A 144,179-nucleotide genomic window follows, 5' to 3' on the forward strand; every position below is an offset into this window, starting at 1 on the left:
GGTCCTTTCCCTTTGTTGATATTCAGGCCAGATAATTTCTCCTATGCCATGGTTCCTCTTACAGGGGTCCCATGGAAGAGCCAGCCTACTATGTCTTACTCTTGGCTTGGGTTCATTTCTCAGATGAAAATTTGGATGTTTAACGTTTCTGTCCCAGACAACTATATGCCAGTCTGTCATTTGTCAATAAAAGTGCTAGGGCCTACATCCCAAAAAGACATTTTTGACTTCACCACCCTTAAAGGTGAGTATCATCTCACTGCCAGTTGGTGCTGTATGAATAACTCTTAAGAGCCCCACTTTTATGAGTCCCGATATGCTTAGGGCTAGTACTTGTAATGGGAGCCTTGTCTCCACGCTAAACGAGTCCTCAAACCTCACTGGTAAAAACTCTTATTGCATACTTAGGACTGGCCATCACAGTCCTATATACATCACAGATGTATCTTGATGAAATATACGACAGGATTAGGAAAGCTGTATAGCTCTACCTTTCCACCCTCTACGTCTCCATCTTTTACCAGCAGCCTTAATGTCTCTGACAACTTGTTTCCAGGAGACACCTCCCAGGCCCAGGCTAACAACACCCAAGGTATCTTATGCCTTGAGGAAGGATATCTCCTTGTAGGGAGGTCATGGAAAAAGGACTGCCATGTCTATACCCAAACCATACTAGAGAAAATTGGGCAATTGCCCAACTAATATCTAATCCTGAACATATCTCTTTTTGGAATAATACTATAATACAACAAACTGAATTTTCCCAACGAACAGTAACAGCTTCCCATAGGAATAAAAGGGAGGTTACTTTAATAGTTTTAGGGATAACAGCATTAGATGGAGCCCTTGCTGGAATCAGCTATGGGGTGATTGCCAATCATGTAACTGCAAAAAACCTAACCAAAGTGGTAGAGGACACCTCAGACCAGGTAGGCCTTGCTATTAAGGACATGCAAAGGTCTTTGTTGTCCCTTGCCTGTATGGTAATGGACCACTGCCTGGCCCCAGATTTTCTTTTGGCCAAGCAAGGGGGATTGGGGTATGTGCCATCGCCAATACCTCCCGTTGCACATATATAAACACTTCAGGCATTGTAGAGGAACGTGCAGATTACATTCTCCAACAGGCTAAGTGGCTCCGGGAGCAATCTCTTGAAACTCAGGTTTCTACTCAGATATGGGAACAAATAAAATCCTGGCTCCCCTCCAGGACTTGGTTCCTACCCTTTCTGGGGCCTATAGTTGCCATTATTCTCTTGCTTGTGTTTGGGCTTTGCATTTTAAACTTACTTGTCAAGTTTGTTTCTTCTCGCCTAGAATCCATTAAACTACAAATGCCTCTGGTGGAGATGAAAACGACCTACTACTGCGGTCCCCTTGACAACCCCTCTCGTGGTCAGCCCTGATGCTGCGGGCCTCTTCATCGCCCCCTGTCAGCAGGAAGCAGTTACTGAACAGACTTCGTTGTCCTTATCCCTAATAGCAGTTAGGGTGATCACTGAGAGGGGGGACTTGAAGGACAGACCGCAGGAGGTCAAGGAGACACTTCTCCTCCCTAGGAAATGCCTGTTTGCATCTGAAAGGCATCTCCACCCTCAGGCAATGCAAAAATAGGCTATAAAACCCACTCCCCACCCTGGCCCATGGGATCACTGGTTTCTGGGTCCCCCTGCATTCTCCAATATACAGTCTTTCTCTTCTCTTTTCTCCAACTAAATTCTCTACAAATAAAATCTTTCCGACCTCTGTGGTTAGAGTCTGTCTGTGCTTTCATCTCAGAGCAGGCTCAAGAACCCTGAGCACTTAAAATTCCTGCGCATGTCATTCATGCATCACTACTACTCAGTGAGTGGCACCAGAAGGCCTGCCTCCTGAGCCTGACAGCTGGAGAGCCCCAGCTCCCCATTAAAGAGCCAGGTTCCTCACTGAGGGGAGGAAAGCTGTAACCTGCTACTTTGTGCACAACACCAGAAGTCCTGTTTCCCCAAGGTGCACAGAGGCCCAACACTTCCAGTCTCCCCTGTCTAAGAGCTGGAATCCCCATTTCCCCCACTGAGTGGCAATCTGCTATTATTCTGCAGCTGACAGGAGGCTGGCCTCCCAAGATGCACAGAGGCCCAGCTCTCACCACTGTGCCTGATAGCAAGAGGCCTTACTCCCTCACTAAAGAGTGAGAACACCAGATTCCCCCACTGAGGGGAGAAAAGCTATAACCTGCTACTCTGCAGGTGGCATCAGAAGTCCTGCTTCCCCAAGGTACACTGTCTCTCTTGTCCAAGAGCTGGACTCCCAGCTCCTTCACTAAGTGGAAATCCATATTCTGCTGCTGCTAGGAGGCCTTCCATAGTGCACAGACACCCAGTGTTCCTCACTGTGACTACTGGAGAGCCCCTGTGTCCCCATCAAAGAGCAGTAACTCCAGCTGCCTTGCTGAGGGGAGAAAAGAGGTAATCTGCACCACGACAACAACAATGCAAGAGGTAACATTTCTAGCATACCCCTCTCTGAGGAAAACTGCTGGAGCCCTATGAGAAACACCTCAAATCCCCAGCTATAGGAGCAGGAGAGATTAGAACCATAACCAAAAACAACTGCAGATGTGCAAATCAGACACAGAATGAAACAGCAAGACAAACGCTCTGTGTCAAAAGCAAATTTCACCACTAAGGATCTAAGTACCTGCATAGAGGAAGAGATATCAAGTAATGAACTCTAAAAAACAATGGTAAAAATGACTAATGACCTCAAAGAAGAAACACAAAAGCTAGTATTAGACCTCAAAGAAGTCATAAATAAACAACTAAATGAGATCAAAGAGAATACAAACAAACAGATTAATGAAATTGAGAAGACTATCCAGGGTATGAAAGAGGAAATCAGTAAAGATATGGAACCCCTGAAAATAATGAATCCAAAATAAACAACTCAATATCCTAAATAAATATTCCAATTGAAAGCTTGGAGAACAGAGTGGAGCAAGTTGAAAAGAGAACATCAGGAACAGAAGACAAAGTAGAGGAATTAGACCAAACAATAAAAGATGATGAAAGAATGCTAAGAAAATATGAATGGAGCATGCAAGATATCTGGGTCACCAAGAAAAGACCAAACCTATGAATCATGGAAGTAGAAGGAGAGGAGATGCATTGACATTGACAACCTATTCAATAGAATAATAGCTGAAAACTTCCCTAGCCTCAAGAAAAAAAGTCTTGCCCAGGTGCAGGAAGCTTAAGGAACACCAAACCAACAGGACCAAAAAACAAACACTCCCAGACACATCATAATCAAAACACTCAGCACACAGAACAAAGAAAGAATTCTGAAAGTTGCAAAAGAGAAAAGACAAATCACAAATAAAGGCATATCCATTAGAATAATGAGCTTTCTCAATTCAAACTCTAAATGTAAGAAGGTCATGGAAAGACATAATTCAGGCCCTGAAAAAAGCAACTGTCAGCCTAGACGAGTCTACCCAGCAAAACTATCCTTCCTAATCAAAGGAGAAATTAAAACCTTCCACAAGAAAAAACCAAAGGAATTCATGACTACTAAGCCAGCACTACAGGAGAGAGTTAAAGGACTTTTACATATAGAAGAAGAAACTAGAGTGAGTCAGGAAGACTCAAGAAAGAATAAACAGTTTTGAGCAAGCAGACCAGTAAACAAGGAATAGGTAAAACTAAGCAACAGGGGAATAAAAACCACTGGAAACAGCATATTCTGCAGAATGGTACTGGGAGTATTAAAGTATTGAAGGATTTTAAGCAAGGCAATAGGATCAAATTTTTACTTTAGAAGACTCATGGATTTGAAGGAATGAGACTGGAGTCAGGGGCCTCCTGTACAAAAGTATTGCAGTTTTCCAGGCCAGAGTGAAAAAAAGGTTAACTAAAAATAGGAAGTGCCACTAGAGAAAAGGAGATAAAACTGAGAAATATTTCCCAGATGCTATCTACAGGACATCATGGCTGATGAGATGGGAGTGGGGAGGTATGGACTCAGAGCATGGACTCTTGCTGGGCAGAGTTCAACCCTGAGGAAGGTGGTAGTGAGTAGATGCTGGGAAAAGCTGGGTGGGAGAGGAAGAGGACACTATTCTGTTAATGGTTGTCATAACCTTTTCTGTATTTTCATGTGACTGAGGCATATAGGAAGAGTCACAGAATTAAGCAAAAGAAGGTTTTTTTGATTGGGAAGAGACATTTTACTTTAGGCCTTTCGATTTTGCCCAAGGCTTCTCCTTTGTTGGGAAAGAAAAATTTGATCAAAAACTTTAGCCAAAGTCTCTATCTATGGTTTTCTCTGACCATACATTTTCTAAGGAGAATGAATAAATTATGACAAATAACTGATATGTGAGATTACATGCTAAATTGCAAAAAGGCTGAGATGCTATGGTAGGTAGGAATGGTGCACTGTGTTATATTTTATATTATATTCATATTTAGAATATTGTATAAAACCTAAAATAGTGCTATCTGACTCTATTGTTGCCCATATAAGACCTAAATTCCATGACCTCAATTTGAAATGAAAGGTACAACAAATTGACTTAATTTGTCAATTCCAAAGTCCTAGAAAATGTAAAAGTTAAGCAAATTTTAGATCTGACAGGGTAACTGAAATCTTTTTTATGCTGCAGACACAGCATGTACTTTCTAATAGCCTTCCTTCATTTCTGATTCAAATCCTTTGAATTGATAGAAAAGCATTTAATGGGCTTTTAAAGGACTATCCCTTTAAAACAAGCTCTTTAATAAGTGGCAAAGCTGTCTACCAGAAAGCAAATTTTCCTGAGACTCAAAAGACCTGAGTTATTTCTTTAGCTCTCCAGGGACTAGGAATATAACCTTGCTGTCTCTCTCTGGTGGCTTTGTTTGTCATTACCAATATATAAAATCTGGATAATTGTCTTCCCACTGGCATCCCTTGTGGGAAGGTTGTGCAGACAGATGTTATCATATCTGCAAAATGCTGGAAAAGAAAATCTCTTCATGAATATAAAGGAGTATTACCACTGCCTTGGCCCTGAATGTGCTGCTTTACTGTTTGATGCAATGTGATTTCAGTACATTCTTCCTTCAATGCTTACAATCGTCTAGCTGAAGCTCTGAACCAAAAAGGCCTTGTTCCTGGAATCGCTTTCTGAGTGTAGGTGTCATGGCAGACTCTAAAATGAGATGAAGGCACCCTGACATTAAAAGCAGACATAGAACTTTAGAATCATAATGCTGTGCTGGTGTCTGCCAAAGTATCTGACACAGAAAAGCAAGAATTTACCTGTCCACTAACAGCAGTTCTAAGTGATTATGCATATTGATACACCCATATACCAGCTGTGCTCAGATTACAGCTAAGCCATCTGATTGTGTTAAGCATTCCTGTCTTGAATTTATATCCAAGGAATATCAAACCTTTAGGACAATGACAAATTGAAGTGGACCTTCTTAGGATTAACTGATGCTGGCCTGTCAGGTGGCTGTAAGTACTGTTGCAAAGGCTGGCAATAATCTGTCCATCTAATAGTAAGTGAAAGCAGTTAATTGGATACTGAGATGTGATTGGGATGAAATGTCAAGGGGAAAGTGAGAAATTCAAGGTTGTTGATTTGCCCAGCCTTATTTTAAAAGAGTTATATGCTGGCAAGATCTGTGGTTTAGCATTCTGGATTTGGCATTAAAAAGGAGTTTCAGGGCTTAATAGTTTTAGCCATGGACCCAAAACTATATCAAAGGTAATTACTTTAGTTTCTTGGCTGGACTAAGAGAAAACCTTTAACAAATAAAATCTTAGTTGGGGGACATTAAAGTTATAGCTATGTGTATATTATATTTATTGCACTATGAATTATTCAATAGCATTGAGATAGAGAAATTGTTGAATGATGTATTTTATATTAAAAGGAAAATACACGTAATTATTATCATTTAAATATTTAACCAAATGTATAAAAATTTTAAATGGCACTTGTATTCTTTAAGATGGATGATTATAGTGTTTTAACATTTTGGATGGTTTGTTAATTGAACTGGTATTGGTATCTAGTCTTCTAACACTTCAAATAACATATATGTCCATTAAGATCAACTTTAAACTACTGTAATTATTTCTCACTAATGCACACCCACGGGCCTCCCATTACAGGGAGATTTTTATCTTTAAAAAATTTTAATAACAAAGCTTGAAGTTTCACCCATTCTTATGCTAACAAATTGCTTAAGTTGGTTGTAACACCAGAGAAAACCTTTCAGTGTGTACTTGATTTTATAGTACCATTAGTACTAAATAACATTTGGGTATAAACCACTGATCCTTAAAGGAAAAACATCTCCATTTAAAAGTGTTCTGCAATAGCATAAGTGATTATTAAGTAACCAAGAGACAAATTATTATTTTGTTCTTTCTAGAAATTCAAGACTCAGACTCAGAGGAATAAGCAAATAAATAAAGAACTCATGGTAACCATTGGAGTACACTTAAGACACTAAATTGTATCCTCCCTGTGCAGGGAAAATTCCTCCAGCATAGGTTGGTGAAAAGATAGAGGTCTATGGTATTAGTAGAGCTGAAATTTTACTTCAGTTCTGTCTTTTATAACTGCTCCCTTGGGTAAGTGCTTGTGTCTCCTCATTACCACTAAGGCTAGTCTTACCTTTCCTACAAGGTCATTGCAAACATTGATTAAGCAGATTTTTTAAGGGATTATGACAGTCTTAGTATAGACCTGACAAATAGTATTTGCTAAATAAATAAAACCTCCCTTCCCCTTCGTTTCCCTTTCTAGCTTTAGTATGTCAGGGCTGTCAACTCCTTCCTGCCACCCTCAGGATGATTATCAGTTGCTTGAATATGAACTCTCCTGAGTTATTTTTGAGCCCAGGCATAAGTGACACTGAGTAGAGTTCTGAGGTTGGTCATTGTTTCCCCAGTTTTTTTGTGTTTTGTTCTTATTCTAAGTCCAAAATGTACTATTTATGTGATTATTACAGTGTTTATAATAGTTGGGTTTCTTTTCAAATTCTGTACCAAAAGTTTTAGATGGACTTTATTAGGCTTGATCTTAATAGCCAACTGAAAAGATAGACAAACAGCATGTAACATGATGACACAGATTTTTCTCTAAACTATCTTATTCTTAGGAGAACACTTAAAATGGTTTATTCACATTAATAGAATGCGTTCATTGGTCTAAAGTAGTACTGACCATAATATTTAATCAACACTTGAGTTAGGGCTCATTTCTACAAAGGAGCAAAATTAGAGTGACTTTTCCTTAGGAATTTCTAAATTGGTTGCTTATAGTATAAACTGGTCTCAGCTGTTTGGTAAGATTAAAATTTACGGTGAAATAATTTCAGAATGACTTTTTTGTTGTTACTAGTTTTATAGTATTATTTCAATAGATGGCTACATGAGTGGTTGCAGATCAAAGCTAGTCTAAGCAGTTCTGGCAGGGATATTTTTGTAAAGAATTAGAGGATGACATGTAACAGCAGCCAATGGAGATACATCTCCCTATAAAGAGCAAACACCATAACCTGAATTCTGATACCATTTCTAATCAGATATTGTGTCTATCAACACATAACTGGGAAAATTTTTAGAGGATTGGAGTTATTTTCTGAGTTACCATTCAGAGGTTAATATTCTTAAAATTCCACAGAAACAACTTGATATCAATGGTAAAGTGTTTTCATTTCATGCATAGCATATTTTAGCATTGTTAACTTTTCTTTGGAAACAAATACCTTTGTAAGCCTCTTTCTAATTCACTGAACACTCCATAAATGGTATTGTAGAAAGGAGACTTTCAGGACGCTATTGGGGATCATCCTGTGAGATTTCCTATTATCATTTGGTGCCATGTAAAGACATTCTTTGGCAAGGAAGAAGCAATAATGACTTCATTAGTTACATAAGGGAGTCATAGGTCTTAAGCATAAGTTGATTGTGATTCATCAAGGATATTATTAAGCTGTCAAAATCTGTCAATATGGACTGTGACAACAATATGTAAAATTCCATTAAAAGGTCATTAACAAGGTCTTTGAGCTCATGCTTAGCATTTTATCTGAGTTTCTGATGGAACTTTGCTCAAAACAGAATTTAAATCAGATATCTCATAAACTTTAGTGCTGTTAGAAGTTTGCTATTGGAAGGAAGTATTAGTCTTTTCTGAGCTTTTTAGGTCCCATGTCAGCTGAAATGAATAGCAGTTAAGCACAACCATAGCAATTTTCAAATCTTGACATTTATACACGTTATTTTTTAAAAATCTAGTAAGAGCTGAAGACGGGCTGCAATTGATGACATGTTAGTTTGTATATAGAGTCTTAAACACTCCTCTGGCACCAACAGTCATTAAAATTTGCTTTTACTTTGATAGGTTTATTTTTTTGTAGAAGAAAAAGAGGTATGATTTGTGACAAAAACTTATTTTTTCTTTTATTGCACTGTCAATTGCTAAGATTGGTGGTATTTGCAAATGATAGTGTCTAACAAGAAAGTTAGTGGAATGAATACACACACACTCACACACATACACACACACACATTTTATTTCTATAGCAATATCTGACAGCCACAGAAAAAAGAAGTGAGTCATTAGCATTTTTCTGACTGCCAGAGACATACAACTCAATGTGCCAAATTGATCGAGTCTCAGCATTGTAGGTGATGGCAGTTATGATCCACATAACTTAGTTCTTCATTTAAATGGCAGACAGGCAGAGATTAGAGCTATTCTATCATTTTAATGAACACTAAGGAATAGTTATCTATGATGCAAAGAATAACAAGTTGTTTTCATCAAAGACAGTAATAAAAGTTGAAAGTGTCAAAAAACTTTGTGAAACTTTGAATGATTACACACAATTTCCTGTTCTCATTCCTAGTATTTTAAAAAAGATAACTAAGGTATTGATTAGAAAAAGATGAACACCAGATGAGAATACACTCTGGAAATTTCAGATGATATGATCCAGAGGGAATAGAACCAGATATGATTTATTTGATAAGACCCTGAGAGTTGAGACCATATTCACCTGATGGAAGGAGAAACTGGGAGGATATGTACAGTTGCCAAGTAAGGATTAATTATAACTATGAGTGCTGAGCCAAATAAAAAGTGAAAGTTGCAGGATAACCTTGAAAATCACTGTGAGCTGGGCTCAGAAGGTGACAGAGAACTATACAGGAACTATTGAGATTTTAGGAAACTAATAAGATATTTTATGTGACATAGAAAATTTGGATGTTACTTAAAATTTATTTCAAAGGCCCCTTTTGGACTTAAAAACAGAGCATTCTTCTTATCCAGAATAATATCCAATAAAATTAATTTATTTAACAGGACTGTGCTGGTACCTGGGCCACTGATGATTAATTAGAAGCTGATTGCTGATTATGCCAATTTTTTACCTTGGAAGTTTCCAATGGGGTGCTTACACCTTTTGAAACTTATTTTCACTTTGAGATTTATAATAATTACCCACTAGGAGACTGAAAAGAAACTGGAGTAATAAAATATTCCTCCACTCTGAGAAGAAATATCTTCAACACTAAGTGTGTAGTATTATCCCATATAAAATATGATAGGAGGCCTTCTCAGACCTTTCATATGATACTGATTAAGAGAAGGACTTGCCTTGGCTGGTTACATGGCTATAGGGATGATATTAAAAATATTGAACAACTGGTATAATATGCTTACTAACCAACCAGGCTGAAAATCAGTCCCTTTTGGCTGGTCCAGTATGTATTAGAGAGTATGATCTGGATCAAACAGGAATGAGCATAATTTAAATTTTGGTTTTCCACCAGCTTAAAGGTGAACACCACTGAACATCATACCTATGTTGAGGGAGCAGTGTGTTGATTTGCTTACTAGGAACTGAAACTGTTTCAATATGTAATGATTTCTGCAATGATTCTTATAACAGTCCTAGCACAGAGTCTGTTTAACATCATTACTGTTATTAAGTAAAGCTACAATAAACAGGGGTGAAAGCAAAATGATTGTCCTATTTTTGTCAATTAAATACAAATATCGAATTATTTTTGCCAAAATTTTCATGTCAAGTAAAAATGAAAATCTCCAATAAATTTGTACCTTCCTGTTCTTAAGCTAGTAACCATGAGAGGATGCCATTCTTATTTTTATCAACCAGGGGAGGGATAGTAACAAATACAATGGATTTGGATTAATAACATTTGAAATACATAAAGGTGTACTACCATTATTATTTGAAACAATATCCTGAAGATTGGGTATGGAAAACAATTTCTCCTGAAAGAAGAAAACAATGAAAGTAACAACTGACAATACCTACAAGACTGATGGACTGAAACAAAATATTCTGGAAAGGGCTGGAGAAAAAGATGGGCTTCCAGAAGTCAGAGTCTTAGGAAAATGACTTCTGCAAACCTACTGGGATTTATTCTTTTGAACCAATGAATCACTTGACAAACCTGCTATGTTTAAGGTTCTTTAGGTTTTGAGGAATTTTCTTACAGGTTATCACAACTCTTTACAGAGTGCTTATCTTTTTTTTTAGTTTTTTTTTTCACTTGATTTCTGAGCTGTTTAGCAGTTTTTAAACTCCTTACATATTTGTGTTTACAACTTATTACACAGATGTGTTTGAGCTTTGCTGCCTCAGACCCTGTTTACTTTGGAGGTCCTGAGGGATCAAGGGACCTGAGAAAGGCATCTTGCAGCAGGTGTAAAATGGGGTGGGCCAATGCAGGGAAAAAGTGCTGCTTATCTCATTGGACTAAGAATGCACATTTCTTATCATAAATATAGGGAAGAGGAATTTTCTTTTTGTAGCATACTAAATTCTTCCATGGGAGCTAGTTCAATTGTTACCTTTTTTAAGTCTTTATTTTTTCTTTCTTTTGGGCTACTTCAAAAATTTACATGTACCATTATTATCCTATTACTGTGTTAGTAAGAATCTTCTCCCCACTGGGCTGTGATATTAGGGCACTGGATCCGTTCATTTATCTTTGTGTCTCCGTATCTGGCTTGGTGCTTGGTACAATTTTTTTTGAACAAAAACCATAAACTTTGCAATATGCACCATTTCTCACGGTCCACTTATACATTAATGAAACTTTACTCTTCTCAGTTAAATTGTTTGTGATGACTACTTGTTAGGTATCAAAATTTAACTTACTTTCTAGGGACAGTTCTTACATATTTAATAGTTTCCTAAATTCGTGCTTGTGTTTCTAATGCTTGTGTTGAGCACACGCCTTCAGTTTTAAGTAGAGGAGCAGTAAAGGGGTGTGTCTCAGTAAAGGGAAGATGTTGGGCTTTAAAATCCTGCTGGACTCATGACAGGGAGGAGTTGGTTCCACAGAGTAAGTGCTGAGTCGATGTAATGACTATATCTCTGGCTACTGATACACAGATGGCAAAAAAAATTGTGAGCTCTAGGTACTCTTAAATGAAGAGTGTGGGAAGTCATTGTTTTGGACTAGTCTCTCTCACTAAGGCCCCAGCAGATCAGATCAAAGGACAGTGGAGTCACTCATGCTAAAGAAGTAGGTAGATCCCCAAACAGACCAATTTTCCTGAAAAGGGGTTCTCAGCAATCATTCAGAAAGAGCCCAGTCTACCTGAGTCAGTATATTAAGGATGTCCCCTCTACTTTAACCCATATGAGAAAGTGACTTATAGTAGCCTTATGTTAACCAACCCACTTTAAAAAATTGTTCTGTTTCCCTGATCCTATATTAAAAACCAACCATCTGTCATACCCAACAGAACATTCATTCTATTATATTAAATGAAATGTGATCAGATTCTAGAAAAATCAATAAAGTCAATATGATATTCAATCTAAATGTATTTTAATATTATCTTAAGATAATGTGGACTAGACCCTTTATCCATTTTCCAGACAAATATGATGTTTGTTCTTTTGGGGGAGATGTGTCTCCACTAATTGCTGACATGTCATTCATTACTTTAGGTCAGCTGAGTATATCTGAAAAATCTTAATAACTAAGTCTGTCATTGTTATGCCAGGCTTAACAATGTGTGCCTGGGACTACATTTTGTGAACTGGATACAGTAATCAAGAAGAATAAAACATTGCTCAGTTAAGATTTTTCCTCAGAAGACTTTTTAAATTAGGTCATAAGTTATAATGAGAAAGGACATCACACTCACTCTGTGATGATCTAGTTCAAAAAGCAAAGTTTTTCTTCAAAGCTAGCAAACAACTAATTGAAAGATCAAAATACTTGTTATAATATGAAACTCAAACCTACATTTATGTATGTATTATTTTTCCAAATGTTTTGTCATATATTATTCTCTGTCTCTTCAGTGCTCCAAAACTAAAATGAACCATGGGATCAACAGATAAGGCTTCCATTACATCCCATTCTGGGTAACCAGATGACTTATTTATAAAAGGGCCTCCAAACTTTTCCTTCATCCTCCTTTTCTCTTCTTTGAAGTCACTCTTTTGGTTTTTCTTTTGCTATAGGCCATGGAGTATCTGGCAATGACAAGATAAGGAGTTAACTATAGCAGAGATTAACAAGTTAAGTGCTAAGGACCAAATCTAGCCCTTGGCCTGTTTTTGTACTAACTGCAAGTTAAAAAAGATCTTCACACTTTGATAGGACTGCACAAAATAAAAAACAAAGAAGAATATGTAACAGAGACCATGGGTGGCCAGAAATGCCTAAAATATATATTATCTGGCCTTCTATGGAAAAGTTTGTCAACCTCTCTATTACAAAATAAAATTCAAATGACTTGACTTGCCATCCTTCTTTCACAGCTTCCCCTCCCCACTTCCCATGCACATTTTGTCTCCTATAGCCTCATCAAATATACTTCAACTCCAGCAAGCCTGCATTCTACCTTCACCACCCCATGCCTCTCTGTTGTTGGAACTCAGAAAATGATACCCCAAAGTATGGTGCTTTGGATCTCAAAAAAACAAAGCCTATCTCAGAACTTTTTCTGTTCTGTCTTCTGTTCTCCCATCCCCACCCAAACCACCAGCACAAGCTATAAAACTAGAATTTGTTTCAAGGCAGGTCATAGAAATTAAAAACACTTTTCTCCAGAGCAAGTTATAAAACTTAAAAAATACTATTCTAATCTTCCCCCATTTTCTGTCTCAGAGCTGACCATAAAAAAAATTCTCTGTTTTACTTTTTCTGGTAGTAGATTATAAGTCTTCTATGCCAGAAGGGGTCCTGTGCCAATCATGGTAAGAAAGAATGCTTTACAGGGAAGCCAAGAAGTTTGAACAGACAGGTCTTGCTAGCTTTCCTCATTCAAGTCTAGTAGTATTAGATCATAGCCTTTTTGTCCAATCAAATTTCTACATGTATATCCCTAAGTCAGAAAACCTTAAGATAAAAAATGATAGTTCACCCTAAGTCTTCATCTGAGGGCCCCAGTACATATAACACTTTTATTGACTAACATTTTTATTTTAATCTGTCTTTTTTTTTTATAAAGGTGTCATTCATGACACTTACGATGGGTGAGGACAAGGACTATCCCTTTCCTCCCCTACTGTGTCATTGTACATGCTCTTTCCTCTTCCTGGGATGTTCTACTACTCTGTATCTTTTATGATCTGTATCTTGTCTATAATTTATCTATTTTATCTTCACTTCTCTGAAAACGGAAATGTGCACAACACTGGTATCAAATGAACATTTCCTAACGAATAAGTAAATCTTATTAAGTAAATAATATCAAGCCAGAGAGAAAGTTGTTGATACTAAAAGGAAAGCCACTGAAAGTCTTTGGTTTTTGTTATTCATTATGCTGCCATTAGTGACATCTCTCTTCTCATCCTGACTAGGTTATTTACTATCAGCATAAATAATGCAGTATTAATTTTTTTGATCTTTCTTTTCTCATTTGTGTTTTATTGACATATGTATATTTTCAAGGCACAGAAAAAAAAATACAGCCCAGGATTTTGAAGGTTAGTGGTCCAGTGCTGTAAGCAGTGTTAGGGAAGGAAGATAAAGATAACACTTCAGGAGACAAAAAGCAACTTGCAACAGCAAGTGATTTTGCATGGAAGATATATAGATCAATAATGTGTTTGTTGTGGAGAAGAACTAAGATTGTTAAGCCATAATCAGTCAGTTTAAAGTACTTGGTAATACAAGAACTGCATTAAGGAACCTATGGTGGTTATCCCTTGTACTATGCAAAAGGATAAAGGGAATTTAGAGCATTTAGGTACAAATATGAATACTAAAAATTTAGTTTTCAAGTCAATGGATGAAAGTGAAAATGTGCTTGTCAGCCTACCAAGTATGGGAGTTAGAGGTTGGAATGAAACAAAGATAATTATTATATATGTTAGGTTATGATGAAGATGCAATAATTTAGCACTAATATTAGAAAAATGATATAATATTCTGTTGTAAAATCTGGAAAGAGATACTAAATATTGGTGGGAGGGGGAAAAAGAGAACAGGGAATAAAATAAATATAATAGCATAGATTAAAACTACAAATATTCTTTTCTTTCTTTCTTTTTTTGTTTCTTTCTTTGGTGGTAGGGGTTGAACCCAGGGTCTTATGCATGCACTCTTACCACTAAGCTACACCTCCAGCACAATACAAAAATTCTTAAATGATAATTTAGAAATCGTAAAATAAAAAAGGTAAACTATTCTTTTTCATCCTGAAATCTTTTCCTGGGAGCACCATTATAATATTAAGCTATTTGAAAGCATTTCTTATTCATTGCCTGTTTTCCCCTGACCTTTAAGGAGTCTGATTAAAGCTCTGCTTCTGTATTTCCCATTTTAGAGCTACCCAGCAGAGCTATTCTTCAGTCAATGTGATGCCTCCATTTCTTATTTTAACTTGATCTCAATTTCTTTTGTGATACCTTTTTTCCCCCTAGAAAAGCCTGTTTCAAACTTTGACATCAAATTCACTCCTTCTGTGGGCAAGTAAAAGTAGCAAAGTATCAGATTCCATTCACCATACTCTCCTTGAAAATCTAGTCATTTACCTACTTACTATTCTTGAAGTTGGTAGTAATAGATATTATTATTTTCATTAAGAGTCACTTTTTAAAAATCATTTAAAGAACATCAAAGTAGATGTGTCACTGTCTTTCTGAGATGTGAGATCAACAGGTTGCCTGGTGGCTGGCACTGTGCTAGCATTGTTCATTTTATTTAATTTACCTGACTTGTGAAACCTCTGATCTTATTTAGGGAATGAGAAAAAACCTTTAACAAGGGTTGTGAAATCGATGTTATGTAATATTTTGGTTCATACATTGGCCAAAGTAATATTTTCTACATCAAAAGGAAACTATGTTCAGTTTCTCAGGTTAAGTCCAAAAGGTGTTAATCTTTCACAATTTTCCTCCAGTAATTTTGTGTGTTTTCTTCTAAACTTTGGACATTACATTTAAATGTAGGTCCAAAGTTTCCAGTGGGAGTTAGGAAGGGAGGTTCCAAACATTACTGGTCAAATCTGTGTATCTTTTGACAACTGTTTTTCACAGTATCAGCTGGACTTGGTGAGTCAGACTGCCCTTTTACATTTTACTTTTCAGGGTCAGCAAAATTGCCAACAGTCATTCCTTATGGTCTGGTGCCTATTGCTGATTGTTTTCTCCCTAGACACTCTCTTTCAAGCAATGGACCAAAAGTGGGCACTCTGACCCAAGGTAGATAGTCTGGGTAGTAGCCCTCGCAGGACATTGACACAAGTAGATGAGTTTGGAGCAGCAGATTCTTTCCCTGTACTTTGCCCAGTAAAATGTGGCTCATCCTAACAGTTGGAAATGGAGGATAAGCCAAAAGGGATGTCAAAATGAGGATTTATGGAAAACAAAAATTATAATATAGCACATTTTCCCAGAGATGGAATGAGAGACCATGTGACCTTTGGGCATAGCATAGCTGAGAGGTCAGATCCCTGAGCTGGCTCCATGTTTGACTATGGTCCAATTTCAATTTCTGTTTACATAGCTTTTCTCTCCCCTCCCCATCCCCTGATGTTTTTTTCCCTGAGTTAACTCAGTGTCCATGCAGTCAAAAGAACTGACCAGAAACAAATGAAATTCTTGTTTAGACCTTTCTCCCTGAGCAGGATTTCAATGTGCTCTATCTTATGATGCAGCTCCTTGCACGCAGTCAGTGTGTGCTGTGAACAAGAATCTGACAGCCAGCCATTATCCATTCAGGGAATGTCATGCTCTTTCTGCTTTCTCTTGGACAGCTGGTCCCCAAAGAATTGTAGCACTGTCAAAATTTAAACATTGCCCAGGTCTCCTTAAATGTGCTCATGTGAGAAACGTGCAGTTTCTTTGCACCTAATAGGCACTCAAATATGGGAATTGAATTGAATTGAATTACGTGTGTATTGCATGCTTGGTTTTCCTTGTGTGAGCTTTCTTTTGGGTAGTTGAGAGGCAAAGGCCCTACTTCATCCTTATCCTGGCCTCTAACCTCCATCAAGCTTGCTTGAAAGGTACAAACCATATGGTTCATGACACTTGGAATTGTGTTGGGAAGGGTGTTGTCTCTACTAAGGTCTTTAGGAGATGAAATTGAGGACTCATCCTTCCTGTCTCCTGACATTCCCTGGCCTTTTATCGGGCTGGTGTGATTAAGGTCTGGGGTGGATGGTGAATGGTTAAAATACACTAGTGCTGTTGGACACGTGGCGGATGGTAAGTACAAAGAATGAATCGGGTAGAATTGTATAGTGAAAATTTTTATTAAATTTACAAACTCATTCAACCTTGTGAGCTTCATATTTTTATTTTTTAAACTGAGGAGGATCACATTTTCTAGTTGTACTAATTTAATGGAGAGAGACATCTGGTAAATATGTAAAGACAAATATAAATAATGCTTTTAAATAGACATTGTGCTTTACCTCATTTGATCTTTATAAGGATACTTGCTGGTAGATATTTTGACCTGTATTTTGTGGATGAAGAAATTGAGTATAGTCATTAATGGACGTTGCCCATGGACTGCTAAGAGACAGATTGGAATCCATTTCTGATTTATTCCAAAGCCTATAATGGTTTTATCTTGTCATTAAAATATTGGGATGCAAATGAATCATACCAGCATTAGTTTGATGTGCCTTTAAAGCTTCCATTTAGTTTCTTTTTTTGTAAAATTGATAAAAAAATACTTAAAAGCTCATCTTTACCAATGACATTTTATTTCTTAAAAAAAGTGTCTAAACCTGAAGGCATTGGCCAAATAATAGCAGGCTTCTGAGGATATAATTCATTGTTCCTAATCTTGTGGTAGAAAGGATTTTTCTGTTGCCTTGGCTCAAAGTAATTGCATATCTATCTATTTATGTGAGCAATTAATCAGAGCCCTAAGTAATCAAAGCAGCAGCCAGAATTCCCATGTTGGGTTTCCATGTTACATTCACCAATTCTCAGCACTTTAAATGATTTCTTACTCAACGAGTCTAAGACCACATGAATCACATGACCAAGTGCCAGATATACTAGCGATGATTTACCCATCTTGGAGAATGCATTTCAGATGACTTTGCAGGAAATAGAAAGAAAAATGATTACAGTAAAGATTTTTTAACTGGAAAGCTTTCAATACTTTATATCCCTAGAATGACACTGTTGGGTCCTATTTCTTTGTTTAAAAATTATGTTTTACAGAGCAGTGGGTATAATATTTATTTTAATGAAAAGAAAGCCTCAGTGAAAAAAAAAATCTTTGCTTAAAATATTCCTACTTGTATACAGCATAACTCTCATTTTCCTTAGCAGATATCTACGGGTTGGTAGAAAAAAAGTTAGATCCATGGCTTCAAGGAACCCAGATTCAAAGAAACAGAACTGATTTTACCAGTTGAGTGTTGAATGTTGAATGGCAGTTTATTTTGAATGGGAAACTTTGGGGGAAGTTCGAAATGAATTACCACAATAATTAGTAATTTAAAATTCAATTATAATTTACCTGTCTACAGCATTTATTAGGACGAGATTGAGGCTCAAGAAACTTGACTTTTGGAAGCTGGTGTAAGACTTGCATGGGTAGAGAAAGGCAGTCCCTCATAGGTACATTGTGTTAGGCCTGTAAAGTGTTTTTAAAATTAAAACTCAATAAAAATCAGAAAGAAATCAAGATTTGGCAGCTCAGGACCTGCTGTCCCTTTTAGAGGAGGTGTATGCAAATTCTCCATAGCTGGCGTAATTCATTGAATTACCTGACTAATTTGGTAGATATTCCAGTTTCAACCCATATTTAGGGACTGTTTTCTGCTACTTCTCAAAACACTTAACTATACATGACTTCTGTCTTCTCAGATATTTACTCAATTTCAGAAGATTATAATTATTCTTATAATTTTGTTCTATTATAAATTCCTTAGTGACCTTCTGAAATAATACAGACCTTAAAAGAACAGAGTTACTCACATGAAAAAATATACAACAGTAATGTTAAAATCATGAAGTTTGGTAGAAAATCATGACATTTACATGTTGAGAAAGGGTTGGCACAATCCAAAACAACCTTAGTTATATAAAGCAGTGAACTGTTATGAGGTTGGGGAGATAACAGGTAATGCTGTCCTATTGATTTTCCCTCCTCATTCTCGCACTCTACTGCACACTCCCACTCCCAAATTGAGTAAGGTTCCCCACCAAAAAAAAGCGTGGTAACGAATTATTGAAATACAAGTGCATTCCACTATACTTAGTTTGTTAGAACTTGATATAGACTATGGTAGACTAGCACATAAATATACAGGTTGCCTACTCAAATTCAACTTTCAAACAATAAGTACTTTTATAGTATAGGTATGTTTCATGAAATATTTAAGATATATTTATACTAAAATCTAAAATTTAAATGTAACTGGGCTGCCTGTTTTTTATCTGGCAACTCTAGAATGGGGGAGGGGAGTTGCAAAGATGTGTTGGTTGTTACCTTAATCAAAGCTCGGTCAGCAGACTCATAGTCCAGAGGGATCCTGGTCTCAACCTGAGAATTCAAATATCAGGCAATCCTGGGAGAGAAAGCATTTTTGGATACTACAGCAGGAGGTAATCAAATAAGGTCCAGGCAATAAGTTGGGAAGTTTTCAGGCTTTAAAGACATGTGTTTTAAAGTCCTACCTGGAGTGATAATAATAATAATAATAATAATAATAATAATAATAATAATAATAGTGGATGTAACACATGAGCTTCAGTATATTCCAGCAAGTGTTCTGGTTGCTTCACATACATTAACTTGTTTAGTCTTCATAACAACCCTATGAGGTATATGCTATTTTTACGTTATCTGATAGGCAAGGGGATTGGAGTACCAAAAAGTAAATTAATTTGCCCAAGTGACAGTTGAGATGACAGAATCTGAGTTTATATTTCATTACTTACTCAGTAAGTGATGAGGTATTAGGCAAGTCATGCTAATTATTTGTCAAATGCTAAATACTTTATAAATATGTCATGTAATTTTTATTACAACCCTATGAGATAGACATTAAAGACTAAAAAAAAACCCTCTATGTGTTGTTTCTGGGTAGAAATTGTTATAAGCACTTTTAATAACAATGAGCTTCTTACAAACAACTGTTGTGGAGAGAAACACAGTGTGTAACACTTTTCAAATACCAGAAATGGCACCAGGCTTCATACTTTTAGAAGAAAGACAGGGAGAGGTGGTGAAAGTATAAAGTAAAGAAAACAAACCAGAGTACATTCATTTGTATCTTAAATGATTTGCAGCATGAGCAATTTTTAATCTATTAATATTTCCAACACCAATCATCTCTTATAATTCCATGTTTTAAAAACTGAACGTCCCCACAATAAAGCTAGTATGTATACAAGTATACACAGATATGATGGGACTGATTGTGTTTGTATATATATGTGTCAATGTGTTGGTGTGTCTATTTGTGTGTGTACACAATCAATTCCATCATATGTATACTTGTGTACATATTTAAGCTTTTTTTTTTGTGGGACTGGAGTTTGAACTCAGGTTTTTCTACTTGCAAAGCACCACTCTGCTGCTTGAGCCACACTTTCAGTCCATTTTGCTCTGGTTATTTTGGAGATGGGATCTTGCAATCTATTTGCCTGGGCTGGCCTTGAACCATGATCCTCCTGATCTCAGACTCCTGGGTAGCTAGGGTTACAGGTGTGAGCCATCAGTGCCTAGCAATAAACTTCTATATCTTTTATATGTATTGTGTACATATATATATGCGTGTGTATGTGTGTGTTAATATGAAGATAGCTCTGAGAGTGCTCTTACCATAGTACTTGGATGCCAGGAAAAACTAGGGATGGTGAACACTCATGAGGAAGAAAAGCAGAAACTCTGGGAGCAGCTCATAGGCAAGAGTTCAGCCCACCAATGAACCTGGTCTTCCAAGACAGTATTATTTATTTCTGGGTTGGAGACCATATGCTTCAGGGCCTCTGGATAAATGAAAACTTCATGTGGATACCTTTGAGTCTACTTTTATTAAAGCTGTCTACCTCCCTCCCTCCTTCCCTTGCTTCCTTCCTTCCTTTTTGACAGAGTCTGGCTATGTAGTTCAGGCTGGCCTGGAATTCACAATCCTCCTGTCTTAGCTTCCCAAGTGCTGGGATTACAGGCATATATGACCATGGCCAGCTCAAACTGACTTATTGCTTAAAAACTGAATCATAGTTTTGATTCTATATTTTCTATCTTAAAGAGCATTTGCATTATGCTTTAGATTTTCTAAAATTTTGTGGCCAGATGCTGATTCTTCTAATTACAAAGAGAAGTAACAGGTACTAAGAGACTAAAAACTGATCAAAAACTTCCACATGACCATTTATTTCTTATTTTAAATGCAACACTCAAAGTTCACTTTCAGATTTCTGTCGGAAAGTGGAAGATTTCAAGTGTCTGCAGAGCTTATGTGCAGTTAATGATTAATGCTAATGTTCACAGTGGAAATTAGAGAACAATACAAAAGTTTTCTGCTAGGATATTATAGATAACCTTTGGGCATCCTCCAGCAACTTGAGATAACCCTTTCAGGGTCCAGAGAGGGTAGAGAATGTAGGTGAAGAAAAAAATCTTCTGGAAATCCTCCAGGTCTGAATCATCCTGGCTCTTTTCCTCAAATAAGTGAAAAGTATACTGTGACAAAAATGTGTCATAGAGTGAAGTATGCCTAACTCAGGTTGTGGGGTTTAGAGAATGCCATTCACCCTTCTGAGGGAAACATGTAGGCATTTTTATGAAAGAATACAGGGATCTTTGGTAATCCATTCTGGGAATAATAAGCAGAAGTTTACTAGTGTTTTCTATTCCCCTAAGCATGAAAGAAAAATCAGTACAGACATGGCACGAAGAGGTTCAGCTCTACAGTGGTGCATTTGCTCCCCAAACTCCCCATCATACTTTATTATTCTTGTTTTATTCATGAGAAAGTTGAGGCTTGAGAGGTCAAGTGAATGTGACCAGGATTATATTTCCAGTTTATGGAGGACTATTCAGACTTGTTCAACTCCAACATTATGTGCTTTTCCTAGACCTCATCTCCAAAGACAAATTGCTAGCCCCTTCAATCTGTGTCTTTACAAGCAAAACAATGGCAGCTGCCTTTTTGGGAGCTAGTGAGGATAAGAAGTCATGTATGTGAGTTTCTAGTTCTGTGACTGGCCCATGGTTATGATCAATAAGTGAGGAAATTTTACTATTATTAAGCAGGTCATAAGTAAGTTTCCTATTAGGTAGGTGAGCAGAACTCAGTGTTAAGAAAGTCTAGTAGGAAAAAAGGTTAGTTTGAGAAGAATTAATTTATAAGGTAACACACATGTACAGGAAAGCAATGCGAGTCAACTCCCTGTATAGCTATCCTTATCTCAACTAGCAAAAACCCTTGGTCCTTCCTATTATTGCTTATACTCTCTCTTCAACAAAATTACAGATAAGGGCAAAATAGTTTCTGCTGGGTAGTGAGGGGGTAGGGGAGGAGAGGGAGGGGGTGGAAGAAAAGAGAGGGGGCAGGGGGGGAAAGGGGGAGAAATGACCCAAACTTTGTATGCACATATGAATAAAAGAAAAAAAAAAGAAAGTCTAGTAGGAATTATGACACAGAGGTCCTGGTAGATGTATGACATTTCAGGAAAGTCTGAGGAGTATATTAGAATTATTAGGCTCATGGATGGGCTGGATTGAGAACAAACAAGAGAATAACCTGGGTTTTATAGAAAATGAAGTGACGAACCTAAAAAGGAGATGACTAAATTCACTCAATCCAGAATGAATTTGATCACTACCACTTCCTGGAAACAATGGACACCCTGTCATTGGTGTTGCAAAAGTATTTAATTATTAAATAATTGAAATGATTAAATTCAAAGTAAAGTATGTGTTAATAAAACAATCCAATGATTCTGATAGAGAACAACAGAGGTCACTATTTTTTAAAATCATGATCTAGATTTGGGATTGAAATCATTTTAAATTTGTTATGTCATATGTAGCTACAACTAGAATTTTTTTTTTAAAATGCAGTCTAATACAGGTTTGACATATTTAAAAAGTGATGATGTGTGACAGCAGCAAGAATGCTTTTGTGTGCGACTATATAACCTGTCAAAGAATTTGCATCAGGCTTTTCTGAAGTGCTGTCATTTTCATTCACTTTAGAGGCACTCATGCCCCTCACTGTCCCACAGTAAGGCTGTCACCCAGTCAGCACCAATTTCATCCGTGTGTGATACTGCTGATGCGTGTCAAGCTCTTGTTAAATTCACTGTGGGTCAACTACATAAGTGTTTCTTCCCAATGATTCAATCATAAAACATAAGGCCCAGATACCAGAGAAGTGTGACAACTGGCATTTTTATGATAGGTGCATTAGGAACCTGATGAATGGAGGCAGAATCTGAATTGAATACAAATGTCAAAAATGGACTCATGAGTATTTCTATAAATTAATTTTGTACATTTGTATATTATCTCAAGGGCATTCAGTTTGACTAGTTAGTTACTGGACTTTTTCTGATTAAAATGGATGGTTTTACAGTCCAAATGAAGTTGATTCAAATTGTCATTCATTCATTGAACCAGATGCTGTGATAAGCATTAAGATATAATAAGAAGTAAGGTTTGGCATTTATTCTCCTGGGCCTCAAAGGCTATTAGGAAACAAAATTTCATTGGATTAACAAAAAATAGTACTATTCTGCTTTTGAAATTACCTTTTTGTTGATTTTATAAAACAACTTTCTTTACCTTGCCCAAAAGATATCGTATATTAAATGTGGATGACTTTGGAAAACATGGAAAAGCAGGAAAGCAATATTTTCTCTATGTGATTCCTTCATGTTGGTGTCATTTTGGTTTCCTCCATTAGCATTTGAGTTCCCCCATCTTTCTTAGTGATCCACAGAGACGGAGGCTGTATTTGTATTTAGGGTGAAGGTTGTTGGTTTTGGAATTTTTTTTTTTTCAGCAGAAATTGTTGCTGGTTAATCTCTGATTCTCCACTTTGGCTTTGTGTTTCACTTTATCAGTTTCTAATTGTAAGATCTGAAGCACTCTGTCTAAAATTAACTCTGGAACCATAGAATAATTTAGAATAACATAAAAATACAATCAAATCTTTATGGCAGTTGTGTGTATTTTTACCCTATTGCCCTTTCAATGGTTATGTAAGTGTATTTTATTTTGTGTATTGTTGAATTAGTATCTTTTTGCTAGAGAAAATTCCAAAGGAAAAAGAGAAGAGAAAAACAAAAAAAAATTTTTACCATGCTATCTCAACATAAATTGAACCACTTTTTCTGAGATTTTGGAAGAAAAAATTTCTAGAAAAAATTTTTGGTCAAATAATCTGAGTATTTTAGAATATTTAATACATGTTACCAAATTTCTGCCTTGAAAAAGCATAGAAATTTGTACTGCTATCATCAGAAGTAAGTGTATTTCTGAATTTTCCAAGGTGAGCTATATTTTTTTAAAATTTCAGTTTGATAGATGAGTTTTTTCCATTTACAGATTCTTGGTACAATTGTAGGGTTTCTGATTGTCTGTGAATTCTCTTTTAGCTATAAGACTAGGGACCCTCAAATGTCTTTTGTTGGCTCAAGGTACTTTTAAAAAATCTATGTTTATCCTCTTCCTTGTATTCCCTTTCCATATGCAAACTTGTTCTGGCTCCTTGAGATCTTTTCATTTTTGCTGTTGGTGGTAGATTTTTGTCTCTTGATTTTGTCTTATGAAGACATTAGATTTTTCTGTCATTCCTTTTCCTACTCAGAAAGTAGGCTGCTTTCAAGAAGGCCACCAAAACAAGAATGATCTCTACTTAGTCCTTTCATTAATCATCAATAAGCCAGTTTTTTTTTTTTTTTTGTGATACTGGGATAATAAGCCAGTATTGATACTCACTATCTTGTGAACCGCTTTCTAGAAGTATAGTCTCTGCTCTGATATTCATTTGGTCAGTTGTCTAAAGCTCTCTGAGTAGGAACAAATGCAGTATGATTGTTTTGATCAGCAAGACAGAAACCACTTTAAGGATTTCAGGGAGGACGGGACTTGGATCAGAGATTTACAAGCTTGCCCAACTGTGAGAAGGATTAGAGGAACAGTGGTCCTCTGCTGTATATAGAATATATAGGAAGGGTGCTTTTTATATGGAGTATTTGACGATACTGTTGGCTAGACTTAGGTCATTTCCATAGTGAGTATTCATCTATTATCTATCTGTTTGCATCTCAGGAAGTGTTTAGTTCTTTTATGAGTCACTGCTTTCTGTTAGAAGCCGTACACATTTTCACAAAGAGTGATAGCCACTTCACCTCTGAATGGCACACTTAGGTTAGCCTGTCTGCTGCTACTGCTATTTTCTGACAGGCAACAGCAATATTATATTTATTGAAGTTGTCTCTGTGTGCTTTTCCATGGCTCCTTCATGCCTTCTTGTTTGCTGTCATCCGGATTCAAGTTGCTGAGCCACGGCTTCTTGATATCTGGCTTGAGTCCATGACTCCTCTGATGTACACCCTCTGATGGTGAGTTGCAGTGAGCAAAGCTTCAGTGCTGTGAACTGGCTGTGCTCCAGGCTTCAGCTGCTGATAAATCTGCCTTGGCATTTGATGTTAAGTATAGCTCTCCGATGATGACTAGGATTTTTTGAAGCTGTGTGCAACATTTTGATAGGCTGTTATTATAAACCAGCACCTAAGACTAGAAACAGGAATGGGAAGGAATTTTCCATGTATAGAAGCTGTTAGTAGTGCTTGTCCTTTTCTGTGTTCATTAATGTAGAGTCTAAAGATTTGTTTTTAGTAGAATGTGATCCAAAAATCAAAAAAGACAGGCTATAGCATAGTCACCCTTAGGGCAACTTAAATTTGTGGCCTTGGCAAGCAGCATTAATTGGAACCTCAGGTAGCCTTTGAGCTAGGATGACCTTGAAAATATGAATAGTTGTCTATTATATACACCCTCAAGAGAAAGTAGTGCCTGATAAAGGCACACAGGGACTGAAGGTGTCAGTTGATTTCAGAAGTGACCAATATTCCTCAATTCTATTAATTTAAGGTCAGTGTTTCCCAGAGTAGTCTTCAAACCTTGAACCATCGGTACCCTGCAAATAGGGTTTCATAGTCAAAGTAGATTGGGAAGTACTTTGATTTTTTGCACATCTGAAGATTCACAATTAGCATTTTAAAAGTAATTACAAGTCTTGCAGTAACAAAACCTGTTTAATTTAATTTTACCTTGTATCTTCTGCATTTAAAAGATGTATTTTTTTCCTTTGCAGCATTTTGATAAAGATGTGTTGAAAATTGAGACTAAGCTCCACTTCCATTATCACCTGTGGCCAATTATTTAACTGTATATGAGTATGCCAGAAGTTGTTGAATTCTCGAGGTTCTAAGCATTGACCTCATGGCAACTGGTGCCAGAATCCTCTTGCTGATACTAAGATTTTCTTCTTTGACTTTCAGCATTCTTCCAATGATGTGTGTGTGAAGCTGTTTGAACTTCTTTGAGTTTCTCCAGCTCCATATATGTATAGGTTCCTATTTTTCAATAAATTTAGGAGGGTTCAGCCATTCATTCTTGAATATTTTTTTCTTTTACTGTCTCTCTCTCTTTCTCTCCTGTCCTTCTGGTACTCCCAGAAATATATTTTCTTTATTCATATGTTGATATATTTAATGGTACCCATATTTCCCTGAAGTCATGCTCTTTTTTATTTATTCTTTTTTCTCTCTTCTTTTTGTCTTGCATAATTTCAGCTGATCTGTCTTCAAGTTTACTAATTTACTTCTCTCTCAGTTCAAATTTCCTGTGGAGTTCCTCAGTGAATGTTAAGATTTCAGTTATTGTACTTTCGTTTAGTTTTTATTTTCATAAACCTCTGTGTCTTTATTGATACTCTGTGCAATATTATTACTACTGGGGTCGATTGTACATACTAAAGTATAGTTACCCTCAGGACTGGGTTTGGAAACAATGATCAGCCCCTCTCCGAGTGATAGCCTAACTCTAGGAGCTTAGTTCCCAATGAGGGGAGTTGGTAGGTCTGGGTCTTCTTGGCTTTTCCTGTTATAGAACCACTACCTTTAAGGTTGGGAGAAGGACCAGTCGCGTCCTTGTATTTTCATTGCACCATGTCCAAGAAAGAGCCTCCTTTTTGCTAGTGTGGTTTGGACAGTGGGAGAGAGCCTTCATTTCTCAACAGCACTCACTAAAATTTAGCCTTAACAACACAAAACTGGGAGTAGGATGAGCAATGCTGAAGTTCTGTAGCTCCTGGAAAGAAAGCTGTCTGGCTAGAAGGGGTGGGAAGAGGGATACCTGTAATCTTGGTCACAGAAGTCTGGAATGGAGTCAGACTAGACTAGAGTAGGGAAAAGAAGAAGTCCTAATTCAAATTCCAGATTCCTGTCTTTCCCACAAGAAATGTTTTTATAGATTTTTCTTGAATTGATGTTAATTTTCTGTTTGCTAGAGTTTTTGAACTGTTGTTTTTGAAAATAATTTTTGTTAATTTTGAGGTGTACAGGTCAAAGAAGCCAGAGGGCCCTGGTGACAGATTAGCAATTCTAGCTCAAAGACAAGTCCACACCTCCAAAAGCCTTAAACCAAGTGCAGGGATTTAGTGAGATAGTGACTGCTCCAGTGTGGAAAGCTAGCCTTGGTGAAGAAAGACATTCTGTCTCTCCCCTTATCTTAGAGGGCAATAGAAATGTACCATCTTGAGAGTAACACTGTCATTTGAGACTGAGATACTCTGGGGGCCAGAAAACAAGGAACACTATGGCTCTGAGAGTCTTGGGACATCTTGCCACAGTGTCTGGTTGGGAGACATTCATAAGAGGTAGTTGAGGAGAGGGAGAGGGTTTGATGTGGTTGTGTAGAGAAGCTCAATGTGGAAGGGTGTAGTGGTTGGAGGCCCCACCCACTGTGGCAAGTTCCATTATCTGAGACTCTGGCTGGCTTAGCATTTGACCTCTAGGACCTGAATTCTGCTCTGTGTGTTGACTGCTAATTGAGTAAGAGTCCTGAGCCCAGATCCTTTGAATCACATGATACCCACAACTGCCTCCCCTGCATAGAAAGGTGAATTGTTGGGCTGGGCCTAAAAGCACTAAGACCTGTCCTTGGGAACTACATCATAGCATATGTTTGCTGACAGTCTGGACTGAAGGGCCAGAGTCCATACGCTCTGAATCACAAAACTTCCACAGCCTTCTCTGCACAGGGAGGTGAACTGCTGGACAGGGCCTGTAAGCATTCAGACCAGCAGGCAGAGTGACTAGGTCTCTCAGTTTACACAAACCAGTGTGGAACTCAGTGCTCTGTATACTCCAAACACTCTCTGACACATTTGGGAATTCCCCTGAGGCTTAGATGCTTGATGCACCTAGGGTCACAAATCAGGGGGTATGCACAGCAAATGGGAACCTCCCTAATCCATACACTGCAAAACTCCCTACCACTATCAGCAGCTTACAGTAAACAAAGAAGTGAAGCTTGTTTGGTGAAATCACCTCGAAGTGAACTATTGAAACTTCTACAAGACACTAGATAGTTTACCTTGATCTGAGTAGTGCTGGGGATCAGGCCTGTTGCCATGAGGATGTGGGTAAATGCTACTGAACCATACTTCCCAGACCAGTGGTAAGATCTCAACCTGGCCACTGTACTGTCTACCTGACCATTGAGACTCTGTCAGCTAAAAGATTACAGGTATTTTAAACTTTCAATCTATGACTGGTCTTCAGATGCATACATCCCAATGTAGAAACACAAGTAATATGAAAAACAAGGCAAACTGTCTCCTCCAAAAGTCAGTTCCATAATAAAGGACTTGAACAATAATGAAGTGGATGAAATTTCAAAAATGAACAGAAAGTAAAACAGTGATAAGAATGAAAGAAGACATGTATAAGTACCGGAATGGATCCAAAGAGGATACAAATGAACTGCTGAATGAAAGCAAAGAGAAGTCAAATAAACAGTAGAATGAAATAAGGAAGATAATGCAGATTATGAAACATGAATTCAATAAAGATATAGAAATCCTGAAAAAAATCAAATTGAAATTTTGGAAATGAAAAGTTTAATAACACAAAAAAATTCAGCTGATCATGTTGCTAATAGAATAGAACAAGTTGAAAATAGAGAATCAGGGATTTGTTAGATCAATCAAAGATAAAGAAAAAGAAATACTAAGAAAATACAACTGGAACATGCAAGACCTAAGGGACACCATCGAAAGATCAAATCTATGAATCATGGGTATTGAAGAAAGAGAGGAGGTACAAGCTAAAGGTATAGATAACATAGTTAACAAAATAATAGCAAGAAACTCCCTCAGTCTTGACAAAGAGAGGATTATTCAGGTACAGAAGACTGTCAGAATACCAAGCAGGTAAGACCAGAAAATAAATAGCTAGCAATTTATGATTAAAGCACTAAATATGCATAATAAAGAAAGAATATTGGAAGCTGCAAGAAAGTAATGTCAAATTGCATATAAAGGCAAACCTATCAGAATAACAGCACATTTTTTTCAGTAGAAACTCCAAAAGCAAGGAGGGTATGTAATGATATATTCCAAATCCTGAAAGAAAGTAACTGTCAACATATATTAATGTATCCAGCAAACTGTCCTTCATAACAAGGAGAAATAAAAATTTTCCATGATAAAAACTAAAGGAATTAATGACCACTAAACTTGCACTACAGAAAATACTTAAAGGAATCCTACACACAGAAGAGGAAGATAAATGCAACCAAGAAATTACAGGATAGAATAAATCCCACTAGATGAGTAGAGTAGCAAATAAGGATTAGGAAAGAAGTAAACATCATAAAAACAACAAAATGACAGGAAATACTACATACCTTTCAAATTTTTTCTTTTTCTTTTTTTTTTTTTTTTTGGTAGGACTAGAGTTTGAACTCAGGGCTTCATGATTGCAAAGCAGGCACTCCATCACTTGAGTCACAACTCCAGTCTCTTCAATATTAACAATGAATGTCAATTGTCTCAGTTTCTCCAATCAAAAGACATAGAATGGCAAATGGCAAATTGTATTAAAAGCATGCATCATCCTTTTGTTGCCTGAAAGAAATGCATCCCACTTATAGAAACAAACATTGACTTAGGGCAAAAGAATGGAAAAAAAATTCTAAGTAAATGGACTGCAAAATGGCAGGAGTAGCTACACTCAGATGTGATAAAAACAGACTTCAAACCAAAATTAGTCAGAAGAGACAAAGAAGGTCATTTCATATTAATAAAGGGAATAATCCATCAAGAAGAAATAACAACTATTAACTTATATGCACCAAACTTTAGCACACCCAATTTCATTAAACAAGCATCACTGAACTTATAAGTACAGATAGACACCAACATATTAATAGTGTGTGATTTTAATACCCTACTTTCACCAATAGATAGGCCATCAAGACAGAAAAAGAAACAACAAAGAAACTTTAGAATTAAATGACTACATACCAAATGGATTTAGCAGTCTTCTACAGAATATTTCAGCCAACACCTGCACAAAACAAACCTTCTCAGTAGCCCATGGCACTTTCTCCAACATAGGTCATATTTTAGGATGTAAAGAAAGTCTTGGGCCAGCCATGGTGGGGACTGGGGTGGTGGGGAATGGTGATTCCAAAAAAGGGCTTCAAGGTAGGTGGGACAGTACATGGGAGTGAGGGCCAAGGGTGATAGTGTGAAGGCAGAGGGTGACTGTAAGGGGACTGAGAGGTCTGAAGGTCCAGCTTGTGTGAGGGACAGAGGGCCCATGTAAGGGATGAGGTGCTGGTGACCAGGGTGAAGGTGTCCATGATACCAGAAATTTGGTTCCCAGAACTCAATGCCAAATCACAAATAATGAGAACAGAGCTTTTGGAGAAAAAGAAGTAAAAGTTTAGTAATTTTTGCAGGTGAAGTGGGTACTGTAGTGACCTGCTGTCTCAAACTGTTAGGATTATAATTAACCTATGGCTAAAAGGGAGGGAAGGAAGGGAAGTTCAGTGAATATCATAGGGTGAACTTGTTCAAGGTATACTGTAGCCATCTATGGAATTATCACAATGAAATTCCCTCATACTATTGATGTATGATGATAAAAATTAAACATCCTGATATATGCACACACTGTTTTATTAGCATATATCAATTGTACAAAGTAAGGGGTTTTATTGTTTGGTTTCAGTACATGCACATAAGTATATGTACCTCATGTATTAAGTAACAGTATCTAGCTGTGTTTCTAATAACTGTCATTCTTAAAGCAGAGATGAGCATGAATGGAGCTTAAATTTTGGATATTTATAACCACAATAATGTGATATGAAAATGTCTGTGATTTGTTATTGGTGAAAAAGTTCTAAGAATATTAATACCATTTTGGTTTTAGGAATTGCTAAATTTTAGGAAATTTTAGGAAATGCTAAATTTCAGTTAGAGATCAGTAAAAATAAAAATGCAAAATTTTCGATCTAAACTCATTGATCCCTTGAATTTTATTTACAGTCTCATTGGTGTCTGTGTACCCAGGCAAAGATTGCATATAAGACTCTAGACATTAATAGAATCCAGAGAAGACTCCTGAATAACCTATGTGTTCTGTGACCCAAGGAATTACTTTGATCCCTCTTCCCAGTGCTACGAGAACAACTTGTAGGAATTCTGAGGTCTGCTGAAGTCTTGCATGAACTTTGCTGCGGAGCCCCAATCTCTGTTATTAGCTTTGTTATTTCTTTGCATCCTTTGATGGGATAACCTTGACAATGATAGCATAGGCATTGGCAAGGAATTTTGGTAAAATATACATCATTTCCATTGTTGTAACAAGGAAACTATCAGTGATTTTAGAAAAATAGTACTGACTTAGGAGTGTGCAAGTCTGGGGTCTTTAAATAGTAAATAACAGCACAAATTCAAAGAGATTTAACATTAAGAAAAAGTATTTAAATAATTGCCTACTAAAATTTTAGGTAGAACACATCTCCACGAAAATACAGTATTCTTAGAATATTCCCTTTAAGAGGGAAATTTATCCAAGTCTTATAGATGGAGAAAAAAATTAATCTTTAGTCCTTGCTCAGTTCCGTATTTCATTTAAATGATTTCAGATTGTGCTTATGTTGCTAAATGTAAATATTTCTGTGATCCAAAATTGCTTTTAAAATGACTTCCTCCAGGTTTTATGCAACAACAGTATGTTGTGTGTGGGAAGCTTACTTCATGCTGTTTGTTTATATCACCTTAACCAATGATCTGTTATTTTTAAGAGGCAGTATTAAATATTTGGAAATATAAGGCAATATAAATTGTGAATCACATAAATTATACATATGTAATTTTATTCTTACCACTATGGTGATCTAATACATCACTGAAAAAAATTAATGATACAATTGAAAATAAAACAAAATGTGCTATTGTACCCTTGTGCCTGAGGAGATTTTTGGCTAAATATAAAGACATTTTTATTATTTATTTATTTAAATCTCAGTATTGTTAAATAGTAGAAAGATACTATCTCTTTCTCTGAAAGTTATTTAAAAACTCCTCTATCCTGGATAGTTTGAGAGACTCTTGTTGCTTGAAGACAGTGGGTTGGATGGGATTAGTTTTCAGTGTCATTGTGTTTGTGTGTGATACTGGGGATAGAACTCAGGGCCTTGTGTGCCAGGCAAGCACAGGCAAGCGCTCTATCACTTGAGCTATGTCCAGGTCCTTTATTTTTCATTTTTTTGAGACAAGGTCTCAAGATCCAACTACCTCCATCACCTAGGTAGCTGGGGTTACAAGTGTTCACCACTATGCTTGGCTTACTTCTGTGTGTTTTGTCCATCATTTTATTTAGGCTCTGTGTTCTGGTCTGTGACAAGTTTGGTATGCTGAGGTACAAATATGTGGCTTGAAGAAATCACATTAAAGCCTTCTCTCTGTTTCATTATTTTTCTTACTTTTAAAAAAGATTTCTATTTTCAGAGAGTGGATGGGGCCAATTATTAGTGTTTGCAGAATATTCCACAAAATGAAGATACAAGAAGCAAATTCCACATTTTCCATTGAAACTTTTTCTGTGGTTGTGTTGGTATATTATTTCATTGTTCCTTCTACTATGGAACTTTATTTTCTTAGTGACACTAAAGGTTGCCAAAGAGTAATTTTTGTGGTAGCACTGGAAAACACATTTATTCTTCTGAAACCAGAGCACTAAGGTGATTAGTGCTCCAGGGATGTATGAAACCAATGTAATGGTTTGTGTTTCCAAGAGAAATCACTTCTTCTTCAAAATCTGAAAAGCCCTGCAGAGTTGTGACTCACTTGGCCTGCTGAGAGGGCTCTGGAGAGGGGGGAGTCACACTGTGAAGCAGGGATAATTGAGGACCAAGTGAGATTTTGGAAGACAGACTGCTTGGGTGGAAAAAGTAATATTAGAGAGAAATATAAGTACAATCAAAGCATCTCTAACTAAATTGGAGAGTAAAATAATATAGCCTAATGGCTTGAGGCTCAGAAACAGACTAAATATTCAGAGGCTGTAAATTCTCATCCTGGCACTATGATTAGCTCACCATGTGTGCACCTGCACAGGCAGATCACTTCCTGAGGTCCTGGGCAGTCTGAGATTCAGTTGAATAAATCCAGAAGGTGATAACATACCTAGTGGGCATATTTTGCTCTTCTCTTATGGAAACACCCTCTTAATTGGGAAACGAGGAGAAACACCATTACTTCCTAACAGCTTTCTTTGTTCATTGTCATCCCTCCACCTCCTGTCCCTTCATGTTTGAAATTATGGGAGCTGAAAGTAGAGACACCCTATTTATTTATTTTATTTATTTTTTTTATTTAAGAGTTCCTTGCTGAAGTCTACTTACCTTGCTAAGTGGGACTAGAAATTATTGTCAGAGTCATTCATTTCTACCTAACACAATCCTACTGGATGGCAAGATGGACTACTTCCAGACCCTTCCAGGACAGGTTCCTACCATATGGGTACATGGGGCCTATCATTCGGGCTTCTGCTCTCATCGTCCTACAGTTACCAGTATTTATCATTGAAGAACATCTTCTAAAGGAAAAGTTTCTTTTTTTTTTTTTTTTGTAAGACTGGGGATTTTTAACTCAGTGCTTCACACTTGTTAATTGTAAAGCAGGCATTCTCCCACTTGAGCCACTCCTCCAGTCCATTTTGCTCTTGTTATTTTGTAGATGGAGGTCTCATGAATTATTTGCCCAGGCTGGCTTCAAATTGCAATCCTCCTGATCTCAGCCTCCCAAGTCACTAGAATTGCAGGTGTGAGCTACTAGTGTCTGGCTTCTTATTTTCTCTTGACTCAATGAAGCACTCACCATTGCTGAGCACCCAAAGCTCATTGGCTGGATCATTGAGCAGTTGTCCAATGTCTTTTAAATTTGTCTTTGTTTCCATTAATTTCAAAGATGTTAATTGTCAGCTCCAGTCTGGACCATGTCTCTGAGTTTCATCTTTCATTTTCAATTGAGCATTGCCCCAATATACTCTGCCAACCTTAAATTATAGGTATATGAAATACAATTCAAACCGATTGTATTTTGGCTATTAGAACTGAGCTTGGGGACTCATGCTTGCTAGACAGGTACTCTAACACTTGAATTGTGCCCCAGCCCTTTTTGATTTTAGTTATTTTTCATGTTTTATCCTGGGACCAGCCTCAAACCTCAATCCTTCTGCCTATGACCGCCTTCAGAGCTTGAAGCACAGGTGTGACACCACATCTGGCTTATTGATTGAGACTGGACCTCACTAACTCCTTGCCCAACCTGGCCTTGAACTGCAGTTCTCAATCTCTGCCTCCCAGGTAGCTGGGATTAAATGTGTAAATTACCATGCCAGGCAAAATAGTATATCTTTATGATATAGTTTGTTAAAAAAAATCTTTATTGGTTCCTCATTGTTGCCTAAATTACATACAAGATTTCCAGTATGACTTTCAGGCTCTAGATGATATATCCTTATGCCATATCCCAAGATTTCTGTTTTTCATTACTTTTCAACACACACACTATACTGAAGTTAAGAGATTACTACATTTTAAATTATCCATATTTTTTTCTGCTTCTGTTCTTTTGCTTATTCTTGGTCTTTTATCTGGAATTCTTTCTACCTCAGCATTCTTCTGTCAAAATGCTATCCCTCCTTGAAAGCTCTCTCAGTATTCATCTACTCTAGGAAAAGTCTCCACCTTTCTCTTACCCCTCACCAAGATATATAGTCTGAGAATGCTGTAGCATATTATTGTTTCCCATCATCTTTTTCTGTTATATGTATATTTCATGCATATATATGTATCATATGCTTTTCTAATATGCTACATGATATTTTTGAGGGCTGTCCTAGGCACAGTGCTGTGCATATATGCCTTCAAAAATATTTGTGGAATGGCTCTTACCTCCTCAAACCATTATCTTTTCTTGACTTCCCTATTTTTGACTCTGTTTCCCCATTCCTTGGACAAATATTTGTCTCAGTATCTTGTATTTAGATATAAAGTGTGCACAACAAATTTGACGATTATGTAAAGACTGTGTGATTTTGTCAATCAGTAGCTAAAAAATCAGGTCGAGGTTTTTAAAAAAGTAAGGCTAAATAGAATATTGGTCTAAAAGGAAACTTTCACCATGAACTGGGTAAGGGCAAAATGGGTGAGCAGTAAGTTATGTAAGGGTACATAATGATTTGACTCTGTGGTAAAATCTAGGTGAATCAACACTATCAGTTGTTTAGTTTTACCATTTTTTTGTTAACATTTAAACTTGGGGAAGTCACTTAACTTCTTAGCATATATATTCTTTCATGACTGAACATTATTGGTCTCTAGAGATGTGTACCAGACACTTCTCGGTGCTACATTTGCAACTCTGAATGGGTATCTGGTCTCTGTCCTTATGAGGTTGCATACATTAGTAAAATAATATTTATCCAAGCTATAGTAAAATAAAAATCACCTGAAAAAGTCATTGTCTAGATCAAATTAGAGAAGGGCAAGACAATAAAGAAGAATATAATAGGCAAATATTATGTGAGAGATTGAAAAATATAAGTAACGTGTAAAAGTATCTAATATATTACCTGGGTATGTTTTTACTCCCAATGTTATTTCAGTTTCACTATGTTGTATCATGGCATAAGTTCGTTTATTGTGCTTAGTAGTAGGAATCCATTTTTGATCAGAGGACACATTGTATTCCACATACTTCATTGTATTTGGAAATTTCTTAGGTATTGCTTTTTCAAAGATTTCTGTTCCTATAATCTGCCCTCTTTTCTCTTGGAATTCCTATTTTGTGTGTGTTGGGGATGCAATCTAGCTTCTATATTTTTTGACTATTGTTTCTTTTCAAAAATGCTTTTGTGTCTTTGTCCAGTTTAGATTATCCAGTCCATTGAATTAAAAATTCAACAACTCTCTTTCTCATTTATAAGGTTTCTAATTTGTATTTTTACACATGTCTGCTGTAGTTCCTTTTGCCTTTTTTGTTTCATAATTTCTTTTTATTTTTCATGTAAGTTATCCTTTAAAGCATCACTTTAGACAGTCTAAGCATATTTACTTAAAAGTCTTTGCCACCTTATCTCATGAAATTAAGCTTACTTGTGAATTTATGGCCTGATTTTATTTTTTGGATTTGTTTGGTAAAGTCATTTTTTCCATTTTGAATATTTAATTTTTTTAAATGCAAGTGTTTTACTGTTTATTAATTCTTTTTAAATTTTTATTTTACTTTTTTGTTGTGCTAGGTAATAGTACATTGTGGCATGTGCAAAAGTTCTTATAATATCTCAAATATATCATAGTTAAATTCACCCCTCCATCATTCTTTATCCCCCTGGATTCCTGTAATAGTTCTAATAGACCTCAGTTTTCCATTTGCATGTGTATGTACACAGGATTTGCACTGCATTCACCCCCACCATGCCTTTTACCCATTTCCTCCCCACTCCCCCAGTACAAACTCTCCTAGGCAGGATCTGTTCTGCCCTCCTCCAATTTTGTAAGTGAAAAGTAAAAAGGACATTTTTGTTTGTTTAAGATAACTACACAGGGAGTTTTCTTGTGAGATTTCCATGTATATATGTAATATAACCCGAATTTGTTCTTCTTTCTTCCTTAGTCCCCTTTTAATTATGGCTTCAACAGTTTTAAAAATTCTGTGTTCATTCTTATATAGGGTACATCAAGCCATATTCAGCTTCTTAACTTCCTTCTTTTACCCTTTGCCTCTCGTATGTGACCTCCCTTTAGCATGACCTGTTTTTCATAATATTGCTGTATTTGTTTTAGATCTGTATTCCACATATGTGAGAAAACGTAGCTTTTGGCCTTCTGAGACTAACTTCACTTAAGATAATGTTTTTGAGTTCCATCCATTTACCTGCAAATGACAAAAATCCATTCTTTTTTATGGCTGAATAAAATTCCATTATTTATAAATACCACACTTTCTTAATCCATTTATTAGTAGTAGGGCATCTTGGCTATTTCCATAACTTAACTATTGTGAATAAAGCTTCAATAAACGTGGGTGTACAGGTGCTTTTATTATAACCTGATAGTATTTTTTTGTGGGAACTTTTTGTGGGTTTTCCTCCTTGTACTTCTACTTCTGGATTGTCCATTGTCTTTTATTGTCCTTGGGGTTGTTTCCACATGGCCCTCTGGCATCCCAGCCCATATTCAAATCTTATAGTGATATTGGGGTCACTGTCTAGGAGCACGAGGGAGGATTCAGCCACTGATTCTAGAGTAAGTTTGGCTTAACTTTGATGAGGCTGTTCTGTTCTCCTGATGCCTCTTTAGATCTAGAGGTTCTTATATAGCTAGATTCTTTTCAAGAACAAGTTGTGGGAGTTTTAATGCTCCAGTCCCAACTTTAACAATGAGTCTTGTTTTGTTGAATCATCCTATTAAGGGCACATTTAGTTTCTATTATCCTGCAGAGCAAAACACCTAGCTACTTGTACCTGCTTCTGGACTAAGTGGACTAAGAGTAGAGCAGGATTGCACATGTCATGGTTATTCATTTTTATAAACTTCCCTCTGTCCTTGGGTTTTAATAAATTCTCATTCATTCAGTATGCATGGTCTCTCTCAGAATGCTTAAATTAGTTAATTTAAAACCAGAACTAAAGCAAGGCAGCAGCTGACCAACTATGTGTATTGGCAATCACCTAGGTAAAACATGGTGAAAAAAATGCTCATCTGTTCATAAGGACTCTACAGCTTGATCTTATGTGTACCTATCACATAAGCCTCCAACCAGCAGTCAAGGCAAATGGTCCTTAATTTTATCCTAGCACCTTTCTCTGGCTTCTTCTTTGGAGCCTTCTCTTAAATTTTCATGGATTATTCTATACAAATTAATGTAATTCTATAAAAAATATTGGCAGAGATGTGAAGAATGAGAGTAAGAAATCAATACGACTTATCCGAATTTCATAATTCATAGGTACCTTAGTTTTAGCAGAGGTCACAGTATATAATTAAATCTCCACCCCATTATGATTTATTAAATATACTTTAAAAATCTCTGGCTTTTTTCTTCTCATCACAGTAAAATTTCTCTGGTTTTCTAGAAAAAAGGTAGAAAATCTCTACCCTCTTCTGTGTTTCTTATATCCAGATCTTCACATGTATCAAAATCTAATAATCGTTTGTTGAATAAACCTTGAAAAAAGGTTGAATACTATAATAGTAAGATTGTAAAAGTACAACATGTGTTTTGAGTTTCTAAGTACTAAAGATGTCATGAAAGAAGTCAGGTAGTGGGAATAGTCACTTCTTTACTATATCTTGATGGAATGAATCATAGACAATGACAAAAGCAATTATTATATGTTCAACATAATATTAGTCCTAAGAACTACTGGTCATTTGGATGTCACATTCTGTGGTCTCATTTATGGACTGCCATTTGCTTCTGTACTATTCTTTCTAAATCTATTGCCATACCACTAGTTTAATCCTTTATAACTTTTTTTTTTGCACAAATTCAATTACTTTTAACTAGTTTCCCTATCTTGAATCTGCCTAATGGCTCTTAATATTTATAGGATCCGGGACATTTCTGAAAATCTGATGAGAACTACGGAATCTCTTCTCTGAAAATGTACTTAAGTACACACATTCCACATTTTATTAAACTTCAGCGTGGTTCGTAAATCCTTGAAGATGGCATGTGGACTCCTAAAAGTACTTCCATTCAAATTTATCATACCTATCTCATTCATCCATCCATTTATCCATCACATGCTTTTGAATATACACTGAATTTGGTGTCCCTGTGCTAAGCTCTAGAAATATAAAGATAAATAGAAAATGAGTTTTATGCTTAAGGAACTCATATTCTAGACCAGAGGAAAGAAATATGTCCTACATATTTCAGTGTTATAGGTATTTGTAGGCTACACAAGAGAACAAAAGAGAAAATATTGATTCTATTAGGAGAATGTTAAGAAATTCAAGAGCCAGGTTAGCCTTCCTACAGATATGTCTTTATTTTTCCACTCTTAAATTAAAAAACTGTAATAATGATCCATTAATAAATTCAATTTCTGAATTTGAAATATAAGGAATATTGCTAATGACTCTATTTTTGTTCTGTCAGTTATCAGTCAAGTCACATAGAGTCAATTAAAGAAAATCTCTCCATATCAGTTTTCTTATCTAATAGCAAGACATCTTATCTATGTCTGCAAGCATTGCACTAAAGTTTTATAGTAATTATCTCTAGTGTATCTGAATGGCTAAAGATGAAGATATTGAGGACAGCAAAATCTTTGACCTACTCCAGCTTTGCCATTTTTTGTCTGTCTGATTTGGGCAAGTAAATTAATCTGCTTGTTAGTTTTCTCACCTGTACAGAGAGAATGATAATATGCATTCCAAGGGGAGCAGAAGGATTAAGTGAGACAAGGCAAATAATCTGAACATGGCACCTAACACAATAGTAGATATTACTATTGAAAACGTAATTCTTTTTAGTAGATATACTTGTCACCTTTAACCTGTAAAGAAACTGAGGTTCAAATAACAACTTTCTTATACAGGTTATATAGACATTGAGTTGTATGGTTGGAATTCAATTCTTCTCTGACTCCAAAGGTCATAGTTATTTCAAGGCAGAGAAGGGAGGAGAACAAGAGAGAAAAATCAAGGGTGCAGATGCAATTTTTGGCACACAGCTATTGATTTCCTTCTCTTTTCAAACATTATCTTCCAGTTTGAATTGTGCACCTCAGCTGGTCTTATCCCTCATTGATCTAGAACAACCCCACATCTGTACCTTTGTCCATGCCACTTCCTGTCCCTGCTTTATAGGTTCAATTTCTTGTTCTTCTGTAAGGCCCTGGGGAAGATATATCCTTTTGGACCTGTATAGACTATGTCTCCTGGTACTCATCTGAGTCACCATGACAAAAATTCAGAAAAAAATTAAGGGAGGAAAAATTTATTTTTGCTATGGTTTCAGAAGTTTTAATTCATGGTCACTTGGATCTTTTGGTTTTAGACCTCTGGCAAGGCAAGCACATCATAACAGAAGGTCATGACAGGAAAGCTGCTCACCTCATGGCAGTTGGGAAACAGAGAGAGAAGCAGTAAAGGCCAAGGAAGAGATATATCTTGCTAGGGCATTCCCCACAGTTCCCAGTGACTAGCTTCCTCCAAGTAAGCCCCATCTTCTAGGTTCTACCACATCCAAAAAGTGCCATCAGATATGGATTCACCACTGGATTAATCCATTGATAAGATCAGCATTCTTATACTCATCTCTCAATTGTACCACCATCTAGGGAAGGTATGAGACTTCAGGGGTACACTTTTGTATCATAACATCACGTTTTTAGCCTTCAGATTTTATAACACTTATTTTCTCTATTGTTTACCTGGCAATAATCTTACCCAGATCTTTTAAAAAGAATAATTGTTTTGGGTGGTTTTGTGATTTGAACTTAGAGCTTCATACTTGTTAGGCAGGTGCTCTACCACTTGAGTCATACCTCCTGTCTTCTTACCCATTTCTTTACTCATATCCTTTAAGCTCATATATTTTCATTACCTCACATAGATCAAACTTTTTTGTAAGCTGGAGCCATGGTTTGACCTTACAGTGCCTGCAATGCTGTCTGACATATACTAGCCATCAATGCATTTCATTATTGATTTTTTGTTTTGAAAGGTAATTCAAAGCAGATGTCTTGTTTGAACAGAAGTCTGAAATCATAATTTCAGTTTAGGGAAAATAAAGTCCTATTTATACAATAAGCTTCTTTAGAAATATATTTTTTACTCTTATAGCTAGAAGATGAGTGAAAAGATAACTGTGAGGGGTTTGTAGAAAATCAAGGCTTAAAGAAAATATAAAATATTAGAGTTTATTACTTTTGATCTCTTTCTTTTTTATTATTCTGTGAAAAAATAAGTTGCTACAAAATTTTAAGAGTCTATTCATACAGACTTGGTAAAATAACACTTGTAACAGTGTGCTATTTACTTGCTATATGAAACAATAGGTGTCAGATAGTAGGTAAAATTCTTTTAGGAGAGTTGTATGTTATTACTTATGATTAATGATAACAGGATTTTTGGGGAAAAGATACAGAAAGGTAAGAAATCAAGACAGTATTTTAACTATTTTCTCAGTAGGATTTTTTTTTTGGTTTTTTTTTTTTTAGTATTTAGGATGTTGGTTGCTCTTATAATTCATGGTTAACTTTTGATCTCCCTCTCTGTCTCTCTTTCTCTCTCTCTGTCTCTCTGTCTCTCCCTCAGACAATTTTCTGTAGGTAAGGGAAAAGAAGACTGGAAACAGATGGACACTGGAGCCTCGGGTCTGATCTTAGTATCAGCCGGCATCCTGCCAGGTAAGAAATGCTTTTTATTGAAGGAACTGAGCATAAGGCATCATGGTCATGTCATGTTGATTTTGAGAAACAAAAAAAATAACATTTTCACTAATGTCTGTCAGAAAATAAGTTTACTTAATAGTTTTGTTCTTAACCTTTAGTGGAAGAAAATGAAACTAGAAAATTTAAATTTACATGATTATTAGGGTAAGGTTACACAGTCTCACAGGGCCGTTTGACACTGGGCTTGTGAAATTATATAATCTCTTTCTTTGTTTTTCAATGGACAATTCTCATTTTTCTTCCTTCACCTTTAGAGCCTATGTAATACTTGCTCACACTCTCTTCCCTGATACCCGTTTTTCACCTGGTTTCTAGAACATCACACTTCTGTGGTTTTCATCCGATTACACTGGCTAATTCTTCTCAGTCTCATTAACTATTGCTTCTTTTTTCTCACTGTCCTCTGACTGTTGGAGTATCTCAGCACTCTGACTCCGTGGGCAATGGCATCCAGTCTTATATCTTAGATATGAAGTATACGTCAACAAATTCCAAATTTACATCTCCAGCTCAGAGCTCTAGACTGAACTATAGACATTAGTATCTGTTGCTCACTTGACTACTCTACTTGGATTCCTAACAGACATCTCAAACTGGACCTGTCCACTACACTTCCCTTCCAAAGTTACTCCTCAGTCTTCTCTGTATCAGCTGATGGCCCTTGCATTACCTCTGTTGGAAAACCAAAAATGGAAGATTCATCCCTTGCTCCTCTCTTCTACTTAAACCACACCTATAGTCCATTATGAAATCCTGTTGGTTGTCAGTTTAAAAATATATATGGATTTCAACACTTTTTATCACCTTCATTCTACTTCTCTGATTCAAATCATTGCTCCTCTTACCTTAATAACTGGGTTACAGCCTAATAACTTGTGTTCCTCTTCTGACCATTGTCTCCCAAACCTGCTCCTTTCTGTGGTTTATTCTGAGCACAGTGGCCAGAGTAATCTTTTTTAAAAAAATGGGTCAGATAGATGCAGAAAAAGCCTTTGATAAGATCCAACACCATTTCATGATAAAAGCTCTAAGAAAACTAGGAATAGAAGGAAAATTCCTCAACATTACAAAAGCTACATATGACAAACCTACAGCCAGCATTATACTTAACGGAAAAAACTGAAACCATTCCCTCTAAAATCAGGAACTAGACAAGGATGTCCACTATCTTCACTCCTATTCAACATAGTACTGAAATTCCTAGCCAGAGCAATTAGGCAAGAAGAAGGAATAAAAGGAATACAAATAGGTAAAGAAACTGTCAAAATATCCGTATTTGCAGATGACATGATCCTATACCTTAAAGACCCAAAAAACTCTCCTCAGAAGCTCCTAGACACCATCAATATCTACAGCAAAGTAGTAGGATATAAAATCAACATAGAAAAATCATTAGCATTTCTATACACTAATAATGAACAAATTGAGACAGAATATATGAAAACAATTCCATTGACAATAGCCTCAAAAAAAATCAAATACCTAGGTGTAAACCTAACAAAGGATGTGAATGACCTCTACAAGGAAAACTATAAACTTCTAAAGAAAGAGATTGAGGAAGACTGTAGAAAGAGGAGAGATCTCCCATGCTCATGGATTGGTAGAATCAACATAGCAAAAATGTCTATACTCCCAAAAGTAATCTACATGTTTAATGCAATTCCCATCAAAATTCCAATGACATTCATTAAAGAGATCGAAAAATCCACCATGAAATTTATATGGAAACACAAGAGGCTACGAATAGCCAAGGCAATACTCAGTCAAAAGAACAATGCTGGAGGTATCGCGATACCTGACTTCAAACTATATTACAAAGCAATAACAATCAAAACAGCACGGTACTGGCACAAAAACAGACATGAAGACCAGTGGAACAGAATAGAGGACCCAGATATGAAGTTGTGTCAACAAAAACTGCTGGGAAAACTGGTTAGCAGTCTGCAAAAAACTGAAACTAGATCCATGTATATCACCCTATACCAAAATTAACCCAAAATGGATCAAGGATCTTAATATCAGACCCCAAACTCTAAAGTTGATACAGGAAAGAGTAGGAAATACTCTGGAGTTAGAAGGTATAGGTAAGAACTTTCTCAATGGAACCCCAGCAGCACAGCAACTAAGAGACAGCATAGATAAATGGGATTTCATAAAACTAAAAAGCTCTGCCATCAAAAGAAATGGTCTCTAAACTGAAAAGAACACCCACAGAGTGGGAGAAAATATTTGCCAACTATACATCAGACAAAGGACTGATAACCAGAATATATAGGGAACTTAAAAAACTAAATTCTCCCAAAACTAATGAACCAATAAAGAAATGGGCAAGTGAACTAAAGAGAACTTTCTCAAAAGAAGAAATTCAAATGGCCAAAAAACACATGAAAAAATGCTCACCATCTCTAGCAATAAAGGAAATGCAAATTAAAACCACACTGAGATTCCACCTCACCCCTGTTAGAATAGCCATCATTAGCAACACCACCAACAACAGATATTGGCGAGGATGCGGGGAAAAAGGAACCCTCTTACACTGTTGGTGGGAATGTAAACTAGTACAACCACTCTGGAAAAAAATTTGGAGGCTACTTAATAAGCTAAACATTGGTCTACCATTTGATCCAGCAATACCACTCTTGGGGATATACCCAAAAGACTGTGACACAGGTTACTCCAGAGGCACCTGCACACCCATGTTTATTGGGGCACTATTCACAATAGCCAAGTTATGGAAACAGCCAAGATGCCCCACCACTGACGAATGGATCAAGAAAATGCGGTATCTATACACAGTGGAATTTTATGCAGCCATGAAGAAGAACAAATGTTATCATTTGCTGGTAAATTGATGGAATTGGAGAACATCATTCTGAGTGAGGTTAGCCTGGCCCAAAAGACCAAAAATCATGTTTTCCCTCATATGTGGACATTAGATCAAGGGCAAACACAACAAGGGGACTGAACTTTGATCACATGATAAAGTGAGAGCACACAAGGGAGGGATGAGGATAGGTAAAACACCTAAAAAATTAGTTAGCATTTGTTGCCCTTAAGGCAGAGAAACTAAAGCTGATACCTTAAAAGCAACTGAGGCCAATAGGAAAAGGGGACCAGGAACTAGAGAAAAGGTTAGATCAAAAAGAATTAACCTAGAAGGTAACACACGTGCACAGGAAATTAATGTGAGTCAACTCCCTGTATAGCTATCCTTATCTCAACCAGCAAAAACCCTTGTTCCTTCCTATTATGGCTTATACTCTCTCTTCAACAAAATTAGAAATAAGGGCAAAATAGTTTCTGCCAGGTATCGAGGGGGTAGAGGGGAGAGGGAGGGGGAGAAGTGGGTGGTAAGGGAGGGGTGGGGCAGGGGGGAGAAATGACCCAAGAATTGTATGCACATATGAATAATAAAAAAAATTTAAAAAATGGGTCAGATTATGCTGCTCTTGCTCAAAAAACTGAGTCGTTGCTTTTTCTGCTCAGAGAAAGGCAAAGTAATCCTGTGGTTTCATAGCCCCACATGATTATACCTGCTACTTCTTCAATTTTACTTCCACCTGATCTTCTTGTACCTGTTAGCTCACTTTTACTAGACTGTGCTTATTCTCAGCACACAGGCCTGTTTCCACCTTTTCCTCTGTCTATAGCTCTCTTCCCCTTTTTATCCTCTTTGCTAACTTTCTCAATTACCTAGACTCTTTCCCAAAATGATGGGCTCCCAATGAGGCTTATTTCTTGACCACCCTACTTAAAGTGGCAATTTCTCCTTTCCACAACTAACCACTCAACTGTCCAGACCTTCCTTATCTTCTTTATTTCTCTTTTTTTTTTTTTTTGCTGGGGGTTGGGGGGAGGATGTTGGTACTGTGGTTTGAATTCAGACACTTGAAATAAATAAAGCAATGCATTTTTCGGATAGGGTCTTGCATTTTTGTTCAGAGCTGGCCTTGGGTCCTGACTCTCTTACTTCAGCCTTCCCCTGTAGTTGGAATTACAGATGTTTACTATCACATACAACTTGTTGGTTGAGATGAGGTGTCACTAAATTTTTGCCAGGCTGTCCTTGAGCTGCAATCTTCCTGATCTCTGCCTCCCACATAGCTGGGAACAGGCATGAATCATCATGCTCAGCTCTTTATTTTCCTTTAAAAATAGCATTTATTGTCTTCTACCACACCATATAATTTACTTATTTTGCTTATCATGTTTGTTGTTTATTGTTTGTCTCTAGCTATTGGATTGTAAGCTTCTTGTGCATGGGGACCTTTTCCCATTTTGGTTTTTTTGTTATCTTGGGATTCTAGAAGTTTCTAGCAAATGGTAGATATCAACAGACATACATGTAATGAATGAGTAGATGGATGAGTTGTGGGACAACAGTGATATGGCGGAGAAGTGATGTCACTGCTTCGTGGTTCATTATTGGAGAGATTGTCAACCCACCAATCTCTACTGCTTGTCTTAAAGAGAAAGTCAGTGGGGGTAGTCAGGATTTTTATGTGTACAGATGGTACTGGAGGCATCTAACTCTTCTTATTCTTCTCTGGGGGCTTCTGTGTTGTTTCAGTCTACTCTTCCATCAACTTCCTGGCCAGCAAAGAGGTGGTTAGTGGGGAAATGGTAACTTCATCCTTTGATTGTATATTTGAAGTGGTGTTAAAACTTAGACTTAATATCATACCATCATTTTCCTCTCAAACATATTTGTACTCTGACAAGACAATAATTTCTGGGGAAAGAAAGCAGCATATTAACTAAATATTAACATAACTACCAATGTAGTAATAGACACTTCTATATAATTTGTGGATGTTGGGAAGATGTTTTCTGATTCCTTTACATAGCACCTGTGCTAATTTCTGTGGAGTAGTAAATGGCTGATTGACACTGAAAACAAGCCAAACTGCGAAAGGTCTGGGATAACAGTGTAATTCTCTGTAGTATTGCAATGAATAGTATTTATTTTATAATTTTTAATAATTCTGATACTAAGTCCTATTAAGAATATAGAAAGCACTTTGCAGGCTATTCCAATTTCTAAGTATCATAGCATTAAATAAAAGTAGTCTTTTCTTAACATTTTCCCCTCTTTCTTGTATTGTGTAAATTCCTTCTTTCCTTCTTCCCTCCCTTCCTCCATTCCTCCTTCACTCCCTCCTTGTTGTTCTCTGTTTCTTTCTTTCTCTTCAGCCTGAGCCTGCCTTGAACTCATGATTCTCTTGTCTTGGCCTTCTGATTGCTGGGATTACAGACATGCACCACCATGCCTGGCAAATATCTGTTTGTTATGGAAACCAAAAGTTAATATTTTTATCATATTATGTAAATAAATCTATTTATGTGAATTTTCATTTGAATTGGGTTTGGGATTTGGAAGATGATCTTGAAAGATAGCTAATCAATCCCTCCATTTCTTGTATGTACACTCCCCTCCTCCCATCAAGAGGTGGAATATATACTCTCTGAAACACCCCTTTGTCTTTTGGGCTGGCTTTGTGACCTGCTTTGATGAGTAGATTATAGGCAAAAAAAAGTGCTGCTGAGCCAGCCCAGGCCTGGTTTGAAAAGGAGTGGCAGCCATGGATTTGCTTCCTTAGAATCCAGCTGCCACGAAGTTATGAAGTCTCAGTCATTCTGGGCATTGTGAGGCCCTAGAAGATAAATTGCCAAGTGGAGAGAGAGGCTACATGGAGAAAAATTGAGGTATCCAGTTGACCAATGTGGTGAATACATATAAGATTGTTGTTGTATTGATGGATTGTATTGTGTTAAAGTATGAACAATTATTGAAATAAGAAGTATTAGCTAGTGTGTGTTAGGACTTAGAAGCAGAGTATGACAGGCTGATATGCTAATAAGCCAACCCTAAGGTGACAGTGTGGATAGCAGAAGTGGTGAGGTCACCACAGGGTATATAAACTCAGGCCAGAATCCAAAGCCTTGCTTGCCTCCTTGCCCATTGGAGACCACACTGTCAGGAGTCTGCCCGAGACCGTGACATAGAGGCAGCTGTCACTTGTGAGCGTGTGCCCCTTCTCCCAATGACCACTGGCTGTTGCTGGTGAACCGTGAAACTAGACCTGCACTGAAGGTAGCTGTGAGGATCCCCTGGGGTGCAGCTATGCCCCCCTCATCAGCTGAGAAGATGGCCCACGGTGAGCGAGACTTGGGGGCAAGTCTGAGTAACTCCTGGCTGGCTAGGGTAGAAGAGACAGGCATTAGGATCCATAGGAAAGTGCCGTGTGAATTTGTTTGAATAAAAACCCTGTTCTCTGAAATAAGAGTCTCCTGAATACTGTCTCTCTGTACTCAATTGAATCAACAAGTGCTAGCAACATCCAAGATCTCAGCCGGGCTCAGCCTCCACTGAACACTCAGTAGTTGCATGAGTGACCCCAGTCAATACCACAGGCACAGAAGAACCACTCATTCTACTGATAGAGTTGTGAGAAATAATACATTACTGTTGTTTTAAGCAAGTAAGAATACTTGGGGAGGTTTGCTATATTGCAATAGGTAACTAATGCAATAGAATGGAAGTTTGGATGCTGCTTATTTGATGGGTTTCCACAAATTTAAAGAAAGCAGTTTATTCCACTTGGGAACTGCTCAGACAGGGTTACTAGAATACAGCCAGCAACTGCTGACAAATTGAAAATGGCAAAGTTTCTCAGGGATGTCAAGGAGGTGAGGCTATAGGTTCTTACCTATTTTGTCATAGCCCTGCCTGACCCCATGGCCACCAGATGGCCTGGGATGGGGAGAGATAGGTATGACTGACTACTGTATCAATGCCTTAAAATCACAATGACTCTTGGTAAAATAAAATCTAGAGACAGCAGCACCTTATTTACTGTGTGTCAGTGATAGATGTGTAGAGGGCAGGTGTTCACTTGGTAGGTTTGGATATAAATTGTAAAGTTTTTTTTTTCCTGAAGAAAGAAATGGTCACATATTGGAAATTGCTGGATGTGTATTTCTGAGCTGTTTTAAAAAATTCTTACCTTTTTATAGACTCATTTCAACTCTGCCTTTGAAGCCAGATGGTTTATTCTTGAACTGCAAGACTGAATAGATTAACCTTTAATGTAAATGCACTTACTCATTGAGCAGTTGGTTACTCCTACATTTTTCTGCCTGACCTTGATAATAAAGCACCACTTTTTGATTTGTATTTTTTTAAATGTTTCCTAGGAATTCTTATTGAGCGTTACCAAACCATCTGATTTGGATGCTTTAAAATGTAAAAGTTAGAAATAAAGTGGCATTGTTAAGGTACTCTGGATGAAAGGGTTGCCACCACTCTATAATCTCCAGATGTAAAGAAGCAATTTGAGTTATCTTCTGTGTGGATTGACAAGTAAGCTTTTTGTGGGCTACAGTTGGTAAAACAAAGACTTGTTCAAACTGTGAAATGCACTCAAGAGTAAACAGCAATAAATGACAAGGAGCCTGTTCTGTCAGATATATTTTTGATGGTTGTGAAGGCTTCTGATATAGGGTGGTAGTAGGGGGAATGCCTGTTTAAAATTGCAGAATGATAGATCTCTCATAATGGGGATAGGGTGGTTTGGCTGCAAAAGAGAACAGATGGAAAGCTGTATCCTGAACTAGTGCTACCAGTTTTTTCTTATCTTTTAAAAATCAGCTGTTATTAGATTTTTAAAGCTTAGGGTCTTTTTTTCTGATTTTATAGAATCTTTTCTTATTTTTATATAACTGCTATTTTCAGGTGCTGACATGTTCTAATAACTACACTTTAATACACCAGAACCTGTAAAGCATTAGAATTTGCAAGAATTGGTTTTTAAGTTGTGTTAAGCTATTTTGCCCTGGGTAAAAATTAACTTGATAGAATTCAATGAAGTTCAAAAAAGACAAGGCCAAATTCAACAACTGTCAAAGCTTTATTCATTACTATTTTCTTAAATATTTCTGAGAGGGGAGGGAGGCAAAATTATTTATTCCTTATAGGTTATTACTGTAGAAGAAAATAAATAAATATGTTGGGATTAAAGTGCTTTCCAGGGAGGTAGAAGGAAATGCCTTGGGGTTGACTGTAAATATAAATAGCAAGGTGATGGTGAATGGGTGGAGGGGAGAGCATCTTTACAATTTGACTTTTTTATGTTAAAAATAGTAGGCTATAATTGTAACCATGTAAATCCAATGGGCTCTTTCTTTCTCATTACCACATTCAAATCCTGTTCATGTAAAGATCTCAAGGACATTAACTTCACCTAAAACTTTTCCTTTTAATGTGCATTAAATTACATTCTTTCTAAAATGGTGCTGTAATTTTAACCTCAGTGATTTTGCATAGCATAGTTTTCACATTACAGGGAAAGAGTTGAAGAGATTTTCTGACAACTTAATTGATTTGTATTTGGTATTCTTTGGCTTATGTGTTTGGGCTAAAAATAACCACTTGAGGTAATCTCATTTTAACTCTGTAAGGATCAAGTAGGACGAATTTGTGGGTCTTCATCTTCATTTAGGCTTTCAGAGAGTTCTTGTTGATGATTACAGAATTTGATTCTGATATTATTTGTTATTATTTCATTGCCTGTCAGAAAGCAGATTTAGTAGTTTAAGGGAAAACATCAATAAAAGTTGCCTGCTTTCATGGTTTGATTTAATCTATCAACAAGAGATATTGATGTTTGTGGATAGAAACTGCTTAGATTTTTCTTCCTGACCAAATGAGTATGAGGTGGATTCATTTCTCAAATGGATAAATGGCCTGGATCCTGTTAGTATTATTCATCTGTTTGTACACTCACTCTTCACATACTTTATTTCTTTCAGTATGATATTTGAGATTCTAGTTAACTTGGTTTTGCACTCTCTAAAGCAATGTTCTGTCATTTTATTTTAAAAATAATATTAGTAATTTATAATATCAAATCAGCCTTAGTGAAAATTCATGAGACATATAATATACCAGCCTTTTCCATCCTATTTATAATTTAATTGGAACACTTCAAAACGTACTTTAGTCATTAAGTTTTCTTCATCCTTAAAGTTAGTATTAATGAATTCTTTTACCAGAACTCTTTAAAATCTTAGACTCTTTATCTTATTAGCTATAAATGTTTGTTGAACTTGAAATCTTTCAAATTCTCATTTTCTTAGATTATAGGTAGGTGTAACATTCTGCCTATGTGGTAGTTTTGAGTCTACTGGTACATTGTAATAAGATGTATAATTAAGATAAAAATAAGAAGCCCATGGTTTTTGGTTAGAAGATTTGATGAAAGAGAAACCTGTGTATAAAGGTAGCATAAAATGTAATGTAGGAATAATCTTAACAAATATGAAAGAATTGTGTGAAAAAAAAGCTCTGAACATTTGAATAAATGAAATAACATTCTTTGTTCTTAGGTAAGACAACTGCACATTGTAAAGATGTAAGTTCTCACCATGTTAATATAGCAATTCAATATGAGCTCAATAACAATGGCAACTCTTTTTTTTTTCTTGAGTTAGACAATTTAGTGATAAAGTCGAGGATGAAAAATCATGAAAAAGGATCTAACAAATCCCTGTAAGGTAACAACAGTGAGGGAAAATTACAATATACTATCAGGCCTCTATAACCAGTCAATGTAGAACTAGTGCATGATCAGAAGGTCCAATCTTGCAAATGAAAGTTCCAGGAATAGATCCAAGTGTTTGTTGAAATTTAGTATCTAATAAAAATGGTATCTAAATTTTCTGTGGTAATGATGACTTTTAAAATAAATGGTGTTGAGAAAACTGACCATTTCAAAAATCATAAAACTGAATCTTTACATAAAACACTAGAATAAACCACAAATGTAAAAAAATGTAAACCATTCAAATACTAGTCTATGCCATTAATTACAACATCTATAGCTTTTGTATGAGAAAGCCTTTTGATTTATGACTTAAAATTCATAAGTAATGAAAGATTGATAAATCTGACTATATAAAGCTTTTGCCTGGGAAACATCAGCAGCAGAGTCAAAAGACAAGCTACCAATAAGGGGAGAATATTTACAACTTATACAACAAACAAAAGACCAATTTATATAATATGTGAAGGGAAGTCACTACATTAGACCTGACCTAAAAAGAGTCTCTCCAACAGAAGTGAAATGATACAATAAGGGGAAATCAAACATTCCAGAATAAAGCAAGAACAAACCAGTCACAGTCATCTGGGTTAAAACAATAGCTTTCCGGAATTCTTAAAGTACATTTAAGTTGTGAATAAACTGGGGAGGTAGCTCTGTGGTAGAGCACTTGCCTCGCATGAGCAATACAATGCCCTGGGTTCAATCCAGTGCCTGCAAAAAAACTGAAATGAATAACAAAGGCAGAAAGTAAATGGACTTTTTGTAAGTTTTCCACATTTCAGCTGAAGTGGTAAAATTATTCTAAGTAGAACAAAAACCTGAGTTTGTAAATGTGAACCTCTCAATTAACCACTGAAAAAAGTATGCAAAGAAATAAAAAATTTAAAACCGTTGGGCTTTTGGTATGTTCTCCCTCATATGCCAACATTAGATCAAGGGCAAACACAACAATGGGATTGGACTTTGAACACATGATAAAAGCCAGAGCACACAAGGGAGGAATGAGGATAGGTAAGACACCTCAAAAACTAGCTAGCATTTGTTGCCCTTAACGCAGAGAAACTAAAGCAGATACCTTAAAAGCAACTGAGGCCAATAGGAAAAGGGGACCAGGAACTAGAGAAAAGGTTAGATCAAAAAGAATTAACCTAGAAGGTAACACACGTGCACAGGAAATCAATGTGAGTCAACTCCTTGTATAGCTATCCTTATCTCAACCAGCAAAAACCCTTGTTCCTTCCTATTATGGCTTATACTCTCTCTACAACAAAATTAGAGATAAGGGCAAAATAGTTTCTGCTGGGTATTGAGGGGGTGGGGGGGAGAGGGAGGGGGCAGAGTGAGTGGTAAAGGAGGAGGTGGGGGCAGGGGGGAGAAATGACCCAAACATTGTATGCACATATGAATAAAAAAAAAAATTGGGGCTGGGATCATGGCTCGAGTGGTAGAGCATGGTGCCTACTAAGAGCAAGACCCTGAATTCAAACCTCATACAAGACACCAATAAAATAAAATGAAATTTAAAAAAATGTGAGGTGGGGGGAGGAAAAAATCTCCTAGGAAAAAAATGGGCAAAAGATATAACTGGTCACAGAGAAAGGTATCTAATGGCCCTTCAGTATGGGAAAAAAATTGAAAATACACTTTTACTTTTCATATTGGCAAAACCCATAAAACTCTGATAATATAATTTACTGGTGAGGTTGTGGACAAATAGATATTCTCATATATTTTTGTGAGGACAAAATATTGCAATTTCTGTAGAGGAAAAATATTGCTTAGTTTCAGGGACTTTCTTTGAAGGTACTTCTAATTAAATATAAAATAATAAATGTAGAGGGTTATTAATTATGTTACTTTAAAAATATTTATGTATTTATTTTTTGCAGTACTGGGATTTGAGCTCAAGGTCTCATGCTTGGTAGGCAGGCAATCTACTACTTGAGCCACCCTGCCAGCCCTTAAATATTTATTTTCAATTAACATTTGTAAATTGTACATATTAGTGGATTCAGTGTGATATTTGAGTACATGTACACAGCTGCACTAATCACATCCAGCCTACCCCGCTCTCTGCTCCCTCCCTTTCCCCTTTCCTAACCTCTAGGAGTCACTATTCTCATTTAAGTGGATTTTTTTTCCTCACATATGATAGAGAACCTACAGCATTTGTCTTTCTGTATATAGCTTACTTCACTTAACATAATGTCCTCGAGTTCTACCCATTTTGCTGCAAATGAACCACTCTTTGTAATAGTAAAATATGGGAATTAACAAAATCCAAACTATAAAAAATGGTGGGTATCGTATAGCACACAACAAAGCACTATGCAGTCATGAAAAGCCTCTATAAATCGACAGCAAATGATTTCTGCAATTTATTCTCATGTTAAATAAAAACAGATGCTCTTTTCTGGTTACCACTGCCTGGGGAGCCATAAAGAGCAAAGTCTCCCACGCAGACTGCAGGAAGCAGTGTGGGAAGTCCTGCACCAGCACCAGCACAAGCCCCGGAAGTTCCTGGAAACAGCTGCAGATCGGCTGAAGAGCTATGACCCCTTGAAGGGCAGAGCTTGTGCAGCATGGTCAGGCTTGAGAATATCCCTGTCCCAAGTTCTCTGTGTGTGTCCTGGGGGACCAACAGCACTGTGATGAGGCCAAGGCTGTGGATACTCATCACATGGACATCCAGGCACTGAAGAAACTCAACAAGAATAAACTGGCCAAGAAGTTTGATGTCATTTTTGACTTCAGAGTCTCTAATCAAGCAGGTGCTATGACTTCTGGGCCCAGGCCTAAATAAGGCTGGTACATTTCTTTTCCAGTTAACACACAGTGAAAACATGGTGGCCAGAGTTGGTGAGGTGAAGTCCACAATCAAGTTCCAAGTGAGGGAGGTACCGTGTCTGGCTGTTGCTATTGGTGGTGTGAAGATGACAGACATCCACTTAGTAGAACATCTGGGCTTCACTCATGGAGAGTACCATGGGCAAGCCCCAGGGCCTGTATTAAGGAATGTACTAAAAACCAAGCCTTGTATGCACATATGAATAATAAAAGAAAAATGAAAAAAAAAATAAAAAATAAAAAAATAAAAAACAAGATGCAGAAGAGTACATACAGTTGTCATAGGCAGCTTTCAATACTGCTTTCATTGATCGCTTCCTGGTATTTATGGCCTGTGTGATCATTTCCCTTTAGACTTTATGACTTGCTTTTCATGAGTAGATTACAGCAAAAAATGATGGGATTCCATTTTCATAACTAGGTCACAAAAGACTGTGACTTCTGTCCTGCTGATATCTCTCTCTGGGCCACCTCCTATGAACAGCCAGCACAAGAAAGCAGTGAGGTCCTCCCATTGGTAGCTTGTGAGAAACTGAATCATGCCAGCAACTACCTAGTGAACTTGGAAGTGGATCTTGCTTTATTGAACATTGAGATGACTGTGGACTACGCTGACACTTTGATTGGCGCTCCATGGGGGACCCTGGGCTGAAGCTAATTTGTCTCTTGAGAGATCCTGAAACAGAGGACCCACCTAGTTCAGCCGTGCTGGAATTCCCCACCCACAGAAATTGATAGACATGAAATGTATATTAAGTTGCTAAGGTAACAGGTTATATAGCAAAAGATAATGAATACAATAGTATTGGTATAATAAAGAAGTTTAAAATTACTCATTTATTTTTATAAAAAAGGCTCATGGGAAGGATACATTATCAGCAAAAGTCAAAATGTGAGTATTTGAGACATTATTATGAAGTTAATTCAAGCCTGTGTCCTGATATCACCTGTGCAACCTTGTATGCAAGTACACAAATGCAGCTTTTAGCATAGTCACTGCCTCATTTTAGCATAGTCATAACCTAAGAAACTCAGTACGAATTTGCATATAAATTTTCTGAAAGTGATCAATGCTAATTTATGATATAATGTGAAATATATACATGTTTCTGTGAGATTTTGGTCTTCAATTCTGAAGAATTTGTTTCTGGAGATATTCTGAAGCAGAATTTGACTTGTTTTGCTCTAAAATGACGTGACTTTGGCCACTGAAAAAAGCTTAAGTTAAAAGAAATCCCTATTTATATTCAGCTTTTGTTGAACTGCAATTACTGCAGAAATTTAACAAGTCTTTGAGACAATTTGGATGTTTTTAAAGCACTGTGAAACTAGCTCACAAAAAAAGTGATTCTTTTTTTTACTAAAACTCCTAATCAAGAACATATGCAATTTACAAATATGTAACAGGTTGTACCTTTCAATATTTCCTCACAAGCTCTCAGAACTTGCTGTATCATTTCAGTTGTTTGGGAAAGGGTTGGCAAGACTGAAGGATAATGGATCAATGAGGGTTTTGTAGAGGAGTCAAAAGAGGCTTTCTTTTATAAATCTCTGAGGGAATTTATGGTATCTTACATGAAGGAGAATAGCTTCAGTGTAAAGTAACAACCTTTTGAAAATTCTGAACATACTTCACAATAATATCACAGGATTTTTTTTTTAGCAGAGCTTTTGCAAGTTCAGGTGAGTCAATAACTACATGGGAAAACTATAGTTTTCTCTAAATTTCTTGTTGGTTTATTCAGTTATACTACCCTTCCTAGGCATGTGGAGATACCTATCACAACTCCCTTGAAGCCTAAATTCCTGTCATCCATAGTCTAACATATCTAGAGCCTCTGTCAACTGTGAGAGAATGTATCTACATAGCCATGTATTATGAGCTATTTTTCTTAAAGTTTATCACTTTTGGTAGTCCTGGCAAGAAAGGAAAGGGGTGATGGTAACATTGGCACTGCTTGGTAAAGTTACCATTTTTCATGGCTCATCTAGCTCTTTTATCCTTGAAGACTTATTTTTATTTATATTTATATTCATTTATTTACTAACTTAATTTTGGCAGTACTACGGTTTGAACTTAGGGCCTTGTGCCTTGTGGTGGCAGGCTCTACTACCTATGAAGACTTGTTACAGGCAATGTAAGTGCAGGTTAAGGATAACTTAAACTAGTAATCTCAGTGCATTTCCTCAGTGCCCAAGAGGCATGCAATATGGAGGTGATCCAAGGGACATTATGGGAGACAAGGATTTGTAGGTTTGAACCACTGGATAAATTAACCTTTTTGTTTTAGTTCTGGAAAATTGGAAATTTTTCTTCACTCATTTGTCTATTGGTTATATAGCTATTTCATGATGATGTTTTCCTCGGGAGATTAGGATGAAAATGGGAATAGTGATTTTATTTTTGAAAACCCCAAGCCTGAGTCCTCTAGTATAATATGAGCATTCATGAATTCTAGCTGGATGATTGTTCACTTGGACTCCCTGGAAACACAACACTTGTTCTTATGGCAGGAAGAGAACCATATTTTGAAATCTGACAGTAGATAACTGTTCTACTGGCGAGTTTACATTAAAGCAGGGTGTTGACTTCATGAAGTTTTTGCAATCTTCATTAATACTTCAGGTTGTAAATGCATTGGGGTAAAAACAATTTGAAATATGTAGAGAAACAATATTTTACAAAAGGGAAGAAATAAAGAGAAACAGCCCAGAATAAAGTGGACTGTGACTGCTGAGGCTGAAGGCCCAGGTCTGTGGTCAGCTCTGATTGGGAGGAGAGAAGAAAGTGAGACTATCGTTAAGAAAGAAAGAATGAAAAATGTCTGACATTTTGATGAGTTAGACAAGTAAATAAAATCTGTAGTAGTGCGGGCAGACAGCACAGATGTGAAATTTTAGCCCTTAAAAAAGAGGAAATAGAACATAAGGCTTTTGCTACATGTGTGATTAAATCTCATGAGTCCATGGAGAGGAAAATTGAGATGCTGGAGAAACAAATGATGCTGTAAAAACTGAAGTGTACTGATGGAGGCAGAGGGTGAAGATCCCTGAGGGAGATAAAGTTGTTTTAATAATTTTAACTGAAAGCTAAATATGAAGATAAGCTGGGACTTCCCATTATTGAAGAATGTGACTACCAACCTTTTCTTATAACTATGTGTAGCCAATATTCTAGTTAGTACTAGCTACTGATTCCAGACAGGAAAAAAAAAGCACTATGAAGCAATTCAGGAAATCCTTACCTTTCAGTATTCCTACTTTATTTGGGACTTGCTCAACAAAATAGGAGGATTTTTGTTTTTACATGATTTTTTTTATTTTTTCTATTTCTGGATTCTGACTCCTTAGTCCATATGCCTATTTTATAGCTCAGCTGCTGGAACATTTTGACTGAAATTTTATATTAAAAGACTTTTGAGTAATTGAGTAGCATTTGTGCTTATATGTGCATGGGTATGTATATTTATGTTTGTATATATTAAAAATAACTATTAGCTAAATCATATGCCGTGCTTGGCAACTCAGAATTGCAAGAGACATTGGAATCATGTCAAACTGCTTATCTTTTTTCAAGGGCAGAGAAAATCTTTAGTCCTTTTTGTACATAATTTAATAATTTATTAAATATTTAAATGAAAAATGGAATGGGAACATCATTTTATATTTCCCAAACCCCCTGTCACTCCACTGTGTGTGTGTGTGTGTGTGTGTGTGTGTACATGTGCACATATGCAGGAAATCACACAGAATCAGTTGGTTTAGAGATTCTTGATAAAAATCTGTTTGAATTGGGATTGGTATTCTTCTAATCCTAATTGCTGATTGGTATTTTTCAGTCAGTTGCTAATCTCCCCCCATTTCCTGCCTGCTGACCTGCACTTACTTCCCACAGACTCTTTCTTTGCCTTGATATACTGTTTGAGTGGCTCATGGTGTTGGTGGGTTAGTCTGTAGTACATAGTTTATGAAGGAACTATTGCACTGTCTTTCATGTTTCTGTTGAATGGACATTGGTCAGCAGTGGCATATAACCACTTTTGTCATGATAGAACTGGGCAGAGAATAAAAGAAGCAAAATTTAGATAGTATAGAGTGTTCAATTGAGAAAACAATGAAAACATTTAACAGACACATAGTTTTAAGGGAATATGGAGGAAAAAGCTTCCATGAATATCTGTTTAAAAATATGAGGTATTCAAAGCCAATTGGGTGCAATTACTGGCTGAATCTGAGGAATTCTGCAAATTGTAGGGGTAGTTTTGTTTCAAGGACATGAACATTTCTATTCCTATTGATTCCCACAGATGAACTTGGAACACTCCAGAGGAGAATCCAGAGCAAACCAAACCAGAAACAACTTGCTTAAACATATTTGTTTGGAATTAGAACCTAATATTAGAATTCCAATTTATGATTTACACTGTGTATTAAACTGTGTATACTTATAATGTATTATACATCCTAAACTTCACACTGTAGAAAGTTATTATTGTTCTAATTTTGTCATGGAAGTTCAGTCACTTCAAACCTCTATTTTTTAAATGAAGATCTGAGTTAATGAGATTCCTTTAGGTATTCTAATGATTAATATTTGGAGTTAATAGCCAGGTATGGTGGCACATGGCTCAAATCCCAGCTACTCGAAACAAGGGAGGAGGATTGCCATTTGAGGCCAGCCTGGGCAAAATTGGCAAGACTCTTTATTAAAAACAAAATGAAAATAATAGGACAGGGGGAGTAGTTCAAGTAATACAGCACTAAATGTGAAGCCCTGAGGCCCTGGGTTGAATCCTTAGTACTTCAAAAAAAAAAATGGATTTATGAGTACAGTACCAGATTTTTGCTCTGAAGACTGTGATGTTCATAGTAAACAAACTAGGCAAGCAATCTCACTTACCAAAAGCTATTTAAGTGGGAGATGTTAATGTGCATTTACCAAGTTCTCTCATGAGCCACTTCCTAGTGTTGGCCATTCTCATGTAGGAGGTGCAAATCAAATAAGTAGTGGATCTTCAAAACTATGGTGATTTTGTACTATTTTATGTGGAATAGTGGGGCTAGAGGAAAATAAAATGATGAGCATTCATTTGGTTGTCAATTAAGTACACTAATACTTATTGAATACCTACTATGCATCCTGTGGAACTCCAGGACAAATGTTGTTCCATAGATCTTTTTCCAATGATGGAAGTTTTTCCATGCTGTTCTGTTTATAGCCACATGTGGCTTTTGAGCACCTAAAACCTGGCTAGTGTAACTGTGGAATTGCATTTTTAATTTTAGTTAAAAAATTAAATAGGTAATTGGGTGCAGCTTCTCAGAGATGCAGAGATCAAGAGTATTATGGCTCCAGGCCAGCCTGTGCAAAAAGTTAGCGAGACCTGATCTGAACCAATTAAGTAGATGTAGTGATGTGTGCCTATTTTACCAGCTATGTGTGAGATCATAGGTAGGAGGATTGTGGTCTGAGGTCTCGTGAGAGCCTACCTGAAAAATAACTAAAGCAAAAAATGTCTGGGAGTGTGGCTCACGTGGTAGCATACCTCATGCCTAGCAAGCATGAGGCCTTAGTTCAGACTCCACTACCAATGCCCCCTCAAAATTAAAAACAGGCAATGTGGTTAGTCTCACTATAGTAGAGATCCTCTCACAGAGCAAATTCTTCTTCTTTAAAGTGCCTATCTTGTATCCTGCTTCCAAATCTACTCTAGTGAGGGAAATAGCACATTAAGTGAGTTCAGAGGTCACTCTAAATACAGCATATGTTGTTGAGTTTTTGCTGAAATACACAATTGAACTGATATTTTCTAACAAGTTACTATTCTTGATTCAGTACACAGGTTCAGTTTCCTAAAAAGGCTTTGAGAGTCACTGTTTTCTTTGTGTGTGTGTGTGTTTAAATAAAATAGTCACTAATGGACAGTCTTAAATGCAAGAACATCCCTTTTGGGGCTATTGAGCATATGGAGTGTTTGAATTTTCAGAAAACAGTGAATGAGTGGAAAATACAATTCTGTTACCCACAGCACAGGTGCCATAACTCGGAACCACTGGCCATCTTAGACTGATTATATAATTCAGTCTTTTAGCAAGATCTACATGATCAAAGCATTTGGATTCAGAATTATTTGGTTGAAATGACTTGAAAATAATGTCACTGCTTCAGTTATTCTATCTTCCCTCTGTTTAGATAAATATGCTAATGGTATGCTAAAGTGAGCCTGCCTATCTCTGATTATATTTAATTAACTATTCATATAGTCATCCCATACAACAAAATCTCAAAAGTTTACTAAGGCTTTATGTTATTAGCAGGACAAACCTTCTTACCTCACAAATAATAATATCTAAGGAATGGATTTTTTCTGTTTTGAATTTTTTTTACAATGGACTAAACATAAAAGAAAAATATGTAATTTCTCCTTGCTTAATTTTTCTCAGATGAAGTATAGTGTCCTGCCAGACTCTTTGTGTACTTATTTTCCAATCTCATTTTTTTCACATGATGTTTTATAGCTTGTTGCAATAATCTTAATTATAGTCAACAAATACGTGTTATTTAAAGTAAGCATAATGATAAAAGTTCATTGCCAGATAAGGCAGGGATGTTATGCATGTTGTTCGTGCAATTCTTCTAAATTCCTTTCCATTGGCTCCTCTTGATACCCATAAGTCATCAAGACAGCCTCAGACTTCCAGTTTCCAATAGGATGTACACCTCAGCTCATGTCTTTCTGAATATTCCCACTGATAAGCACCTTTTAGAGAAGTTTGTATACACCAAGGGAAAATGAAATAGTATGAAATGCAGAAGACTTCTGGAAGTGAGTGGGAGAAATCATAAACAAACTTCTGTTTCAAACTTTGCCTACCTAGTGTTGATGATAAAAAATGGTATGATCTGAATTACAGACTGTCAGCTTAGCTCAATATCACTTGAGCTACTTAGGTCATTTACTATTTAATTGGAATTTTGTCTGTTCAGGTTTTTTATAATCTCTAAATATTACATATGTATGTCTTCATGACAGTATTTAAAAAACTAAAAGATATTTTGTTCAATAGATACACACATATAAACAGGAAAGAATACAATATGTATAGATATCAACAATAAAGAATGCTTCAGTGTGAAAATCACTTATTTATACATGCGTATTTTTTTGAAATTTAATTACAAATGTTAAAAACAATTTGCCATGTTCTCTCAAAATATAAACTTCCTTGAGGTCTCAGGTTCTTAGAGAAAACGAAAGCCCCTTCCTGTCTTCTAACCTACTACCTATGTGTAGTCTGTGGTAATATTTTAATTTTTCCTCCTTTACACGATTTAATTTATCTTAAATCACATTATATGCATCTGATGTGTGCATATAAGTAAAGGAAAAACTATTTAGCCTTTATTCATTCTTGTTTTTATATATAGAATACTTTTTAAAAGGAAGGATTTTATGTACTAATTTTAAATTCTTGGAAAAACCAATCCTTTCAGTGAGTAAGACCAGACAGCATAATGTGGGAAGTTACAAAACTTTATTTCTAGCAGTTTTTAGGGCATAAATTATGTGCCATAAAATTTATTGTGTGTAATTCAATATTTTTTAGTAAGTTTATGTTGTGCAATTACCACCACGATGTTTTAGAGCACTTCCATCAACCTAAAAAATTCTTTCTTAACAGTTTGTTTTCAATCTTGCTCCCATTTGCAGCTATAGATGACCTACTAGTCTGATTTCTGTCTACACTGGTTTACCTTGTACAGAAATCTCATATAAACAGAATCATGCACTATGTAGCTTTAAGTGGCTTCTTTGATTTGGCAAACTGTTCTTGAAGTTTATCCATATTGTAGCATTGATTAAGAATTTGTTCCTTTACACTGCTGAATAATAGCCCATTGTATAGGCATGTCACATTTTGTTTATTCACTCACCAGTTAATGAGCATTGGGATTATTTCTATTTTGAGCTTTTATAAGTTATTTATATATATTTAAAACCCAATAGTATAGTCAGTTCAGGTATATACTGCCAGGAGGCTCCTTAGATAAGAAATAAGTACCTAGAAGCCACAGGAAGAGCCTCCACTCCTTCTCTGTGGCTAGTAAATGCTATTATATGATATGGAGCGCTGGCTGAAGTCAGAACCACCTTCTTGTTCCTGAGGAGGGAGAGAATGAATTTGCCATTTACTGCTCCTTCACACTCTTTCAGTATGACTGTGTTTTCGGTGTGCATTTTGTAAGTTATATAGTTGACATTCATTTTTGTAAATTAATTTGAGAATTAATTAAAAAACCTACAGTGGAGCTTATGCTTTGCACAATTAATATTGTAACAGATATCCTTAGATTTATTTCTATGAGTTTGGTGTATACTTTCTTTTATTAATTCTGGCAATTTAAAAAATTTTATAAGCTCTATTATACTTTTATTTTTAATTCTTCCAGATATTACTTTTAAGGTTGCATAAATGCATTTCAACTTTATGAACATTAGGAATGAAACTGTATCATTTCATTTTAACTTTTATAAAAAGAAAGATTTTAATCCAGCCTTCCTAAGATGATGAATATTAAAAAAGATAGACTTGTCTATTTCAGCTGAGGAGAATGAAGAAGCTTTTTACAAGAATGGCATGTAAGCTGGTCCTTGAAAAACGTGCAGAAAACAAATGGAACTAAAGAGAAATGTGTAGCTATTTGGAAGATTTAATAAATTATATAGTTATTCACCCCATGATATTATTTTATGATAATGGTTAATTTTGGATGTTTTACTCTGTGACCTTTGACTCAAAACCTGAATATAAAACTCAGAACAAAAATCCTTCCAGCAGTAGCTGGAAATGGAAGTTTTTGGTAGTAGTTGAAGGATTCCCTTTCTGGAGCAGAAACAGATGCAGCTCCAGCCGGCCTCTGGGGAGGGGAACTCCTAAATCTCACTCTGCAGCAGACACTGAAGCACCTAGAAAGAGTGTAAAACATATCACCCATACTAGCTTGTAACGGACAACACTCTGACTCTGCCAAAGACATCACTGCTATTGCATATCTTCTTTGTAATCTGCATTTTTATGATTCAATAAAAGTATAAATCTGCTTCTGAAAGTATTGACTTTTGCTATGCTACCGTAAATGAAGCTGCCTTCTATATAGCAGAGGCTTAATGAATGACTGTTAAAGTGAGTGAATGCATGAATAAACACAGTTGTCAGATATGGCCCTGAAGAGGTGAAATGTTTAATTTAGTATGTATATTCACTTTCCATTTTGTTAATAAGGAACTACAGACTGGAGCTACAAGATAACCTTTACTAATGAGACTGACATTGCATACACAAACAACTGAAAACTCTTTACCAGGCTTGTGAAGTGTTTTCATTTTACAACCAAATTTGATTTGTCCTGCCAAATTTGCACTGCTCTGCTCATTATTATCAATAGCAGTCTCTTCCTTTTTTACCCATTTCCATTTAGATCATGGACTAAATTATAACTTCTTTAGCCAAAGATATTTTCTTATTTGTAAAGTAATGATGTAGTGATAATTGCTGTAAGTAAATGAGTTTGGAAGCCTGTAAAGCTGGGGTCTGTACCCTGGGCCATGGTAATTTCAGTTAGGCCATGATAGGGTTCTTAGGAAGTTTTATTAGCCTTCCCCGGAGCTATTTTTTGAAATGAGCACATTTGCTGTGAGCTTCTTGCTTTTCATGTTTATATAATACCACCCACACTTTCATGCTGAGTACTATTTGAGGCAGTGTGCTTAGAAACTATCATACAAATTCCTTTTCCAGTTACGGTAGCATTATGTCCACAGTTAGTCATTTTAGTATCAATGCCATTTCACAGACGAGGACCAGATCAGTGACGATGTTCTGTATACTTGCTGGCTAAATTGGGACGAAGCTGACTCCCAGGCCTAAGAGTCTTTAGGTTCAAGGGGATGCAATCAAGACTTTGCTACAAACACTGTGTTTACCTCTCAGTTTCTGGGATCATGAACTGTGCCATCAGCACAATTCTACTCACATTTGGAACAGACGAATGAGCCCACCTGTGTTTTGAGCTCTGTCTTGCTAATTGCAAAGCACAGTCACCTTCTTCCATGGATGCCCTTGAACATTAACTTCAGTCTAACTTTTAGGCCAGGGCCGGTTTAGAGCAAGCGGCATAAGAGGATTATTAGTCCTTCTTGATAGGCAATCCTTTAATTATACTGAATGAATTCTTTAAGAAAAACCTCTATATACTGTATATAAATTGTATGTCATGTGGCAGACTCTTAAGGTTAGTGTTTACCCAAGAGAAATATTTTAATAGACAAAAGCACACATAATGTATGCTGCCTGTTTTTCTGGGTTCAACTTCTCATCTGAAAAAAAATTCTCTTAAGGACACACAACAGGTAGGAATACATATCAGAAAAAAGAGAAAAAAGTGTCAAATTCATTTTTTTCACAACTTAAATGGGAACTAAAAATACCTATGTCAAAATCATAGGAAATGAAGGGTCTCCCAAAACAAGCTAGGAAGAGTTGAATTAAGCTTACATGTGTCGAAAACTTTATTATTCAGGCAGTGAAAATAAATGGTTAATATGACCTCAAGGAGAAAGATTGAATCTGGATATAACATTTAGCACCTTTAAATGACTATATAAGTTTTGCATTGTTTCATTTTGCTTTCAAGGAAGAAATGAGAAATGCAATTAATATGTTTTAACTCTGCAGGATAAATATTATTATTTAATGATGTATAAAGCAATGCTATTCTCAAAGCTTCATGCTGGGCACAGAAATGAAAAAAAAGAAATTTATGTTTATATAAATATGCGTTTAGAACATTTAGTCCTTTATTTTGAGCACATGAACTCATTTAACTTTGTTATCTATCAAGTGAGTATTTTGGGAGGTGCTGAGCATGTCACATAATCCTCAAAGCTCTACTAAATGTCATACAGAATAAATGTAAGACATAAAGATTGAAATCTAAACATATCCATTTACTGATGGACCATTTCCTTTGCCCACTTCACTAATTCTACTAATGTAAAAGATATGTCATAATAAATAATGATGCAATGGCATTGCTGAGTGAGCACCTGCTATGGCCCAAACACTCAGAACTTAGTGTATCTGCACCTGTGCGAGATTAGCATAGCCTCCAGAATCAAATTTTGACTCCTGAGCTGAGGATCAAATCTTTTCACAAATCAACTGATGTTTCCATTGAATCTACTGTGCCACCATGCTTTTCTGTTTTATGCACATTCTCTACACAGCTTATTTCTATGAGTTTTTCCTTGTCTTGGTCCTTCCACCTGGAATGCTCTTGCTGTACAGTTTCACATGTCTGATTTGTTTTTTTTCCAGAACATTTCTTTGCCTTTTTTTTTCCTAGTCAAAAATAATCTCTCTATGCCTTTTTATGACATGTGTTTCACACTTGGATTAGTTATTTAATCTATTAGATTAAATTTTTCATGGAAGTAAAGATCATGCATTAACTATTCTTGTGCTTTCCATATCACTTTGAAAAATACTTATAATAAGCTCTGAAGAAGTATCTCTTAAAGAAAGCATAGCAATTCATTGGTGTTTAAACACACGAGTGAATAACAAACTCTTTGATGAATTTCTTCCTCTTCATATGTTGGAGGTCTTGGTATTCTTGGCTTGAGTCCTTCCACATCTAAAGCTTCCATATTATTTTAAGTGAAAAAAAAAAAAACAGTACTGGTTCAAATAGGCAAACACAACCAACTAGACTTACTGGATGGAAGTTGACAATAAATGCCTTATAGGAAATGTAGTACTTTGGTCAAGGAGAGTTACTGGTTACTTAGTTCCTATAATTTTGGAGTATTGTTGTAAGGATATTAGTGGTGATGGATGTCACAAAGCTTAAAATTCATTGAAGGCATATGTTTTATCTTCCATAGTAGCACGGTTAGTCACTGTACTTACCCAGATGATCCTTCTGGTTAAAACCATTTCCATTCATGAACACAGTTATCACCAGTACAAAGGCAAACAACTTCAAATGATTTACTCTGTGTTCAGTGGTTTATTTTTAAACCCAGAGAAGTTATGAAATGCCGTGATTAAGAACAGAATGCCTAGGTTCAAGCTAGATATTATCTTAAATAAAGCAATTCACCTTCCTAGTTTTTGTTTCCTTATGTGTAAAATGAGTCTCTACTTTGTGATGTTTTGTGGTTTAAATGTGACATTATAAGTAAAGCATGTACTATTATTGTTATACTCCTTTCCTTAATTCAGTGCAAGGGTGCAGATTTCAACAATGACAGTTATTAGATTGGGAAACAGCTTCCCTTTGTAATTTATTATGTAAGTTCTTTCTCTCATTTCTCCCAAGACTTAGGGGAAAGAGCCTTCTTTACTAATCCCAGAATATGTATTACACAAAAAATGTAGCAATTTAATTGCTTTGGAAACTATTTATTGGAGTATCTGGCATACATGCTTTTTGGGTTTTGTTAAACTGTAAGCTTCTTATATTTATCAGTGTGCTGATACTCACTTCACTTAAGCAGAATAGTTTTAAAAGCAGAATATTGACCTATAGAGTTATTAAGAGGGTTGCTGGGAAAACTGAGTAGAAGAATGAAACTAGACTTCCATTTCTCACTAGTTACAAAAACCAACTCAAAATGGATTAGAGACTTAAGTGTAAAACTTAAAACAAAATGCTGCATGAAAACTCGGGGATATGCTTCAGAAATTGAAATAGTTAAGGACTTTTCCAACAAGACTACAAATGTATAGGAAACAAAAGTAGAAAAGCAAATGAGATTTTATCAAACTAAAAAGTTCTGCATAAAATAGGAATTAATAACAGAGGGATAAGACAACCCATAGACTGGGAGAAAATACTTGCAAGTAATATATCTAATCACATTTACATATCCAGTATACGTAAGGAACTCAATATTCAAAACTAAACACCCAACAACAACAAAACAGCAACAGCAGCAACAAATCAACCCAATTTAAAATGGACAATCATCAGGGAAATGCAAATCAAAGCCACAGTTAGGTATCACCATATCCCACTATTATTAAACAAACAAACAAACAACAAAAAATGATAAAGGTGCTGATGAGGATGTGGAGAAAAGGGAATACTTACACACTGTTTGTGGGAATATTAATTAGTACAGCTGTTATGGAAAAAAAAACTAGAGTCCTCAAAAACTTAAAAAGAGAACCACCATATGATCCAGTAATTCCACTTAAAGGAAATGAAATCAGTGTGTCAAGGAGACATCTGCACTTCCATGTTCATTGCAGCATTATTCACAATAGCAAAGAAATACAAATAACCAAAATGGCTACTGCCTGATGAAAGTATAAAGAAAACGTGGTACATATACAACATGGAACATAAGTAGGTCATAAAAGAGAATGAAATCCTGTTGTTTGCAACAACATGGATGGCAAAGGAGACCATTATGTTAAGTGAAATAAGTCAGGCACAGAAAGACAAGTATCATGTAATTACTTATAAATGGAATCTAAAAATACATTGACCTCAAAAAAAGTGAGAGTAGAAAGGTAGTTACCAGAGCCAGTGGAGAGTAGAGGACAAGGGGGGATAAGAGGTTGGTCAGTGAGTATTAAGTTATAATTAAATAGGAGTAAGAAATTCTTATGTGCTATTTTGCAGTAGGATGACTACAGATAATGACTATGCACTGCGTATTTCAAAAACCTACAAGAAAATAATTTGAATGTTTTCACCATAAACCATGATTCATTAGAATAGATATTTATGTAACCTGACTTAAACATTAGACAGTGTATATGTGTATTGAAATATTGTGTGGTACCCCATATGTTTTTATATATTAGACAAAAATTTAAATAAAAAATCTACTGTCAGCATATAAGATAAATAGAAACAATGCTATAATGAAATGTCTCATAAATAGGTCTTTGGCATGTTTGTGAGTTATTTGTAGGATGAATTCTCTGAAATTGAATTGCCAAGTCAAAATGTGTTCAATTTTGATAACTTTTGCTAAATTGCCTTCTGCACAGATTATACTAACTTGTACTTTTACCAACAATGCATGAGATTATTTTTTAATTTATTTCAGACTAATAGGCTATCTATCTATCTATCTCGTGATATAATTTTAACTTGCTTTTATCTATAATGAGTGAGATTGAGCAAATTTTTATATCATTTGTATTTCTTTTCTTTAAATTTTCTCTGCTTTCCCACTGAAAGCTGGTCTTTTTCATTGATTTATAGGGTGTTTGTAGTTTAGGGAAACTGGTCTTTATCTTACATATCATAAATATTCCTAGAGTCTAGTAAAGATACTCTGATTTTTCTTATGGAATTTGGCAATTGTCTTCTGACTCCACTTTGGTGACATTTGCCAATGAGAAATTTATTTTTATCTGACAAATTATGTGTTCTGACTTTTACATGGTCATCATCAGATTCATTTTTTCCTGGGCATAGTCATAGGAACTCAAGAATTACTTATCGAGTAAATCTAAATGTGGTGTGTAGGAAGCCATACTTTACCACTTCCTCTCCCCTTTTTCTTTAAATCTCTGCAGTAGCTCTCCATAAATTTACCATTATGCTGTGGTTCATATGATTGTTCATGATAATTTCTTTAACCTCATCTGGCATACTCCATAGGTACACCCTACTTAACATTCAACTATTTTACTAGGTCACATAATTAATTTTGGTTTCTCCTCCATATTTGCTCTTGATCTTGCTCTCTTGGTCTTCATCTAGTCCAGAACAATGTAAATTTTCTTTTTTTTGGGTGGTACTGGGGTTTGAACTCAGGGCCTCAGGCTTGCTAGGCAAGCACTCAACACTTGAGCCACTCTGCCAGCCCTAATGTAAATTTTCTTGTTGGAAATATTCTCCTTACTTTACTCATTCTCTTCATTCAATAACTCCTATTTATCCTATTGATTTTAGCTGACTTGTAATTTTTGGGGGAAGTTCCAAAATTCCACTCCCAACTCAAGGTCATGTGTATTTCTTATGTCTTCTTATGGGATCTTATTCTACTCTGGAAAAAAAAATTGTAAGTGTAGACTATTCCCTGAGAGTAGGGATTAATGGTGGTCTTGTTCAGTATTTTTGATAACATTCTTATTGAGATATAATTCATAGACCATAATATTTGCCCATTTACAATGTAATTTAAGTTAAAATGAATTTGCATTCACAGAGTTAATGTGACTGTCACCACAGTCAACTTTACATTTTTATTATCCTAAAAGGAAATTTTATACTATTAGTAGTCACCCACCTGTCTTCTCCTACTACCTCAATCCTAAGTAGCAACAACTTGGATTTCGTTCTGCATGGATTTGCTTATGCTAGACAATTTATGTAAATAGAATCATTTAATATATGGTCTTTTGTGATTGGCTTCTTTCACTTAGCATAATGATGTCATTCCTTTTATGGATGAGTAATATTCAATTGTATGGATATATTGCACCTTATTTATACACTCATCAGCTATGAGTTTTTTCCAGTCTTTGTATATTGTGAGTAATATTGCTATGCTATGAACATTCATGTGGCATCTATCTATCTATCGATCTAATTTATATTTCTATCTATATTTAGAAGCAGAATTGCAAGATCATATGGAAACTGTTTAATCACCCTACTGGGTATAAAGTGGCATCTCTTTGAGAAGATTTGTATATCCTCGGTGGCTAATTATGTAAATGTTTTACATATGCTTATAAGCTATTTGCTAATATAGGAAATATTTTTGTCCATTTTAGAAATTGAATTATTTATCTTTTTATCATTGAGTGATAAGAATTTTTATATACTCTGGATAACAGTTCCTTATTAGATATATGATTTGTAAATATTTTCTCCCATTCTGTGGACATTTTTACTTTTTTGGCAGCATTCTTTTAAAGAAGAAAAATTTATCCTGCTCTTTAATGGTGTTTTTTGTAAAGTATAAATGTTTTTAATTTTGATGATGTCCAATGTATGTATTTTTTTCTCTAATAGTTTGCATTGTAGATATCATAGCTAATAAAAATCCATTACCTTCTCCAAATTCATGAAGGTTTCTACCTGTATTTTGTTCTAAGAGCTTTTTAGTTTTGACTCTCATAATTAGTTATTTGCTCCATATGAAGATAACAAATTCAATGGAGTAAATGTTTATGTTCACTAAAATTAATATGCTGAAATTCTAACCCTAAGGTCATGGTACTAGGAGGTGGTGTCTTTGGGATTTGATTAGGTCCTGGATGCATATCCCTCATGATTGAATTAATGCCCACCTTAAAAGAGAGCTGGGGGAATCCCTTCCAGTCCCACCGTGTGAGGGTGCAACAAGAAGCTGGTAGACTGCAATCTAGAAAAGGCCCTCACCAGAGTTCAAATATGTGGGAACCCTGGTCTTGTGAGTCTCAGCTTCCAGAACTTTGAGAAATTAATTTCTATCCTTTAAAAACTACCATATTTTGTTACAGCAGCCCAAAGAGACTAAAAGACTAGGGGTCTAACTTTCTTTTTTAAAAATGTGGCTATTCGGTTGTCCCAGCACTATTTGTTGAAAAGACTATTCTTTCCCCATTAATCTGTTTTGGGCACCCACATGGAAAATCAGTCAACTGTAAATGTAAACATGTATTTCTGAACTCTGAATTCTCTTCAGTTGATCTTTCATCTGTTTTTATGCCAAGTAGCACACTGTCTTGCTTCCTGTAGTTGAGCAGTAAGTTAGAAATCGGGAAGTACATGTCCTCCAACTTTGATTCTTTTTCAAGATTGTTTTGGTTCTTCTGGGTCCCTTGCATATCCACATGGATTTCAGATCAGCTTGCCAATTTCTGCAAGCAAAGCGTTTTGTAAGGAATTACATCGAATAGATGAACCCTGTCAAGTTAAGTTCCTTCTTGTCTTCTTTTGCTCAATTTTTTTTCATAAAATGGTGCTGTATTTTTTTAAATGTATTTTCTTAGTGTACATAGTCATGAAGATTTTCTTCCTTATTTTATTCATTGTTACATTGATTGATTTTTGGTTATTAATTTTACCAAAACTCCTGGGATAAAGTCTCACATTCTGGTGTATAATTTTTTTTGTATATTGCTGAATTTAGTTTTCTAGATTTTTTATGAGGATTTTGCATAAGAGATATTGGTCTGTAGTTTTCTTTTGTTGTGATCTCATTGTCTGGTTTTGGTGTCAGGTAATATTGGCCTCATGGAATAAGTATGGAAACATTCCCTCTTCTTCAGTGTCTTGGAAAATCTTGTGAATAATTTGTATTAATTTTTCTTTAAATGTTTGATATAGTTTACTAATGAAGCCATCTGGTACTGGGCTTTTCATTGTGGATAATTTGTTGATTTTGAACACAGACTCTTTGTTATTAGCCTATTCAAATTTTCTACTTTTTCCTTAGTCAATTTTGATAGTTTATGTCATTCTAGTCATTTGTCCATTATATCCAAGTTATCTAGTTTATACACATACATTTGTTTAGAAGGATTGAGCAGTTATTGTTAGTGAATTTTAGATGTTCATGAATATGTGATTATTTTCTCTTTGCTCTTAGGAAAATTTTCAGTGACTCTAATTTTGTTTTGGTTCATGGTTTCCTGTGTTTCCCAGGTGGGCCTCCAACACATGATCCTGCTGCATCTGTCTCCTGAGTACCAGGGCTATAAGTGTGTGCCACCACATTTGGCTTGCAACTTCGATTTTTTAAGAAAGTTTTTTTTAACCAGTTATGCTTGTTTTGCTAGGAAGAGAATATGCAGGACCTCCTTCTATCATCATTCTGGAAATAGAATTCCCTCTTGTTCATTATTTTCCCTACTGCCTGGTGCCCAGCTTGCCAAAAAGTAGGTCTCTAGCAAATATTTATTGGTTAGGTAGAAGTTCAGTAGATCTTAATTTCTAGTCATGTCTTTGAGAGGGAGATGACAAGGGTCCCAACTCTGGGATTACCTTGCTATATGCTCCTTATTATAAGGAACCCAGTGCTGGCTTCCAGAGAGGAAACTCAACTGATCCATACGCTGTTACCCAGTAAAGAGTTGACCAAATTCCCTTATCTGATAAACTAGAAAGGTTGTTTGAGTCCTGTAACTTCTGTTTTTAAAAAGCTGGTCAAGAAATCCTTATTTATTTTCTCCTAGGCCCATATCTTCATCTTGACCTTTCTAGTCTTAAATCTTAACATTCTTATGGAATAAACAGCAATAATCAAATGATTCCAAGAAAACAGTATTTCTTCACCTGGATTATAGATTATGGCACTGACTTCTTCTTAATGAATTTCCTGATTGGGTAGTAAGGTACAACTCTCCTTTTCTTTGTGGTCTTGGAACTAGTGAAAAGTAGACCTAGAGACTGAAATATCAATATGATGTAACCACAATTAGCCCAGATAGACAAGCTGCAGAAAAGAACAATTAAATCAGAGTCTTTGGGGGTGGGGTCAACCATTAATAGTTGAAAGCTTTGCTGGTGGGTGATTCCAGTAATCAGCTACAGTTGAGAAAACATGTGACTCAAAGACTAACAGCATTACCTGAGATCTCGTTACACATGGAGAATCTTGGGTGCCATGTCAGAATCAGAATGTATGGATTAACAGTATTCCCAAGCTATTCATTTTAATATTAATATTTTAGGAGCTCTGCTCTTTGAATTTCAGCATACATAAGGATCTTCTGGAGAAACTTCTTAAACACAGATTCCTAGGCCTGAACTCCAGGGTTCAGATTCAGTAGATTTGGGAGGAAGCTGGACTATTTGAAGTTCTCATTCTGCTGGTGTAAGGACAACACTTTGAAAATATGGCTGTAGACTCAGGTGTTCTTGTCACTTGTCAGGAGCTGGAGAACTCATGCTTTCCCTGCCTTAAAATGCAAAGGTGTTGAAGCTGCACACTGGCATTCACTGTCCTTCCACTCGTGCAACTTAAGAAGCCCGACTTTTCTATTAGGGGAGAGTGGATGGAATGGAGAGGAGTGAAGCTCTCTCCCTAAGACTTCTGAAAGGGAAGGAAGCATCTCTTCAAACAAGATAGGCTCCTTAAAATAGGGGCAAATGCTTCCTCTTCTACCCATTCAGTCACCTAGGGAGAGGGAGTCTCAGGCCTATCTCATAAGACCATACCTATGAGGTAAAATAGAAAATAGAATAAAAGGGAGAAAAGTGTCAGCAGAAATAGATTCAAAATGATCTCTCAATTGTCTTTGAAGTGCCAATATGTTTTCTTACCTCTGGTCTTTTTATTGACAACTATAGTCATGGCAGTGTAGTTGTTGACTATACTGTGGCTATGAATTGGCTAGCATCACAACTCTCTTCACAGAAGTTGAATGAATGTGTGTGTGTGTTTTGTGTGAGAGTGAACCAATAGAAGAAACTGTGGCTCCCCATAAATGTTATAGTGCATAGTAAGCATTGATTAATAATTGCTTCAATATGATAATGCTATTTGTGGTATTAAATATAATGTTTAGGAACTTCAAATTGTGTAACTACTCAATAGATTTTGCTAGTTTAAGGACAGCAGAAGATTAAAGCATCTCCTCTCAGTATGAATCTACTGTTCCTTTTCCCAAATCTTGAGGCTCATTATGTTTTTTTTTTTAATCATTAATGGTAATGAGATTTAATGTACAGAGGGACAGAATCAGTCTGGAGGCTGAAATCATAAAACATCTACTTATCATAGAGGAATTTGACAAATTTTCTTAAATTTTCATTTTATGTACTTTATTATTTCAAAATAACAATCAGCTCTCATAAGCATAGGAAAATAATGTTTGATATACATGTTTTGATATAAAATGTAGAAAGTAGCTTCTGTTGTTTTCATTTGAGTCCAAAGCCTTAAAACAGGTGTTTTCTCTAGTACAACCTCACCTGAGGTTTTCCATCTCAAAGTTTATTACATATTTTACTTGTAGATTATAATTAGAACCTAGGTATAACTTACTGAAATAAGGACATTGTCTCTGGCACAGAAAATCTAACCTACGTTGGAGAAGTTTAACTTAAGAAAGGGGTAGAACCTTGAGGTAGCTAATGAATAGGAAAAATAGCAAATGGGGAAATTTGTTGAGGTGAAAGAATTAAAAATGTAAGGCAATGGAGCAGATTGAGACCAAAGGCTATAAGAAACAGCAGGCTGTGACAAATGTTCACCAATAACTAATGTCAGAAATCATTAAGGCATAACAATGAGGGAAGCCAAGGAGATAGAAATGTAAGTTGAAGGAGATAAAAGAGAAAGTGGACTGTACAGGGAAATGTGTGCTGAGATATGTTACACAGGTTTGTAGCATGATACATGTTTGTCTTGGCATAGTATGATATTGCAGCCTTATCAACAGGAATAAATAAGGCTTAAGGAGGTGTATAAATTCACTGCGTGGTGCAAGATTGAAGGTTAGGTTGGTAAACATAATTGAGCTACTATGCTCACATACTAGCTTCTTGCAAAACCACTTCTGAGAACCCACCTACACAAAACCACACTAAATCAGACAGCCCATCCTCCCAAGAGGAGCCTGGGCTCAAACCTTCTGAGTGGGTCCCCTCAAAAGCTATCTGGTAGACACCATCTATTATCACATAGCCCAATGTATCAACGTTAATAAGGGGCAGAGACACAGAGAAAGCCCCTGTCAAAATTGTCAGCACCTGGATTATAAATCAGAGAAAAGACTCCAGAGCACTCATTGAACTGAGAGGAAACCCATTCCTCTCCATAGCAAGGAAGAAATTTGAACAATATCTGTGTGTGTGAATGTATATATATTTAATTTTTTTAATTCAAAAAACTTTTCTCATTTTCCTTTTTCTTTTTTTTATTTTATTGTTGCCTATCTCCTTTTTCCATTCTGCCCAAATTTCAATTTGCTTAGTCCTCTTCTACTCCACTTTGCTTTCTCCTGCCTCGATTTTTTCTTCTTTCCTCTCTTCCTTTCTTCTCCTTACCTCCCTATTTTCCTCCTTCTTTTCCCCCACCATTCCTACCTCCTCCACACTAACCACTTACCCAAAAGAGGAGATAACACCAAACATCAAGGAAATCCAGGAAATCATTATTACTTTGAAAACCTGTATTTATTTATTTTTTTAAAATTTTTTCTTTTATTCATATGTGCATACAATGTTTGGGTCATTTCTCCCCCCTTCCCTCACCCCCTCCCTTACCTACTGTGCCCTCTCCCTCTCCCCATCTACCCCCCTCACTACCAGGCAGAAACTATTTTGCCCTTATCTCTAATTTTGTTGAAGAGAGAGTATAAGCTATATTAGGAATGACCAAGGGTTTTTGCTAGTTGAGATAAGGATAACTATACAGGGAGTTGACTCGCATTGATTTCCTGTGCATGTGTGTTACCTTCTAAATTAATTCTTCTCAAACTAAACTTTTCTCAAGTTCCTGGTCCCCTTCTCCTATTGGCCTCTGTAACTTTAAAGTATCTGTATTAGTTTCTCTGCATTGAGGGCAACAATGCTATCTAGGTTTTTGAGTGTCCTACTTATCCTCATACATCCCTTGTGTGCTCTCGCTTTATCATGAAAACCTGTATTTAAATAAATTAGAAAATCTAGAAGAAATGGACAAATTTCTAGACACATCTGACCATACAAAATTGAACCAACAGTATATTAGCCACCTAAACAGATGCACAACAAGCAATGAAATTGAAGCAGCAAAAAGAGTCTCCTAAAAAAGAAAAGTCCAGGACCTGATGGATTCTCTGCTGAATTCTAACAGACCTTTTATGAAGAACAAATACCAAAACTCCTCAAACTTTTCCAAAAGATAGAAAGGTAAGGAACACTGCCAAACTCTTTCTATGAAGCCAATATTACACTCATCCAAAAACTGGACAAGGACATAACAAAAAAAGAGAATTAAAGACCAATCTCTTTAATGAACTTAGATGCAAAAGATCTCAAAAAAATATTGGCAAACCAAATTCAACAGCATATCAAAAAGATCATGTACCATGACCATGTTGGTTGAATCCCAGGAATGTAGGGATGGTTCAATATATGAACCACTAATGTAATACAGCATATCAATAGAAGGAAGGACAAAAACCACATGATCATCTCAATAAATGCAGAAAAACTTTGATAAAATTCAATCTCATTTCATGACAAAAGCTCTGATGAAATTAGGACTGGAAGGAATGTGCCTCACATAAAGGCTATAGATGACAAGTCTATAGTCAACATCATATTAAATTGTAAAAAAAAAAAAAAAACTGTAACCATTTCCTCTAAAGTCAGGAATGAGACAAGGGTGTCCACTCTCTCGACTCTTATTCAACATAGTCTTGGAATTCCTAGCCAGAGTAATAAGATGGGAAGAAGAAATAAAAGGAATACCAATAGGAAAGGAGGAACTCAAACTATTCTTATTTGCAGATGACATAATCTTTTTCCTAAAAGACTCAAAAGAGTCACCAAAAACTTCTAGACATCATAAGCACCTTCTGCAAATTAGCAGGACGCAAAATCAATTTATAAAAATCAGTAAAGCCTTTCTATACACAAACACTGAACAGATTGAGAAAGAATATAGGAAAACAATTCCATTTACAATAGCCTCAAAAAATACCTCAGAATAAATTAAAAAAAGATGTGAAAGAGCTCAATAATGAAAACTATAAACAATTGAAGAAAGAAATCAAAGAAGACTACAGAAGATGGAAAGATCTCCCATGCTTGTGGATTTGCAGAATCAATATTGTGAAATGAGTATATTACCAAAATTAATTTACATGATCAATGCAATTCTCTTCAAAATTCCAATTGTACTCATCACAGAGATTGAAAAATCAACCCTAAAGTCATTTGGAAGAAGAAAAGTCAATGAATAGCCAAGGCAATACTGAGCAAGAAGAAAACACTGGAGGTATCAATGTCCTGACTTCAAACTATACTTCAGAGCCATAGCAATAAAAACAGTTATGGAACTGGCAATAAACAGACATGAAGACTAGTGGAACAGACTAGAAGAGCCAGATATGAATCTACACAGCTATGCCTACCTGATTTTTCACAAAGGTGGCAAAAATCATGCAATGGAGAAAAGAGAGCCTCTTCAACAAATGTTGCTGGGAAAACTGGGTATCTGAGTGCAGAATACAGAAATTAGATCCATGTCTTTCATCTTATACATTTATTAACTCAAAGTAGATTCAGAACCTTAAAATAAGACCTGAAACATTGAAGCTAGTGCAGGAAAGAGCAGGGAATACACTAGAATTAATAGGCATAGGCAATGACTTCCTAAAAAGAACTCAAATGGTTCAGCAACTAAGGATTGACAAATGGGACTACTTCTGTATAGCAAAAGAAATGGTTACCAGACTGAAGAGACAGTTCACAGAATGGAAGAAAATCTTTGCCAGCTATACATCTGATAATGGATCAGTAATCAGAATATCCAGGGAGCTCAAAAAACTAAACTCCCCAAAGTCGATGACCCAATGAAGAAATGGGCAAATGAATTGAACAGAGCTTTTAAAAAGAAAGAAGTCCAAATAGCCAAAAAACACATGAAGAAATGTTCGCTGTTCCTGGCCATAAAGAAAATGCAAATCAAAACCATGTTGAGATTCCTTCTCACTCCTATTAGAATGGTTGCCATCAAGAACAAGACAACATCACATGTTGGGGAGGCTGTGGGGGAAAAGGAACACTCATACACTGCTGGTCGGAATGTAAACTAGTACAACCACTGTGGAAAACCACTATGGAGGCTCCTCAAAAAACTAAAAATAGAATTGCCATGTGATCCAGCAATACCACTCCTAGGGATACACCCCAAGGAATTTAAGTCAGGTTGCAATAAAAGCACCTGCACACCCATGTTTATTGCAACCTCAATTGCTAAGCTATGGAAACTCCCACAATGCTCCATTACTGATTTATGGATTAAGAAAACAGGGTATTTATATACAAGGGAATTTTGTCCAGCCATAAAGAAGAATGGAATTTTGTCTTTTGCAGATAAAACGATGGAACTGCTGAACATCATCTTAAATGAAGTTAGCTGAGTTCAGAAAGCCAAGGCCACACATTTTCTCTCATATATGGAATATAGACTCAATACAGATACAGTAATATTATTAAAAAATGGTCACACTAAGAGGAGTTCATGTATAAGAGAGGGAGGGTAAAAGAAGGAAGTTAGCACAGTGTAAATTCCCAATAAATTTTAGAAAGAATGGATGAGTGTTGGATCCTTGCCCTCCCAGTCTGGCTTTCCTAGCTATTTCTGCATTTCCTTATAGGACTTGGGCATCCTCAGTTCTCTAGCATTGTAGCTCCATGTCTCCTTAGCGCTCCTAACTTCAATTTGGTTCACAATTATTATTTATTTGTGCCCATAGCTTGGATTTATTCCTTTTCATCTTCAGTCTGAGTAGACACTTTTTTCTTATATGTGTAGAAGACTGGGATAGGTAGCCATTTGGCTTCTCAATTGCCACTGTCACCAGTACATTTATTAGCATTCTATGACATCTGAAGCTGCTAATGAGTGTTTCCTTAAATTCAGGTTTTGTCATGGATTTGCATGGACTTTGTAAAGATGTGAAAAATGTCTGCTGATTCTCTGTAGTCTCTATAATGAACCAGGCTCCACACTGAGTAGTCCTATCAAAAGAGCACTAGGGCTGTGCATTTGACTCAGTGATACAGTGCTGGTCTAGAATGCACAAGGCTCTAGGTTTATTCCCCAGTGCTACAAAAAGAAATTGGAAGAAGAAAATGTTTTAGGTGTGATAGAATGGATTAACTCAATGTCGATGAGTACAACGAAACCATTTTAAAAAATGCTCTGACAATTTTAGAGGGTTTATAGTCTTGCTACCACAGAAATGAGCGAGCCAAGAACAGCTATAAGAATTCCTCTTCGTGGAGAGGATTCAGCTGAGCGATTTGCCTGGGAACTTGGTTAGGGGTCTCTTCATGGTTATAATATCACAGAAAGCCACATGTGAATTAAGTAAACTGTAATTGGGGAAAGAACAAGATGTGGTATAATCGACATTCCCTAGTGAGTTCTGGGAACACATTTGGATCATGAGGTCTGAGATCACAAGGGTGATCCTGCCGATCAGAATTGCTGGGGCACTGCAGATAGCTGGTCTCTCCTGCCATGGTATGGGCATCATTTCTACCCACACACTTTCTTCCTCAGTCCTAAACACCTTACTCCCTTTCCCAGCGTGTAAACCTGATTTCTAATGATTCTTGGAACATAGTCAGTAATAGTCATAATCCTTTGTGATTAGTTCTTCCTGACATTTCATGTTTTTCATGCCATTTTGTCTCTTTCGATCTATGCTTATAAAATGTGTCCTTTGATTACTTGCTGTATGAGTTCATGCCTTGTAATCTTAATTCGACTTAAATTCCCCAAGGGTAATGACTTTATATCATCTTTCATGGCATCAAATACAGTGGTACATTTCTTCCAAAAATGTTGACTTGTTCTAGTGATGCTACTATTACCTTCACAGGTGATGGAACTTCAGTTAGTAGATTATGTCTGACATTTGGAAAATACATCTTGGAATAGTAGACTGTTTTGTGGGAACAATTCTGTAAATGTAAGCCAAGGTTTTTGTTTTCCAGGTGAGGAAAGTCAGAATTAGAAAAATAGAAGCACTTGCTCGAGGTCAGTCACAATAGAAACTTGACCAGGGTATCCAGACACCTGGTCTGAAGCTGTTTTTGCTGTACTCTTTCACTAATAAGGTTCAGGTGGAGATACAGGGGCTGGCAATTAATTTTCCTGGGTTGAATCTTAGCATGTTCCATAGCAAGTGCTGTGTGACAAAAGAGGAGACAGAATGCTGCTAGCATAGACCAAAATTAAACTGAAAGGAATATGACATGGCTATTTGAAAATGTTTAATTTCATAAAACTCAGTGGATCAAAGTAATTATAGAGCAATAAAAGGTGAGCTGAAGACTTAGATGGACTCTGGGAAGAGATAAGACTAGACATTTTAGAACAGCCACTGTTCTTCTACAAAACATTTTCTGGTTTTATTTTCTATTGTCTAGTTTTTATTAAACTGGCTGAGTTGCAAAGAAAGCCATGGCAATATAATGTGGATGTAACTTATTCATGAGCACATCTTTTTCCTTACATGTGGAAAAATATTCATTTAAATATCACAAATGTTGCCATAACAATTTTATATTTATGTAACTGTCAATTATGCTTATAGCATATTATTGATCTGGAATTTTATTTACATTGATACTTATCTGTAAATTTACAATTAAATAATTCAGCATTTTGTCCTTTAAAATATGCACTGAAAAAATGCATAAAGGATAAATGTGATTTGTTAAGAAGAAAATTTTGCTGTCAACCCTAAATACAAAATTCATATTCTAGATAAAAGAATTACTTAAACATCTTTCAAATTTAGGAATGTTTTCCAATGAGTATCCCATTTCATTTATAGACAGCAGGTTGAGAAGTGGTGGGAAAATTTTTCTTTATCAAGAGTTAATTAAGTTATAGAAAAGAAATCAATGTTTTTGGAGAAAAATTATAAAACTCAATCTTCAACTTTTAGAGATTAAAACGATTCAATAAGTACAATAGGAAATATCAATTTCAATTTTATACTATGGCTGATTAATGAATTGAAATGAAGTGGAGGAAAAAAGGGAAAAAGAAGTTGCTTACAGTGGGAAAGAGGAACAAAAAAGAACAGATGAGGAGAGATTTTTGAGATGGACCTTTAGATAACAAAATCCGGCCCACAGTTATACTTCTTAAAATAATCCTTCATATTTATCTTTGAGACATGTGGCAAGTGAGGGCATATCTATGCTGATATAGCCGTCAGCTCTCCCTGGCTCACTGACAGGACACTGGGCTGAGAGGAGCCTGGCCTTGAGTCCTTGAGCCTTTGGTTAATGTGAGTGTTGTAACTTTGCTATTAACGATGGTCTGTAAATGGGAGTGTATTAACATACACATAAGTGTTTATAACTCTTAGGAAGACAAACAACAAGGTTGAAGTAGTAATGTAATGCTGTAGAATTTTTTAAATTATATCTTTACAATATTTCCCTTTTTACTGTGTAAAATGCCTGCCTATTTCCTTTCTTTCTTCTTGAAAGGAACAAGAAAAGCTTTCCCTTCATAATCACTTCTATTAACAAATATTAGTGCAATTAGTATATATGTATAAATATGTGTAATACATTTAGAAAAACTTATAATGTATATAGTATATAAATATATAGATTTATATGTACATATGTGTATGAGTTACATAATAATAAGTAAAAAATATATAAATGTACAGGTTTGTTTTTTTAGAGAGCAAACACTGCCAGCTGAGTCCTCTTTGAAATGACCTGGCCATTTCTTGAAAGAATGGTCAAGGTATATCAATAAGAAAGCAGTGAAGAAACAAAAGTGGTACTTGAAGAAAAAAGGGAATTAGATGCTGCCAAAAAGTAGACACTCAATTCCCAGAATGACTTTCATGGAGAGCAAAGTGGAGCTTCTATCTCTGAGACATCTACCAGTCTTGTGATTTCATGACACACATTGTAGCTGTGATCCAAGCCAGAATAAATAGTGGGTGTTGCTACTGCAATGGCCTCTCCTTCCCTAGGCCATAGTTGAGGGATCCTGGAGAACTGTGCAGAAAAAGCTAATATTTTCAGGATTTCATTTCTTAGCTGATAAGAGGTAAAGAGGATGGCAGAGGACCACTGTGTCACTTTCACTTTCCAAATTTCTTACATCCTAATTCACATCAAGAACATAGCTAAGAGAAGGTAGAAAGTGTGTTTTCCCATGTGCAGCTAGGAGGGGGATGAAATGGAAATGAAAGCCACCAACTGTACCACACAGAGATCCCATTAAATGACCAGGTGCAGGAGGGCTGCGAAGATCTCACTTTCACCCTCTATCCCCTCCCCCCAAGGACACTGTGATGAAGCAGGCTGAAGATTTACTTCATTGTTGATCCTTTGAAATCAAAGCTCTATGTTTCAAAAAAAAAAATTGAAGAATAAAATGAGCTCCTGTATATACATCCTGATTTTAGTCACTTCTATCTCCAACCAAATAACATTGGCTTTCTGATCAAAATACTGTTAAAAAAAGAAAAATGAATAGAGGTAGATATCAAATTTATTCCTATAAATCTGCATGTTTTCAGAGAATGAAGTGAATTTTAGATTAGACAAGATTTCTGATGGTCAAAGTGAAACAGAACTCACAAGTTAATACACAAGATTTTTCTTTTCAGTACCACACTAGAGTAAAAGTATCCTTGTGAAATGTTGTGGGGAGCTGATTATGAGAAGCCTATGAGAACTTGACATAAGCACAGCTGTGTCAAATAATCCACAGGCTGAGTTTGGCATGGCCCCAGCTGCAGAAGAGGACAAAACGCAGCACAGATGCTTTTTGTAAGATGTTTATGTTCAGAGAAGTAGAATCGCAGTTTTCTCCTGTTACAAAGTCAGGCTCCTCCCAAGAACTGTTGCTCTACCTTCTTGTTTACCACTTTATATAAAAGACTTGCTGAAGGAGGATGGGATGGATTGAATGATTGGATTGATTGGTTGGCTGCTTACGAGAGGTGGAAGCTACTGCCAGAGTGGCTTTCGAGGGGCTGCTGCTACTGCCCAGGTTGCTGCTTGTGAGGCTGCCGCTGAATGATGCGGCTGCTGCTGTGTGTCTGTGAGTCTGAGGATCCAGACTTTAAGAGAGAACATGGGACAGTGCAAATCTGAGGGCCAAGAAGTTAAGAGAGATTAAAGAAAACATGGGACAGTGCAAGTCTAAGGAAAGAGACTTCAAAGAATAGAAAAGAAGAAAGACTTTAGAAGTAAGTTTTTAAAGAAAGAGAAAAGAAGCAAAGTAAAAGAAGAGAAGTAAAAAAGTAAGGAGGCTGTTGTGTGTCTCCATCTGAGCACCCAGCACACCTGATCACAACTTTCTGCATGTTTGTCTATCTTTTGTCCTTCCTGCTTCTCCCAGTTAGGTCAGTAGAAACAGGAGCTCGAGGAAGCTCTCGACAAAATGTATCACATGTGGAGTATTTTAAACTATTTAATACATATGAAATGTATTTTTTCACTTCTCCAGCAAGTTCATAATTTATCTGAAAATGATTTGTTTTCAAATCGTGATGCTGCTTAATCATTTCTGCTGTGGGAAACCCTGCTTGAAGAACTGGTAGCAATTTCAGAGCAAGAGAGCTTTAATGTACTTGAGATAAAGACCAATAATGTTCACAGAAAACAGCATTGTAGGTGGCATAGAATAAAAATAACATTTTTCCCCCCTGAAGTTCCAGGAAAGCCATTAATTAGAGTAACTTGTAAGATAATTCTTCTGCTTATTTTTGATGAGCAATATTGTGTTTCTGGTGACGCTCTCAAAATGTTCTTTTGTAAGACATAAAAATGTCACCAGTACATTAAAATGATTTTTTTTGGTGTTTGTGTGTATTTTTTTTTTTGTTGAGACAGGATCTCACTATATAGCCTAGCCTAGCCTTGGTCTTGACCTCACAATCCTCCTGTCTCAGCCTCCTAAGTGCTGGGATTAGACAAATGTACCACTATACCCAGTTATGTGTATTTTAATCCCAACTGTTTTGAATCTATGCAAATTAATGACTGATTATGTAACAGATTTATCAATTACATTAAAAAAGAATTGATATAAATATGAATTTTTAAACTGTATTTCCAACCTTCCAAATGTTTTCTAGTTGTTGGAAGTAATAACCCTCCAGTGCTGAAAACAGACACACAGACAGAAAATCTTGACAAGGTAATTTTCTCTTGATCAAGAGGTTGCAAGCATGTGCTCACTCCTGCTAAGCAACACACAAGCACAAAATGGCTGACAGTGGCTTCTCACCTGGGATTTGTCCAGGTCAAAGGTTCACAGTCTTTCCCAATTGGCTAAAAGGCTTGGGGATGGGTTAGGGCATGCAGTTTGGTGGGCAATGGAGTGTAGAGGAATCCAGAGGAAGAAGAAGCAAGGACCCTTTAAACATGCAAGACACTTAAGATGGCAACCTGAGGAATTTTTAAGTAATCTAAGAGGGTAACAAATACTTTGATAGAAAAGATCATTTTTCTTAAATAGTTAATAGTAAAATAGTTTATTCCATGGCATCATGTCCAATTATGTTCACCTCAGTAATATGCCTTAGCCATTTCTTGACTATCTGTCTGCATTCACCTAAAAAAATGGAGACAAATGAACAATCACTTAAACAGTCAATAATGTTCTTGTTGAATCACTTGCCCTGTTAGACTAGCTTCAGTATTCCATTATTGGGTAGAGTGAATGTCCTGGCCTAGTAGTTAACCAAGTTATGATTTTTGTTTCCTTATATTAATTTGCAATTGTGTTTGAAATAAGCCATATCGTGATTTTCTCAATTTGCTATGGGCTATTTTTAGCAATGTGAAAGCTCTGATCATAATATTTTTCATTTGATTACTTAGTGAGAGATGGGTATATGTGTTTAATCATACTCACAGATTTCTGCAGTGAATGTAAATGTGTTAACGTTATCTTTAAATAGATATCAATATATTCTAAGGTAACAATAATAATTGTATATTGATAACAGCCATAACTGTAAGTCATGATCTCTAGAAGAAAATGCACTTATATTTTTTAATAAGGTGCAATAGAATAGTCTACTTTAAGATGATAGTTTTCTCTTTCACATACAGACAACAATATCACTTAATATAGCTGGCAAACCCAACAAATAGATAAAATGCAAAGTATAAACTTGATACTAACAAGATTTTGTAGTCTTTTAAAACTATATAGTTGCCATTATCTGTGACAGACTCTTAGTACATGCATCCACTCTCCATCTAAAGAAGATAACAGAAACTATGCCATTATCCTGCATTTTTATAGCAAGACGATTTCAGATTTTACATGGAGTCTTCTTGTAGTCAGCAAATCAGTCTGACAAATGCTCTGGGAAAAAAATCTCCCCTTTTCCAAATAGAATAAAAACATCATGCAATTGATGAGGATAAAATCAGAACACTCATCTTCTGTGATCTGAGTTTTATCAAATAGTGGTGGGATGTCATTTGGACCACAATGTCATAAAAGACGGTAACATCAGATTCATAATCTACGTGATTAATTAATGTCCCCCTAGGTGATTAATCATACTGTGTGTATCTATGTGGCTACTGATGATATCCTGGATGTCAATGTAATCTCAGTAACATTTTTTTGGGGGGAGGGGTAAGCAAGGATTGGGAAGAAACTCTTAGTTGAGATACTTTAGAAATGAATGTATTGTTTAGGAAATGAATGTGTACTTTCTTTTCCATAATCTTTTAAAACTCAAGTGACCCTTATAATTGAGAGTACTGTCTTTAATTATGAGATCTGAATTTTAACCCCAGGTTCATTACTAGCTATATGATACCAGACAGGTTATTTCTTACTCCTGGGCCTCACTAGTCTCTGTAAAATGTAGAATATGGACAGCATTAGGGATTTGCAAACCTTTTATTCTTACCAGTAGAAACCTTAAGACTCAGCAGAACTCAGTGGCAAATGATTAGATTGCCTGATTCAGTTGCCTTTTGATAAGTTTGAATACCTGAAAGGAAACTTAAATCCTTTTTCTCTCTGGAAAACAGGGACTTATCCTATTCAGTTCAATTGTTGAACTGGCAAAATTATTTTTTTCTTCTTTATTTTTAGGTTATATGAAGTTCTATAACCTTATATCTATTTTGTGCTTATTTTTAGAAAATAAAATTAGAAGCCGTGTTTCATTCTGAAGAACTCTAAAGTTACAGTTTTAAAGAGACTTTGAAATCAGGCAGACTTATTTTCAATACAAGTTTGACCACTTGCTAGTTCTAAGTCTTTGGGAAAATTAATCAATTTGTAATTGTCTTCATTTGTAAAAGGGATAATAGTGTTATTCAGCTCCTAGCAGCTTTGGAAGATTAAATAAAAATACAAAATGCTCAGAGTTCTTAGCTTAATGTAAGCACTTGAATTAGTATGGCATTTGTTGTATATAGAAATTGTTTCGAGAGTATTTTCTTTAATTTTCATTCTCAGAGAGAGAATCGTGAAAGAAAGAAACTTCTCTTTTTATTTTTTTTAGGAAAAGAACTACAGTGACTTAAGCCCTTAGCCTTTCCAGGCTATACTTTCTTTGACCAGCAAGGAGTCAGTTTTATCAAAGTGGGCATGTAGGAAAAAAAAGGATGACTAGTACTTGGAATAAAAGAGGTTCTAGGTATAAAGTGAAGGGAGATGAAAGCATTTAACCTTGGTCCATATCTATTCAAAATTCTTTTCTCCTCACTAATGGTAGCTAACTTTTATTGAGTGCTTGGTTGCTTTTGCTTGTAGTGTTATAAGTGTTTTACAAGGATCATTTCATTTAATCTTCATAACCCTGTAAGGTACTGTTACCATCACTTTATAGATGAGGAGACCAAGATACAGAAAGATTAAGTTGCTTGAGGTTATACATCTAAGAAGTGATTGGTTACTTCCTAGTTTTCACAGGTGAAAACTCAGGGAGTCTGATTCCAGAGCTAAAGCTATTTAATCCTAAATTCTGTTTCTGGCTTTTGAGCTCTTTCTAAACCTTGGAAGAAGAGTAAGAGGGAAAACAAAAAAGAAGAAGGAAAGGGAAAGACTCGAGATTCCCGTTGAGGTTAGATATATGGATAAATACATTAACAAGTAGTACCTATGTTTCAGAAATGAATATTTGTAGGATAGCATAGTAAGGGGAATTATTGTTCTCAACAATACTATTAAATATCTATTACAACCTCAGGCTAGACAGTCTCTCTTCTTCATTTTGAACTTTATCATGTGACTTGCTTTTGGCCAATGGGATGCTAGTTGATATGATATAAGAAAAGGCTTGACATGTGTTTGTGCTGTTGGGCTTATTTATTTATTATTTTGGTGGGATTGGGTTTGAACTGAGGGTTTCACTCTTGCAAGGTAGGTGCTTTACTGCTTGAGCTGCACCTCCAGGTTGTTTTGCTCTGGTTATTTTGGAGATGGGGTTGGGGTGGTCTCTCATGAACTATTCACCCAGGCTGGCCTTGAACTGTGAACCTCCCAATCTTGGCCTTCTAAGTAGCAAGGAATAAAGTAATGACCCCCCACCCCCCACAGTTCCCAGCTAGTGGGGCTTGTTCTATTGTACTACTATATTTTATCACAAGAGGAACTTGCCTTGTTTAGTCACTGGTGGAACATACCCGGACACACTGTGCCACCTAGATGCAATCTCAGTCACTGCTCTAATCCTAGTTGATGTGTATTTATGAAATTAATAACTCTTATTGTATTACCATTGATATTTGGTGTGATTTCTTGGCACTTATTTATAATAGTTGGGTATAATTTATAGCTATCACATGATCTCATCAAATAACAATGTTCTTCCTCAGAATTTAACATAAAAACCTATCACAGATTTGCATTATTATCCAAGATTTGCATTAAAAGAGTATTTGTTGGTTTAAAAACCATTTGTTTAAAAGGAAGTAATTTGAAAATGAGTCAGAAATAGGACAAATAAGAAATAGGTAATCTATAGAGTCGGACAAGACACAATAAATGTATAAATAATATTTAAACCACAAATGATAATTAAGGAGAACAAAAAATGCTACAAAGATAATAAGTCCAAGTTGAATGGTCTAAAAATGAGAAATTGGTGGAAATAGTTAAGCTGTTTTTTTAAGATGGTGTTTTAATTCCTTCACTGAGCATGTTTTCTAAAACTTTTGCCTTATAAATGTACTATTTGGAGAGTTTGAGTTTGTATATCCTTTGACTTTTTTTTATAAGCAAGTGTTGTCAAAACTTTGTTTAAGGTTTGTCTTGAAATTTACTTTGAGAATTCAGTTGAGGATTGTCTCATTACCATACTCTATAATTACATTCATTCATGCAGCAGTTATTTATGTGCTTGTTTGGAAAAAATGTCACTTTAAAGTTCAAGTTAATTTTAACATCTTTTCCTACTTCAGGTTAGGTGTGTATATAGAGCTGGTGATAAGGATATTGATGGCATCCTTTATGATTTTTATGTGTTCTTTTATATTTAGAGACTGGGGAGGAGGGAGAAAGGAAAATAATTAAAGTCTCTTTGGAATGTAATGTTTTCAGTGTGGACAAGGGTGAATTTACCCTATGTAAAGATGTGAATGGATCTATAGTTAGAGAGCACGTTAAGTAATACAGATGGTTAAGTGGCAAATACCCTTAACCTTGAGGCTCAAGGACATAAATATGAAATTGAAGGTTTTTTTTTAACCTCAACTGTGAAATTCTTCCTTTACCCCAGATCTTCAGTATTGGCTACAAATCATAGAAATTCCACTTTTCAGTGACTTTTAGAGGGGGTTGGAGAGAAAGAAGATGGATAAGATCTGTATCAGTCAGTGAGGAGTAGAAAGAACATATTTGTGGGTGATGATAAGAGAGTAGCATTAAAAATTCAGTGGAATCACTGCTGCCTTTGGGGCAGTAGTTCTTAATTCTGCCTGGATTTACCTGGGGAGCTTTAAAAATGCCGGTACTTTGGTCCTACTCCCCGATATTCTGGTGTAATTAGCCTGGACTTCGGGGAGTTTACAAAGTTCTCCAGGTGATTCTAATTTACAGCTAAATTTGAGGATCACTGCTCCTGACATCTGTAGCAAAGTTTTTCACTCTGGCTGTACATCAGAATCACCTGGGGTTAATAAATTTTAATTTGTACCTTACCCCACAGGTTCCAATTTAATTGCTTTTGGATGTTTTCAAAGATTCTCAGGTGATTCTCACATAGAATCAGGTTCAGATGGAGTGTCCTGAGCATTGAAATGGCTCTGAGTTCCCAAAAAGTATGGGGTGCTGAGAGTTACATGAGGGATGGAGATAACACATGCTACCCTTTTCCGGAAAGATAAAACATCTACTCTGGTTTGAGGATTAGAACTCATCCCACAAATCCATAAATTTTATAATGCTTACAAAGCACCTTGAAAGCTGAAGCACAGTACTGGTGCCTTATGTGGATTCATGGTGCCATGAGCCTGGGACTTCATGAAAGAGTGCAGGACTGTCATCAGCATTCAGGATTATGCTTCTTTTCACATAGAACAACAAATAAAAATACAAGATGTTCAATGATATTTGAATTATGAACAAGTGATTTTTATTATGAATATGTCTCATGTACTTGAGACATACTTCTATTAAATAATTTGTTTCCTTGAAATTCAAATTTAATTAGGTCCCTGTATTTTATTGGGAAATCTTAGGGATAGAGAGTTTGAGTTTAACTCTCCAGGGATCAGTGTAGTCTTGGTGCTATATCTGAAATAGGCATGGTAAACATGCAAGAGAACATGGTAATCCTGCAGAACAGCTTGGTTATCTAAGACTTTTTTCCCTTGGCTTTTAGGACTTTAAACATAGTAATTTAATAATAAGGAGGATAAAATTTGTTTCATAAGCAGTAAGCCTTCCCAAGCACCTCAAACTATAATTTAACTCAAAATCTCATTTCTAACTTGCATTGTTCCATGGTACAGTGGACACATAAGAGAGATATGAACATACAAAAACATGTTGAAAATAATGTTGGGTTCATTTTAAATTTCATTTTTAAAAATAATGGTTTCTTTTTACCTGAATAAACATTTGCTCCAGTTGTAGAAAGTCTGACATTTTTTAAGAGGTAAAACAGACTTACAGTCCTCACTCTTAGCTCACTTCAATAATAATTGAGTTAAACTTATTGACTTTTTATCTTTATAGAATCTTTCATCTCAACTATGTATAAATTCATAGTCTAAATAAAAGAACACAATTAGTGAACATAATTGATAGTCTTTGAGTAGAGGAGATTAGCATGTTAGAGATTTAGTTTTGGTTATAAAAAAATTCTGAAACATTGCAAAATTAGTTCTTGTTGAACTCATTCAAAAATAAAATTGCAAAATATTTTTTAGAGAAATTCTTAATTAAAATATTGAACTCTGTACATTTCTAGTGGTGAGACCGAAATGATTATCTCTGGAAAGTGAAATGAGTATAGACAAAAAATAAGGATTAATAAATATAATTCATTAATAATACTGGATACAGTATAAGAAAATACTGATTAACTTGTAGAAAGTCACTTAACATTTCTGATAGCTTCACAAAGGTAACATTTTTAAGGAGGCATTTGAACAGTTCAGGAATGTTGACAATATGAATGAAATAAAAACAACCACAGACAGTATGTATGGAGTATTTAGAAATCTTGGTAAGAACTTGAAGGGCTCTGGGACACAGGTGGTGGTTCAATTTCCTTTAATTGAAGGTCATGACTTTGGAAGATACAGAAGGAACTGAAAAGTGAACAGCTGGCTCTGTAGATTGTATCAAAGAACAGAATTTAGTTTTCTGGACCATGGTGCATGATACTAAACTAATGCTCCTGGCAAAAGAAAGAGTACATCTAATGAAGAGTGGGAAGAACAAACTTGGCAGAAGATCTGCTGACCGGAACAAGAAGGCATTGATATATGAGTGGTGTTGAACAAAAAGATCAAACAAGCTGTTAAATTATACCCCATGGTAGACAATAAGCTGACTTAAGAACAGTAAAAATAGTGATGGGATAATCAGTAAATCAAGGGAAGATAACAGGAAAGAAGATAAAGGAGCAATATTTGTGGCTCAATGGATTTATATACATATTAGCATAGTGCAGGTAATGATAGAAATTTAAATAAAAAGATAAGTAGTGTTTGAAGGCATTAATTATGACTTGATGAAATGAGAGCCTTGACTTGACCTTACTTTGGGAAAACTGCTTGACCCTGAAATCCCAGTTTGTTGCTGCCACCAGCAAAGACACTGTACAACAAATAGTCAAGGGACCTTGGAAGCTGGCCAGTGAATTCACTATATGGGAGAACTCTGGGAAGAACTAGAAGTGGTTCCTACCAAACTGTTGAAAATACTATGGGAGGATAAGATTGACATATTTCAAAGGAAATATACTTTGGTTTCTCCCTTTTGCATCCAATTAGGCTGAGATTTGTTAATACATTAAAAAAATCAGGGGAATGCAGAACACAGTTCAGGAACTCTGGATCCCTGTGGTAGTGTTTGTAGCAGAGGAAACGGATGATAATGATTACCCAAGCTAATAGCCACTGGGAATGTTGTAGAAATGGACAGATTTATAATTGGGCAACATCTGGCATTTCAATGTTCACATGATTCTAGATGTTTGTTGTGGGCTTGATATTTATGTGATAATCTCAAATGGCAAAGTTGTAATTTTCTTTATTTTCCCTTAGCTGAAGTTCATTTCTATTATGAGTCTTTATTTTTGCCTTCCCAGTAGCAGAAAAAATTAGTCTGTTTTCTTTCAGGAAGGGATTGTCATGTCATATTAGCAATTTCCCCATCTCTGTTGGTGGAAACTAAGACAAAGTCAGTGACTGCTCAGTCATTTCAGGTTTTTGCTCAAGGGCATTCAGGATTCCTGCAACTTTCCTACCCTTAGGGTTGATGCGCAGGGGCTGGGAGTTAGGTGGTGCTTCATAATCAGTGGGGAGGAGGCATCAGTTTCCTTCTTTTCTGCTTCTTACTGATATGGACAACTGATCCTTCATGACTTTCATTTTTACCTTCACTATCTTCACATTTACCGACATATTGTTGGTTTTATGTTCCTTGTGTATCTAGCTGTCCAATACCACTGCTGTAACAAGCCACCATGCTCCTTCTGCCTGCTACCTTTCTCTCTGCCAATATTCTCATTCTGTTTCTAAAAGTGTGAGTCTAGTTAGGGTAATCTGCACTTCTCCAGGGGCTATGGGTACATGACTATCAGGACATTTCTACTTCTAACATCAATTTCACTCATCTCTGTTCTCTGTACTATCATTGGCCAGGGGACATAGATAGGCTTTCTCTTGCAGACACAAAACCTTCTGTTTTTGGATTTCTAAATACAGGGGGTCCCACCTTTATCTTATTCCATCCATGAATAATATTCCAGTCTATGAATAATATTATAGAGATAATACTGTAGAGAATAAAATAATATTGTAGGTAATTATGTACACAATAGCTACTTTTCTTATTTTTCAACATTCTTCCTTTTTCATCAGTAACCCTCATCCATTTTTGTTGGAGGAGGTAGCATTGAGGTAGTGAGCAGGAAAGAAAAACTTGTCTTAGTCTGCTTCTATAACAGAATACCAAAGACTAGGTGGTTTATCCACAGCAGATCAAGATAAAGGCATTAGCAGATTTGGTGTCTAATGAGGGCTTGATTTCTAGTTCATAGATAGTATCTTCTCACTGTATATACACATGGTAGAAGGGGATAATAGATCTCAGGGGTCCCTTTTATAAGGACATTAAACCAAATCATGAGCACTATGACTTCCCAAAGGCCCCACCTCTTAATCTATCATTTTAAATGGATAGGGTTTTAACATGAGTTTTGTGGGGAACACAAACATTGATTCCATAGTACTTGCTTAGCAAATATTCTTCCCAAATATAAATTTTAAAAGTATATTTCTTCTTTAGAACATTAAAACCTAGAAATACAGTATTTTTTCTCCATTTGATCTTAATATCTCCCTTCCTTGAGGTAATGCTGAATGGGAAACTTCAAGTGTTTAAGATATAGCAGAAAATTGATTTTTAAAAAATGTTTGACCACATTTCTTAAAGTTTCAACATGTTAGATACTTAATCTACAAAGTTTTTGGAGATGAGACCTTGGGATTTAGGATTAGATGAAGCCATCAGGGTGGGACCTGAGTGTTGGGATTGGTAACTTCATAAAAAAGAGGAAGAGGGACCTGACCTAACATGGTCCAACTCTGTTGCTATGTGATGCCTTCTGCCATGCTATGTCATAGCTAGAAGGCCCCCGCCAGATGTGAGCCTCTTGACCCTGGACTTGCCAGACTCCAGAACTGTAGGAAATCAATTTTTCTTCTTCAAAAATTACACAGAATGTAATGTTCTGTTATGGCAATGCAAAACAGACTAAGACATATTTTCATATACTGTAACAGATGTAATTTAATTCCAGTTAGGTTTAGATCCTGAAATTTATATTAAGGACCTTGAAAAAAGTCCTCACAAGCATGGCTGCCTATAGTTTACATATTTTAAGAAATGAATATTTAGCAAGAAGATAAATTGATAGAAGTTTCTTCTATCAATAATGGAGTTGCTTTGAGAAAATTAATCTAACTCTTGCTTCCTTCATCTGTCTAACAGGAATAACAAATAACTTACTTGTATCATGACATTTTGCCAATGATTAGTTGTTTATAAAATATTTAAGTATCTGAAAAATGGTAAGTCTATGATATTCATCAGCAGCTAATCTTGTAGCATCATTAAAATTGGGATCTTTGGTAGGTGCAGAGTAAAGCTAGAAGAAACAGAAGTAAGTAGTTTTGGGGAGTACTTTATAGCCTATTGGGACAAACCACCTTTCCCTCAGTGAGGTCCTATAACCATTTTGAAGGATGTTTGGCACATGATGTGTTCAATTAATATCTGAATGAAGACATAAATATTTATGTTTTAACTTCATTTTTATCTGTTACATTTCTTTCCATGTGTAAGAAGAATGATAATTGAGCCTAAAAGAGAAGTGGAAAGAAAATGTTTTGTTGAATGTGGTTGGCATTTGGAGTTTTTGTAATGATTCAATGGTCTGTGATATAATAAGGAATAGTAATCGATTAAAGAATAAACCAAGTGAAGAAGATTGTTGTTTGCTTATGTGCAAAAATGAATAAGAGGCTAAGATAATCTCAAAGCATCAACATTCTTATGCTAGTCTGTGACTTTCCTGGCTTTAGTGACCTGGAAGTGTTTATTAAGTAGTAGTTTCTGTGTGGAAGTAGAGGCAGGTACAGCAGCAAAGTCCTCTGGTAAAGGAGGCCATACAGCTAATTACTCCTCCCCTGTGACAATTCTAGCCATAGTAAGATGGGTGGGAAGAATGGCAATAACATTGAAGATCTTTCAGAAAAGTCTTTGAAAACAATTGCAGATATGATTTTTGTGGATTGGACCCTCTTTCCAGGTTCTGTTTTTTAAATTATCATGTCACAAAAGATAGCAGTTAGGTTTCTGGGTGAAAGCAACAGAAACTGACCATGGCTTAAAAATGAATTTCATAAAGGATGTTAGGAAGCGCATGTAAGCTTTAAGGATGTAACAGAGGGTAGGACAGAGGCAGAAACTAATGGGGACTTACTGAATCGTTGCCATAGGATTTGGCTCCTGAACACAGATGCTGTGGTTGGCAGTCAGAATACAAATCAGAGGCTTTGGGAATTGAAACACAAAATCACAAAACTTTTGAGATTTTTGTTTCTTTAAAGTATTTTAGGACCATAATAACATCAATAAGTTGTTTAAAATAAGATTGCCTCATTTAAGAGTAATTGAACTAAATAGAGGTTATTCTTAAAGAACTAAAGCAGTATGTACTATTACCACTATGTAATATAGAAGTGCATAAATTGAAAAAATAAAAATTGCACAGTGAACTCAAAGGTGGGAGATGGAGTTGGCATCAACTAAAAATTGGAGCTATGATTTCTAGACTATATAATAAAACATGTAAGAACTATAATATACCTACTGCTTTATAACTTTTCACTCAAGAATAATTCATGTCAATATATATACTTTTAGCTTACTTTTTTATTGTTTATTCATTTATTCATATGTGCATTTATTGTTTGGGCCATCTCTCCTCCCTGCCCTCCACCTCCTTCCTCTCCCCCCCCACCCCTCTTGCTTCCAGGTACAGCTTACTTTTTAAAGGCTTCATAGCATTTAATTATTTTAAAACCACAATTTGTTTAATCAATCCACACTGATATCTGATTGTTTTCAATTATAATTTTATGAACTGTTTTAGTGAACATTTTCTCTCACATTTTGGGTATTTTCACATATTTGGATACAGAATAAATTCCTAGGAGTAGGATTATTGGGACAAAAAAAAAAGATGTATTTAAATATTTGGGAGCTATTTCCAGTTGTTGTGATTAGAAGTTTGGCCCACTTTCCAGTCACATCAACAGAACATGAAAGGACCAAATTCTTGTAACTGATGTATTTTCTGTTATGTAGAGATGACATTAAGAAGAATTTTATTTTTCATAGATGGCTGAATAGATTCTTCAAAGCTGGGATAAATGTCACCCTACAAATTTTTGAAAGGAGAGGGTCAAGAGCTAATATTTTCCGTATTTAAGGTATTTTTCTAAAGCTTCTGTTAATGTCATTTGTTGAAATAATTAGAAGTATAGTATTATAATATAGGTGAAAATGCCAACATTCCAAAAGTACTGGAGACTGAATAATTTGATAATCATTGTTATTAAGTCAGATGAGTGTTTTCCTCTTTAAGAGTGAATTAGTGCTTAAAATTTAAGGATAGGCTTTCTTTTTATAGTGAATTTGAAAGGACATTAAGAAATGCTATTTTCTTCTTTAAAAGGACAAAAATATCTTGTGAAAACTTAAGTTTTCTACATAAGTCTAATTATTTTCCTTTGTAAATAACATGTTAGGTTGAAAATTTCTAGTAAAAAATGTTGTTAAAAGCATATCACATAAATTAGTTTTTATAAGAATTCTTAAATTTGTGAAAGAGTAATAATACTGTATATGAATAGTTCTGAATTTCTCTACATTAAGTGTTTTCAATTCCACTGGGTAAACTAGTTGTTCTTGACTTTTTAAAAATATAAATGCAGTAATTTTGCAAAAAGAACTTTCTTGACATTATATTGCTGAAATACAATTTTTATTGATATACTCAATTCTACATCCTACATAGAAATAAACACATGTGCAAATTGTATCTGGTGTTTCAGCAGACTATATTTCAACAACACAAATGAGAATTATTTAAAAAAAAACTCTGGTTATTTCTTTGAGTTTTTCTTGTTATCTCAAAAATAATCATAATAAAAGTGACAGTTCACTGGGCTAGACATTTCAGAAAACTTGTTTGTTATTACATAGCTTTGTGCATCTTTAGGGTGCAATCTATAAAAGGATGAAATTGGCACATATTTGAAGAGAAGAGAAGCTATTTTCAGTTACATATCTGTTACAACGCTCTCTGTTGTTGGCAGGGAAGAAAGCCTGTTAAAGACTTGTTTCAGAGAACTGTGCTCGAAAGGACAATGGTCAAAAGGACAATAGCGCCATTCATATGGTTACAGGAATCAAATATTTCTCTTCATCATCATTTTTCATAAAGCTAGATTTTTATTTGGTTGAGCATCCTGGTATGGTAGAAAGAGTATGGAATTTGGGCTCATACATACATACCTGGGTTATGATTCTAGTTCTTTGTCCTTTACCAGCTAAGTGTCCATTTACCTCATGGAAACTTGATTTTGTCATTTCTCAGGTGGGGTTGATAAAATCTACTGCAAAAGGTTGATGTATGAGAAAAAAATGTACCTGAGGCACTTTTTTTTTTTTTTTCAGTACTGAGGCTTGAACTCAGGGTCTTCACTTTGAGCCACTCCAATAGCCCTTTTTGTGATGGCTATTTTCAAGATAGGATCTTGCCAACTATTTGCCCATGCTGGCTTTGAATTGTGATACTCCTGATCTCTGCCTCCTGAGTATCTAGGATTACAGGCACGAAACACTGGCCCCTGACCCTGAGGCACTTCTAATAGTACATGGAACATTGTAGGTTCTCAGTACATGTTACCCTTCTTCCTTCTCAATACTCACCACTCTAAACCCTTACTTTCAAGGTAGTTATATCATAATATTTCCTTGTGCATGACATCTGCCTGAAGGACATGTGTTTTACCATCTGTGTCCCAAAGCAGAGATCCTCACAGGGTTGTTCCTCCACCCTCTGTGAGTACTGGGAAAGAAATTGAGTGAAGCCTTAGCAGTTTATGATGGTGACTATTGCTTTCTTTCACTACCAGTCATATTTTATTTAAAGAATATAACAAGAATGATATGATATTCTTAGTGCAGATGGCATGCTTAAATATGTTAATAAAGGACTTCACTCAAGACTACATTATTAGAGGGATTCCAAGATGGCAGCTAGAGGGAGGAAGCAGAAAGCGAGTCTCCTATAGTGAAATCTTGGAGAGATGCTGGAGACACACTTTGCAGGCATAATCACTGAGAAGAGGCATAACTTTGACCCCTCCATACCTCCAGCTGGCGCAGAGAATCTCCACTTCACGTTAAACAGAGAAACCAGAAGAGCCCCCAGGCTGCCAGTCGCTGGCGCCCAGATGGCTTGGGAAGATGTGGACCAGGTGAGCTTCACGGTATGCGGTACTCCCACAGACAAGCCTGGGCCAGAGCAGCATAGCCCCCTGGACAGACCAACCTCCACCCGGGGAAAAAAGAGAAACTGAGTAATAAACAATACGAGCAATAAAGACACGCGGGAAAGAGGGTGGGGCACACTGAGCACTGAAGGTTGGGGGAAGGGAATCCTTCCAGGGACTGTAAATAAACAAGCTGGCCTGGCTGGAGAGCCTCTGGCGGGAGCGGCGGCGCGCACCCAGCAACCAGGAGCGGGAAAGCTTGTGAGAGTGGTGGAAGGAGGAAAACTCCACAGGAGAGCAGGGAAGACCCACTTCCCACGTGAACTGTAAACAAACATGGAGGCTGGCAGGAGCAGCAGCACCGCCCAGTAATCAGGAGCAGGAAAGCTTGTGAAAGTGGCGGTGGGAGGAAAACTGCACAGGAGAGTGGGGGAAGACCCACCTCCCACATGAACTGTAAATAAACATGCAGGCCTCACAACGTGGGTGCAGTGTCACCTTTCCCAGTGTGCTTGGAAAGGGGAAAGCTTGTAGCAGAGGCTCATGCACAGGAGAAATCTGAGTAAACAAAGCCTGCAGGGCCAGGTGAGTGCTAAGCTCACCCCTGAAATCTGCATAAATAACGCCTCCAGCAACAGCAGGCTGACAGCAGCGGGCAGGCAAGCCACAGCTGCAGATAACATTCTCAGAACTGTCTCCAGACTCTTTTTTTTTATTTGTCTCCCTACCTGTGATGAGAGAACAACCAAATTACACCTGCAAGCTGAAAAACTTACTGAAACTGTATTGCATTTGAACTTGGGACACTTGGTGGGGTTTTATTTTTGTGCGTGTGAGTGTAGTTTTGTCTACTTCATGTGTCCCCTTTGATGAGACAACTACAGAACAACATCTGAGGCACCATCTCCAGGATTGGAGACTGAGACAGACACCCAAATTATTAAGACTGAAACTTCATTGCATTTGAACTTGGAGGTTTTCTGGTTTTGTGGTTTTTTGGTTTTTTTAAATTTTCTATTTTTTCATTTTATTTTAATACATTTTTATATATAGATTTTTCTTTCATTTACTTATTTTTTATTTTTATTCTTATCTTTTTTTATTTTTGATTTTCAATCCTCTCACTGTCTCTCTAATGTCTGTTAGCTTACTGTCGATTAGTACACTAAAGCTCCCTGTTTATACCTTTGAAACCTTCTTGTGTGATCCCTTGTTCTGTTTTCTCCTTCCAGTCTGTGTATTTGTTTTTCCCATTTCTTTAACTTCTTGCTATCCATCTCAGCTCACCCTTCAATTCTAAATATTACCATTGTTATTATTACAAGCTAGAAAATACTTAATTGCACACAGTACAGGGTCAGTAACAACACCAAGGACAATGACAGGAAGACAGAAAAAACAGGGAAACCAGTTTCCCCACAGCAAAAAATTAGTACAGGAACCAGAGGGGAATGAAGAAAACAGGTACTCAGATTCAGACTCCAACAAAATGAAGATAAACTATGCCAAAGGACCCAATGAAGCCCACAAGAATAATTTAAAAGAAGACATACTACAGGTACTCAATGAGAATTTCATAGAGATGATACTGGATAGGGTCAACCAAAATGTACAGGAGACACTCAAGAAATTCCAAGACAACAAAAATAGAGAATTTGAAAAAGCAAAAGAAGAAATAAAGGAAACCAAGAAGCACTGTATAAACACCAAACTGAAACAGAGAACACAATGAATAAACAGATAAATGAACTCAGGACAAAAATAGACAACATTAAAGAGGAAACCAGCCAGGATATGGAAAACCTCAGAAAAAAGAACAAAACAGAGCTGCAAAACAAAATGGAAGGCCAATCCAGCAGAATAGAACAAACAGAAGACAGAATCTCAGAACTTGAAGATGAAATGGTAATTAAAGGAAAACCAAAGAACTATTAATTAAACAACTCAAGACCTGTGAAAAGAAAATGCAAGAACTCACCGACTCCATCAAAAAACCAAACTTGAGAATCATGGGCATCAAAGAAGGAGAAGAGGTGCAAGCAAAGGGAATGTGTAATATATTTAACAAAATAATAACAGAAAATTTCCCAAATCTAGAGAAAGATATTCCCATACAGATACAAGAGGCCTCCAGGACACCAAACAGACCAGATCAAAATAGAACTACCCCACAACATATCATCATTAAAACAACAAGTTCAGAAACTAAGGAAAGAATATTGAAGGCTGTAAGAGAGAAAAAACAAGTAACATACAAAGGTAAACCCATCAAAATCACAGCAGACTTCTCAACAGAAACATTAAAAGCAAGAAGACCATGGGGTGAGATCTTCCGGGCACTGAATGAAAATAACTTCAACCCCAGGATACTCTACCCAGCAAAACTATCATTCAAAATGGATGGAGCAATAAAAGTCTTCCATGATAAGCAGAAACTAAAACAATATGTGACAACAAAGCCACTACTACAAAGGATTCTTCAAGGGATTCTGCACACAGAAAGTGAAACCCAACTTAACCATGAAAAGACAGGCAGCACCAAACCACAGGAAAAGAAAAAGCAAGACAGTAGAGAGTAACCTCAACTTAGGTACACACAACCAAACCTTCAAACAACTAAGACAACTAAATGACAGGAATCACCACATACCCTATCAGTACTAATGCTTAATGTTAATGGACTTAATTCACCCATCAAAAGGCACTGCTTGACAAAATGGATTAAAAAGGAAGATCCAACAATTTGTTGCTTACAGAGACCCATCTCACCAACAGAAATAAGCATAGGCTAAGGATGAAAGGCTGGAAGAAGATTTACCAAGCCAATGGCCCCCGAAAACAGGCAGGAGTAGCAATACTTAACTCTGACAAAGTAGACTTCAAACCTATATTGATCAAACAAGATAAAGAAGGACATTCTATACTAATAAAAGGGGAAATAGACCAAAAAGAAATAATAATTATCAGCTTGTATGCACCCAATGTCAATGCACCCAATTTCATCAAACATACCCTGAAAGACCTAAAAGCATATATAAATGCCAACACAGTGGTTGTGGGAGACTTTAACACTCCATTATCATCAATAGATAGGTCATCCAAACAAAAAAATAAAGAAATCCAAGATCTAAAATATGCAATAGATCAAATGGACCTAGTTGATGTCTACAGAACATTTCATCCAACTTCTACACAATATACATTCTTCTCAGCAGCCCATGGAACCTTCTCCAAAATAGATCATATCCTGGGGCACAAAGCAAGTCTCAGCAAATATAAGAACATAGAAAGTATACCGTGCATACTATCTGATCACAATGCAGTAAAAGTAGTACTCAACAACAAAAGTAAAGACAAAAAACATACAAACACCTGGAAACTAAATAACTCATTATTTAATGAAGAATGGATCATCAATGAAATAAAAGAGGAAATTAAAAAGTTCCTGGAAGTCAATGAAAATGAAAACACAACCTACCGGAACCTATGGGACACAGCTAAGGCAGTCCTGAGAGGAAAGTTTATAGCCATGAGTGCACATATTAAAAAGACTGAAAGATCCCAAATCAATGACCTAATGATACATCTCAAACTCCTAGAAAAACAAGAACAAGCAAATCCCAAAACAAATAGAAGGAGAGAAATAATAAAAATAAGAGCTGAAATCAATGAAATAGAAAACAAAAAAAACATTCAAAGAATTAATGAAACAAAAAGTTGGTTCTTTGAAAAAATAAACAAGATCGATAGACCCCTGGCAAACCTGACTAAAATGAGGAGGAGAAAAAACCCAAATTAGTAGAATCAGGAATGCAAAAGGGGAGATAACAACAAACACCATGGAAGTCCAGGAAATCATCAGAGACTACTTTGAGAAACTATATTCAAGTAAATTAAAAAATCTTACAGAAATGGACAGTTTTCTAGATACATATGATCATCCAAAACTGAACCAAGAGGAAATTAATCATCTGAATAGATCTATAACACAAAATGAAATTGAAGCAGCAATCAAGAGTCTCCCCAAAAAGAAAAGTCCAGGACCTGATGGATTCTCTGCTGAATTCTATCAGACCTTTAAAGAAGAACTGACACCAACCCTCCTTAAACTGTTCCACAAAATAGAAAGGGAAGGAAAACTGCCAAACACATTTTATGAAGCCAGTATTACACTTATCCCAAAACCAGGCAAAGACACCTCCAAAAAGGAGAACTATAGGCCAATCTCCTTAATAAACATTGATGCAAAAATCCTGAACAAAATAATGGCAAACCAAATTCAACAACACATCAAAAAGATTATTCACTATGACCAAGTAGGCTTCATCCCAGGGATGCAGGGGTGGTTCAACATACGAAAATCAATAAACGTAATAAACCACATTAACAGAAGCAAAGACAAAAACCACTTGATCATCTCAATAGATGCAGAAAAAGCCTTTAATAAGATCCTTCACCACTTCATGATAAAAGCTCTAAGAAAACTAGGAATAGAAGGAAAGTACCTCAACATTATAAAAGCTATATATGACAAACATACAGCCAGCATTATACTTAATGGAGAAAAACTGAAACCATTCCCTTTAAAATCAGGAACCAGACAAGGATGCCCACTATCTCCACTCCTATTCAACATAGTACTGGAATTCCTAGCCAGAGCAATTAGGCCAGAAGAAGGAATAAAAGGAATACAAATAGGTAAAGAAACTGTCAAAATATCCTTATTTGCAGACGACATGATCCTATACCTTAAAGACCCAAAAAACTCTACTCAGAAGCTTCTAGACATCATCAATAGCTATAGCAAGGTAGCAGGATATAAAATCAACATAGAAAAATCATTAGCATTACTATACACTAACAATGAGCAAACTGCAAAAGAATGTATGAAAACAATTCCATTTACAATAGCCTCAAAAAAAAAATTCAAATACCTAGGTGTAAACCTAGCAGAAGATGTGAAAGACCTCTACAAGGAAAACTATACACTTCTGAAGAAAGAGATTGAGGAAGACTATAGAAAGTGGAGAGACCTCCCATGCTCATGGATTGGTAGAATCAACATAGTAAAAATGTCTATACTCCCAAAAGTAATCTACATGTTTAATGCAATTCCCATCAAAATTCCAATGACATTCATTAAAGAGATCGAAAAATCTACCGTGAAATTTATATGGAAACACAGGAAGCCACAAATAGCCAAGGCAATACTCAGTCAAAAGAACAATGCAGGAGGTATCACAATACCTGACTTCAAACTATATTACAAAGCAATAACAATAAAAACAGCATGGAACTGGCACAAAAACAGACATGAAGACCAGTGGAACAGAATAGAGGACCCAGATATGAAGCCACACAACTATAACCAGCTTGTCTTTGACAAAGGAGCTAAAAGTATATGATGGAGAAATAGCAGCCTCTTCAACAAAAACTGCTGGGAAAACTGGTTAGCAGTCTGCAAAAAACTGAAACTAGATCCATGTATATCACCCTATACCAAGATTAACTCAAAATGGATCAAGGATCTTAATATCAGACCACAAACTCTAAAGTTTACAGGAAAGAGTAGGAAATACTCTGGAGTTAGTAGATACAGGTAAGAACTTTCTCAATGAAACCCCAGCAGCACAGCAACTAAGAGATAGCATAGATAAATGGGACCTCATAAAACTAAAAAGCTTCTGTTCATCAAAAGAAATGGTCTCTAAACTGAAGAGAACACCCACAGAGTGGGAGAAAATATTTGCCAGCACACATCAGACAAAGGACTGATAACCAGAATATACAGGGAACTTAAAAAACTAAATTCTCCCAAAACTAATGAACCAATAAAGAAATGGGCAAGTGAACTAAACAGAACTTTCTCAAAAGAAGAAATTCAAATGGCCAAAAAACACATGAAAAAATGCTCACCATCTCTAGCAATAAAGGAAATGCAAATTAAAACCACACTAAGATTCCACCTCACCCCTGTTAGAATAGCCATCATCAGCAACACCACCAACAACAGATATTGGCGAGGATGCGGGGAAAAAGGAACCCTCTTACACTGTTGGTGGAAATGTAAACTAGTACAACCACTCTGGAAATAAATGTGGAAGCTACTTAAAAAGCTAGACATTGATCTACCATTTGATCCAGCAATACCACTCTTGGGGATATACCCAAAAGACTGTGACACAGGTTACTCCAGAGGCATCTGCACACCCATGTTTATTGCGGCACTATTCACAATAGCCAAGTTATGGAAACAGCCAAGATGCCCCACCACTGACGAATGGATTAGAAAATGTGGTATCTATACACAATGGAATTTTATGCAGCCATGAAGAAGAACGAAATGTTATCATTCGCTGGTAAATGGATGGAATTGGAGAACATCATTCTGAGTGAGGTTAGCCTGGCCCAAAAGACCAAAAATCGTATGTTCTCCCTCATATGTGGACATTAGATCAAGGGCAAACACACCAAGGGGATTGGACTTTGAGCACATGATAAAAGCAAAAGCACACAAGGGAGGGGTGAGGATAGGTAAGACACCTAAAAAACTAGCTAGCATTTGTTGCCCTTAACGCAGAGAAGCTAAAGCTGATACCTTAAATGCAACTGAGGCCGATAGGAAAAGGGGACCAGGAACTAGAGAAAAGGTTAGATCAAAAAGAATTAACCTAGAAGGTAACACACATGCACAGGAAATTAATGTGAGCCAACTCCCTGTATAGCTATCCTTATCTCAACCAGCAAAAACCCTTGTTCCTTCCTATTATTGCTTATACTCTCTCTACAACAAAATTAGAAATAAGGGAAAAATAGTTTCTGCTGGGTATTGAGGGGGTAGGGGGAAGAGGGAGGGGGCGGAGTGGGTGGTAAGGGAGGGGATGGGGGTGAGAAATGAGCCAAGCCTTGTATGCACATATGAATAATAAAATAAAAAGACTACATTATTCCTATACAAAAATGATTAGGAAAATATATATTTTCTCTTATTTGTCAACATTGATCATTATAGAATTGCATTAAGGTAGTTTCAACATTTCCCTTACATCTCTAACAGAATCTTACTACTCTCGATTTTGTGTTTTTCTTTCTAGTGAATAGTTGATAAACTCCATTGCCCTATTTGTATGCTGTGTGTCAGTTGAGTTTTGTTTGGAGAAGTCATAACTGCAGAGTTGGCTCCCACCAGAAAACCAATTATTTGTCACAGATTGCCATTTCTCTATTGCTGTCCTGTAGGATCTTTATAGCACCACTCCCAGCAGCTGCTCAACATCCTCACTTTTCTTAAGAACTTTGTCCCATCCTTGACTTCTTTATTCTCAAAAGGTCATCTTGCCATTGTTATAACTTTCAACCTGCTTCCATTGTTGCATTTGTTCGGTGCTTTACAGCTTATGTGGAGTGGTGTTTAATGAGTATATACTGCTGGCGAATGAAGAAAAATTTCCCAAAGTGTACTGTCACTGGCTTTTTTTTCTACCAATTTAAGTCAAGGCTCCTTAGCCTTGTCCTTAAAATCATATCCATCCTTTTCTTATTTAGTGAAATATGAAGCAGAACTTGAAAGAGAAGGATTCTGAAATAGTGTCCATAACTCTTCAAAGTTATAAAATTTTCTTCTGTGTTCTCCAAATAATTATAATTATAATATCATGCCCACTAAATCCAACCCCAGCTCTAGAGTTGACTGATACACAGGAGAAAAATTGCATCATGTCTGAGACTTCTTGTTCATAGCATTCTCGCTATGTTGTTAGACTACTTTTTTTTTACTTAGATACCTGCATAGTCCTGTCTTCATTATATTAACTTTGTGGCCAAAGTTCATTTCCTATCATGAAAGAATTCAAAGAATGTGATATAAAGCAGTAAACACATGTAGTAAGTGCTTATCATGTGGAAGATATTCTTTTTCACAAGAAATAATTAATTTTCCTATTAATATAAGAAATCAGTGTTATTCAGATCTGAGGCACAGATCTGAACTGTCTTGAGGGAAACAGTAACCATAGAGGATTTACCTTCCTGTTTAATATTCTTTGGGTTACTTTAAAAGTACAGTTTAATTTATGACTATGATTGATAAAACTTATAAGTGTTATTGGGTGCTAACTGACTAAAGTTTAGGGAAATAGAATTTCCCGTTTGCACACATTATTTCAGAGCAAGTGGTCAGGTCCTCAAATGGTTAAGTCAGCTTTTGTTGTAATAACAGTGGCTCTCTACATGTGCAGGTCGGTGAGTGGAGGAGAAGCATCTAGAGTAGTCCATTCTTAGTCTTCTGGGAAAGCCTCTGAAAGGAACTGCAAAGTGAAAATGAAATTAGGCCACATTAGATCTAAGAACACTTTCTGAGTAGCTATCAAGAGATCAGCCAAGTAAAACATACTTTATCACCTCTGGGAGTCAGAGGCTATGGACAATAAATTTTCAAAATGGGGAGACGGATGTCCTCATGCATCTTCAATGCACAAGATTGGGTTGTGCATGCATTCAAGCATTCCTTGAGCAATTGTTAAACTTGCACAGATATTGTGATGCTCTCCCCTGAGAATACAAAGGCAAATAAAGCATAGTTTTTGTTCTGAGGTGAGGGAATTAACATCTTCTGGGAACTAGTATTGGGGAATAAAACACGATTTAATCAATTTATGCATGTTATTTAATTCTCTGAACAACTTTGAGAAGTGGATATTATTCATTTTTGAGGTACCAGAATTTGAACTCAGGGCTTTGTAATTACTAGGCAGGCATTCTACTGCCTGAGCCAATCCTCTAGCCCTGAAGTGTGTACTATTAACTTGACTCTACAGACAAGAAAATCGATTCAAGAAAGTTTTAGACTTGGATTACAGCCAAGACACTAATTTCAACACTAGAGTTCTGTTGGGTTTATAAAGAGGTACTTGTGAAAATTGTGCAGTGAGCTGGGCATGGTGGCACACCTGTAATCCCTAGCACTCGGTAGATTGAAGCAAGAGGAACATGTGTTCAAGGACAGCCAGGGATATGTAGTGAGTTCAAGCTACCCTGGGATACACAGTGAGTTCTAGGTTAGCCTGGGCCACATAGACAGACCCTCTCTCAACAAAACAAGTAAGAATTCAAACCTGTAAGTATAGTGAAGCTTAGTAGGGCATGGTTTCACAGAATTGATGGTATTTTTAGATGGATTTTAAAGGCTAATAACTGTTAGGAAAAGGGAAGGGAAGAATAGTCAAGAAAGAGGATGTGACCTGAAAAGGCAGGACTTAGTGCGTGAATCCTCTCAACATGTTTCAGTAGGTGGGCAGCCATATGGTATTATCTGGGAGGGCCCTTGTCTTGGCTACTCTTGTTCAGACTGACTCTAACATGACTGAAATTTTTTTCTATAGTTAACTCTTTGTAGTTCAGATCCTTAGGATTGTCTACATAATTTGTGGGGTCCCTTATTCAAACATAAAAATTTTAATATAGCAATAGCAGAATATTAACCAAGTGCAGGACCCTTATGAATGCCCATGAAATGGCCCTGCTGATAGAAGGGCCGTATCAGAGCTATGCATAAATATTCTGTTTGCTTTTAGAGGTTAAATAAATTACAATTCTAAGTCAGCTTAAATTTATTCACCTGGAGTTCATTTCAAATGCACACATGTCCACTATCTATTTATTCTCACATAACTTAGACAAAAACTTTATGGAGAAGATCGGGCTTTAATTATTTTCTTTTTATCCTGAGATATTTTATCCATGTAAATACAAAATAGTATAATATAGTGAACGTTGATTAACATACAATCTGCCTTAAGAAATACAGGTTTGATCAAGTCTCCTTTCCCTGTCTTTAGAGGATGCTCTGGGGTTCCCTATCCAGCCAGGCCAGTTCTCCTCTCAACTCTGCTTCCCTCCCCTTCTCTTCTAACTGCAATGAATAAATTTGCCACATTTCTCATGACCGGTCTCATGTGTTGTTTCTGGTGCCTCAACAGGGATGCCTACGTCATGATTTCCACTTACTGTACCAAGTTCTGTCAGGAATGCCTTCTTCTTGCTTATGAGAAACATCATCAGAGTGGTTGTCCAGGACAACACTACCTACTTGTTCCTGTTGAGTAAACTTCTGATCATGGATAGTGCGGAAATCCTGGCTTCCTTCTTCACTCACCAAAGCAAAATCATGCGGATACAGCACCACCTCTCGATTACTGCTGGCCCTATATTGACAGTACTCACTGGCTCCTCCTTGATTACTCATGGCTTCTTCAGTGTCTATGGCATGTGTGTGGACACACCATTCCTCTATTTCTTGGAGGATCTGGAGAGAAATGGCAGCTCTGCAGAAAGGCCTTTACTTCATGTCTTCTACCCTCAAGAAGCTCTTGAACAAGACTAACAAGAAGCTGGCTGAGGCCTAGAGACCCTGGCCTCCTCCAAGGCCTTTCCTCTGAGGAGGCCACCCTTTGGGTGCTGAGCAGATGACTGGCTGGGTCAGAATCCTACTGGCTCATCAGACTTTGCCTGAAGTCCTGCCACAGCCTCTCTGTCCCCTCCCCTGATCCCATTACTACCAGTTTCTTGGGGGACCTGGAAGATCTGAGGCTTCTCCTCCCTGTGCCAAGGGGTACATGGAGTTTTCCTGGCTGCCCAAAAGATTGCAATGGAATGAGTTACCGAGCCCTTGCGGGCCCTGATGGAGACAAATGAAGTGGACTGTCTGGGATTGGAGTTGGCCCAACCTCTGCAGGTGCCTTCATGCTTCCTGTCCTCTTACACAATGGGACAGACTCTGTCTGTAGATGCAGGGGCAGTTGCCTGACCACAGTGAACTCCAAGCTCCTCCGACTGCCTTCATGCGTCAGGTCTGAGTTCTGTCTCTATGGCAGAGCTGTTAGCCCCAGAGCTGTCAGATGCCTTTCTTGATTATTATTTTTTAACCTGGACATGCATTAAAGGGTTATCAGCTTTCTTCCATCTGCCTCCCCGCTGGATGGAGGTGATCGCAGTGCCCTCAGTTGTCTCCCTCCCTGTTGGGCATGTGTGGCTGGGCAGGAGTGGGTTCTTGCCCAGGTCGGTGAGTCTCCTGCCTAGAGAGGTGGTATTGGGGGGGCCCTGGATGGGAGGAGAGGGAGCAGGATGGTCCAGAAGCATCAGGCCAAAAATGATGCTAATGGGTTATTAATGAAAACTGCAGCTGGCTGGCTAGTTTGTGAATTGGGTCCCTTTTTTTTGTAATCAGCACCTGAGGGATGATTTCAGGAGACACAGTGGGAGGGCAGATGCTCTGGCTAACAGAGACTCCTCTGCCTGTTCACCTCACACCTTGGGAATGCTTTTGCCAAACTTGTTGAACTTGGGGACCCAGTCCCCTCTTTGCTTGCCATGTTAAGTCCTCTCTCCCTCCCCCTGATTTCATGTTTTTGCCTGTCAGTACAGTTCAAGTATCCAATAGAGACAGAGGACTTCCAGACTGGCATCTCCATCTCCCATGCCTGCCACTCCCCTTCTGTTCACCCAACCCTATGTGTAAGTAACTGCATTCCATCAATAATAAAGTGCCTACTGTATAGGAAAAAAAAAAAAGAAATACGGATTTAAAATAATTGAAGTCCTTTATGGCATATCCTTGATCATGCTTTCTACTCCAAGCCCATCAGAGAACACCATTATTATAACTTTGGTATTTCGATATTCTTTTGTGATTTTTTTCTGTAGTTGTATATATCCCTTAAATGTACATAACAATCTTTTTCATAAACAAGTACTTATTAAATACTTACTACATGTCTGAACAGCTGTAAGCAAAAATAAAAACCATTAATAATGTCAAAAAATAATAAAACACTCAGATTTTACACTTTTTTAGTTTGTTTTTGTGTTACATATTTAAGAATAAATTGTAAGATAGAAAAATGTGTCATGTTTTGGATATGAAGTCTCATCATTAACATGTCAATTCTCCCTAAGTTTATTTATAAATTTAATGAGATTCAAGAGAAAAATGCCAGCTTCCCTCCTCCGCCCTGGAACAAGTAAGATGATTCTAAATACATCTAAACTAAAAAGAATCATCATAAAAACACCACAATAAAATGGAAGGACTGTGTGGTTGAGCTCTGTTTTAGCCTGGACTAAATAGTGAGATTCTGTCTCAAAAATATTTTAACTTTATTTGGTAGTTAACTTAAAGAAAATTAGTGCATATGAATTATACAAAATAGTAGGTTTCATTATGACATTTCACATATATATCTAAGGTACTTTGATCATATTTATCTTTGCCATTACCCACACTTTTCCCCTTTCTCCCTCCTGCTCGTCCCCTTCCTTTTTCCTTTCATGGCTTTTAAATTTTTTAGATTCCACATTTGAGAAAACATACAACACTTTTCTTGCTGAGCCTAGCTTACTTTACTTAACATTGTGATTTCCAGTTCCACCCATTTTCCTCTAGACAGTATACTTTCATTCTTCTTAGTTGCTGAATAATCTGCTGTGTATTTATGCTATATACTCTTTATCCATTCATCTGTTTGTGGATATTAAGGATAATTCTGTGTCTTGTCTATTGTGAATAATGGTGCACTAAATGTAGATATGCCAGTATCTTTGTTGTGTGCCGACATTGATAGCTTTATGTATGCCCCAGAAATGGAGTAGTTGGAGCATATGGTAGTTCTTAGTTTTTGAGGAACCTCCATATTGATTTCCATAGTGACTGGATTAGTTTATATTTCTGCCAGCAGTGTACAAGTGTTCCTATTTTTCTGCATCCTCACCAACAATTGTTATTTTCTGGATGCTAGCCATTCTGAGATAGAATCTCAGTATAGTTTTGATTTGCATTTACCTGATGGCTAAAAATGTTGAACATGTTTATATTGGTCATTAATGTTTCTTCATTTGAGGTGTTCAGTTTATTTAGTCACTTGTTGATGGGAATATTTGTTCTTTGGTGTTTAATTTTTCAGTTTGTGTTCTGAACATTAATCCCCATTCAGATAAACAGCTGACAAAGACTTTTATGCTGTAAGGCTGTGTCTTTTCTCTGGTAATTGTTTCCTATGCTGTGCTTTTTAATTCGACGCAATTCTACTTGTCAATTCTTATGATTTCTTATGCCCTGTGCCTCAACCTTCCTGTTTTTCTGTAGTAGTTTCAAGTCTTGTATTAAGGTGTTTGATTCACTTTTTAGTTGAGTTTTGTATAGGGTAAGAGATAGGTATCAAGTTTCATTCTTCTGTTTGTGGATATCCAGTTTTTCTTGTACCATTTATTAAAGTTTTTTCTCCATTGTGTGTTTTTGGTATCTTTGTCAAAAATCAGATAGCTGTAGCTGCATGGGTTTATCTGGATTTTCTTTTCTATTCTATTGGCCCAACTGTCTGTTTTTGTGCCAGTACCATGCTGTTTTTGTTATTATGGACCTTTAATATAACTTGGCTATTGTGATACTGCCAAAATTGTTTTTGCTGTCCAGGATTTTTTTTTTCTCCCATATGAATTTTAGGGTTGGTTTCCACACATTCTGTGAAGAATGACATTATAATTTTGATGGAGGTCGCATTGAATTTGTAGATTACGTTTTGTCATATGGCTGTTTTCAAATTACTAATTCTGATCCATGAACATGGGATGTCTTTCTACCTTCTAATATGTACATCATGTTCTTTCTTTAATTTTTATAATTTTCATTAAGAGGTCTTTCATATCTTTAGTTAGCTTTTTTTCCTAGGTATTTTATATTGGGGAGACTTGTGAATATGAGTGTGTTCCTGGTTCCTTTCTCGTTAAATTTGTGGGTGGTGTGTAGAGAAAGCCATTGATTTTTGTATGTTAATTTTGCATCCTGCTACTTTTCTGAAAGTATTATCAGATCTAAGAGTTATTAGGGTCTTTTATGTATAGGATCATATCACCTGCAAGTAGAGATATTTTGATTTCTTCCTTATTTGTAGATTCTCTCTTTCTTTTTCTTCCTTCCTTCCTTCCTTCCTTTCTTTCTTCTTTCTTCTTTTTTCTTTCCCTTCCTTCCTTTCCTTTCTTTTTTCTTTCTTTCCTCTCCCTTCCCTTCCTTTCCCCTTTCCCCCCTCCTTTCCTTTCCCCTTCCTTTCCTTTCCTTTCGCCTTTCCCCCTTCCATTCCTTCCCCCCTCCATTCCTTCCCCCTCCTTTCCTTTCCCTCCTCCTTTCCTTTCCTTTCCCTCTCCTTTCCTTTCCCCCTTCTTTCCTTTCCTTTCCCCCCTCCTTTCCTTTCCTCCTTTCCCTTCTGCATTATTGTTCTGGCTAAGATTTCAAGGACTATATTGAATAAGAGTGGTGATAGTGGGCAACCTTGTCTTGTTTCTAATTTTAGAGGGAATGCGTTCAGCTTTTCCTCATTCATTATAAAGTTGGCTACAGGTCTGTTGTATATAGCCTTTATTATGTTGAGTTATTAGGCTTCTATTCCTAGTTCTTTAGTTTCTTTTATCATGAAGGGATTGGATTTTTTTCTTCAAAGGATTTTTCTACACTTGTTGAAATGGTTGTGTATTATTGAATTTCTTTGTAAGTATTGAGGATTTTTGCTTCTGTGTTCATCAAGGAAATGACTATACAGTTTTCTTTTTTCTCTGTGTGTATACTTAATCCAGTTTTGGTATCAGTGTAATACTGGATTTGCAGAATGAGTTTGGAAATGTTCCTTCCTTTTCTGTTTTATGGAGTAGTTTGAGGGTAATTGGTGTCAGTTCTTTTTTTAAAGGTCTAGTAGAATTCAGTAGTAAATCCATGCTGGTCCTGGGCTTTTCTTTGTTGGAAATCATTTTATTATTGCTTCAATCTTGTTGCTTGTTCTTGATGTGCTTACGTTTTTATTTTATGTTATTTTAAATTTCTTTGGTAATACTTGTTTTTGAACTCAGGGCCTCTTGCTTGCTATCCAGGAACTCTTATCATTGAACTATGCCTCTAGCCCTTTTTGCTTTAGTTATTTTTTGAACAGACTCTTGTGCTTTTTCCTGGCCTGGACTATGATCCTCTTATTTGATGCCTTCTGCATAGCTGGGATCACAGGTATGTACCACCATGTCCAGTTATTGGTTGAGATGGGATCTTGTTAACTTTTTGCCTGTGATGGTCTCAAACCACAATCTTCCTGATTTCTGCCTCCTGAGTAGCTGGGATTATAGGCATGAGCCACCCTACTTAGGTTTTTTATTCTTCCTGGTCATGTGTGTCTAGAAATTTATCTTCTATATTTTCCAGTTTATCTGAGTATAAGTTTTAGATGTATTTCCCAATGATCCTCTTGATTTCAATGGTATCAAATGCAATATCTATCACCTTTTATGTGTTTGGTTTCATTAATTTGTGTTTTCTCTCTTTTTCATTTGGTTAGTTTAATCTTGTTCCTCCCTTCAAAGAAACAACTCTGTTTCATTGATTCTTTGTATTCTTTTGTTTTCTATCTTCTTAATTTCAGGTCTAAGGCTTCTTTCCCTTTACTAATTTGGGGACTGACTTATTCTTTTTTTTTTCCTAAGATTTTGTGGTGCATGATTATGCTATTTATTTAAGATCTCTCTGACTTTTAATTTTGTCAATATTGGAGTTTGAACTCAAGGCCTTGCTAAGGCAGGTATGGTATGATTTGAGTAGTATCCCTAGTCTTTCTTGATTTGGTTGTTTTTGAGATGGGGTCTGTTCAGTCCTCCTACTTACACTTTCTGCATATTTGGGGTGATAAGCATGTGCCACTATACCCAGCTTTTTTTTTTTTTTTTGAGATGGAGTCTCATTAACTTTTTGCCCAGGCTGGCCTCAAAACATCATCTTCCCAATTTCTGCCTCCTGAGCACTTCGTATTACAGGCATGAGCCAACCTGTCAGCCTATATCCCTCTGGTTTTTCAACATAGGCATTTATGATCATAAACTTCTCTTTTAGAACTGCTTTTATTATATCCCACATGTGTTTGTTAGTTGTGTTTTAATTTCCTTTTCTTTTTTTTTTTTTTGATGGTACTGGCATTTGAACTCAGGGCTTCTTAGTTTGCTAGGCTTTTAGAGCTTCTGTTGAGATACTTGCGGTTATTCTTATGTGTTTCCCTTTATATGTGAGTTAGCACTTCTCTCTTGCAGCTTATTCTCTCTTTGTTCTGTATACTTGGAATTTTAGCTATAATGTTACATGTGGAGCTTCTGTTCAAGTCTGTATGGGGTTCTAAAATCCTCCTATACTTGGATGACCATCTCTTTTCCAAGATTTGGGAAATGTCTCCTTTTGAAAATTGAATATATTTTCTATGCCTTTAGCTTGTACCTTTCCTTCCTCTTCTTCTTCTATGTATATGACTCAAAAGTTTGGTCTTTAAACAGTGTGCCAGAGGTCCTGTACTTTTTAAACTTTTCTTTATTATTATTTGGATGTTCTAATTCATCTGGCTTGTCCTTAAGCCCTAATATTCTGTCTTCCACTTGATGTGGTTTATTGGTAAGGCTTTCAATTGAGTTTATTTGATTTACTGAGCTTTTCATTTCCAAAATGAAGACATGAGAAGGAAATGTGAAAGACTAAAGAGAAAAAAATTACATAAAATAGAATAAAAATTTGTAGGTAAACATTTTCAGCTGATCAGTCTGATTTTAAAAGTTTCTATAAAAAAAACAAAAATATTACATAAAAAAGTGGTGGGGAGAGAATACAAATTTAAAAAAATTTAAAAAGACAACAGGTTTCCAGTCCTCTAAGAGGGTCAATCATGTGGACCTCTATGAAAGATCTTACCCTCTGCCATCTAGATCTCCTTTCTGTGGTATTTGCCACCTGGTGAGAGCAGAGTCTGCATGCTATTTGACTGCTTTTTTTTTTAAATTTGCGGTGTTCTCCTAGCAACCAGAAGGCATGGTTTATGGGCAGAGCCAGCTGTGATTATTTTGGGCTGTCTTGCTCCTCAGGACAGGATGGGGAAGACTACAAGCTTTCTGTCAGCTCTTTTTAGTCTCTGGTACTTTCAAATGCCTTGTCACACTAGGAGCAGGGGAGCCCTAAGAGGATGTAGCAATTCATACATGCAACACCCTCTAGTTCTCTGATTTTCTGCAACTTAACTCTCTTACACAATGACTTGCAGTGGCTTTTTCCATCCTCTGAAGGGCTCATAGCTGGCTTCTTTTATTGACAGTTGCAAAAGGGAAGTGACTTCCATTCCTCTCCTAGACTCTCACTGGATTCCCACCATGTAGAATCTCTGACCAAAAGTCTTTCCTTTGTAGCTAGAGCAACTCTCTAGGCCATCACTTGGTGGATCAGTGCCTGTCCCTTGATGGCTTGATGGGAAAGATACTCTCAAAGCACCCTACTCAGGAGTATCAGAAAATGGCTTCATATCATTGTATAGTGATTGAGTGCTGGGAAAAAGAAAAATTTCCCAGGACCAGTATCTTATACAGAATTCAGGACTCCATCTGGTTAGACTGCAAATTATCTCAGTACAGGGGCCAGTATTAACGGTGTTTTACTTAGTCTCTAATTTTTTCTCTATCTCAGAATCTCCAACCTCTGCTGAAATGCTTTGGTATGTTCTGTGCACTGATGTACTTTTTATCTCCTTTGTTCTGTTCTCCAAAATTTCTGTTTTTTTTTTTTTAAATAAGATTCTGTTTGCTACTGAAACTTCAGTGCCTTCCCACCATAGTCAGCCTTAAAGAGTAGGTGCTCAACTGTTCTGGCTCTATGCTATTCCCTGGAGATGCTAATGACTGGTGCCACTAGTCTCTGTCTCCCTAGTTTAATCTTTTTAAACTTTACTTTGTGACAATTGTAGATTCACCTACATTTAAAAGAAATAATACAGAAAGATTCTTCCTTCACTCAGTTTCCTCAGTGTAGTATTTGCATAACTAGCATAATGTCCCAAGTGAGAAATAGATGTTGACACAATCTACCAACTTTGTTGAGCTTTCAATATTTTACGTGTGTATATGTGCTTAACACTGACTTTATCTCACACACATTCGTAATATGTTCATACACACTTTCCAGTGGGTACCATCATCACTGTCAAGATACAAATCAAGATCAATTTGTTGTTCATTTATGGTCAAAGCTACTTTCTTCCTTTGCTTGGAAACTGCTAATCTGTTCTCCATCTTCAAAGTTTTTTCCTTTCAAAAATGTTATGTGAATGTAATCATTTGGTTACTTTTAGATTGACTTTTTCTTCTACTCACCATAAACCACTTGAGATTCATCCAATTGTGTCATGTTATCAATAATCTATTCCTTTTATTATTGAAGAGTATTACAAAATATGAATGTACTAGTTTGTTTACCTACTCATCTGTTTGAAGATATCTGGACTATTTCTATTTTTTTGACATCACAAATAAAAATAATATAAACATTCAAGTACAGGTATTTGTGTGAACACACATTCATATTTCTCTGGGATAAATATTAGAATTACAACTGATGAGTATTATGGTGAGAATACATTTAGATTTGTAAGAAACTGCCATTCTCTTTCCCAGGGTGGGTATGTCATTTTACATTCCAACTAATGTATGATCTAATTTCTCAATTCTTTCCAGCATTGTGTACCCATCACAACAACTAAGGGAAAGTGCTTTAAAAAAATCCTGACCATTATGATAGGTTGTGTTATAAAAATCCTGACCATTATGATAGGTTGTGTTATGACATTTCATTCTGGTGTTATTTGCATATGGCTAATGATACTGACTATATTCTCATTTGCTTATTTGCCATTTATATGTCCCCTTTAGTAAAATACTTTTTATTTTTTGCCCAATAAGTAATGGGATTTTTTTCTTTTCTCTTTTTTTTTCTTACTGTTGAGTTTTGAAAGGCCATTATACATTATAGAGACCAGTCCTTGTTCTAGTTTACAAATATCTCACTCTGTAGATCTGTTTTCATCCTTTGTACAGCACCTTTTTTTTTTTTTAATTTTGATGCGATCCAAGTTACCAGTTTCTTCTTTTATGCATCTTACTGTTGGTATTAAGAACTCTTCATCTGGTCCAAGAAACTGAAGATTTCTCTCTTTTTTTTCCCAAAGTCTTATAATTTTATATTTTACATTTAAATCTGAGACCTATCTCAAGTTAATTTTTAAATAAGGTGTGAGGTTGAATTTATTTTTTCAATCTATGAATTTCCTTTTGTACCTGTATGATTATTGAAAAACTATCTTCCCTGCATGGAATTACTTCTGTACCTTTGTCAAAAGTCAGTTGGGTATATCTGCGCAGTTTTATTTCTGAGTTCTCTATTCTGTTTCATTGATCTATGTGTCTATTTCTCTACCAATACCATGCTGTCTCAATTACTTTTGCTATAGAGTAAGCCTCAACTTTGAGTAAAGTGATTCTTTCCACTCAATTCTTCTTTCTCAAAATTGTTATAACCTGTCTTGGTCTTGTGTCTTTCTGTAATTTCAGAATATCTTTTGGCTATATTTTAAAAAAATCTTGCAGTAGTTTAACTTTTAAAAAGTGTTACTGCTATTGTTATATTGAGACTATTTCTTTATACTGTTGGATAAAATAATAACTACGGTAATGCAATGTAGTAGAGTGACATGTTAGTGTAAGTTAGGATATATAAGAATAAAAGAGGATAAAATATTATTATGCTTAAATTGCATGGCAAATATCAAGGCAGTCATGAATTTTAAATATATGACTCTGTCCACTGAAATTGCTTAGAAACAATTTCGCTCCACTAACAACGATTACCCGTGACACTAGGGTTATGTCCTTTAATACTCTTTCCTTCCATGGAGAACTGGCAGACTTGAAATGTGGGTCAAGGAAAGTACAAGGTGGTCTTGAGACATCTAATTATGCCAGAAATCAAAGAGGCTTCAAAGATTAATAGAGTCATGTCAAAAAACACAGGAGCCAGCTCAAGGAGGCTCTCAACAGCCAAAATTGTGACAATATGTATAAAAAAGAATGATTATTACAATTGTTGGAATTGCATTTATTCTACAAAAATCAGAGTGAGAGAGATAAAACTATAGAAATTCATTTGTCACCTTTTCAAACTGTTATTAAATCAACAAAGTTTGAAGAAGGGAAATAAAAAGGGAAATTCTAAGTATCATTCTGGCCTTGTTGAAGTGCTTGAATTTCAGGTTTAATGAACAGCCTCACTCTACCTTGGAAAATCATTATTTTGTAATCTTTATGGGCAAAGATCAGCAATGGTGTTAAAACCATTGGTTGGTGGGGAAATGAACTTTTGTTTAGTGCCTATGGCAGATAGAATAAGGTCCTCTCCTACCCTAAAGATGTTCACATCTTTGTCCCTGAAGCCAGTGAATATGATTCCTTTCATGGCAAATGGAACTTCAAACAGGATTTATGATTAACTTAACAGGATTTATAAGAAGAAGGCAGGTGGATCATAGTAAGAGCAGGAGCTGTGACAACAAAAGCAGAGTTCAGATTGATGCAGGACCATTAGCCAAGGAAGGTGAGCCACCCTTTAAAGATGGGCAAGGCAAAGGATGGATTCGCCTGTAAATCTTTGGCCCTCTGCTGATCCATTTTCGATTTCTGAACTCCAGAGCTGTAAGATAATAAATTTATGTTGTTTTTAGCTACTAAACAGGCAACAGTCTGTATGTATGTGAATCTGGACTCCAGAGAAGAGGCCCAAGGTTATTTAGGAGTCATCAGTGCAGAGGTGGTATTTGAAACCAAGAAAAGCAATCAAGAAGAGATGGTGAGCGAGGGGTAAGGGAGAGAAATGGCCCAAACAATGTATGCACATGTGAATAAATGAAAAAAAAAAGAGGAGATGGTGGAAAGTCAAATGAGATAACATTTTAAGGAAGATTCTATTAACTTTTCAACATTAACAGGTTTTGATATAAAATGGAAACAGAAAAGAGACTGAGAGTTTGACAGCGAGGACATTTAGGAGACTGTGATGTTTTAGAAAACTAAATATAAGTATCAGACTAGGGAGTGAGTGATTAAATGTGACAAATTTGTATCAAAATGCTGTATAGTACTCATTACTTTTGCAAAATGCCCTGGACTATATGAGGTTGATTCAGGATTGCTAACTCTAGTTTATTTTCAGTGTTTCTCATCTGTTTTTCTATTGATTACTTACAATGTCAAAAATGATCTGAATCTTCTTGCAATCTGTTTTACTTTGGGCATATATAAAAATTTCTTTAGAGACTATACCTAGTCTAAGGAGTGGAATCGTGGGTCTGGAGGGCCCATGGATTTCTACCTAACTATATATAATGCTCCCTGTGTACCTGTGGGGATTAGTCCTAGAACCTCTATTTGGATACCAAAATCCATGCTTACTTCAGTTCTTTATTAATTATTTGCATATAATCTATTCATATCTTCCTGTATGCTTAAATTTCTGGATCAGTTATAATAATTAACACAATGTAAGTTCTAGGTAACTATTAATGCTATATTTAGAGAATAATGACAAGGAAAAAGTCTGTATGTGTTCAGTACAGATCTAATTTTTAAATATTTTAATCTGCACACAGTTGGTTGAATCCATAGATGTGGAAGGAACCATTGAATAGAGGGGTGATTGTATTGCCAGTTGATTTTCAAAGTGATAATATGAATTTACATTTCTGTACTTTCTTTCACTGAGTTTTGTTAGACTTTACATTTTTTGCCATGTTAATAGAAGATTTATAATGGAATCTATGTTTTTGGTGGGGCTGAGGTTTGAACTCAGTACTTTGCACTTGCACAGCAGGTGCTCTACCACTTGAGCCACTTCTCCAGTCCACTTTGCTCTGGTTATTTTAGTGATAGGGTCTCATTATGTGATCCTCCCAGTCTCAGCCTCCCAAGTAGCTAGGAATGCAGGTGTGAACCACTGGCTCCCAGCTATGAATCTAATGTTTTTAATTTGCATTTTCCTCATTACAAGTGAGATTGAATATTCTTTCCACATTTGGATTTTCTCTATGTACTCCCTATTAGTATCTTTTGCTTTCATTATTATTTGGCTGTTTAACTTTAAAAAATTGCCCCCCTTTTGGAGGTTTTTATGCATTCTGAATATGAATCCCCTGATACATATAGGATTAAAAATATCTCTTCCCCAGAGTCTAAACCACAACTACTCACTTCACTTTTTTTAGAGAATCATATTATGAACAGAAATCAACATTTTTGTGTTGTTGAAATATTCAGTATTTTTTTTGTCTCAGTGTCTGCATTTGTAAAATATAGCTGATAATAGTGTCTACCTTACGATGTTGTGAAGATTCAATGAAATAATGCATATGAGGCACTTAGTACATAATTGCTAAGTTTTTTTGACTCATAAAGCTCAATAACTATGTGCTGTTACTCTTGTATCTTTTATTGTGCAAAGAGCTGTTGAGTGAAAGAAAGATGATTTTATGTTCTGGGCATAAAAATGAAATAACTGTACCAATGAACAATTGTTAACGGTTATATATCAATATCCAGATATTTGTGGAAGTATTTCTGGGCTTCCTACTCTGTTTAAATATCACCCTACTCTAATTGTTAACTTAGTTAATGTAGAAGTATGATAAGTCTTGATATGTGGTAGAGGAAATCTCATTTCAATCACTGTAGTCCTCTTAAAATGGTGTTGGGAATTTCTGTTTTTACTCTTCCACATAAATTTTAAAGTAGAAATGTGCATTTTCATGGGGGAGGGACTCTCTGGGAATGAAATGATTTATGTGCCAAAGACAAAAAACCCCTCATTCAGTCTAATATGCAAATAATGAAAATACCCACTTCTGCAGCTTTACTGATGGATTTGGCAGAAATAATAGACACAAAGGGCACTCAAAAGTTGGAGGAAAGACTAGTAAACTTTTCTGAATTGATTTTAAGTTGACATCAGGCAACTGTTTTTTTCTTGTTAGCCCAGCCTCAATTAGAAAAACATTTAAATATCAGGCATATTAATAGTCACACTATTTGAAAGGTCTTGCAAGAGTTATGTTTGACTAGGTCAGGCAATTGGCTTATTCAGAAAAACTGATTTAAAACTATTTTCATAAATGTTAAGCCATTAAAAACTATATGAAAGATGTTAGTGTAATATAATTTTATGCATAAATAATACACCACTCATGACCCTAAAATTAAGAGTGCAAACTTAAGACTTAATGCTGAATTTTGATAAGTCTAAATTTTAAAGAGGAAATTATGATTCATCCTTTTCATGCATCTCACTTAAAGGGTATGTTCTAACATCACACAGAATTTAAAAATTATACCCTGTCAACTAATGGTTGATCATTTTTATTTAATTTGTTCTTGTGACACTTTGTGAAGAACATTAAATGTGTTAAACTTTTCAAAATTTTCTCTTTCCATATTATAAGGAGACAAGCTGATCTTCAAATGGAAACCAAGTTGTAGTTTCTTATTTAGTCTTTATATTTCTGTATTAATCTTTGTCTTAAAAGTATACTACTGGGCTTTGTTTTTAACAACTCTGTTGAGATATAATGGTTCATATAGATATTTAAAGTATACAATTCAATAATTTTTTGCATGTATTCACTTGTATTGCTACCAATACAACCAAGATACTGTACGGCTCCACCCTCTTCTCTCCTTACAAAGTTTCTTTGTGCCTTTTTGTAATCCATCCCTCTTGGTCTCTGTATCCAAGGTAACTACTGATTTGAAATGGGCACAAGCATCACTGAGAAACTCATTGATGACTGTCTTCTTTAGGCTAGTATAAAATGCTGTTATAGGGTCAGTGGTGACAATAGGAATGATAGGATCCCAATGTAACAGACATAATGTCAGCATTTAACCATCCGAAGTATGCTGGGTAATTATCATATTCAGTAGCAAGGTCAAAATTGCAGCCAGGGGGTGTTCTGGTCTGAAGAGAACTATGGGGATGAAAACGAAGACATGGTATCCCAGGTTGCCTGTGCAACCTATGATGTAAGGACTATTGGAGCAGAGGTGGCTAAGCAGGAGCTTAGAAACTGCATCACTTTATCAAGGTAGTAAATAAGAAACATTATCTCATCTTAGAAGGCAGAGAAAAGGAATGGGGAGGCATGGCACTGATCAGAGAAGTCAACTGAAAGATTGAAAGAATGCAGAGGTATTAGTTGGTAGAGTTTTCCCTTTAACTCATCATTGTTGTCTATGCAAAAAATCATATGGTTTCTAGAAATGGCAGAGTACCCCACTATAACTCAATAGAGCTATAGTTCTAATGCCAGCTGTCATGCCAGAGCTGGCAGTACGTCTGCTGTAGGCATATGTTGTGTAGTCATTGATCTAGTGAATGTATTACCAAGGAAGAAGACTTGAAGCAAATTTCATCCATCTATGATAGATAACAATAGCTCTGTTAAAACATAGTGTGAAGAGATTTGGACTATCTAGATGTTTTCAAAAATCACTTTGACTTATTTTATCAATAACTTCAGGTTAATTAACCAGATAAGTAAGAAATGGTCAAGTATGCCAGAGGCCTTAGTAAGACATATGTTTTTAGATGTTAGGTCAACCCTGTAGAGATTCAGATTCCCATTAATACAGTAGTATGGGACCTGCTGGATCATGCCTAAATTTCTCTTCAAGAGAAAGGGACAGCTTTTTACACCCTTTACTTTTCATTCATAGGAAGAAAGAACAATGTCACACAACCTTTTCCATGCTGGGGAATTCTTTGACTCATATATCAAGTGACATTGAGTGCTGTATTCTTTGACTTGGGCCTTGAGGAGGAAAAATCTTTCATCGAGTCTGGCCTGTGAGGCACACAGGGGTGCTGCATGTGCTAGTCGCTAGAACACTAGGACACTGGTATTCTGAACTGGGAAAGGCACCACATGAGCATTATGCTAAGCTTCCCATAGAAGAATAAAAATGTAGACCCTTAAGGCTTTGAAGAAGGCCATGTCATTTGCAGCAGAAATTTATACAGCTGGCCACAGGAATTTTCCTCCCATCTCCATGCTGACTTAAGTGAGAGCTGAGTGAGAGGTGCCAGTGAGAGCCAGATGTGTGCATTGTTTCCCAACTCTATTCAGGGAAGTCACATTGGGAGGTCAAAATCGGCCAATGTGTGTGCAAGGAAGTGGGGGTGTTGGAGGACTGTTTACACCAGAGAAATGAATCAGGAGATTGTTTTATTCAGAAAGCCAGTTCTTAAACATTTACTAACACACTATGGGACATAGAAATTTGAGCCTGCTTGTGCAACTTGTTTTTTCTGTCCTGTCTTTTATCTAGTTAGTCCTGAATACACCACTACCATTTTATGATGGATTACTGCTGTCTCTGGCTGACCCTGTGACTTGGTGGGTCTAATAGAGTCAAGGTCATGGTGGGCCACTCTGGCTGGTTGCATTGGTATTTGATTTCCTGGGATCAGGCACTCAGCCTCTACTAGGCTAAATTAGCTAGTAGCAGTAGCAGATAGAGGAATAACCATATGCAGGACCTAAAAGAACTTTGCAGAGAAAGAAATGTCAATGGGAATTTGATTATGAGTCTGTTGGTTCCATCACATACATATCCTACTACTCAGAATCTGCTATCCTGATATAATGATGAAGCATTCATTTGAAGATGCAGTTGAATTACCATTTCTCCAGGAATATGAACTAGAATCCCAACAGGGTTTTGCAGATGAGATGGAATTATTATGATATTATGGCTTGTCATTGCAATCCTTCAGACATGAGACATGTATCTTCTTAATTTTCCAAAGTCTCACAGGAGAGTCCCTCCCCAGAAAATGCTACCTCATTTGAGGTGATACATCTTTTGTGGGGACAGCAAACATCCCAGGCCTGGTTGGAGGTACAACCAGGTACAGTCCCAGGCCCTCTTGAGTCAGTTGTGGAAAATCTGCAGGTCGAGGGTGAGCTGAGGCCTTCGATGCGATTGTCTTGCAGTCAACTTCTGCCTCTGTCCATTTGTGGTTCTCTCAGCTGCGATTACTATCTTACTCTATTTTTTGCTGTTGTAACAAAATACTTGAGATAGTAATTTATGATGAACAGAGATTTATTTGGCATATGGTTCTGGAGGCTGGAAAGTCCCAAAACATGGCACTGGCATGGGTCTTTGTGCTGTGGCAACCTATGGTAGAAGGTAGGAAGGCAAGGGGGAAGGAGAGGGGGAGGGTGAGGAGAAGAGGGAGAGAGATATTTATCACGAACAAGTGAGAGATGACCAAACTTATTTTTATAACAAATCCAGTCCTTTGACAGCTAAACTGATTTCTCAGTAGTGTTATTATTCCATTCATGCAGTCAGATCTCTTGTGACTTAGTTTCTTCTTATTAGGTCCCATCTTCTAAGACACTGTTGCATTGAAATTACATTTTCAACCCATGAACTTTTGAGGGCACAGTCAGTAGGAATTTCTATCGGATAGTTTACAAGGTATGCAAATTTTGTTTATTTTATCAAGGTTTAAGTTACATAATGTAAGGTGTGTATGAATTTTAATATAAATACCACCAAGGTAAGTCCTACTCAGTTTGAGCTAGAACACGTCTTAGAACCCAATGATATTGTCTCATACCCTGACCCTCTTAACATCTATCCAAAGGTAACAACTCTTCTGACTTTGATTATAATAAAGTAGTTTTGCCTAGTTTTGTGCTATTTTGTGTGAATTTTCTTTGGCTAAACATTTTCTGTTGAATTAATTCATGTTGTCGAATGTCACCATCCATCTCCATTGTACAAACATGCTGCAGTTTTTTTCAAGCATTCCACTATTGACGAACATTTGCACTATTTTTAATTTTTGGCTGTGATAAATAAAGTTTTTAGGTGCATGTAAATACTTATTTCTATTGGAGACCCAAGAGTAAAAATGATTTTTTGCTTTAGTTGGTACAAGCAAATAGTTTTACAAAGTAATTTTCATCGCTACCAGCAGGCATGTGAGTGTTACTTGTTCTCCCTGCTTACTAGGCTTGGTAGTGTCAGTCCTTACATCTGAACAATGCAAGAATTTCATAACACCTTAAACCCAGTCCCTTTGCATAATTTTCCCAGTGCTTTCATATTATTCACATATATATTATAAACCATAAGAGACTTTATTTTTGTTGATTTTGAACAGTAAATATTCATTTATATTTTATTTGCATAACTATCCTTTGCAGTATAGCACATTTTTTGCAGGATTTGCATGCTTCTATGATCATATACATTTAGTCTGAAGAACTCTAGTATTTCTTGTAGAACAAGTCTGTTGATGAATTCTGTCAGATTTTGTTTTCCTATTTACCTTTACTTCAGACAAATATATTTTATATGGATAGCATTTTAAAATTGAGATATCATTCACATACTATAAAATTTCAAAATGACTTTTAATATAGTCACAACATTGGGTAAACATCACCACTCCAGTTCCAGAGCACTGTTTTTTTACTCCAAGGGGAACCCCATGCCCATTAGCAGTCACCAGGGGGCCATTAGCAGGGCCCCTCTGCCCTGCTAACCATCATCTGTCACTTGAATCTGCCAGTTGTGGACATTTCTTGTAAATGGAATCATATGTCATGTGACCTCTTGTGTCAGCCTTCTTTTACTTAACACAGTATTTGCGTGTTAAAGCCTGTGTTTTTTGTACTGCGTGTCAAGTGAAGTCTTTACTTGGTTAGTTTGGTGGTCAGCTAAGGTTTGGGCAGATCTCTTTAAATGCACAAGTAAATCCAGTAATTGTTTAAGTGTTTGCTGAGAAGCTCTGTGTGTTTTCATCACTCTACCAGGAAGAGGCCAATTTTGCCTTATCCTTTGCTTCTGATCCACAGTGACTCCAGATCAGATGTGCCAAAGCAGAGAGCCTAGAGCATTCTGAGATCTTTCTGAGCACACATGTAATACTGACCATGTACACAGTCTTATACATCTGTGTGAAACCTAGATTCCCAGATATGTCTGAGCTTTTTAGAGCCCACCATAAACATCACAATATTCAGCTTTTCCTTACAAGCATTTCAGTTTGCCCCAATTGTTATCTACCACTTTAGGAAACCACTAGACAGGTCAAATAATAATTTAATTATTATTTTTTTTTTGTGGTCTGAGGTTTGAACTTAGGGCTTGGTGCTTGCACCATGCCTCCAGTACATTTTTTTCTGGTTATTTTGGGGTCTCATGAACTATTTGCCCAGGCTGGCCTTGAACTGTGATCCTCCCAATCTCAGCCTCCCAAGTAGCTAGGATTACAGGTGCCTGTCTGAGAATTTGATTTAAAAAAAAAGAATTTTTTTTTATTTTAATGAGGTCTTATTAATCATTTTTCTTTTATGGTCCCAATAATTTTTTGTCTATTCCAAATTATGAAGATACTCTGCTGTGTATATTCCATATAGATAACAGTTTTGGCTTTTATACTTACTTTTGTAATCCATTTTGAATTAATATTCTTATACTGAATAAAATAGGGTTTGAGACTCATTTTTTCCATGTGGATATGCAATTGTTCCAAAACCATTTATTTATAGTATTATTCTTTTCCCCGTCAAATACCTTGGCCCCTTTACTGACCATTATGTTAGTGACCATAATTTTGAATTTCTATTCCAATGACCTATACACCAATCCTTATGAAAATAAGAGATTTTATTGAATATTGTAGCTTTAGAGAAAGCTTTGGAATTAGAAAATGAGTGTACCAACTTTGTTATTTTTAAAGAAATGTTTAGTTATTTTAAGTTCTTTGCAATTCCATATAAATTATTACACTAACATCTATTTCTTCCAAAAATGCCTATTGAAATTTTGATTGAGATGTTACAGAATCTTTAAATCAATTTGAGTAGAATTTTTATCAGAAAAGTATTCAGTCTGTTAACCCTTGAATATGGCATAGTTCTCCATTTATATAAACCTTTAATTTCTCTCAGCAATGTGTAATTTTCAGTATAGAGCTCTTAAATTTCTTTTGTTATGCTTATTCCCAATTAGGATTTTCTTGCTGTAACAAAATTTAATTTACAATTGTTTATTGCTAGTGATGCACAGATGACATACAGGAATTTTCAAGTGTTCAGGGTTCTTGAGTCCACTCTGAGAATGAAAGCACAGGTGGACTCCAGCAGCAGAGTTCAGAAAGATTTTATTTGTAGAGAAGAGCAGAGAAAGGCTGCATGGGGGCATGCAGGGGAACCTGGAAACTGGTAGTCAGGTTGGAAATTGGGTTTTCATAGCCTTTTTTTATTGCCTGAGGATAAAGATGTCTCTCAGGTGCAAACAGAAGTTTCCTGGGAAGGAGAAGTGTCTCCTTGGCCAATTATCACCTTCTGGGACCTCCTGCAGTCCATTCTTCAATTGTACATAGAACAATAAAGCATTTTGAATATTAACATTGTATCTTACACACTTAAAATTTCAGTTATTTAATTGTAGAAATGTTTTGTGTTTGATTTCTTAGGATTTTCTACATAAATGGTTGTATCTCTGGTGAAGAGACAATTTAATTTTTTCTTTGTTTTGTTCTTTTTCCTGCCTTATGACAGTAGTTTTGGTTTTGAGTCTAGTGCTGTAGAGAAACAGCAAATTTGAACTTGGCAGGGCAATCTTGCCTCAACTCAATTTTAGGGCAAAAACACTCAATAAATCTTCAACTAGTATGTTAACCATAGGTTTTCTAGTATGTTAACCATAGGTTTTTTATATAGGTATCTTTTATTAAACTGAGTAAGTTTATTTTTCATTGTTAGGTTCTTAGGAGGTTTTAATCATGCTATACCTATGCACCCCAATATACATATGTATTTCATAATTTTAAACTTTTTTATATTGAAGCATTAAAGGACAGAGCAAACATAACATTCTGAAAGCTTTAAAATATTGTTTTCTATATTTTCACCCTTCCCCATAATTTGAATACACTTAGTTATGAAGTGGTAACTATGTGAGATATCTTATGGGCACATTATAATGATTTTTTCATTTTGACAGTGTCATTTAGACAGCACTTAAAAACAATTGCATCAGAATAACCATGTTGTTAATAGGTTAATAAGAATGTTGGTTTTAATCCTCATGAGGTATTCCTCTATGGTTAATTCAGAATACATTTTAGCCTGTTAAAGGCTCTGAGAAATCCTGTAACTACTTTTTAACTCAGTGTTTCCCCAAATCTACTTTGATTTAACTCAGTGTTTCTCACAAATGATTAGCTTTCCAAGTCTTTTTTCCACTTAATTCCTATAAATTAATATTCTATGGAATAGTCTTTGATAAGTACTGACTTTTGATTTTCATCTGTATTCTGTTAACATTGTTAGGTAGGATAGTTAAATTAATTTGAGATTTATCATCTAGGATAGTAATCAAATAAAATGAAAAGCATACAAAACGACAGAATCTTTATTTGCAATTCACTGCTATATTTGTTTGTTAGGGCTTTGGCAACAGAGTACCACACAATGAATGGCTTAAGTAACAGAAATGGATGTTAGCAATGTCAATTTCTTCTGAGGGATGGGAAACAAAAATTTGTTGCCTATCTCTCCCATAGCTCCTCATGGTTTGCTGGCAGTCTTTGTCATTTCTTGTCTTGTAAAAACATCACCTTTGTTTTTGCTTTCATGTTCACATGGTGTGTGTTTGTGTACAAATTTTTCCTTTTTATAAAAACCACCAGTATTAAGACCCACTCTAATAACCTCATAATAATTTTACTTATTACATCTGTGATGATCTTATTTTCAAATAAGTCACATTCTAAGGTACTGGAAGTTAGGATGTATGTGAATTTTTGGAGGACAAAATTCAACTCATAACAATTACTTTTTCTGAAAGAAGAAATGACCATAATGCAAATTGCTTTAAGTCAGTATTTTGTATGTGGGCTTACATTCAGGAAAATGGGGATTAGAAAGTAAAAAGGAAAAGGTTGGATTCTATTTGCAAGTAGAGACTCTGCTTACTCAAAGATGAAAAGGCCTGTTGGTGATAAAGAATGGGGGATTATAAAAATAGTAAGTGTTTTTCTCCCCGAAATAAACAAGTATTGAAAATTATTGGTAGTTACTTGATCTCCTCACTAATTTATATGTCAATAAATTTTATACGTTGATATGCTGTATTATTGAATGTTAGTTTCTATATTTCAAAATACAGCTCCTTTAAATTTTAATTTTTTTGTATTTTGCCAAGTTAGTAGCCATTTTATCTATAAATTATTTAACTGTAGCATTTTAGGATTCGTTCAATCTGGAATAACCTCAGAGAGCATATGGAACATGTCTGTTTAGTAATGTAGAACACCTGGCAGAAAATATGTGTAGACACTGTTCTAATAAATATACTATGCAGAGCTTCTAAATAAAATCTTTGTTTCCTGTTAAACAGGAAGCATCTGTTGTCTTAGGAAAGAAACTCACAATTAGGCAACTGAAAGGCAAGCTCATTGGCAAAAAGACTGTGGAATTATTTACTGAACACTGAGAGGAAGGCTCTCATTTGTTATTCTCCTAAATTCTTGTCACAGAGATTTCTGAATGGTGAGTGTTCAATAAGTGTTTATGAAATATTTTGATTGAATAAAATAAATGCATTATGTTAGATAAGTGTGGTGCTCATTTCTAGCCACTTTTATTATCAATTTTTCTCACATATACCAAAGATTAAAGTGTACTATCAGATTACTCTGATTTAAATCTCAATTCTAGAATTTGTTAGGTGTTATTTGTAAGTTACTGAGATATTTTGAGACTTACTTTCCTTATATGTCAAAGGGGGATGATAATCTCTATCAGAATGTAAGAGAAGTAAAATTGCTATTATTATAGTACTTGGTCTAGTTTACCTAGCTGAAAGCTATAGCTTCAGAGCTAGTCTATAAATTAATCATGCCATCCTCCAACCCAGTCTCTACCCAGAAGCCCGTATAATCTCTCTAAAGTGAAAATCCAGTCATATACTTCTGTTACTTAAAATCTACCAGCATTTCTTTATTGCATTAAGATTGAAGCCCAGTTGGCACTAGATAAACTTCTTTACAGTCTAAATACCTGTCTCTCTTCATGAAGAATCCATAATCCAGTCTTACTAAATGACTTCTCCTTATAAGCCTTTTGCTTTCTTTTTTCTATAATTGTATATGCCATGAAATATCAGGTGCTTATAATCATCATTCTTCTAGAGCTACTTCTCCATATCCCATCACATATTTTTTTTCCTATTTTCCTGACTCACTTGTTTAACTCAGTTTTCTCTCAAGTGGATGTTCTCCTTGAAAATGTCTTTGGAAAAATGTCTGACTCCCTTATGACTGGGCTGCGTGTGCCTCCTCTAGGCCTTGTAGGCTTCATTTGATCTAGCATTAAGCATATGCTGTTCAACTCTCATTTGCTTCTCCACCTACCACACAAAACTTTGCTGTATGTTTATGTTCCTGATGTAATCCCTGATACCTGGTATGTAAGGAGTAGCTATTTATTGAATAAATGAATGAAAATAAGGTAGCATTTTTATAAATCAAAGGATTGTTATTGGTTCATAATAGGTATCGAGATTAAATAAAACTCCTCTTAAGTTTTATGTTTTAAGCCATCAGAAGCAATTTTATAATAATCATTGCAGCAGGGAGATTAGCAGAGACTCTGCCTTTTCAAGTACCAAATGTTACCCTGAACTTTTTGTAGCACATGAGATTCAAAAATGCTGTCAAAGGAAGAAAAGAATATGTGCATAGATATGTTTTAACTTCAGTGATATTTTTGTTTTGAAACAAGGTCTTACTCTGTAGCCCAGGCTGGCCTGGAACTGTCCTGCCTTGCCCCCTGATTACAGGTGTGTGCCACTAGGTTCAACTAACTTCACTGATACTTAATGTGATTAACTATAAGCTAAATTTATAAATTTTATTTTTCTGCACTAAATCATATGATTATTTTCACTCACACAAAGCATATTTCACAAAATTACTTATGTGTATAAGTATTAAAATTTAGTTTCAGCTGGGTAAAGACAAGGTCTTTTGGTAGGTCTGATAGCAGGAGAGTTGTAGTACTTTACTCGGGAGGGTAGCAAATCACAAGATGGAAACCTGTCATGCACACAGAAGAGTACAATTTAATCTTTCCTGACACTTTCTTTAAAAAAACTGTGTGTTTAGTTTCACTTACAAGCACAGAGAAGGAAATTATAATTCAATGTCTGAATAAATGATTTTCCTCCCAATGGAGAAAATTATGTTTCTGATATGCTTTCTTTACTTAAAGATGAGACTCCTAATTTTCAGTTTCTTAGCCTATAATAAAAAATTCCTTTTCATTCTTTTCATCTATGGAGATTGTATAATCCTGAGATGCTAAATTTTCTAAACTTTTACTCTTATCACAGAAAATCATTCTAGCTATTTGTCCCAAAGTATATCTTGATCAGACAATACTAATTTTTAGCTCTATTTAAGGGAGGTATCACATAGTGTTAGTTTGAATTAGGTTTGTCATTTTGAAGTTAATCCACACTGTTGAGGTTCTAAGACTTTGGTTTTAGAAGTGGGGCTGTTGGAAGTGTTTAAGGAATACCCAGGATAAACATGTACACACACTCACACACATTTCCTGTCTCCTGCAGTGTGATGCCCTGCACCACCTGCCAGCAAAAAAGGTTGCCACCAGATGTGGCTCCTTAGCCTTGGAGCTCCATAACTGTAAGCCCAAATAACACTTTTTTCAGTAAAACTTAGCCAATCTATGGTGCTGTATTATTACCAACAGAAAATGGGCTAATACAGAAATTTTTCTTAAAAAGTGATGAATGTTTGAGTCACATACCAGACCAGCTACCTTGCAGTCCTAGCGCATGGGACTGAAGCATGGTATTTCCTTTAAGCGCCCTCAAGTGATTATGAAGTTCAGCCAAGAATGACCACCAGTGTTTTGAAGCCTATATCTAGTTAAAATCAAAATCACTTGTCCAGCTTTTCATTCCAAATCTGCTAATGCCCCAGAAGATTCTGCTACTACTAAGTTTTCTCATTTCCCTTCCCCTTAAAATAAGTCACATTTTTTCTTTCTGATTTTGAAAGGACAAACAGCAATGTAGGAGAATGCAAGGAAGAAATTAAAAGGCACTGATTATCCTACTTCACAGGATCTTCACTTGCTAAAATTTTATTCATTTATACACATAATTTTAAATTTCCCACCAAACCAACTTGTATACTGCTGCAATTTTGCAATTCTCCAGTCATTGTTGTTTTAATATTAAATCAAGATGGAGGAAATATCAAAAGATTACCTGATTTCAACTTCTGTCTTTAAATATATTTTGCTAAAGTAAGATAAATTTCTAGAATTCAGAGTGTATAACTAAGAAACAGATAGATAAAATAACTTTCTCAAGGATGCAAAGCTAGTGAATTACGTTGAATCATACTTCCTATTTCCTCCTAGATACAGCTTATATGATGGTGTCTTTTAAATTACTGCAAACTTTTATTCCTTATGAAATTACTTTGAATTCATACTACCTTTTTACTAGATACTAATATAATTATTTAAAGTGTTTATAAAGTCAGTTGGAGGGATGACACAAGTGGTAGAGGGCCTGCCTAGCAAGTGTGAGGTCCTGAGCTTAAAACCCAGTAAAGCAAAACCAAAACAAAACAAAAGTCTATAAAATCATTTCTATCTGTTTAAACTTTTGTCATTCTTGGTAGCACTGCTCTGTTGCTGATTCCTGTGAGACCAGACTCCTGATGCCTTATGAATTACATCCTCTAAATTTAATTCCAGTTTTCAATCCACTGACCCTGACCCATATGACAGTCAGTCATGGACTCTACATCAGACCTTCATCTGCTCACTAGCCATCCTAGGAATATGGTAATAAAAATGGCTTCCCATCCTATTTGCAAGAACATTGTTTAATTAGTGAAATGTGGGCCATTGTGTTAAGTAAGTGATGGCTGGCAATGAATAAAGAATTTCAGGAGTTCATTCTTATCTATCTTAATTATAACTGTGTGATAGGGTCATATTCTTTTCTTACAAAGTAAATGATTCTGTACTTATAATGATAGATTTAAAAAAGTTAAAATTTAAATAAGACTGGCTCCCAATGTTATAGTGACCCTAAATAATGTTTAATTAAGTCTAAATTTTGAGTAAATTATTTTCAAACTGTTTTAAAAGTTAATGAGATAGTAATCACCCAGGAGAGAACAGCATGGTGTCAATAGTAGAAAGGAGCAGCATCCTGACTAGCTTGTGTATTTTCCTCCTATTCCAGATCTCATGCAAGCTTAACTGACTTAAAACATTACAGTTCAAATGGACTCAAGGTCACTAAATGTGCCTATAATGTGGGTAGAACTGAGTTATATTTGCAGTATTTTAGGTACAAACTTATGAACAGAGTCAAAATAATGTCAGGAAGAGTGCTAAGTTTCTCATATTGCACAGTTGGTTACTCATATTGATTCAGTTATCCTAAGAGAATGTCAGAAAACTTAGGAAGTTTGTTTAGCCAAGTTAATAGCATCATATTAAAAAAAACATATTATTTATACAGCTTTTATTAAACAATAAATGATTACCTAAAATAAAAGTAACTTTGCTTTTTCAAGATATTGCTTTCCTAATAATAATTAAGAGAAAATATGGGAAAAGAAAAGTAAGATGGTATTGTTACACCATAACAATGCAACAACCTTTACATTTGGGATATTTTTTAGTTCTTTCCCCCCATCTCCTTAAAACTGATTTCATATTAGATATATGCCTTTGGTAATCTGCTTTTTTTTTTTTTGACTTTGGTAGCAAACATGTTTGATGTCATATTTTAAATTGATTTCATGGTTCTTTAACTGGTATCATATCTTTTATGCTGTGTACAAAAGAACAAAGCAAAATGAAAGAGTTGAAGTCTTTAAATATCTAATATTAAGAATTCTGTAAAACAAACACCTGACATACTATGAAAGGCGAACTATAAAGAAAGGATTTTGTGGCGTATGTAACAAGCAAAAAGTAAATGTTCAAATATATGAAAAGCTTTCTTGCCAGAAGAAAAGTTGTGAGATTCATAAAATCATTCACAAAGAAAGAATAAAAGATAACATACAGCAAAAATTGTTTTTACTGTGTTGGCAATTTAGCAAATGAAATTTAAATAAAGATAAAACTGATTTTTTAAATGTAACAAATATACATACAAAATTAGTGTTAATACAGTTCTGACCAGAATATATCATAGAATAAGCTTTGTGAAAATAAAGATGTCTGGATCAAGAGAGTTAAAAATGTGTGTACCATTTTACCCAGAAGTTAAATTTTTAGAAACTTGCCTTAGTGAAATAGACATATGTCTGCTTACTTCTAGTATATGTTTCTATCCCGGTCTGATTAGCAGTGGATTTCAACAAATAGTGATGTTATAGTTGGCTGACCATGTATAAAAACATGATCCTCAATCCTTTAATTTTTGTTAATATATAAAAATTAATTCAAAATGGATCTTAGAACCAAATTTAAGGACCAAGCTACAAAGTTTTCAAAGAAAATATAGGAGCTCTTGGGTTTGATAAAGGATTTCTTTAACATTTTAAAGCTGCAAGACAAGGTGAATAAATTGTAGTTTACTAAAAACGAACCATGCAATTTGCAGACATTGTTGTGAAGATGGAAAGGTAAACCACAGATTGGATGATAAAGAATTTTTGTCTAGAATATATATGCAGTTCTACTATACAGACACTTAGAATGGCTAAGACTAAGAAGACTAACCATTTTTACCTGATGGGAATGAATAATGGTACAAACACTTTGGAAAACTGATTCACAGTTTATTTTCTTGCACAGGTATACAATAGCATTTTACAGTAATATTTCCAAATGTATAATCTATTACAGTCATACAAAACTTTGGAAAAAACCAAACTGAAGGACATTCTACAAAATAATCATCATTTTTCTTCAAAAGTATCAGGAAGTTCTTGAAACTAAGGAAAGACTAAGACCTGTTTCAGACTGGAGAAGTCTAAGGAGAAATGACAACTAAATGTAACATGGTATTCTCAAAAAACTCCCAGGTAGTAAAGGTTATTAGTCAAAGGGCCGAAATTCAAATAAGGTTTTATTTTAGTTATTATTGTGTTATCAATAACTTCCTGCTCTTGATGATTGCACTGTTATGTAAAATGTTTAACATTACAAAGAAATTGAGTGAGATAAGGAAATTCTTTGTATTTTTCAATTTTTCAACATTTCTCTAATCTAAAATTAGTTCAAAATAAGAAGTTAAGAAAGTAATACTAGAAAAGCTAAACATACTCCTTTCAGATGTCCCAGTCATTCCATTTCTAGATGTTTACCTGTACATGTCTCTACAAAGATTTGTACAATAATGTTTATAGGAGTTTAATTTTTGTAGTTTTCAAGAACTGGGAACATATGTGAAATTAGCACACTGAAAATATGTACAATTTAGAGTATACCAATTATACCTTAAGAACACTGTTAACAATATCAGTGGTATTTTTCCTTCAGTGTCTTACACTGGATAAATCTTCATACAAGCGTATAGATTGGATTCCCAACTTAGGCTGTTTGCAATTTAGTCTAAGATCCCCAATGCCAACTTTCAGTTTTCTGAATATGCTTATGTGGGGTATACCATGAAAGTCTGTTGAATATTTGCTTCCTGAATTCTTCATAGAGATATTTATATTTAATTAGATAAAGTATATATGTTTATTTTTAGTAGCTATGTTTGAATCAGCATTTAGTGCAATTCATTTTTCTATTTTGTCATAAAATTTGTTCTTTATAAGAATTACCTGATTAGGAAAAAAGAAAAGAAAAAGAAAATTCCAGCTGTAGAAGTTCATTCTATATGATTATGTAAAATTTATTATACTTTTATTTTTCAACTTCAATGAATATCAAATATGACAAATATGATTTGAGATCATATCCTGTTTATAAATATATTAAAATTAGTCTATAATATGATATTTAAAGCTCATAAAGAGTATGGGAAAGCTACTAGAAAAAGATTTAAGGGTTGGGCAAATTGCTAGACACTTAATATTTACACAAATCATTGTGTCATGGTACTTTGTGATCTTTGCAATGCCTTTGGTCCTCAGATAACATGTCTAGCTCAAATTTCACTTTACTTATTCATTTTTTTAAACTTGTGGTCCTCTTGCTTAGCTGCTCAAATATTAGGATTATAACAGTGAACCATCATATCCAATTCAAATTTTACTTTTAAGATTCAGTTTTCAGTTTGCATAGTTTCCATTCCAAATTCACTAGACTGGATTATATCATTGTAATGTTTAAAATTCCTACCCTGCCATCAATATGTGACCTCCAATCACAACTTGAACTTCTTTGAAAATGTATCACACTCCTCACTTAAGGATAATTTTTTTCTTTTTTAAATGGGAGATGTAGTTTATTTATACCAGCAGCCATGGGGGTAGTGTTTACAAAGTAGCTACCTGTTCAGGATGGATTACATTTGCAAAAATAAAAATTTCAAGGCCACAGGACAGTGTGAGTTCCACTCTCCCTCCCCGAATGATCCCAGCATGCAGTAATGCCAGATGGGTGGCCCCTGGGCATGTGGGGAATGATACATGAAAGGAAAAGTCAGGGACCCTGGAAATCAGTACAGAACCGCGCCCCCCGCCCCCAGACACATGATAGGATGCCTAGTGAACAACACCTAGCCGGGGTGGGAAGGATGGGAATTGAAATTCATAGAGGCAGCTGTTAGAGGGAGTGGGGATCACCTAGCCCCTGTTCAACTACATGGAGGGACACTCTCCCCAGAGGGAAAGAGGTTTTTTCCCTTTGGTCCCTGGTAGACAAAGCCCATGGGGTGGGGACTCTGCCCTGAGGACAGGCCAAGGAACAATGGGGAAGTTTATGTAGAGAAACCAGTTCCCAAACTTACTCCCCTCTTCTCCCTTTCCCAACTAGAAGGGTGAAAGGGAGATGCCAGAGGGGAAGGGAGGATTAAAGCCTGAGCTGCAGGTGCCTCTCAAAGAAGAGTGGCTCCCAGCCTTCCTCCCCTTACCTTAAGCAGATTTCAAGTTTGCACTTGAAAGCCACTGAAGGCTGGCTGAGATCCTCTTCTTCCTCTGGCTTCCACTTCTAGGTAGAAGGCTGTGGAGGACCAAGAACATAGGATCCCATGCTCCAGGATTTATATGCCAAAGTTGGTTTGGCTTTAAAAAAAAATAATCACAATGCTTAGGTTCAAAACCAGGCATCAGCCACAATCAGAATGATCTCATGGGTAGACTGCGGTTCTAGATAGGGTATTGCAGCCCTATTCCGCTACAGTCCCTAACCCAAAGCAGTCCAATCAGTCCTGGGAACTAGCTACCCAAATGTGGCAGTGGCTGGGGACATGTCCAGAAAGTGCCAGAGATCTTGGCTCAGGGTCAGCTCCATGCCTGTCAGTCAGCTCTGCTCCCAGCCCAGACCCTGTGGCCCTCCAGTTCTGCTCTGGGTGGATGTAGGTCAAGCAGGTGGGCACACTGGCATGACAGTCCTACAGAGGGACAGTGACACTCCTTGCTCCTCCGCTGATATGCTGAAACACAGTGACCACTCTCTCTTCCCCCCCAACTCCTAGCAAAGGGGGAGAGGCACAAGATTAGTATTTTCCTTAGAACCCCAAACTACAAGTACAGAATAAATAACTTAAAAGAGGCAAAGGAAAGGGAAAGAGAGCAGGCTTTGGAGGCAGGAGCACAGAGAGGAACTGAAGCTGGTCAAAGTGAAGGGGTGGCAAGCAGCAGCTGGGAACTCAGTTTGCCCCAGCAGGGCAGGGTGAGCAGGAAAAACATAAGGCCACCCCAGGAGGGTAAGGCTGGTTTGCTTCCTGGGTCAGGGAATGAGGTAAAAAAATAGTTGAGATAACAACAAACACCATGGAAATCCAGGAAATCATCAGAGACTACTTTGAGAACCTATATTCAAATAAATTTGAAAATCTAAAAGAAATGGACAGATTTCTAGATACATATGATCATCCAAAACTGAACCAAGAGGAAATTAATCACCTGAATAGACCTATAACACAAAATGAAATTGAAGCAGCAATCAAGAGTCTCCCCAAAAAGAAAAGTCCAGGACCTGATGGATTCTCTGCTGAATTCTATCAGACCTTTAAAGAAGAACTGATACCAACCCTCCTTAAACTGTTCCATGAAATAGAAAGGGAAGGAAAACTACCAAACACATTTTATGAAGCCAGTATTACACTTATCCCAAAACCAGGCAAAGACACCTCCAAAAAGGAGAACTATAGGCCAATCTCTTTAATGAACATTGATGCAAAAATCCTCAACAAAATAATGGCAAACCGAATTCAGCAACACATCAAAAAGATTATCCACCACGACCAGGTAGGCTTCATCCCAGGGATGCAGGGGTGGTTCAACATACGAAAATCAATAAACGTAATAAACCACATTAACAGAAGCAAAGACAAAAACCACTTGATCATCTCAATAGACGCAGAAAAAGCCTTTGATAAGATCCAACATCATTTCATGATAAAAGCTCTAAGAAAACTAGGAATAGAAGGAAAGTTCCTCAACATTATAAAAGCTATATATGACAAACCTACAGCCAGCATTATACTTAACGGAGAAAAATTAAAACCGTTCCCTCTAAAATCAGGAACCAGACAAGGATGCCCACTATCTCCACTCCTATTCAACATAGTACTGGAATTCCTAGCCAGAGCAATTAGGCAAGAAGAAGGAATAAAAGGAATACAAATAGGTAAAGAAACTGTCAAAATATCCCTATTTGCAGACGACATGATCCTATACCTTAAAGACCCAAAAAACTCTACTCAGAAGCTTCTAGACATCATCAATAGCTATAGCAAAGTAGCAGGATATAAAATCAACATAGAAAAATCATTAGCATTTCTATACACTAACAATGAGCAAACGGAAAAAGAATGTATGAAAACAATTCCATTTACAATAGCCTCAAAAAAAATCAAATACCTAGGTGTAAACCTAACAAAAGATGTGAAAGACCTCTACAAGGAAAACTATACACTTCTGAAGAAAGAGATTGAGGAAGACTATAGAAAGTGGAGAGATCTCCCATGCTCATGGATTGGTAGAATCAACATAGTAAAAATGTCGATACTCCCCAAAGTAATCTACATGTTTAATGCAATTCCCATCAAAATTCCAATGACATTCATTAAAGAGATTGAAAAATCTACTGTTAAATTTATATGGAAACACAAGAGGCCACGAATAGCCAAGGCAATACTCAGTCAAAAGAACAATGCAGGAGGTATCACAATACCTGACTTCAAACTATATTACAAAGCAATAACAATAAAAACAGCATGGTACTGGCACAAAAACAGACATGAAGACCAGTGGAACAGAATAGAGGATCCAGATATGAAGCCACACAACTATGAGCAACTTATCTTTGACAAAGGAGCTAAAAATATACGATGGAGAAATAGCAGCCTCTTCAACAAAAACTGCTGGGAAAACTGGTTAGCAGTCTGCAAAAAACTGAAACTAGATCCATGTATATCACCCTATACCAAGATTAACTCAAAATGGATCAAGGATCTTAATATCAGACCCCAAACTCTTAAGTTGATACAAGAAAGAGTAGGAAATACTCTGGAGTTAGTAGGTATAGGTAAAAACTTTCTCAATGAAACCCCAGCAGCACAGCAACTAAGAGATAGCATAGATAAATGGGACCTCATAAAACTAAAAAGCTTCTGTTCATCAAAAGAAATGGTCTCTAAACTGAAGAGAACACCCACAGAGTGGGAGAAAATATTTGCCAATTATACATCAGACAAAGGACTGATAACCAGAATATACAGGGAACTTAAAAAACTAAATTCTCCCAAAACTAATGAGCCAATAAAGAAATGGGCATGTGAACTAAACAGAACTTTCTCAAAAGAAGAAATTCAAATGGCCAGAAAACACATGAAAAAATGCTCACCATCTCTAGCAATAAAGGAAATGCAAATTAAAACCACACTAAGATTCCACCTCACCCCTGTTAGAATAGCCATCATCAGCAACACCACCAACAACAGGTGTTGGCGAGGATGCGGGGAAAAAGGAACCCTTTTACACTGTTGGTGGGAATGTAGACTAGTACAACCACTCTGGAAAAAAATTTGGAGGCTACTTAAAAAGATGGACATCGATCTACCATTTGATCCAGCAATACCACTCTTGGGGATATACCCAAAAGACTGTTACTCCAGAGGCACCTGCACATCCATGTTTATTGCGGCACTATTCACAATAGCCAAGTTATGGAAACAGCCAAGATGTCCCAGCACTGACGAATGGATTAAGAAAATGTGGTATCTATACACAATGGAATTTTATGCAGCCATGAAGAAGAACGAAATGTTATCATTCGCTGGTAAATGGATGGAATTGGAGAACATCATTCTGAGTGAGGTTAGCCTGGCTCAAAAGACCAAAAATCGTATGTTCTCCCTCATATGTGGACATTAGATCAAGGGCTAACACAACAAGGGGATTGGACTATGAGCACATGATAAAAGCGAGAGCACACAAGGGAGGGGTGAGGATAGGTAAGACACCTAAAAAAACTAGCTAGCATTTGTTGCCCTTAACGCAGAGAAACTAAAGCAGATACCTTAAAGCAACTGAGGCCAATAGGAAAAGGGGACCAGGAACTAGAGAAAAGGTTAGATCAAAAAGAATTAACCTAGAAGGTAACACCCACACACAGGAAATCAATGTGAGTCAATGCCCTGTATAGCTATCCTTATCTCAACCAGCAAAACCCCTTGTTCCTTCCTATTATTGCTTATACTCTCTCTACAACAAAATTAGAGATAAGGGCAAAATAGTTTCTGCTGGGTATTGAGGGGGGGAGCGGGAGGGGGCGGAGTGGGTGGTAAGGGAGGGGGTGGGGGCAGGGGGGAGAAATGAACCAAGCCTTGTATGCACATATGAATAATAAAAGAAAAATGAAAAAAAAAAAAATAGTTGAAATAAAGCAGCACAGTTCCCTTTTACCTCCCCCCCCCCCCCCGCCAGCCCTGGATCAGGGAGGCATGGCAGGAAGAGTAATTTTGATCCACAGTTTCTTCTTCCTACCCTCTCATTCCCATTCCTTAAAGCTGTAGAGACTGGAGGCCCTTTTCTGGCTCCAACAACAAAAGGACAACTTTTGCTGACAAGGAGCCAAAGAAAGCTGAAAGGAAGGGCTGCTACTGTGGGCAGGAAAGACAGTGGCAGTTCTGGATGCCTACCTCAGCAGACAGTACTCTGTGCCTGCCAACCCTGGGGATTCCAGGACATCAGACAGAATAAGCGCATCCCTCAACAACAAGCACTGGACTCATTAACATTGCTGAAGGCGGCTGGGAGACGCCCCCCCGCCAGGCTCAGTTTATAACCCATAACCTCCCCAGTAGCCACAATGCCCCTTGGCAGGGCCTAGTCCAGTTCCTGGGGTTGGGAGGAGGCAGTGCAGTGACAGTGGCCAGGGCAGGCCTCTGGCATAGCTGGACATCTGGTAACTCACAGAATAAATAGGAAAACCTCCTCCCCACCAAACTTATGTCCAAAGCATAATGCGTCTCCATCTGAGTCTTGTACCCCAAAGGGTTGTGCTCCATTGCAGAGGACTCTGACACTCCCCAGAGGCACATAAAAATCCTCTGCCTGCCTGGCCCACCAAGCTTCCCAAGCCCAAACCCTCAGCAGCCGTTCATGTGCAAGGGTATGTCACCTGCGTGGCGGTCGAGAGAGAGGGCTCTGGAGAGGAGGTGCCTTGCACACGAGTCAGTTGATGTCATCACAGGGGCTGTGCGTTGGAGGTGCCTGTGGCTTTGGCTTCTTCTTTTTCTTGGAGCCCAGGCTGGAGGCAGTCCCTACCAGGCTTGGATGGGATTTCTTGATTTTACGTGACTCAGAGCTTTTGGTACCTGGACTCCATCCCTGATTTTCACTCATTATGAAAGAGCCTGAATCAGAGGGTGGGAGATTAGAGGAGCCATTCCACTAACCGGGCCTGGCTGTCAGTCAGGTCAAAGCTGTTGCTATCCAGGGAACGCTCCACCCCTGGATGACCCACTGAGGGCCCAAGGAAATAAATCCACCCAGTTTGCCTCTGCTCTTCTGTGTGCTGGCAACAGCGCAGGGACAATTTGCACATCTGGGTGTGTTTAGAAATTACCCCACATGGCGTGGTGAGCAGGCTACACAGCTTCTCAGGGCCCAGGGTCTCATAGTTGATCTCAGTTGGGTTGCTATACTTAAAAGGATGCTAATTGGTAAGTTCCCCTGAAGAAGATAAAGGAGACAGGGTTTTTGATTCAGAGATACAGCCCATCCTTGTGTTTTAAAGACTTGTATCCTTCAAGGGGATTTGGGGTTCTTGTCTGATTTTCTCTTCTTGGCTTTCTTCTAAGGATAATGTCTTTCTCTGAAAATTAGTCATTTGTCATTCTGTTTATGAATAACAAACTCATTCCTTCATTTTGAATTGTCTCTAGTTCAGTGAATATTTTGTGAACATATATGATTAAAATAACATTTAAATGTAAAAATGTATTACTAAAATGCTTATTCAAATGAATGTTACCCTTTAAAAGTCATACCATGTAAACTACGCTTATTTCAACATTGGGCCACTATTCAAGGAATTCTCAAATTCCTGTTTAAAAATTATCTGCAAAAGTTAAATAGTTACTTTTCATTATTTGATGTTTTAAGTTAATAAAAAACATGGGGTAATTTAATCTAGAAAATTTTCATATGAAACCATATTTCACTTTAAACAAAATAGTACACTTATAGTATATTCTGTTACTTTAAAGATTTTAATACTATTGTAGAATAAATTCATTTCTTTCACAGAAATACCCTATTATAATAAATTATGGCATATTTCATTTAAAATAGTCTCATATAGTAATCCTTAGTCCAGGTGAAATGAGGAGCTTTGCTACAAGGTAGTTTAAAAAGTCACACATTTGTCCAGACTTGTCTGAGGAGTTTGGAGTACTTAAATTTTCTCTAATGAATGCCTTAACATTTAGTCTGTCTATAATTCATCTGTCTAAACTATAAAAGATAAACATACAAAGTATGCATCTACATCTATACATATACCTGCAACCTACCCACATACCTCTCTGCATTCCGTATACCCACTCACACACTTGAATCCCACACACAGACATATGTGCAAAGTGACTTTTAAAAAGGCTTTAGTTTGAGCATATAATTTCTACTATATAATGTATTAATTTAATCAATCTCTTTAGACCTTTCCTGAATCTATAAACATATGACAAGTGTGATTTCTTGACATATTAAAATTATTCTGATGCCAAAGTAAATTGTATCATTATTAGAGTAATGTCATCTGTGAACTTCCCTAGACTACAGAACGAAAGTGATGGTAACCGAAAATAAATGGCAGTAATGACGATATACAAATCATATTCCATACATTAATGAGCATGTTTTTCCCAAGTTCTGTCTCATTCTTCACTCCAGTTTTTATTTTTTCCAGCTAAAGCCAGGTCACTGTTAAATTATTTAATAAGAACAGGAATGCTTAAAAATCTTATTGCCCTAATTTGTGCTGAAACTTTCATTCTATATGGATTTGTGAGTTTCCTCCAAAACACAATTGTAAATTAAGTTGCATATTTTCTAGACACATCTTCATATCACAAATTAATGACATTTTAAAGATATCTTAGTGCTTTGTTAAATGTAAATTTTTACATTCCACAAAGTTCACCCAATTAGAGCAAAAGCCAGAATTTTTTTAGTGTATTCACAAAGTTGTACAAACTTCATGTCAGAACATTTAAACACTCAAAAAAGAAAAAGATCTGTTGCTATTAACCATCACTTCCTGTTCATCCTTAATTGCCTGTCTCCACCCCCGGCCCTATACAATTATTGATCTACTTCCTGTCTTTATATATTTGCCTATTCTAGATAGGTGGAATATGTTCAATATGTGGTCTTTTGTGACTGCTTTCTCTTGGTATAATGTTTTAAAATCCATTGTAAAATAGTATTCCATTGTATAGACACATTCTACTTTGTTTCTCTATCCATCAGTCAATGGACATTTAGGTTGTTTTCACATTTTGGGTATTAAGAATAAGGCAGCTATGAACATTGCAAGATTTTGTGTATGTATTTTAATTTCTCATGGGCATATATCTGGGAATTAAATTGTTGGGTCATATGATAACTCTGTTAACTATTTTGCAGAACTGTCAAATTGCTTTCTACTAGTTTATTTTAAAAATAAAATCAAAGTATCAAATACTCCCAAGACCCAGGGCAACATTTAGTTGATTTTAAAAACTATATGAGTAGTTGCCACTTCTGACATCCTGACCTTGGAGCAACCAGAATCACTGATAGGAGGATCCAAGATGGTGACTAGAGGGAGGAAGCATGAGCTCCACAAATCAAAAATCTTGCTGGGATGCTGGAGCCACACTTGGCAGAAAAAAACCACCAAGAAGAGCAAAACTCCAACACCCCGAACCCCCAACCCATACAAAGCTTCTCCATGCCACATTACACTGAGAAAACAGGAGGGCTCCTGCACTGCCAGACACCAGCTCCAAACCTGCTTGGGAGATGCAGACCAACAGGTGAGCAAATAAGCAGCATGTGGTATTCCCACAGCTACCCCTGGGCTAAACCAGCATAGCCTCCCAGACAGACTGACCCCCTGCCCCACAGAAAAAACAGAATCAAAAAACAAAA

At 36.3% G+C, this 144,179-nt stretch overlaps 1 long non-coding RNA gene and 2 pseudogenes across 1 annotated transcript; 2 read left to right on the forward strand and 1 right to left on the reverse strand.

Moving 5' to 3' along the window:
• Positions 1-15,468: 15,468 nt before the first annotated feature.
• On the forward strand, positions 15,469-109,452 carry LOC141422605 (uncharacterized). The gene is made up of 3 exons (XR_012447285.1): positions 15,469-15,544; positions 41,349-41,440; positions 107,380-109,452. It is a non-coding gene; the product is annotated as an uncharacterized lncRNA (long non-coding RNA).
• Positions 52,448-57,292, forward strand: LOC141422385 (large ribosomal subunit protein uL1-like; annotated as a pseudogene).
• Positions 109,453-141,215: 31,763 nt separating the features above from the next.
• Positions 141,216-142,576, reverse strand: LOC141422708 (ataxin-7-like protein 3 pseudogene; annotated as a pseudogene).
• Positions 142,577-144,179: the final 1,603 nt, after the last annotated feature.

This window comes from Castor canadensis, chromosome 4, assembly GCF_047511655.1.
Source record: "Castor canadensis chromosome 4, mCasCan1.hap1v2, whole genome shotgun sequence".
NCBI lineage: Eukaryota > Metazoa > Chordata > Mammalia > Rodentia > Castoridae > Castor > Castor canadensis.